Genomic DNA, 102,616 nt, shown 5'->3' with positions numbered 1-102,616 from the left:
TCCCACACCTTTAATTTACCCTTCCCTTCCCCTCTCCTCTCTGGTAATCACTAGTTTGTTTTCATGAGTCTGTTTCTGATTTGCTATCTACATTCCTTTGCATTATTCTGTAGATTTAACATGTAAGTGATATCATACAGTATTTGTCATTTTCTGACATTTCACTGCATAAAATATTCCCTAGGTCCATCCATATTGCTGCAAATGGCAGATTTTCATTCTTATCTGTATACACACACACACATGTTATTGTTGCTATTCAGTCACTAAGTTGTGTCCGACTCTGCATCCCCACAAACTGCAGCATGCCAGGCTTCCCTGACCTTCACTATCTGCCCAAGTTTGCTCAGATTCATGTCCAGTGATTCAGTGATGCCATACAACCATCTCATCCTCTGTTGCCCCCTTCTTCTGACTTCAATCTTTCCCAGCATCAGGGGCCAAAGTATAGTCCTTCCGATAAATACTCAGTGTTGATTTCCTTTAGGATTGACTGGTTTGTTCTCCTTGCAGTCCAAGGGATTCTCAAGCGTTTTCTCTGGCACTACAATTCAAAAGCATCAATTCTTCGGCACTCAGCCTTCTTTATGATCCAACTCTCATATCTGTATGTGACTACTGGAAAAAACATAACTTTGACTATACGGACGTTTGTCAGCAAAGTGACGTCTCTGCTTTTCAGTACGCTGTCTAGGTTTGTCATAGTTTTCTTTCAAGGAGAAAGCATCTTTTAATTTTGTGGCTGCAGTCACTGTCCACGGTGATTTTGGAACCTAAGAAAATAAAACATGCCACTGTTTCCATTTTTTCCCCATCTATCTAGCATGAAGTGAGGGGAGGATACCAGGATCTTAGTTTTTTCAATGTTAAGTTAGAAGCCAGCTTTTTCATTCTCCTTTCACCCTCATCAAGAGACTCTTTAGTTCCTCTTCACTTTCTGCCATTAAGAGTGTATCATCTGCCTATCTGAGGTTGTTGATATTTCTCCCTGCAATCTTGATTTCAGCTTGAGATTCATCCAGCCCGGCATTTCACATGATGTACTCCGCACAGAAGTTAAATAAGCAGGGTGACAAGATACAACCCTGATGTACTCCTTTCTCAATTTGGAACCAGTCCATTGTTTCATGTCCAGTTCTAACTGCTGCTTCTTGTCCTGCATATAGGTTTCTCAGGAGGTACGTAAAGGTGGTCTGGTATTCCCATCTAAGAATTTTTCACAGTTTGTTGTGATCTTCACAGTCAAAGGCTTTAGAGTAGTCTATATTTATATCTCACCATATCTTCTTTATCCATTTGTCTGTTGATGGATACTGGGTTGCATCCATATCTTGACTAAGAATTATTTTTTAAGCCTCTGTTGAACGCCTCCTCTTTTCCCCTAAGGTGAGACCAACCCTATTCAGAGGCTAAGATGGAACTCCACCTTCCAGGACCCATCAATAGGCCCATTAAGAGAAAGAGGAGGACAAAGATGCCTAGAGAAGGGCCAGGCTGTGTGGATGCGGCAGGAGGCTACCTGCAGAATGTAGAAGAGGGGAGTTATCCTCTGAGGAAAGGTTAGAGGCTGACATTCAGTCCCTGATCCATCACTTGCAAGCAGGTGACTCTGGGCAAGTCACTTGACATCTGAATCTCTTCCACAAGTGTAGCTACCTCACTGGAAAAAGAAGATTCACTGAAGAGACACCCCACTCCAGGATGGGAGACTTGGGTGGACTTTGAACAGACTCAGAAGGCGAGAAAAGAGGGCATTCCAGGCCCCGGGACATGGAGCTTTGGAAGGCTGGCAAGGCTGGAAATCTTAGGAAAGGTGGGATATATTTGGATGAGAAGGTGGAACTAGATATAAAGAAGGAAATGGGAAATTTGTGAAAGTTTTTAAGCAAAGGAAGGAATATTTTTATATTAGTGTATATATACATATATACAAAAATATAATTCACTTTTGTATCCCTAGAGCCTGGCACACAGTAGGCACCCAGTAAATCTCTGTGGGCTCAAAATGGTGATTGACGAATATTGACTTAATGGTCTGAAAAATGAACTGTGAAGAGAGGGCGTGGGTCCAAGGAGAGGAGTTAGGAGGCCCTAGTGAGTATCTTGACTTGAAGTGCAGTATCTGGATGATAGAGAGGAAGTGAAGGAATTCTGATTGAACACTTCCTTGTGTAGTCTTGTGTTTGACCTTGGAATTCCTTGGTGAAATGGAAAAGAAAATCAGTATCCTATTCAACTAGCAGCCAGTGGTTAGAACCTGTGCTGAGGGCTTTGAGGAAGGAAGGAAATATTCAGAGAGGCACAGGAGTGCCTCAAGTCACACAGCTGGGATCTGTTTAGGAGACATTTAGTTTCAGATCAAATTTCTAATTGTGTTTAAGCTTAAGACACCCTCACTTCAGTTCAGTCGCTCAGTCGTTTCCGACTCTTTGCAACCCCATGAATTGCAGCACACCAGGCCTCCCTGTCCATCACCAACTCCCGGAGCTTACTCAAACTCATGTCCATCGAGTCGGTGATGCCATCCAGCCATGTCATCCTCTGTCGTCCCCTTCTCCTGCCCCCAATCCCTCCCAGCATCAAGGTCTTTTCCAATGAGTCAACTCTTCCACATGAGGTGGCCAAAGTATTGGAGTTTCAGCTTCAGCGTCAGTCTTCCAGTGAACACCCAGGACTGATCTCACCCTAGGCAGAAAAAGACATCAGGTCCTCCTCATAGTCCCTGTCCTCCAGCTACCATCCCTATGATGATCAAGGGTTGAGGGAGAAAAAGGAGTCTACAACATGGGAAGTCAAATGACTGGTAACTTTTCAGAGACTCTTCTATGGAATCAGACAGGTACTGGGCCCAAGCCTTCTGGTAAGGAGCTGAGCGAAGTGCAGAACAAGGACAAAGGAAGAGGGAGGCAGAAGAAAAGAAAAGAGATGTTAACAGACCTGGATGTTACATGATGGCAACACAAAGCAGAAAAAAACATGATAAAATATCATCATCTCTTTTGAATGCAAGAAAACTTCTGAGGGGAAGAGTGGGGATATGAAACAAGATTAAATAATGAAGCTAAGCGATGATTGTTTCATGATCTGAGAAAAGACAATCTTAAGTATAAACAAGAGATGTCTTGACTCCAGGCATTCTGGCTGAAATTCCAAACTGAAATTCCTGTGTCTAGCCACTGGGCCTTCCAAGAGGCCAGCCCATCACAGAAAATGCCACAGGTAACAACTAGAGAAAGGAAACACCACTGTGGACAAACCAGTAATTACCACTGAGCTTAAAGAGAGTCCTGAGTTCACCTTTTAAATTCCATCTTCTTTTTAATTCCAAGCATTATGATCTTGATTAGTAGGTAGCCCACCCAGTGAAAGAAATCTTTTTTTGGAAACTTTGACACTTCTGAAAAGCAAATAGGCCCATAATCTTCTAAAGGGCAAATACAGTTGACAGAAAACCATTTATCTTTTGCAAGGGACAGGCCCTCCTCTTCTGTGTGACTCAGCATGGCCCAAAAGGTTGCCATTTTCACAAATGCAGATTTATTTCTTGTAACACTTCCAGGTATTTTCAAAAGGACCCTTTCTGGCAGTGTCTGTTTGTATCAAAATCTGGTGGTAAACAGCTCAGTCTGGCCTAAATAGCCAGGCGACCACAGCTGTTCACTGCAAGCTGTGACCTCATTTTCCTCCAGTTCCTGTCCCTTTCTTTGCTCTTCAGTAAAGAGAACCTCAGGCTATATCATTCTTTTCATTAGCAGGTTTCCCTTTCCTGGCAGCCTTTTATAGAACCCATTTAGAATTTCCACACTGTTAACAACAGTCCCCAAGTTGTCTATAAATATGATCTAGAAGATTAACTTGGAATTCCTCAAATCTCCAATTAGCTGAAGCTGTCAGGATCAATATAAATTCAAACCAGCTTTTGGAAATGCCAGATGTGAAAGGAGACTTTGTTGGAAAGTAAGGACTTCAGATCTAGGATAGTCTTAGCCCAAAATGCTTGATAAGAACATCCCTCTCTAAAAACTTTACAACAGTCGGTCTGTTTATATTACAACATTCATTCAAGATAAAGTAAAGCCTTGTGTATTAAAAAAAAATTAACCAGTGATGGCTTCAACAGCAGTGAAAAAGAAACAGGAAAAAAATAAAAACACACATCATTTTAGGTACATGATACATTCTGGACTGATGTTTTTAAACAACTTTATCCATGAGGAAACTTAAATACTCTTTCAAAAGCAATTTCCAGAGATAAATAAAAAGCGTACATCCTCACTGACAATGCCAAATGAAATCAATAATACATAGAGGAATGATCGCTTAATCAACCCAGAATGGCCTGAGACTGGCTATCCTTTGTTCTGGAGATAGGACACCCCTAGGTATGGCTTGAGCTACTGTTGTATATAGTACCTTGGCCTGCTTCCTCATATGTATCCAATTAGCATTAACTGAACACCTACTGTGCATAAGACATTCTGCTAGGCACTGTCAGGGAGTAAGTATAAGGCATGGTTCCTGCTTCACGGCACCTGTAGTTATTGAGGGAGACGGCATATGTGAAAATGACAACATGAGATGTGTTGACAACATAGCAGAAGCGGTACCCAAAGAAATATAGGAAAGCTGAAAAATTCAGAAATGTTTTTTCAATAAGTTCCGAAAATTCCATCTCTTCCAGGAAGCAATGAATGATTAAAGTTTTTTTTTTTGCTCCTACGTGAACTTCAGCCAACTGAGTCCCTCCTCTGCCTGGACTGAGAATTCTCTCTCATTTTTCACTTTCCATATTTTAAGGGAAAATATTCTTCAGCCTCTAAGTGAGAGAGTAAGCAACATGTTTTTTGTTAGTTAACTGAACCATGTTTTTTCTGTTCTTGGACGTATGAGGTGTCACCACCCAGCTATCCCTCTGGTGTTTGGGGAGCAGTGGGGCCACTGAAGGAGCAGAGATCATTTAAAACAATACAAAGGATTTAAGTGGGGGAGGTGCCTTTTGAGGTGCCTACACCTACAAGCCAGACAATAATAGCCTTCAGCATGTTTCCACGCAGGAGTCAATTCTTCTGATCCTCTCTTTACAAAAACAGTTATTCTAATCCTGCTCTATGACCTTTTCTTTCAAAGATTTGGAAAAAATGTAATGGGTTTTCCTGCTCTAATGCTCTGATTGCCAGTTAGTTTCCTATTTTGGAGTTAATTACCAAACTGCTTAAAAATGTATAGTACAGGCAAAACTTACTGACAAGCTTTCCATTTATCGCCACAGTGTCTGAGAACGTGGCCCTCAGCCGAGAACAGAAGCTTCTCTTCTGTCCCAAGACAGACTATTCCTTGTCAGTGTGGCCCTGCCAGATGGTTTCTTAGCCTTCATCAACCAAGTTGCTATCTCCAGCCTTTTAAGAGCTGGGAACAACTTCCAGGGTCAATGCTGCATAGAACAAGACTCTAAACTGCTCATTTTTCTGTCTGAGGGTTTTTATGATGAAGAAAGCTTTAATTCATGATCATTTGGAGAGAGCCTTTTGCTCCATTGTTAATGGCTTTCTCAACTAATTGGTTCCTCATTTTTTTTTTTCTCTCACATTTTTGTTTGGAAATAGTGCAGATGAATTTTTGTTTTGTTTTAGTGGCTAAAAACTTGGGAAATGATTGTGTTGCTAAAACCTATCTGTTAGCATAACTGGTGGAGTTAAGTGTCTTCCCGAAAGCAGTGGAGAATCCAGTTTTATTTATCAGCTTTGAAAAGTGAGCAGTATTGCTTATAACAAGCATAATGGGGAGTGGTGTGTAAAAATGACAAACCAAAATACATGCTATTTATCACAGTTGCTCAAGCTGAACCTGGAGCATCTTCTCCCTTCACCCAGGCCTGCTACAGAACAGAATGTGAACAATGCCCCCTGGAGTTGTGCAGCCAGCAAACCTATACCCCCCACCCACCCCTGACTTCATATTAAAGAGCCTCTTTTTCTCATTTGGAATTTCTTATCATCCCAATTTTTACTGAAAACATTTATCATATATATGCATGAAAAAAGAACAGGAATAAACAAATATTAATAGCTGAATCTCCAAAAAGATGTGTATTCAACACTTTTCCTCATTTTCCAAATTTTCCACAATAAGCATATAGTATCTAATGAAGAAAAAAATCAGAAATGTTGTTTCAGTAAGTTCTGAAAATTCCATCACCTCCAGGAATCAATGAATGATTAAAGTCCTTTTTATTTGCTTCTACATGAACTTCAGTCAACTGAGTCCCTATCTGTTCCTGGACTGAGAATTATTTCTCATTTTTCACTTTCCATGTTTTAAGAGGCCTAGACAGAAGAGACGATTCTTTGAGAGGGCAGAGCAATGACAAGTAGAGACAAAGACACTCACTGGAGAGGCTTGTGGAGAGTTATTTTAAGAGGAGACACGATGCCCAGGATGATGAGGAAGGGAGATCCCAAGACAGCAGCAGTACTGCTGGCCAAGAGATCAACCAGGATAGCCTAGCACATATCAAAGGACTCTCGGAGCGATTTCTTCCTTTCCTTCCTTCGTCTGGCTGCACCACATGCCTTGTGGGATCTTAATTCTCGAACAGGGATCAAACCCAGAGCCCCGGCATTGAGAGCACTGAGTTCTAACCACTGGAATCCCCTTGGATTCTCCAAGGGAATCCCCTTGGAGAGACTTCTTGAAGAAGATAAATTTGGCTAAACACCCAGTTGAATCTGATCACACTGAGATGAGAATTATACAACTGGGCACCTGGGAGAGAATTTAGGAATGAATTAGTGATAAGCACCATGGAAGACAGATAGATACAGTTATTAACTCCAGGGAAAACAAAAAAAAGGTTGTACAAGAAAGGAAAAGGCATTGCAGTACATTACATGACTCAGTTACCAACAGCTTTTAAAAGATCATACTAAAATATACATGGAATATCAATCTAATCAAAATGTTGATGTAGTCTGAAGAGACAACAGGAAAACAGAAAGCGTGTATATGTATGTGAGTAGCAGGGAAAGGGAGGCAGATGAAACAGAGACAAATCCTCACCTTCTAACTGCAAAATCAACAGACAATGCCTAACAGGAAAAGTGAAAGTAGCATGTCATTTAGAAACAGGGAGATAGATCAAAACAGTGAGTGAAAGTGCTTTTCTCTGGGGAGCATGAAATGAGCGTGAAAATCAGGAGACTTTGTCCCTTTTGCCTTGTTTTCTCTTTGTAATAAGTATTATTTTTAAATATTTATTTGGCTGTGCCAGGTCTTAGTTTCAGCATGCAGGATCTTTAGTTGTGGCATTCAGACTCTTAGTTGCAGCATGTGGGATCTAGTTCCTGACCAGGGATCAAACCGGGTCCCTGCATTGGGAGCACAGAGTCTTGGACCACCAGGGACATTCCTGTAATATGTATTTCAGAACAGCTTGACTCAAATTGAGTTTATAATTTTGGTAAAAATACAGACATTTAATAAAGGAATAGCAGCCTCTATGTTTTATCTCTCATTTGCCGCCTTGTCTGAGACAAGCCCAGGGCAAGACGGAGGACATATGGCAGTTTGTAATTATGCATTTACAGGATCACTTTGTTGTTTCACTAGCAGACTGTAAGCTCTCAAGGGCAGCCAGCAGACTGTTTTGCTTATCACAGTCTCATCTGCACCAAGCACTCAGCAGGCACAGACTTGCTGAATGAATGATGCAATGGGTGAGGCAGATTAAGAAGTTAGTGCTCTCATTTTTACAAAAGGTATGCATGACTGAAGTGTTCACAGGGGAAATGGTCCAATGTCTGGGACCTGCCTTAAAATACTCCAGGAAAAGAAGCCATGTGGAAAAAAGATGAAACAAGATTAACAAAATGTTTGTAAGAAGTGATAGAAACATAAGGGTTCATACTCATCTCTAGTTTTGTGGTTAGAAAATTCCTTTAAAAAAAAATGACAAAGTTTATACAGAAAGTGGATTATAAGGAAGGGGCAGAATCATGGCATAAATTTATTAAATTCAGAATTTGGTAGCTAGGAAGGTTTATGTAATGAGGAATATGTAAATAAAAGTAAGGGTCAGAGAAGAAAAAAATCGTATCAAAGGCAAACCTTGTACCCAGGCCATTAGCTCAAGAAGCTAAATAAATGCTGAAAGAAGGGATAGGAATACTTACTGAAGACATGGAAAGGGAAAGTTGCATGAAGTACAGGAGTTACTGAGAAATTTAATATTTTATCCTCCAAATATATAGTACTTGTAGGAAGAGAACCAAATGTCCCCAATTCAAAAGGCTCATACTACAGTAGTGAATAAGCCAGGCTCTGGAATCAGACAAGCCTGGATCTGAATCCTGGCCCCACATGGACTAGCTGTGTGACTATGGACAAACTGCTTATCCTCTCTAAGCCTTAGTTTTCTAACTGTAAAACAGGGACAGTAATAGCACCAATGAGATACAGTTATTGGAAGTTTAAATGAAGTAAGTCAAGTCTTTACCATGCCTGACTTGAATAAATGGTTAACCAGTGGTGGTCATTATATGCTTTGGCAAGAGACTCTGCCTAGAGAACAAAGATCTTAGCAATTAAGTTAAAAAGGGACAGTTTTACCAGGAAACCAACTGCACCCTCTACAGTCCCGCCCTGTTCCTCAGACCCAGGAAACCTCCCAGAGGCACTGACCCCTACACAGAGGTCAAGCATTCCACAAGGATGGCCAGCAGGTCTGGGGGACCAGGCACCATGCTGGGCGATAGGGGCCGCGGGTCTGGGGGCTCTGGCAGCTCTCAGCTGGGGACAGATACAAGTCTCGGCCAGCAAAGCAAAGAAGGACACAACCCAAGATTCCCATTTTCTCTAAGAGAAAAGCAGGCCCATCTCTCAGGAGAAGTGACACTCTTCCTGACCCAGAGGTCTGAGGATTTTCATAAAGGTAGACAGAGACTACAGCAAGGTGGGGGGCGGGGGGCGGGTGCCTGGAGGAGAACAAGGAAAAAGGGAGTGACAGTTAGTATACACGTCTCATGTGTACACACCACAGCCAGAGTGCAATGAGGGGCCGCTGTGAAGGCTTTCTTTCCATCCAGGAGATGCTCTGCAGAAATGTGCTACGTGGAGAGAGATGACTGCAGAACAGGAAGACAAGTGAGTCATCCAGGCAGCAGGCAGCCAGGACTCAATGTAAGGCATCAAATAAGAAGTTAGAGCCGAGACATGTGAAAAGGCAGGAAGGTTCAGCAAGACAAGATAAAAAGCGAGGTATGTGAAGTGAGGAGGAAGTCAAGGTGACTCCTAGAAGTTCAGCTTAACTCATAGCCAGGTAGAAGCAAGATGCTACTCCCTCGATCTTCCCTTGCAGTCAGGTGCATTCAGGTCAAAATCCCTGGCTTCACCTTTGACTGACTCTTCTTTCTCTCACACTCCACATTCCTGCCCTGGCAGCATCCTTTTGACAAACATTCATTGAATGCCAGGCAGTGTTTTAGATACAGTGAGCAAACCAGACCAAAAACCTGCCCTTATGGAACTGTATCCTCTAAAGGGGAGAAACAGGCAATAAACAAGATAAATAAGCAAAACATATTGTAGGTTAGGTTATGATAAGTACTAGGAGTAAAAGCAGAGAAGAATAATAGAAGTATAAAGAGTAATAGAAGTACAGAGGGGAAAGAGTTGCGATTTCAGCAATTCCTCTCTACTGTCTTCAAAACAAATTCAGAAATAGCCTTCGCACAACTTCCACTGCCTCCAGCATGGTCCAGTCCACCATCATCTCTCAACAGCCTCCTGCTACTGAATAGCCTCCCAACTCTTGTGTTTACTTCCAACCTTGCTCCCCTACAATCGATTTTCAGCCTAGCAACCCAAGATTCCATTAAAGCATAAGCCAGATGACAACACTCCTTAGCCCCAAACCCTCCAAAGGAAGAACAGAAATGGACGAGGAATTCAGAATGCAGGGTCACAGAACACTGAGGGCATAGCAGGGGCTGCAAACTCTAGGTTTATGGTGGAGCTAAGCAACATGGCGCTCGGGGGCTTAGGCGCAGCTACAGTGAGCGCAGCTGGTTCAGTTGACAGAGAATAAAAATGAGCAGATCACACAAAACAGAAAGGGCCAAGGGGCTAGCGAGGACGGGACCGGCAGGCTCACCCGGAGATCCCTGAGGCAGGATCCAAACACTTCCATCACTGTGAAGACGGGGCACTACAGCCAGTCTGTCTGTACAGCAGGCAGCCAAGAGCATGGGGCGGAGGCCGAGGAGTTGGCCTTTGTGCTGAGCGCAGAGGGAAGCTGGTGCTGAGCACTCAGGTGCTGCAGGGTGACCAGCGACTGCCCGGAGAAGAGGCTCAAAGGAGATGAAGCTGCAGGCAGGTGGGTGGGGAAGGAGGGGCTTCAGCCTGGGGATGTAGACATGGGTGAAATGGGCATGTGCAGGAGACTCCAAGGAAAGGAGCAACTAAAGACTTGGGGAGGGAGGTGCTGGGAGAGACACTTCTGAAATGCACACTGAAATGACACAACGCTTATGAAATAAACCAACAGGAGCCTGAAAGGGCTTAGCAACCTTGCCCGAAGTATAGTTACAAGTACCCTGAGAGGTACTCAAAGCCTTAATAAAGGATTAACTGTACAATTATTCCAATTTGAAGGATTAGAAAGATTATATCTAAATCAACTGGGATTGGGATTTGGTCATTCTGTGATGCCTACTTTAATATGTTCCAGTTTCCTTCATCAGATTGTCCAAAGACTGAAAGTTTGATATAAGTATGAATTTATTGACATCAATTTCCTTAAGCTATTATTCCAACACAGAGAAGGTACTGAAGAGCTGATGACAATGATAATAAACCAACAAGATCTGGAGTTTTCAAGGCCCAATCCCTCCAGAACAGAGAAAAGAGAGACAGAGAGAATGAATAAGTCTTCAAAAAGAATTGGAGACTGTTTTCAATTATAGCGAGAAGTAATGACATTTTGACAATGTAAGCTTTTTATCCAGAAACATATATCTATTCCATAGATACCAAATTGATTACCATATCATCGAGTTTGAAAATATACAAAATATTTGTTGTTCTTACATACTGAAATTAAAACCTAATTTTAAAAAGTGCACAGTAAAAACAGCATAAGGAAACCTATAATATCCACGCATGTGTGCTGTTTTCCATTTCACTGTCAACATCAAGTTCTGTATTTGCCTTACTGGTTACAAATATATTTTAAATATTTCAAGGCCATTTACAACACTGACTACTTTACTAGGTCCAACAACACTCCAGCTTCCTGAAGGCGGCCAGCACTGGACGTGGAGGGTCGGCCCCGCAGCTCCGCTCAGCAGTAGCAGCTCTGGAAAGAAGTCGCCAACCTGCTATCCGCAAACTATCGACTCTTGTTCTTTTTAGAATTTCCCTGTGCAAAGAAAAATATCAACAATAAGAAGGCCAACTTCTAGAAAAATCATCCACACAGTTTAGAGTTCAAGCTGTATGGAAGCCATAGTTCACTGTGGAAAACTTGAGCTTCCAAGAGGGAGAAGAGCTGATAACTTTGCATCACTAACTTTTATTTAGGAATCACAGAGCAGTTTGTTACTCTTCACTCTCCCCACTTTTCTCCATCTACCTTATTTCCCTGGTGTCTGAGCTCAGGTAATAAAGAAAAGAAAGCATATCTTGGATTTATCAAACCTCATATATTCATTTTGTTTCAAAGACAAGGTACTTTATGATTTCATAAAGCTGAATAAAATATTTTAGCCTAAACTTGTTCCTTTGCTGTTGAAATGAACACCTTTTAAAAGGTCTTAATAGGAACTTATTTTTAATATGTGCCAACCAACATCCCAGTGGCAATGATAATCTCAGGATAAAAGGAAGCTCAGAAACCAGCTGACAGCAACTTGGAAGATGTCTTAACTTAATTCCTGATTCCCTCATATACAGAGATTTGGACTTTCCAGTTTCACGTAACTTTTCTTTTTTCTGGAGAAGTTCACTTTTTAGGAAAGCATTCTAATTTAATTCCTACATTTAACTATTACATACAAATACTCAGTTCATGCACATGGGAAATGGTTGCAGAACACAGACATTCAGAGCAAGACAACAGCAAACAAATGGCTTCAGGATGTTTACTTGATATCCAATGGAGACCATGTCAACCCAGCTATCTGATGCTATAGCAATTTAAATGACTAATAAATGGGGGGGGGGGACAAAATATAGGGACCACAGAAAGATCAAAGAAAGGTTAACAACAGAAACCAGAAAGTAAAGAAGGATCGCTAACTCTAGCATTATTAATAATAGATATTCTAAAGTGAAGTCACTCAGTCGTGTCCGACTCTTTGTGACCCCATGGACTGTAGCCCACCAGGCTTCTCCGTCCATGGGATTTTCCAGGCAAGAGTACTGGAGTGGGTTGCCATTTCCTTCTCCAGGGGATCTTCTTGACCCAGGGATTGAACTCGGGTCTCCCACATTGTAGGCAGATGCTTTACCCTCTGAGCCACCAGGGGAAGGACTAGATTAAAAACTTCCAAGAAGGCTTAAAAATTTCTTCACTCCCAAAGTGATTGCAATACAGTTAATTACCTTCGGGACAATGAGCTTTGCTATAGCTCACCAGGCTCCTCTATCATTGGAATTCTCCAGGAGAATTCCACTGGAGTGGGTTGCCATTCACTTCTCCAGGGGATCTTCCAGACCCAGGGATCAAACCCAGGTCTCTCGATTGCCACCAGCAAAGCCCCTATACCCAACATTGCTGCTAAGGTGCTAAGTCGCTTCAGTCGTGTCCGACTCTGTGCGACCCCATAGACGGCAACCCACCAGGCTCCACCATCCCTGGGATTCTCCAGGCAACAGTACTGGAGTCGGTTGCCATTTCCTTCTCCAATACCCAACATTAACCCTCCTCAATTCAGAACCAAATGCTCTCTGCATCTCTGAGGTCTGAAAACTTTCCCTATAATGACTGCTACTTTTCTTCAAATGTTAGGTGCTAAAAGCAGGCTTTCTCCTGCTACTCCCACTAACACATGTGCTTTCTACATGAGTCAGCCACTGCCCTGATGGAATACCAAGAGGCCAAAAGGGTTAAGGAGGCATTCATTAGAAGGACCAATACCCTACCCACTATTTACAAGCTCAAGTTTCCCCAAGCACCAGTAACTGGAGAACCCTAATCAGAACTACATAGGCTGGTCACAACCATCACAAGATGTCCCAGAAAAGCATCACAGACATTCTCTGAAGCAGCCAGATGCCAATCAATAGCACCAAACTACACGGAGGAACAAAATTCTATAAGGCAGATTCTAGTGCATTAACATGATACACTTGCAAGGAGACACCAACTGAGCATCATGCAGCTCTGCACCACCAGTGGCAGATGCGAAAATGAAGCTATGGTCTGTTCATTTCTATGTCCTTCCCAGAGCCAGCACGCAGCAGGAACTCAGTACATGCCTGCAAGATCAGTGAGGGGCGGCATGGACTGCAAAGAGCACAGGCTGGAGACAGCAGATCCAAGCTGCTGGTGGCAGGGTGTTGTCTGAGTTACCAAAATATGCCAAGCATCTGAGATCAAGCATGAAGTCAGTTCGCTGGCCTCTTGAAGCCTACCTCTCATGGTGAGAGAGAGAGGGGGGGAGAGAGAGAGAGAGAGTGTGTGTGTGTGTGTGTGTGTTTAATGATACAACAAAGAGACATGATACATGGATATGCCTTTCAACACAAAAACACTACCCATATCTACTGACCCCAGCCTGGACAATCAGAGGCTTTATGGGAAATGAAATTTAAGAAGTCTTTGGAATTAAAAGAACAAAACAGTCCTAGGTTATATGGATATGTTATGAGAATAAATTTGCTAAGCAGGTTACTTTTCAATGAGACCATTTTAGATTCATATAAATAAAGAGCAATCCCCATCATAAACCCTCTGAAGAGTGCTCCTAACTAACAGAACAGTAGCAGAAACGCCCCAAATACCAAAAAGCAAGCAACACAGAGTTAGGGCCTGAAGGTCAGACCTTCTCTCAACTTGTAACTCAATCAAACAATCTTCATCTTACTTTCGGATGAGAGGGCAAGTGAAATGATTTGTAAACACTTCAAATCTCTTATCCCTTTGCTCCTGAGACACACGGCAACGAAGCACCTTAAACGCAACACATAAATATTAAGCGCTGCCCCTCGGAGGCCCCCTACCTTACTGGACATCTTTAACGCGTCGATCTCGTCCCTCTGCTTAGACAACGTCTCGTTCATGCTGCACAGGTGGTCGCTCATCATACTGAGCTGGTCCTCGTAGCTCCTCTTGGTAGTCGTCAGCTCATCCTGAACGGCCAGAGGAGAAAGAAGAGAGAAAGCAAAATCCACCAGTTATACCACTCCAGTTTTTTTAAGAAAAAAAAAAAAAATTGTTGGAGAAGCAACCTAACAAGATGACCTATCTGGTCAATTAAGAAGCAGGTTAAGCCACAGGTCTAACAAGAGAACCAGTAAAAATGGCGAAGAAGTTTTTCTCAGCCTTCAAAATGGGTTCTGAATTTCTTTGCAGAAATGAGTTTCCTTCTATGCCAGGTATAAAAGTGTCACCAAAAAAAAAAAAAAACACAAGAGGGCTTCATGATCTTTCCCTCAGGTTTTCCTGAGCCTTTGGTGAGGCGAGGGAGGTAGTCTCTGGCACATTCCCACCATCCCACACGTGATGGGGATCCCACAGCCCTCTGGGCAGGCCTCTCCCTGGAAAAAGTACCTTCTTCATTCCTCTCATCTCTCAGGCTCTCTTCGGCCTTTTAACATCTAATCTTGTGATTCTAGAAAATCTGATAAATGAATCTGAAACCAGAAGGAAGTGTGTATTGCTGTTAATGAGTTATTTCTTTGCCTCTGGCATGTTTATATTTAATAAAGGCTTCTGGAAACAAGGCTTTAAAACAAAGCAGTGAGTAAGAAGGAATATTTTGCAGCCCTATCTTTCAGTTTATGTCAGTTTTATGAATCAGCAGAGAAGGAACTGAGTCACATGAACAGAATACACCTCGGGCCAGCCATGACAGGGATTGTCAACTGGGAGGAAGAGAAAAAGGAAGGACTATGGATAAATCAGGATTATTTAAAGAGATGCTGACTAAAAACTATTTATAATTAAAATCAAAGTAGAGAAACAAATAATACAACCACTTCTTGCCAGCCATAAAGGAGCTGTAACTTGAAAATGAGCTAGAAATAAAATGATAAGAAAAGTACTATATCTAGAGGTCAAATGTCACCATTTTGACAGGAAATGCTGATTTTTCAGCCTAAGAACTTTTAATGAAAACATATTAATACTGCGGAGGTAACATGAAACTCACCTGAAGTCGGCTGATGCTCTGACTGGCTACTTTCATCTCTTCTGTCAGTGCCTCTTTAGACTTTTCAGCCAAGGCCAGTCTTTTAGAGAGTGCTCGGCACTGTGGAATCAGAAAACATTCCATTATCTCAGGAAGCATTTCCCCAAACCGAATTTACTTCAGGGAAGGTTACTAGAAAACAGTCCCCAAGACCACACTTCCTCCCTCCACTCCACAAACATCTGCTGAATAGCCATAGGCCCTGTACCATACCCTTGAGCACACATAAGAAATGTAAATGGTCCTCACTCACATCAGTTTAATGAGGAAAAAAACATCTACTAACCCAAGTTCATCGGTACTTCTTTCCAAGCTCTAGCCTGATGACCACAGGTTACAAAAAGCATAAGAAGTTTCTTTTCTACATTTACCCAAGATTCATGTACGCTGGATGAGAAAGGAAGTGGTTATTTCCAAAGTGATCAGTGGCATCAAACAGTATGAATTCTCAGATACTTTACTTCTTGTGTTTTAAGTCCTTTATTGGAGACCATATCACAGGAACAATAAAATCTTTACAGCCTCATTTTATTGATGGGGGGAAAAAAAGTGAGAGCAGTCTGAAGACCCCAGCTGGCTGTTTTGCGGGGGGGGTCTACTAAACTGAGGCTATCTGGAGACAGTACATGAAGAAGAAAAAAGAAAAATTCTATTTCATACTATTGTTCAAAGAAGGTGTGCCATTAAAAGGATCACTAAATTTTCTGATAAACCATGAGGTTGACATGGAGAATCTGTTGAGACACATTTGGATGCTGTGTCAACATCAGATGCTCAGACTGACCATTCCAGTAAAGTCATACTAAGGGTCACCACTTCCTGTTTACAGACAAGGAAAAACTAGAACAATTTTAAAATTCCTGTATCACAATTGTGCTAAAAGAATTTACTAAGATAAGCAAATCTCTTGGAAATAAAATAGCCTCAGAAATTCCCCAGTTACTCAATTCATTCCTCATAAGAGAACTTCAGGCAAGTTCAGCCAACCAAATCAACCACTCTCTATTAATCACATATCTATGTGCTCAGCATTGAACCAGAGAAAGAGAGAGAGAGCTCTGCAAAACACAGGTCCTTGTGAGGATGACAATCAAGTCTGGGAGAGTAACTCAGAAGGTAGTTAGGGATCCAAGACAAGTACCAGGACAAGATGATGTACTGTGCCACATGGTTCAAATCGCAAGGCACTGCAGCATCCAACTTGCTGTCCTCACTTTTCTACAATCCAACAGCTATCACCACTGATCATCTTCTCAAACAGGTATGCAACACTAAGCTACGCATATCGTTTATTTCAGCAGGAAGAGAGAAGCAAAGCCTCTCTTCACTCCGAGCACCTGGCTTCCTATCAGCCTCCCTTGTCTCTGCAGAACAGGAGAAAATCACAAAGTCACATTCTAGTAAAGGGTGCGATCTTTCCTTTGTCAATTTCCTTAACAGTTTAAAGGATTATACATCTCTGTCGACATCTACAACTAACCTTTAAAGAAAAAGTTTCTAATCAGAGACAAGTATCCTTATATGTTGAGCGATATCCATTCTATCTTATAATTTGTTTCTCACTTCTTGATATCTGTAATTTCTTCTTTCATTTTCTCCTCTTCATCAATGAATTTGTATAATTTTATTATCTTGCATAGTGTTTTTCTAATCCTCTTAAGAAAATGAATTATACGGTAATGGAAGAAAAAAATGTAACAAAAAGCAACGTTTTATATTTTTTAAAGGTTGAAAGAGGTTATATTTTACATTTTGTCATTTATAAAAACTCATTACCACAACGGAGAAGGCAATGGCAACCCATGCCAGTACTCTTGCCTGGAAAATCCCATGGACGGAGGAGCCTGGCAGCTGCAGTCCATGGGGTCGCTAAGAGTCAGATACGAATGAGCGACTTCACTTTCACTTTTCACTTTCATGCATTGGCATAGGAAATGGCAGTGTTCTTGCCTGGAGAATTCCAGGGACGGGAAAGCCTGGTAGGCTACCATCTATGGGGTCACACAGAGTTGGACATGACTGAAGCGATTCAGCAGCAGCAGCAGCATTACCACAAGTTGTCATTTACAAACTAAAGAGTACACTAAAGAGAAACAAAGGCATACTTGGCTTTGAATTTCCCTAAATGAAAATTCCTTCACCTATGAATGTTACCAGCTTATAACTCTCTAAAACAAGGAATCTATAATAATAATGTTCCAAAACATGTTATATAACCCTAAGAAAGTCTATCAGATAAAGATTTTTCATTGTTATGTGGACCAATCTACATGAACTCTAACCAAATCCACATTGCAAACACACTGACTCTGACCTTTCTTTTGTGGTGAACAGCAAGAGGCCAAGACAGTGACCTAATTGCCGAAGGGGTTAGGAAAATCCACCTGATCCAGTTGACTCTCCACTCACCTCTGCATAAAAGTGCACTGACTTGCTGTCAGCTAGCTGCAGCTGAGACGTCAGCTCCACTATCCTTGCCATGTAGTGATTTCTGATTAAGTCTTCCCGAGATTCCACATCTGGAGCCTAAAGAAAGCACACATAACTCAGTAAATAAATGCCAGTGGGATGAAGCAGTTCTAAGAGGGGGAAAAAAAAAAAGATTACTATCACTTTAGCCAAATAAAAAGAAGAAGACATTTCATACATTTTCATTTGAAATGTGATGGGAAATCATAATTTTCCCACCTTTCGGAAAAACTCTAAATAGGACAGATGCTTTTATTTAGCTCCTTGCCTGTCTCACAGTGAAGGTGTGGCTTCAAGAGAAGAAAGCAGAAGTGAAGTCTTGGAAGGCCCCCCAGCCATGGGGCCATGTCTCTCAGTTAGGTGCCACACACCTAACTTTCAAAATCTCTATCTGCCTGCCTCCTATGTCTTCCACTAACTAGAGAATAGGGAGAAGGGGTGCATTTATTGGTATTCCTAGAAATATGAACATTCTTTTCCCTCAAATTATCTTAAGATAGCTCTAATGCTTCTAAACATACTAACAAATTAAACTATTTCTATAATGAACAATTTATGGCCCTTGTCCCAGACTAGTTTTCTGCTAATTACTCTAGCAATGGCACCTACTCAGTTGAGTTTAAAAGTATATGCAGAAGTTCAAGATTACCTAAAGTATAAGGCCAGTAAGAAAACCAAAGAATTTACCAACCAACTTGAACTATGTTTGCCAGCTCACCATTCTGACTGTTAAGCTGAATGACTTCAGCGTTCTTTTAATGATTATTTGTAAGTTTACACTTGCAACATTTCAAAACGAAAAGGTGCAAACCTATTTGACAGGCCAAAATCTGACCTGGATTCAGTCACGTGAGGGCTGGAAAGAACTACAAGCCCATTGATGGTCAAGCCCCTGAAAAGCCCTGCTCTGCCAGCCGGCCCACTGGGAAGGTAATGGCTCGCAGCCTCCAGCCACATACCAGCAAGCTCATGCCACACCCTGTCAAACTGCCAAGTCAAGTCATTCAAGAAGACAATTACAGAAACAGGCTGTGATTTGTTGGTGACAGTTAACAGTGACCCAAGAGAAAAATAACATGGATTCACACTGACTAGAACTGTCAGAAATGTAATTAGATGAAGCTGACTTTTGCTGGACTTTGTCAACAAACATGTGGCCAGATATTGACTAGCAAACAACATGATGTTAAGCACACATACCTCACTGTCAGATGTCCTGGTTAAAATTCCAATCTAGAACACAAGGGAGAAAAAGCTTTAGAACAGACTGTTTATACTTTAAACACAACAGCTTAAACCCTTGTCATATTTTTTCTCTTCTCGATTCACATTGTTTTAGAGCACACTAAGGAGAATTCCTTGGTGAGCCAGTGGTTAGGACTTGGTGTTTTCACTGCTGTGGACCTGGTTTCAATCCCTGGTTGGGGAACTAACATCTCATAAGCCGTGCGTTGTTGCCAAAATGTAAAATGAAACAAGAAACATTGAAAAAAAAATAAAACAAAAGCACACTTGCAAAGGAGTTCTGGAAGATCACCCTCAAATCAATCATCTTTCGATACAAATCATCTTTCAACACAAGCTGGCCCTTCAGATATATAACCATATTCATGATTTCTGTCATACAGCAGTAATGGATAATGACCATCACTACTTTCTCTATCCAAATGCTGTTAGCCATTTTTACTGAAACTCAACAAATGGTCTGAGAAGAAAGAGAGGAAGAACAGTTTTTAACTCTTCGAGGCATTTCTACACTTATTTCCAAAGCAGGCAAGAAGACCTAAAGATAGTTTCTTGGTGATCCTAATAACTAAACATTTTCTCACTGCTGTGGGCATTTTCTCATATGCTGCTGATAAACAGTATAAACTAATACAGTCCTTTAGAAAGTAATTTAGCAATAAAGATCATGAAAACATTCAGTCTGACCTGATCAATGAGACAGACTCTGAAGGGAAGTCCACAGATGAGTGCTGGCAATGTTGCACTTCCCCAAATGGTACCTAAACTGATGTCAGAATTCTGTTCTGTTGGTTAAATGTCCTTCTAGGCAGTTACCTTCCCTTGTCAGGGGGAGAGAACAACACCTGCGGCTAGGACTCAACCTCACTGTCGGGGCTTACATAGGATTCTCCGGTGAGCATACTGGCCATTCAGGTCACTGCTCCAGGAAGTTTGCTGTATGTTTTCCACTTTTCTAAGAATTTTAATTCTTTTTTCCTCTCCTCTATTTTAGTATGAAAATATGTAAACACATAGTAAACTTGGGGGAAAAAGGATAATAAACACCTGTGCACCCACAATCTATTAATACATTTAAACATTTACCAATGTATTATCAATACATTAATACATTTGATAATGAACAATTTGTTACATTTACTTTATTTATCTGTGTGTGTACATTTCCTGAAGTATCTGAAAGTAAGCTGCAAATATGATGATATCTTACTCTAAGTACTTTGGCATTTACCTCCAAAAAGTAAAGATATTCTCCTAAATAATCAAAATATCATTATCACATCTAAGAAAACTAACAATAATTCCCGGTTTCTGACACTGTTAAGGTGCAGTGAGGTCTTTATACATCTTGAAAATAAAAGTTAATTTGTATATAATACTATTAAGTATGCTCTGAATCAGACACAAGGTAGACGTGAAGGGACCATGACTTGCTCTTCAATAGCATCAGTGAGCTATAAGGGGAATCACATGCCTTAGGACAGGGCCATCAGCAAGTACCACGGTTCCCCTCAAGTTTCTCAAAAAATGCTAACAAAAATACATTTAGTGAGATCCTTCTAATTTGAGGGTCTTCTTTCCCTTCTTTATCTGATTTCTCATTTTTCTAGATTTTTAGTTATTTTTTTATAGTGGGCAGAATACTATAATCAGAAAATTTTTTTCCATGTAACTCTGAATTCTGTAATTCCAATAGAGATGTTTCCTTACCTTCTAAATCACTGCAATTAAATATAAGGCAAGAAATACAAAGCTACAAAATAACTTGTCACTATATTGCCTTAGGAAGTCTAACTATATTATACATAAACCATAAAGCTTTATGTTACCTAGGAATATACCATATAATTGGTTTTAAAACATATTTATGGTCATTTCTGTAAAAAGTTAGGCATTTAGTCCTTTGTCAGAAACATAAGTCCCATGTAACATATATTTCAATGGAAAAACAGAATCATCATAATTTGACTTAGTGTATCTTCACCAGAAACACAGCCCTTACCATGGGGAACTCTTGCATGTAAAGTCAAAGAGAATTGAATAAACTTGTGTTTTGAAGGGGGCACCCTGCTCACCAACCTGAGTTTTCCAGAGCACATGGATTATTCCTGTTATTAATTCCTGTAATTTAGATGGTAAAGTCTGAACACTAAGGTGGATCCCCACTAGTTACCATTATATAAAAAAAGACACTTACCTCACTGGTGCTGTGAATGGGTTCTGGCACAGCCTTAGCTGACGCGTCCTCCTGGCCCGTAGCAGTCACCACGGCAGCCTTTTCCTGGGCCACCCCGACCATCTGCCCACTACTTGTACTCTTCAGTTTATCTGCAATTCGCTGGTTTTCTTTCTCCAGCTTGATTTTAGCTAACTGTGCTTCCAACATCCAGTGTTCTTTTTCCTGCTCCAGTTTAGAAATCTTCTCCAAACTCTGCTGAACCTTGAAAGCAACAGAGAATTCTGAACCTTAGAGGATGATGTGGACAAAACTTAGTGGCCAAAAAAATACTTTGTGGAATGCAAACCAAAACTACTTCACAGGTGTGAAAACAAAACCACTTGATACTGGAATAGGGAAAGTTTTATTAAATAAGATACAAAAGGCACAACCATAAATTGATAAATTCAACAAGAATAAAATTTTTTAAAATCTCTATTCATCACAAGGTATAAACAAAGAGTAAAAAGAAGCATGTATCCAAAAGAGGACTAATATCCAGAATATATAAAGAACTTCTGTAAATCAATGATAAAAAGACAGATAACACAACAGAGAAACAAGAGGAAAAAAGACTTGAAACAGGCACTTGAATACTACTATAAACATAAAAAAGAAGCTATTCATTGTCACTGTTTATCAAGGAAAAGCAATTTAAGACCACCCAAAACTAAAATGAAAGACAGAAAATGCAAAGACAGACATATTTATGGAGCAATTGGAACTATCACATAGTGCTGGGAGGAGTGGAATTCAGGACAAACACTTTGAAAACTGTTTGTCAGGATCTTTGAAAATTGAACTTATATCCTGTGCATCATGCTAAGTTGCCTCAGCTGTGTCCAACTCTTTGCGACCCTGTGGACTGTAGACTACCAGGCTCCTCCATCCATGGGATTCTACAGGCAAGAATACTGGAGAGGGTTGACATGCCCTCCTCTAGAGGATCTTCCTGACCCAGGGATCGAACCTGAGTCTCTTCTGTCTCCTGCATTGGCAGGTGGGTTCTTTATCAGTAGCACCATGTGGACTCGGCAATTCCACTTCTAAATATATGCCCAACAGAAAAATATGCATGTTTATCAAAAGACAGGTGTAAGACGCCCACAGCAGCCCTATGATAGTTAAACACTTGAAAAATACTCATAAGCTATTGTTGTTCAGCCGCTCAGTTGTGCTGCGACCCCATGTACTGCAGCATGCCAGGCTTCCCTGTCCATCACCATCTCTCAGAGCTTGCTCAAACTCATGTCCATTGAGTCAGTGATGCCATCCAACCATCTCATCCTCTGTTGTCCCCTTCTCCTTCTGCCTTCAATCTTTCCCAGCATTAGGGACTTTTCTAATGAGTTGGCTCTCTGCATCAGGTGGCCAAAGTATTGGAGCTTCAGTTTCAACATCAGTCCCTCCAATGAATATTCAGGACTGATTTCCTTTAGGATGCACTGGCTGGATCTCCTTACAGTTCAAGGGACTCTCAAGAGTCTCCTCCAACACCACACTTCAAAAGCATCAATTGTTCAGCACTCAGCTTTTTTTATGGTCCAACTTTCACATCCATACATGACTACCGGAAAAACCAAAGCTTTGATGAGACAGACCTTTGCTGACAAAGTAATGTCTCTGCTTTTTAATAATGTCTAGGTTGGTCATAGCTTTTCTTTCAAGGAGCAAGCATCTTTTAATTTCATGGCTGCATTCACCATCTGCAATGATTTTGGAGCCCAAAAAAATAAAGTCTGTCACTGTTTCCCCAACTACTTGCCATGAAGTGATGGGACCAGATGCCATGATCTTAGTTTTCTGAATGATGAGTTTTAAGCCAACTTTTTCACTTTCATGAAGAGGCTCTTTAGCTCTTCTTCACTTTCTGCCTTAAGGGTGGTGTCATTTGTATATCTGAGGTTATTGATATTTCTCCTGACAATCTTGATTCCAGCTTGTGCTTCATCCAGTCCAGCATTTCCCATGATGTACTCTGCATATAAGTTAAATAAGCAGGGTGACAACAAACAATCGTGATGTACTCCTTTCCCAATTTGGTACTAGTCCGTCGTTCTATACTCTAAATGCTGCTTCTTGTCCTGCATACAGGTTTCTTAGGAGGCAGGTAAGGTGGCCTCATATTCCCATCTCTTTTAAGTATTTTCCAGTTTGTTGTGATCCACACAGTCAAAGGGTTTGGCGTAGTCAATGAAGCAGAAGTAGATGCTTTTCTGGAATTCTCTTGCTTTTTCTATGACCTAACGGATGTTGGCAATTTGATCTCTGGTTCCTCTGCCTTTTCTAAAACCAGTTTGAACATCTGGAAGTTCTCAGTCCACATACCGTTGAAGCCTCGCTTGGAGAATTCTGAGTATTACTTTGCTAGTGTGTGAAATGAGTGCAATTGTACGGTAGTTTGAACATTCTCTGGCATTGCTTTTCTTTGGGATTGGAATGAAAACTGACCTTTTCCATAAGCTGTAAGAATGGATAAATTATGTAATTCACACAACAGAATACTCAACAGGAATGAAAATGGACCAAACACAACTACATATAAGATGGATGTAATATTACATATATAATGTTGAACAAAAGAAGCCAGATCTGAAAGAGATGCAGCATAATTCTCATTTAATATAAAGTTCAGTATCATGTAACAAAACAAAGAATGCAGGATTATGGTTATCTTTGGGAAAGAGGAGAGCAGCAACTGGAGAGGGGAATGCAGGAGGTTTCAGGGGTCCTGGCAAGTATTTTTTTAAAATACAGTTCTTACATGAAGAAATGTTCTGTTCTAAAAATTTCATCTAGCTACTAGTTAGTGTTTACTTGTGAAAATTCACTGGAATATATTAATAATTTATATACTTTTTTTTATGTTGTACTTAAATAAGGAGTTTTTTAAAAGCTAATTCTCAAGGCAAATAAAAGCTTGAGAACTAAATAAAAATAAAAGCAACCTTTGAGTGAATTCCAAATGCTTTACCAAATGACTGAGCAATTACCATGTACCAGACACTGTTCATTTATTTTCCTGCCAGTATCCCACTGAAGCCTCCTAACAGTCCTACAATTCTCACTTCTCAAAGACGAGACCTGAAGTTCCAGCAGCTGGAATCCTTACTAAGCTAATGGCAGAGCCAGGACTGGGGACCTCATGTGTCTGGTTCATTAGTCTGATTCTTTTCGCCATGTTACACCGCCTCCTATTGGCTCAGTTAATCCTTAACGAGACCCTGCAAGGTAGATATTATCCTCAATTTGGAGAGGCAGGTGTGAGACTGGAGTGCTTATCAGAACAGCCTGCAGCTGGTCTGTGCCAGAGTGGGAGAAGCAATAGCTCTGATGTCAAATCATTCTGCCACTTATTAGGTATTAATACTTTGGATAAAAACTTCTTAATTGCTTTGAGCCTTAACCTTCCTCACATAAGACAGAAATCCAAAATAAGATACTCCACATTTCACGTTTGTCTCAGGAATTTTGTTTTTTAGGAATTATTATGTGGATTAAATTTTCAGTTTCAACATCCTCTCGGATTAATGTTGAAAAGATAAGTGATATGTATCCAAAAATGAAAACAAGGGAAGCTTAGGCAAAACATTGTCTCAGATAATCTGTGCTCTCTTTAAAAGGAATATTTCCCAAACTAAAAGCAAGCCAGGTGTTAAAGTAAATAAACTGCTGGCTAATGCTAAACTAATGTCAGTATGTACCAACTTCTGAAAAAACCAGTACTGCCTACCTCCACCTACCCCCAAATTCAACTGACCAATTGAGTACTGAAAATTTTTCATTCCTGCTCCTTTAAGAAATAAAAATAACTCACTGACTCTCTAGCTTTCTCCCTTTTTTGCCTTATTATTTCAGACATTTAAATCTAGCCTAAATAATTAATCAGCACGGAGAAAGTGTGCTGATATTGCTTCATTGGTAATTATGACACCAACTGAATCAGGATGACTTATTTAGAGTATCAACAAGTGTTTTTCAATGAATTATGCTTATGGTACATGTGTTAATTTTAGACCTTTACTTACATAGCCTTTTAAATCACTCGATGTATGTTAAAAACCTTCCACAGGGGATTTAACATTCATGATCTTTAGCAAGCATCATGATCTTCTCAACACCATACCTGTTGTGCAAGGCCTTCTCGACTTTCAGTAGAGCTGAGAAGGACCCTGCGGTTTGCCAGAGCTTCTTCATAAGGCACAGATTCCAAGAGGGGCTATGGAGAAAGCATCATAAGAATTAAAGAAAAAAGCTGCATGATTTCCCTGATCTTACAAATAAAAGTGCTAAATGAAGTTTAATAATAAAATTCAGGTGTGTATCTATATAGACTAGTTCCTTTAGTACATGTGAAAAAGAACCTTTAAAAAAAAAAAAAAGAATGAAGGGGAACATGTCATACCAGTTATAAGCAACACTATCTAAAATCAAAGGACTTGCCCCAAAATAGACAGAGAAAAGAATGACACAGAAAACCTAGAAACAGATAAAAGCACATACAAAAATGTACTATGTGACAAATGTTGCATTTTTACGTCAACTGAGAAAAGGTAAACTGCATAAATCATGGAAGGACAACCAACTAATAATTCAGAAAATTTAGACCCTGACTTCATAGTTTATGTCAAAATAAATAAATTCAAGATGAGTTGAAGATTTCAATCTAAATAGTTTAGACCACAAAAATACTGAAAGAAAAAACCGGTGCCCTGGAGTAGGAAATGACAACCCACTCCAGTATTCTAGCCTGGAAAATGCCAGGGACAGAGGAGCCTGGCAGGCTACAGGGCACAGCGTCACAAAGAGTTGGACATGACTGAGCAACTGAACGCACACACACGCGTGCATATAAAATATTCAGGAGTGATCAAAATGATTAATATAATTTATGTTTATGTCTAAAGAAAACTCTTTTGGTAATTAGAAAATTAAAATTCTAAATATTAAATAAAAAAAAGAAAATACAGGTGAACACATCTATAATCTTAAAAAGAAAATCCTGACTTTCCAAGATTCCCGTGAGAATCATCACCATAAAGAAAAAGAACGACTTGATGATATAAAAATTGAAACTTCTAAATTTTGAAAAATTACTGCAGCAAACTGAAGGGAAAATATTTCCAACATAAACAAAGGACTAGAATCCTTAACACAAAGAGAGCTCTTTTCAAACCTAATTAGGAATATTTATTTAAAAATCAGAAAATAACTTAAATAGGGAATTGACAGAATAATATAAACAGTAATTTATGGAAGGACGTTCCATTTCAATAAGAAAAGAAACACAAATTAAAACAATAGCAACAACAAAAAAAATAAAACAATAACAAGAAACCTCTTGTCTCTGATATTGACAAATGAAATTTATGGGTTAGATTTATACCTCTATTTCTGGTAAAGTATAAACAGGTAACCTTCTGGAAGTGTGGTCAGGGAAAAAAGTTACCAAATTGTGAAACATTTACACACTCTGAACAATTCCATCTTTAGTAATTAATAATTAAAACATTTAGGTGACCTTATACGTTGCTAGGAGTGTACAACCACCCTTAAGGGTAATCTGGCAGTAAATATTAAAATTTAAAATAGGCAAATCACATCATCTAGAATGTCCCACCGCTTAGTTCCACACATAAACCCAAGGAGACATTTACAAAGCTATCCACTGAGGTATAATTCTAACAGGGAAAAAATGGAATCAACCTAAATGCCCTCCAAAAGGAGAATATCTAAATGAACCATGGAATATTTACACTATAGAACTCTATGCTGTATTTAAAATGAATATAGTAGCCATCATATGTACTGATATAGGTCTCTAAAACTTACTCTAAATGAAAAAAGCTACACAATGAAACATACAAGTTTTTTTTTAAAAAACAAAGAAATTTAGAAAAGTCTTTATATTATACATAGTTCAAAGTTTATACAGATGAGTATAAATATTCCAAAAGAGTCTGGAAAGTTATACATCAAACTGATAACTACAACTACCATTGAGAAGGAACTGGCATTAGGAATTGTAATTTACCTATAATGTTCTCATGTAATTTTATGCATTATGTATAACTAAAAGTTAAAAAGAAATGAGAAAAAAGTAAAAACAAATACACAAAGTTCCATGTGCAAGAATATGTCATGCAGTGTTGCATATAATGGTGAAAAATAGGAAGCAACCTAAAACTCCATGAGCAATGATGGCTTAATTAAATTATTACACATTTATAAAGTGAAATACTATATATAGAATACTAGATGCATTAAAGTGATAGCAATTTATAAGTACAGATATGAATTTTTTGATATACAAAGATATCCACAATGCATTAAAAGGAAAAGAAAATTCTAAAACAGTGTATGTATCCATATATACTGCTTTTATGGTGTGTGTGCACATGCATGCATGTATATACTTTAAAATTTTAAGGAGCCAGACATATACTCTAACAAAGTTAACAGTAGCTACCTTTGGGTGGTGAAATTTGATGTGACCATAATTTTCTTCTTGTACAGAAATATTTCTTCTGATTTTTTTGTAATGATCATGTATTCGTATTATATTGAGAAAAAATTATAAATATATTTCAATTTTTTTTTTGTTTCTACAAGCTTAAGATTTCCTTAAGTTTGACACTTATTAACTGCCTGGCTATCTCACCCTAAACACTCTATCAGGCGCTGGAAACTAAAGTCTAACACGGCCTAAGAGGTGAGGTTTAGGTCTCCGTCATATCCTACTTTCCAAAGTCCTCCCAGACTTGTAACACCCACCAACCCCTGCTCCTCAAAACTGTATAAAGCATAAACACAAACTGTGGGGAAATTATTTCCATTCTCCGGAATTATTTCAGATTTTCCCTCTGATTTAAATGTTAACAAGAGCTCACAAACCTTTCTCAAAGCCTTCATATAGGCAGCAGCTTTTTTCTTATACTGCAGCATGCATTCGGCTGAAAGAGGACTGATGAATCCACTCCCTGTCTTGGGCCCATAGCTCAGGGAAGCAATGAAGAAGTCCACGTTGTTGCTGAAGAAAGATGCAATCTAAACAAAGTGTGACAAGAAGATCGATTTTGTTTTCCAATATATTTAAAATATACATCTAACAGTTTTCAGAGCAAAGTTAAGGATATTGAGAATGGAAATGAAAGTTCAACACATGCTCAAAAGCCCACATTTATTTATTTGAAGAGAATACTTAGGCAATGATTTATAATAAACACAACATCAGTTTAAATTTTCAGTCCAGACTGGTCACATCTCTTAATCTAGACAAATTCTACTGTTCCTAAAAACCAAGGCTGATTCTGATTTATTCTGTAGACAATGTTTATGAGCTGTTTACCTCACCAAATCTGCGCCTGTGCTCAAAATATGTACGTTTGGGTTTATACATTCCATTTGCATATTAACTTTGACTGTTTCATATTCCAACACAAGATATGACACAGGCATCTTGAATATATAATTTTTACTTAAATTTCATTCTGTAAATCTCAATCTGTGCATTACAAACAAAAGAGGAAAGAAAATGAAAATTCAGTAGACCCCTGTCATTTACAGATTTAACATTTGCTTACAACAACAAAGATCCATGACCGTATTTCTTCTGAGTCATGATTTTTAATCTACAGTCTATACGTAATGGTGATATAAATTAAAATGTCTAAGAAGGTTATTAGCCAGAAAAATTAAAGTCTTGAATACATTCAAGAGTATTCAATTTCAATAAACAAGAAAAAGTGACTTGTTGAAACAAGAGTATTTTACCTTGGCAAACACTGCTCAAAAAGTTAAGTACTCACTAATGGTCTAAAAGGTTATCTTTTTCACTAATATTTTACTGTGTCAAATGAAATTCTATGTTAGGTAGCATTTAGAAAAATCAAAACTCTAAAAATCTTGAATTGTATATTCCATGTACATGACATAGAGATGAGACATACCTAAAATTTGCATTTAGGTCATGGTAGTACATGGTAAAGTTTACTTTCTTTCCTCTCTAATATTTCTGTATTTCCCATGTGTTCTTTAATATGCATATGTTATACCTTCCTATTGGGTTCTTTTAAAAATTACAAATGATAAAATTTAGTTTAATCAAATCACATTAGCTAAGTATTCAGCTGCCACCAACTAACACTTAGTTCAGATAATTATTTTAAAGATCATTTTAATAAAAGTTTCTGAGTGAAGATCAAAACCTTTCCTTGAGACATCTGTTGAGGTTTCAAGCAAAGCAAATCTAAAATAAACTATGAAGTATACAGGAATTTAATATTCCAGAGTTTTAATTAAAAAGTAACAAATACAAAGACTCCTGTAAAATGCCAATATTCTCTTTTTTCAGGATTTTCCTTAATTGAATCAAAGTTAAAATCAACATCAGAAAGTTTCCAGAATGCTTGTAGATGAAAGCATTACAGAGGAGGCAGTGGGGATAATCTGGCTAAGGAGTCCTGTAGGCACTGATCTGAGTTGACAGAATCTCATGACACTCTTTGACTACAGCCCTAAACGGGAGCAAACTGTCACAAAGACCAGTCTGACTTTGGGAAAGATAACACTGAATATCTAGCATAAAATATGACCATTTCTGATTAACTTAAACCACTTGAAAAAAGTATGCTCCCTCCTACTAAGGTCAACCTGTCAGAAAAATAATGGTATATAACACAGATAGAGATTAGCATTTTCTTGAGAAATTATGTTGGATTTATTGAAATAAATGGGCTAAGAAAGTCCTGAATACAGCCCTTTCAGTTTTATCTGTATGGGTGGTTCTCAGAGAAATCTTAGTCACTTAAGGCTTTGATGACAGCCACATGAACATGTCTTCCCTGATAGCTCAGTAGGTAAAGAATCTGCCTGCAATGCAGGAGACCCCAGTACAATTCCTGGGTTGGAAAGATCTGCTGGAGAAGGGACAGGCTCCCACTCCAGTATTCTTGGGCTTCCCTTGTGCTCAGCTGGTAAAGAATCCACCTGCAATGCGGGAGACCCGGGATCGATCCCTGGGTTGGGAAGATCTGCTGGAGAAGGGAAAGCCCCACTCCAGTATTCTGGCCTGGAGAATTCCATGGACTATATATATAGTTTGAGGTTGCAGAGTCAGACACAACTAAGTGACTTTCACTTACATTCACGTGCAATTAGAATATGACATCTACTGAAAGCAGTCAGCCAACATAGAACAATTTTTAAAGAAACTGCACTCCGGGCAGTTTATGACAATAATTAAGTACTTAATGATCCAAATGATCATTATCTAATATTAAGAATTCAATGAGAAGACATGTCTTGAAGTCACCTTAAAAGTATGAATTAAAGTACATAAACCACAAAGGTACAAACAAAAATCTTGGTGGAGAAAAAACAAAATATTAATAAAAGTCTTATAAATCTTTTTCTATACCCTAATTTCTGTAGAGCAGACCTTGAATACACACCAGGATCTATAGCGAGACCACCTGGTATCTTTGAATCAGCAAATATCTCATTAAAACATCAACAGTGAGTGACCCACTTACTCATCACATTTAACAGCATTCCGTATTGTGTCACATGTTAGGTAGGAAGGAGGAAAAGGGAGACAACTTTATTTTACGAAAGTCTGATAATCTAAAATCCTTTTACAGATTAATTTTTCTACTATGTCATTCAAGGAAAAAAAAGAGTACATTTAAGAATTTAATTTAACATCAATATAAACCAGAGAAAAGTTACCTTTCCTGCTCCATTTGTTAGTGCCACTACTGATGACAGGATGCAGTCATTAGTTGTTATGAGCTTCTGTGTTGTTGTTGGAAGTTCAAGCTCTATTGTGGCCTTTTGACTATAATGTTTGGAAATATCTATGAACCCAATCAAATGAAAATTCATCAGTATCTATATACAAGTTGGATACAGCTAACCAACCCGTTGACCTCTCATAACTATGCTTACAAATTTACAAAACAAGTCTGACAAAAAATGGTCCCAAATATCATAATTGGGCTGAATCTCAATTAGGTCTCAAGTCTACTTGCAAAGAACAGAGAGTAGTGAGGGTCTCTTAGCACCATCCTGGGGTCACTATTATAGTCTAGAGCATGTGGGTCTCGGTCTCCTTCATCTGAGAGTCAGTCCTTATTCTAATGCTGGGTAAATGACCCTGACCAGTATTTACCAGTTAAAAACTTTGTTTTGACAGTCTAGTAGGCACAAATGAGAATTTTTATTGGGCTTATATAAACAAACTATGAGGCTGGAAAAGAACAGCCAACATAGGCATGGTGACCCACAATCCTTATTGGATCTTAACCAGTTTGCCAGAACACACTTTAACAGTGTGTTTGCAAATAAGAAAGGTTTGCACGGCCAAATAAGGATTGAACACTGCAGTGTCTGGCTTCACATTCTACTGCCTCCAGTCCAAGAAAATTACAACAAAGGCCTGTGGTTCTAAAAGCACAGAAGAGAGGCTTAGACATAAACATGTTGAGAGAAACAGCAGTAGGTGAAACTCGCCAAACAGCTAAACTTGGGGTTTTCTGGGTCTCTAAGAAATAAAATAATTTCATCCTGGAAATAAGGGGGAAACAGAATTAGCAAGACAATACTGATTTGTGAGGAAGGACAACTATATTTGTAAATAATAAAGAGCTTACAATACAGCCTCTTCTGAATTGTTAGAACACTTCAGTTACAACAGCATTACCACTACCAACAAAGCGAAAAATGGATCACAAGACATGGAAATTAACTGTTGCAGCAGGCGTGTATATGAAGACCTTCATTTATTCAGAATCAAGAAATTTAGTTGATTTTAGACTACAGATTAAGTAAGAGGAAATAAGACTATTTAGAAATAAGAGATTTAACATGGTATGACCATGATGTTTTAGCACAATTTAAATTTATTTAAGACTAGAAAGAAAGATTTAACGTGGTATGACTATAATATTTTTAGCACAAAATCACTGTTTTATGAAGATTTCTTTTACTAAAATTTAAAGCTAAGAAATTGTGTTATTTATATACATTTTATGTATATATACAAATATATGTAAACTTTTACATACAAAAGCTTTTAAGATAGTCTTAGATTTAGAAAAAATTTACAGAGTTTCCAGATACCTTTAGCCAGTTTTCACTATGGTTAACATCCTATGTTAATATGGTACAGCTGTCACAGTGAAGAAACCAACTAATTGGTACATTAACATTATGTCTAATATATTTTAAAAAATAAATGATTATCTTCTATAAATTCATAAGACAGCTAAGTGAATAAAAATTCAGTTGGAATGCTAGACATTTTTGGTATACTGAACTTGCTAGCTCCCAAAGCAGACATCATCTTTCTGCACACCACAGAAAGTTTTACTCAATATTTTACTGTCTGTATACAATGTATAATACAACTGAGTTGGCAGGCAATCTTGGCTGACTGTATAGGTAATTAAAATACTTATAAAAGATGTATAATACTGAGAACCCTCCCATGGCTTCTAGTGGATCAAAGCTACTGTAGTTTGAGATAATAATTCTCCCCATCCAACTGTTTACTATTTATTGAATCTAAACATTTTAATTATTTAGGGAGTTCCTCGACGTTAAATTTTAACTTCAAAAAGAACAAGGAAATCATGTGACCTAGACTAGAGATTTATTTTTGTTTATTGTTTCCTATCACTCTACCTGCTTTAGACTTGAGACTAAAGATCAAACAATTCTCACTTGTTAAAAGGTTAATTCATTCCCATTTTAATTCCTTGTAGGACACATATTTTCATAAATCTCTCTCTCCCACTTTTTATATTAAGACCAGCCTGCCTGCTTGCTTGCCTTCCTTTTTCCCAACTTGAACCAAGCAATTATGCAAGGCAAAGCATCAAGGGAAAAGATCTGACATAAGAGCTCTCTTAAAAACAAAGTTTACTCTGTTAATGGTGACTCTGAGTTTTCATGAGAGATACACAACACTCTTTCTTCCAACTAGGTAAGAAGACAGATTTGAACTGTAAACCTATCAACAAGAGCCCATAATCTGCTTGCCAACCATTCTTCATGTTTCCCAATAGTTTTAATTTACATTATGCACACTTTCAAGAACAGAAACGAGCAGAGGCACAAAAAGGGCTTACGAGGCCTCTGATTCTCCCATAATCTCCACCAGCTCTTGACAAATAATAACAGTAACATCCTTCGATTTGGACCACTTGGCATCTAATGCCACATATGAACAAAAGCATCTTCAGAAAACTTAGAAACACATTATTATTTATAGAAATATAAATAAAATCAAGATTTTTCAATGTAAATAAAGCTTTAAGATCCTTCTCAATGGATAGCTCCCCTCCATGGCTCTAGCCCCTCCATTATCAAAATTCTAGCAAAAATACTAGTAGGAACAAATCATAATATTAGCACAGGAAAACTTAGGAAACAAAACCAAAAAATCTGTAGCCACAGAGCTATTTGTGGTTTCAATGGCCTAGTTCTAGGTTAAGTAAAATTCTGGAGTAGAAGACTATGGTTAAGTCTGAGCTCCCCAAATCAAAAGCTGTGCAGGAAAAAAGTACTAGTCCCTTTTGGGTTTTCTATGGACCAGACTAGGTTCTGCAGAGTTGGGACTGACTATTGTTACCTGCCACCAAATCTGTCTATGCAAGCTGTGATTTCTGCAACCAGAGCTAGCTCCAGAAGTACAGTGACTTCTACAGTTCCTCATAATTGAAGACAAGCCTCAAAAAGGACCATTTTCGAGACTAAGGTGGTACTGGGTAATACTACTGAGACTAAGATAGATTCCCAGTAACACAGATTAAGTGTCAGTTTATAGAAGGGCCCCCTGTATACACATTTTATACATGAAATCCAAAAAAATCTCAAGTTTTTTAAATATATTTTCTGTGAAACCATTAATTGGTCACTAACCATACATTAAACACCACAAGGAAAAATCTAGGTACCTGGGCTACTTCCAAAGGTGGTGACTTAGTCACTAAGTCATGTCCATCTCTTGCGACCCCACGGACTGTACCCTGCCAGGCTCCTCTGTCCATGGGATTCTCCAGGCAAGAATACTGCAGTGAGTTGCCATTTCCTTCTCCAGGGTATCTCCCCAAACCAGGACTCGAACCCAGGTCTCTTGCATTGCAAACAGATTTTTTATCTACGAAGCTACAAGGGAAGCCCCACTTTCAATAGTCCTGAATAACTGCTCTGCCCTCTCTTTCTACTCCTACTCCAATAGCCACCAAAAGCAAAAGAGAGAGGGGAAAGAAACCAAAAGCCATGCAGAGATATAGATTAAAAAGTCAGGACTCAGAATCACATGCTAAGAAGCAAATGAAATTCCTTTCAACAAACATATTCTTAGGAGCACATTGCAAGTGAAAACTGACCAAAGTTTGAAAACAGACCTTCAGTCTGTAAGTTTCTCCTGAACAAAACAGGATTTATAATGGGTACTCTCAACATAAAAATGCACAGGAAGGCGGAAAACCAGTACAATATTTCTAGGAAATGTACACCTTTGTTTCCTCAGTCCCTTCATGCTTGGGCTCTAATAAGTGCAGTATTTTGCTAAATGCCTCTGAATAGCATGTCTGACTTGATAAAATTCATGCACCTGCCTTAAATCAGCATAATGTATTTTTGGCTAAAGTTCTGCACACAAGGGTTTCTCATCAGTACTTTGTCTACCTTCAGGAAAGCAGATGGGAAAAGCAGAAGGCAGTAAGCTGTGTACTTTAACATAAGCCAAATGCTACTAAGCCTTTATCTGAGGTCTATTAGCCTTGGCAGTATTTGTTTAACTCTCATTCAGGCAGATCTCAGAAAAGGGATGAAGCTTATTTATGTTTTCAAGTCTCACCTTTCATGACATCATGGAATCCATGCAGAGCAGCACCAACATTTGTTAACACAGAACTGTAGTTTGTCCGAAGAAGTCCATCTGGCTCTGTACCTAGGAAACCAAGATCACAGACCTAAGCTTTGTCCCAGAAAACTCCACCTGAAAAACTGAGCCCACCATCTTCTCTCGAGCTTCGGGAAGAGAATCAGTACCACTTGTGACATGTTGAACATAATGGCTCTCAAAATTCCTGCAGACACATTCAGACAGAATGGTGATGATTATAGACACCTAAACAGATCTGGAGCGGCAGCGGCGCAGCACTGGAGCGACTGTGAGGAGATGCTTCGCGTCCAAGGGCAGAGATTATAAGGGTCTTCAGAGTTAAATTCATCCATTCCAGTCCATTTTAGTTCACTGATTCCCAAAATGTCGATGTTCACTCTTGCCATCTCCTGTCTGACCAATTCCAATTTGCCTTGATTCATGGACCTAACATTCCAGGTCCCTATGCAATATTGCTCTTTGCAGCACTGGACTTTGCTTCCATCACCAGTCACACCCACAGCTGGGTGCTGCTTTGGCTCCGTCTCTTCATTCTTCCTGGAGTTATGTCTCCACTGATCTCCAGGAGAATACTGGGCACCAAGAGACCTGGGGAGTTCATCTTTCAGTGTCCTATCTTTTTGCCTTTTCATACTGTTTATGGGGTTTTCTAGGCAAGAATACTGAAGTTGTTTGTCATACCCTTCTCCAGTGAACCACATTTTGTCAGAACGCTCCACCAAGTATGTCTTGGGTGGCCCTACATGGCATAGTTTCATAGTTTCATTGATGTAGACAAGACTGTGATCCATGTGATCAGATTGCTTAGTTTTCTGTGATTGTGGTTTTCAGTCTGTCTGCCCTCTGATAGAGAAGGATAAGAGGCTTATGGAAGCTTCCTGATAGGAGAGACTGACTGAGGGGGAAACTGGGTCTCGTTCTGATGGGCGGGGCCATGCTCAGTAAATCTTTAATCCAATTTTCTGCTGATGGGTGGGGCTGTGTTCCCTCCCTGTTATTTACCTGGGGGCAAACCCTGGTGGAGGTAATGAAGGTAATGGTGACCTCCTTCAAAAGGTCCCTTGCAGGCACTGCTACACTCAGTGCCCCTGACCCTGCAGCAGGCACAGCCAACCCACGCCTCCACCGGAGACTCACGGATACTCCCAGGCAAGTCAGGGTCAGCCTCTTGGGGTCACTGCTCCTTTCTCCTGGGTCCTGGTGCACACAGGTTCTGTTTGTGCCCTCCAAGAGTCTATTTCCCAGTCCTATGTAAGTTCTGGCAGCTCTATGGTGGGGTTAATGGTGACCTCCTCCAAGAGGGCTTATGCCATACCCAAGTCTGCTGCACCCAGAGCCCCTGCCCCTGTGGCAGGCCACTGCTGATCTGTACCTCCACAGGAGAGGCTCAAACACAGTTCTGACTCAGTCTCTGTGTGGTCTCTGGGTTCTGGTGCACACAAGGTTTGTTTCAGCCCTCTGAGCATCTCTGGCGGGAATGGGATTTGATTCTAAACGCGAACTTGCCCCTCCTACAGTCTTGCCGGGTCTTCCCCTTTGCCCTTGGATGTAGGCTATCTTCTCACAGCTGCTCCAGTGTTGTGCAGCCGCCGCTCCAGCACCTACCATCTTGCTGAGGCTTCTCTGACCTTGGACGTGGAGTATCTCATGAGTGAGAGTGAAAAAGTTGGCTTAAAGCTCAACATTCAGAAAACTAAGATCATGGCATCCGGCCCCATCACTTCATGGCCAGTGGATGGGAAAACAGTGCAAACAGTGACAGACTTTATTTTTGGGGCTCCAAAATCACTGCAGATGGTGACTGCAGCCATGAAATTAAAAGACACTGACTCCTTGAAGAAAAGTTATGACCAACCTAGACAGCATATTAAAAAGCAGGGACATTACTTTGTCAACAGAAGTCCATCTAGTCAAAGCTATGGTTTTTCCAGTAGTCGTGTATGGATGTGAGAGTTGGACTATAAAGAAAGCTGAGCTCCAAAGAATTGATGCTTTTGAACTGTGGTGTTGGAGAAGACTCCTGAGAGTCCCTTGGGCTGCAAGGAGATCCAACCAGCCCATCCTAAAGGAAATCTGTCCTGAATATTCATTGGAAGTACTGATACTGATGCTGAAACTCCAATACTTTGGCCACTTGATGTGAAGAACTGACTCATTTGAAAAGACCCTGATGCTGGGAAACATTGAAGGCGGGAGGAGAAGGGGACGACAGAGGGTGAGATGGTTGCATGGCATCAGTGACTCAATGGACAAGAGTTTGAGTAAGCTCCGGGAATTGGTGATGGACAAGAAGGCCTGGCGTGCTGTAGTCCACGGGGTCGCAAAGCACTGGATACAACTGAGCAACAACTGAACTGAACTGAAACAGATTTGCATCCTCCATGTCTACAGTTAGTAATAGTTAAGAATCAAAATTAAATTGCTAGGTAGGATTATGTCTTTCATGATTCTCTATGAAATGAAAAGTCTTTGTGAATTTCACCTGTTACTATAGAACACATTTCTCATTTTGTTCTTTTCCCTACATATTACTGTTTGCTGAACATCACTAAAAACACTATTATCCAAACATCGCATAAGCAAGCTCCACATATCCACTTTCCAGCCCAACTGATGAAAATTATTTAAAAACAACCACTTAAAACTCTAGAAAATTGTTTCAAGAGAACAGCATCGAAACATGTATATTATCTAGGGTGAAACAGATCACCAGCCCAGGTTGGGTGCATGAGACAAGTGCTCGGGCCTGCTGCACTGGGAAGACCCAGAGTGATCGGGTGGAGAGGGAGGTGGGAGGGGGGACCGGGATGGGGAATACATGTAAATCCATGGCTAATTCATTTCAATGTATGACAAAAACCACTGCAATGATGTAAAGTAATTAGCCTCGAACTAATAAAAATAAATGGAAAAAAAAAAAAACTCTGGAAATTATCCTAAGGGCATCCAGCTAATGAAGAAGCAGTTACTCAAGAAAATCTGTATCAATTCACTGACAACAGCAACAATCTGTGGTATCTGAACCCACTCCCATCCCCCCCGCCCAGTCACTGAGCTAGAAACCCCAGTCCAGAGAGTACAGCAAAGAACTCCAAACTCCCTCGCCCTAATTCAGTAGAGAGCCGCATTCCTTATCCTGCTCTCAGCTCCCTGTTGCTGAGACTAAATTCTAGTTAAGTATGACTCAGGGGTGGGGGTTCTCTTCTTTCACCCAGCCCTGACTTGTGGGATGTTGAGAATCTGTGGCCATGAACACCCTGGCCCCAGCTCAGTAACAGGAGTTCCTTGCTGAAAGAGGCAAGTAGAGGTGACAGGAGGCTGCTACCCTCTCCATGGAGTACTCAGCTATACATACAGGGATGTCACTCTAAGAGAAGTACATCTTTGTCCTCACCCCTAGCACAGAACTATGGCTCAAAGATTTAACCCAGAGGAGAAATAGTCATTTAAACAGAAAACTCTGAATCTTTTCCCAAAGGAATTGACTTTATTCACAACAGACTATAGCGAAGTTCAAGCCCAGGGGTACCCTCAAAAATAATGGCACCTGTGCTGAAGGTAACTAGGAGGAAATTGGTAGATTCATTGGAGACATAAGGTAAACAGACAATGATGATCAACCGATTCTTAACAGGGGTGCCAAGACCACTCAATATGGAAGAAACAGTCTTTCTAATAAATGGTACTGAGACAACTGGACAGTCACATGCAAAAGATGAAGCTGGACCTTTACCTCACACTATATACAAAAATTAACTCAAAATGGATCCAAGACCTAAATGTAAGAGCTAGAAGTATAAAACAAAAGAAAACCTAAAGGTGGGCAAGAATCCCTTAGAAGAAATGGAGTAGCCCTCATAGTCAACAAAAGAGTCCAAAATGTAGCACTTGGATGCATCTCAAAAATGACAGAATGATTTCAGTTCGTTTTCAAGACAAACCATTCAACATCCCAGTAACCCATGTCTATGCCCCAACCACTAATGCCAAAGAAGCTGAATGGTTCTATGAAGACCTACAAGACCTTCTAGAACTAACACCAAAAAAAGATGTTCTTTTCTTCATAGAGGACTGGAATGCAAAAGTAGGAAGTCAAGAGACACCTGGAGTAACAAGCAAGTTTGGCCTTGGAGTACAAAATGAAGCAGGGCAAAGGCTAATAGAGTTTTACCAAGAGAACGCACTGGTCATAGCAAACACCCTCTTCCAACAACGCAAGAGAAGACTCTATACATGGACATCACCAGATGGTCAACACCGAAGTCAGATTGATTATATTCTTTGCAGCCAAAGATGGAGAAGCTCTATACATTAAGCAAAAACAAGACCGCGAGCTGACTGTGGCTCAGATCATGAACTCCTTATTGCCAAGTTCAGACTTAAATTGAAGAAAGTAGGGAAAACCACTAGACCATTCAGGTATGACCTAAATCAAACCCCTTATGATTACACAGTGGAGATGATGAACGGATTCAAGGGATTAGCTCTGGTCAACAGAGTGCCTGAAGAACTATGGAAGGAAGTTTGTAACATTGTGCACGAGACGGTGACCAAAACCATCCCCAAGAAAAAGAACACAAGCAGGAAAAATGGTTATCTGAGGAGGCCTTACAAATAGCTGAGAAAAGAAGAGGAGCAAAAAGCAAGGTAGAAAGGGAAAGATATAACCAACTGAATGCAGAGTTCCAGAGCATAGCAAGGAGAGATAAGAAAGCCTTCTAAGCAATGACGAACCTAGACAGCATATTAAAAGGCACAGATGTTACTTTGCCAACAAAGGTCTGTATAGTCAAAGCTATGGTTTTTCCAGTAGTCATTTATGGATATGAGAGCTGAACTATAAAGAAGGTTGAGCACCAAAGCATTGATGCTTTTGAACTGTAGTGCTGGAGAAGACTCTTGAGAGTTCTCTGGACAGCCAGGAGATCAAACCAGTCAATCCTAAAGGAAATCAACACTGAATATTCACTGGAAGGACTAATGCTGAAGCTGAACCTCCAATGCTTTGGCCACCCTGGAAAAGACCCTGATGCTGGGCAAGATTGATGGCAAGAGGAGAAGTGGGAGACCGAGGATGAGACGGTTGGATGGCATCATCAACTCAATGGACATGAGTTTGAGCAAACTTTGGGAGATAGTGAAGGACAGGGAAGCCTGGCGTGCTACAGTCCATGGGGTCACAACACGACTGAGTGACTGAACAAGTCTTAGTCACTAGACCACCGGGGATGTCCTTGTACATTCGTAATTTAACTCAGTAACACATTTACCTTCATTTTATAAGTGGGAAAACAGAAGCAGAAAAGTAAAGTGATTTGCCCAAAGCCATAAATGTATAAAGGGCCGCAGGATATGAATTCAAGTCTTTCTGGCCCCAGATCCTAGGCTCTTCTCACTCAAACATGCCAAACCACCTCCCATCTCCAACTTCTTATAGTCTTTAAGTTCTTCACATTGAACCATAAGTAACAAAGGCACTTACTTGGCAAGGCAAGAAGAGCAATGTAAGTCTGCAGCTTCTCAAACACAGCTGTCATCTTTTTCATGTCCTGGGACAGCTCTAGATTCCTGGCTCGTAATGCAGACGTGCAAAGGGAAGCGTCACATTCTTCTTCTAGGCTAGGAATGGGCAGATTTTATAAAAGTGAGCATCCCAAATGATTTTCAATAAGCTATAAGAGACTACCTAAATTCTGAAACATCTATATCCGAAGAGAGAATGTACCAAAAAATAAACTTGAGCTCATTGACAAGGTTCCATTTTGTTATACCATCATGTACACACTGGCTTCCTCCAATGCCAATGCAGCAGAAGACAACTAAATGGAAGAAAAGGTGCCCGCTGTCTTCCATCCTGAGAGCAGCACAAAACTGCTTCCCTTTAAAATATTTTCAGGAGAAACATACTTCATAGGCTGAATTTCTAAAGAGAATTAAACAGGCACTGGGACAGAATCAATAAAAAACCTTTTTCAGTGAGTTGTTGTTTAGTCACTAACTCATGTCCGACTCTTTGTGACCCCATAAACTGCAGCCCACCAGTCTCCTCTGTCTGTGGGATTTCCGAGGCAAGAATACTGTTGTGGGTTGTCATTTCCTTCTCCAGGGGATCTTCCTAACCCACAGATTGAACCCATGTGCTGTATTAGTAGGTAGATTTTTTATCACCGAACCATCAGGGAAGTGTGTGTAATTTCAAACGTCAGACAGATTGGAAAAACCAATCTATAAGTGCAATACAAAAGTAAATGCTTAACATTCACAAAATATAATCATTTTCCATTTTAAATGGTGCTTGGGAAAACTTATTATAAGGTTAAAAATCTATGTAGACTCTTAAGAGTACTTATTAAAATGTGCAATAATCAAGTAAAATGCTTTTTACACAAAGCTAGAAAAGTTATCAGCACAAGAATTATATACTTGTGATGTGAAATCAAGAATCACATCCATTCCCTTGACCTTGACACTTCTGCTCTATTTATTTATAGCAGACAGCTTCATTCAATACTAAACCCATTTACTACTAATGAACATGTCATCTTGCAACTAGAGTGGTATTTAAACCAATGGCAAAAAAAAAAATGCCTAAAATACATGAAAATCTGATAAGGTAGGGCTGAAAGCATATGGGACAGAACATTCCCAAGAACAGGAATCTTAGATCAAGAAAGGACTTACCCAGGGTTTCTAAAAACGTAATAGTGAAAAAATAAATTAAGATAAAATAAAAATGCATTAACTCTTTCACGTAGTAAATACCACTTTTACAATGGTTCTTACATTCTTATAAACATAAGCTGAATCAAATAAAGTATATTCAATTCAGTGTTAAACTTTCAGAGTCAATTTTCAGAAAAACTTCAATTATACTGAACTAAAACATTTAAGGATCTGAAAGAAACTATAATTCACAATTATGAGGTCATAATTCCCTGATTCCTAAAATTCTGTCATGTGCACAAATCATAGAATTCGGTTACTGAAATACCTTGTTAGGTTAGAATTAGGAAATAAGATGGTTCTTAACATATATAAATTTTTTAATAATACAATTTCATATTTTTGAAAAGTTAAAACCTACTACTTTAGTTTATAAGGACTAAAAAACTATTAATTACTTGTATATTTTCAGTATCTGTAAGCTTTTCATCTATGCCTTTCCTAAACCTTATTTTGCAATCTACTATAATACCTATGGGCTCCCCAGGTAGCTCAGCGGTAAATAATCTGCCTGGCAATGCAGGAGACAGGTTCAATCCCTGGGTCAGGAAGATGCCCTAGAGAAGGAAATGGCAACACACTCCAGTATTCTTGCCTAGAGAATCCCCAAGGACAGAGAAGCCTGTCGGGCTACAGTCCATGGGGCTGCAAAGAGTCAGTCATGACTTACGGAATAAACAACAATAATAATACATATCAATAATAGTACATATATGTCCTCATTTCTCTTATTTCCAGTTGTATTATTCTTTGTCTTTTTTAAAAGACTAAATCTTAGGATGAAAAGATTTAGATGAATTAGGAGCTTTGTAGTTTTAGATCGAAAGTATCAAAATGTACAATCAGTTCAGTTCAGTTCCGACTCTTTGCAGCCCCATGGACCGCAGCACGCCAGGCGTCCCTGTCCATCACCAACTCCTAGAGTCCACCCAAACCCATGTCCATTGAGTCAGTGATGCCATCCAACCATCTTATCCTCTGTCGTCCCCTTCTCCTCCTGCCCTCAATCTTTCCCAGCATCAGGGTCTTTTCAAATGAGTTAGCTCTTCACATCAGGTGGCCAAAGTATTGGAGTTTTCAGCTTCAACATCAGTCCTTCCAATGAACACCCAGAACCCAGAACTGATCTCCTTTAGGATGGACTGGTCTAGTATCAAATTTCCAGTTATATAAATTATTTTCTCTTGACTTTTCAGGAATGTTTAAGATGGAATATTTAAGGTTACTAAATGACCCATCCTATGAGGGTTGGAGGATGTACACAGTTTTTATTTTATAACTTAAATCACCAATAATAAAAACAGCATACTATTTAAAAGAAACCTAAGGATTACAGATTCAAATATAGAGGTTAACTATTATTACCCCATCTAGATGTTTTCAGTAAAAGAATAACAAATACCGAAACCTAAAATATTTCCTTTAATAAATGTGTCATTCACAATTACTAAAAATACTGGTTCATGTTGCATTACATGGTTATAGCACTAATTACAGTTCAAAACTATTGAAGAAACTCTAGCTGAGAAACTACAATTCAGTTTTCTTAAATATAAGTCTGTGCTGCTCAAGCCATGATTTTCCTTTCTCACAAACATCCAAATTGGCTGTGGTGCAAAAAGGTCAGGCAGAGCCCAAGAGGCATAGGCTGTTACTTTATTAACTCCAGCACAGCTCAGAGGACACCTCACAATTCCCCAAGCTCTCTGGCCCAGAGCAGTAAGTACCTTTTTAACTGATAAGGAAGAATCTTCCTAAGAAAACATATGTAAGAGGTTAAATGCTCTGAAAAAGTTTTCAATTTCACAGTTGTCTCCTGGAAAAGAAAAACAATTCCAAGATTAATAATTTTGTCTGAAAAAGCAGCACTCCCACTTCCAGAAGTAAACCAGAAGAAAATTACCAGGACGGTCACAGTATCCTCAGTAATACTTTCAAATAAATGAAGCATTCCTTCCTCAAGAGGGCGGACGTAGGATGCATTTTCATGAAGATACTGTGAGAACTAAAAAGCAGGGGAAGAATTCTGAATTAAATCACTGGAAAATAAAGGATATCAAAACATCTGTAAATAGACCCACTGAATTATAAACCTTAATTCTTTTGCAAACTTTTTCTTGGGAAATTTGACTTTTACACAAAGTTCCCCTCTAACAATCCCAGATACTAAACCCAAGTGCCCATTCCATGGCAAAGTGACAAACCAGCAGATGACATAATTATGGATGACATAATTAACAACTAGGCATGAGGCAAGTGGGGAGGGGATACTATTAACAACACAGCACCAACAGGCCTTCTTTCCGAAACAACCACTTCTTCATAGGGGTGCCAGTTAAGATTAAAAAAAAAGATTTGATATTTGAGTCAAAACCGTAGGACAGATTTTTGTGTTACATAACTCATTTTTTACAAACAAGACTTTTGAGCACAGCTTATATTCAGTGCATACAATGTTCAAGGTTAACACATTCTAGGAATATAACTATCATCAAAATGAGAATATAAAAACTTTTATAACTGTCATGGATATTGTAATACTTATGAAGAACTAATTCAATATGAAGAACAGATTCAGAAAAAGATCCCCCAGGCATTGAGACAATTGAGAAACAAGAAGTTAATTTTTCACATGCGAAATATCTCAGTTTTTTAAATATTGTATAATGGCTCAAATATTGAGTTCTCCGTATACAAATGTAAAGTCTCATTTTGCAGAAATGTGATTCAACTAGTCCAACTGCAAACTACACAGATATATGGCCCTGGAAAACTCAGTCTCTCTGGGCTGTTAAATAAGTTGAACTCTAAGCTCATGTATAAAAGTCTACTTTATGATTTTATGAACAAGTCTAAATGCTTTGGTTATCTTTTAACAAATGGTTACTGAATCTTCAATAATAGAGACTTAATAGAAAAGTCACAGAGGGTCTTTCAGAGATAAAAGTACCAAAGGTAAAATACTGAGAAAAATATGAATTCTTCAGAGTAATGAAATATTTCCATTATGATTAACATATTTGATTCTCCCTGTGTGAGCACAAGATGGTAACAAGCTAAGTAAAATAATGGTGGGAATTCCCTGGCAGTCCAGTGGTTAAGATGCAGTGCTTTCACGGCTGGGGCCCAGGTTCAATCCCTAGTTGGAAAACTAAGATCCCACAAGCTGCATGGTATGGCTGAAAAAGGCCCCCAAAACAAAAAAAAATAAAAATAAAATAATGGACAAAGAACCAATGAGAGAAAAATGCTTTTATATTACAAGAAGTGTTAAAAGAAAATATAACTGCCTTAAAATGCTACAGTTCCATTTTCCTTACCCAGGTCATCTGAAAGCTTTTTCCCACAGTGATATTAAAGAGCATTTCAAAAATTCAAACTTTAATTTTTATGAACTTTAAAAGGTTTGTGGTGAAAACTTTTGTAGGGAAAAAACACCTACCCCACTTCTCTCCTCCTATGCAAACCATGCTCATTTTTCAAAGCCCAGTTAAATCACCAGAGTCTCCCAGACACTACCACCAATGGCAGTCTCCCCCCTTGATGGTGTCACATTCACCGACTGCCCAGACCACTTATTCACACTTAGGTCTCCCAGCATACCCCTCCCTATTTCACTTCGTACCAATCTCCGTGTTTACCCTACTGCTTGACAGCAAAGGCTATGACTTGGAGTTTCTCCCATATCCTCTACAGTACTTGGCTGAAGCACAGAACTAGTCTAATAAACAGCAAGTCTCCAGATCTGTTCAGGGCAGACAGGTATCCTGAGTTAAACGTACCTTCTGATTCAATGGAGATATTGTGTCAATGGCAGAGTCAATAGGAAAAATCTGAATCCTCTGTTCTGTGTAGGTGTGAAAGTTCAGAAGAGCCTTGACAAGATCTTGAACAAAAGCCAGGGCCTGCCCAGCGATATCCCGCATCTTCAGCTTTAAAATGAAAAACATACAGTTAAAGTCAACTATCAGGTTATAACTCCCAAACAACTTTATTAAGTCTACTTTTGGAGAAAACATTTGAACTCTAAAATAATTATTCCTTAATTAAAGTCATTTGATCCCACTTATATTTTAATACTACCATCTAAGTAAATTAGAAAGCTGTCCATTTTGGCTAATATACCTCCTCCACTTAACCTAAAGTGCAAAGGCCACCAACCTAAAAGAAAGGAATGACAAAAATCAATGCATCCCACAATTCAGTTCTAATGTAAGACATTACATGTTGTAAGCAAAAATGTGCATTATTTACAAAGTCAAAAAATAACATGTTCCACGATTTTTTTAAATGTATGAGAAAAGAAAGTAAAAGTTAAATGCAATGGTTTGGGGCACTAAATAGAGGCCCAAACAACTAACTGGTGTTTCTGAAAAGTTTGATATGCACATTACTGAAAATAAAAACTTCCTCTTTACCTGATGTCTCCTATTGTGGACTGGAACATTCAGAGCATTATATTGGCTATATTCTTCAAAACAAAAATGGATATACATTAAGTCATTTTTACATTTACAGAAAAAGAGCTTAACTGAGAAATAAGAAATGCTCACCCCATTTGCCAGCTCGTCTCCACTCAGTCCCTTCCCTTCCTGATCACTGGGGTGCACTCTGCACAGGATTCTTTGTAGTCTATAACCCTCATTCCCACCATTCCCACCAGAGGGGCTCATCCATCCCGACTGGGTCAATATCAGCTTCTCTCCCCAGCTCTAGACTTTTATTTACAAATGTGCTCACCAGCAGGTAAAGAGATGCACACCAATCTGTTAGACTACTAAGCCACATCCAAGTTAACCTCCTCATCTCTCCCATAAACCTGCTCCCCAGATCTGCCTCTCTGATCTCTGTCAACTGCACCACGTCTTTTCCCCACACTACCTGCTCTCTCTGCCTTGCCTCCTTGCATCTCCTGACATCTCAGGCTCCAGCCCCCATCCCAGCACACCAGGACCATGACCGCAACAGCATCAGTCTCCTTCTCCCATTTCAGTGTAGCCTACACTCTGTTGCCAGATAAACCAAGTGAGTGCGCAAATCTCATCAAGACATTTCCAGGGCTTCTCTGGTGGCTCAGTGGTAAAGAATCCGCCTGCCAATGCAGGAGACACAGGTTCGATCCCTAATCCGGAAGAATCCCACATGCCTCGGAGCAACTAAGCCCAACTACTCAACTACTGGCTCAACTACTGAGCGTGTGCTCTGGAGCCTGGGAGAAGCAGCTTAGCCCACGTGCCGCAGCTACTGCGGCCTGTGCGCCCTAGAGCCTGCGCTCTGCAACAAGGGAAGCCTCTGCCATGAGAAGCCCTCACACCGCAACTAGAGAGCAGGCCCCGCTCGCCACAACTAGAGAAAAGCGCACGCAGCAATAAAGACCGAGCACAGCCAAATGTAAATAAATATTGTTTTTTAAAAGGGACATTTCTAAAATCTTCAACAACCTATTGCCTTGTGAATGAAGTCCCAAGTCCTCTGCCCAGAACTTGAGGGTCCAGCCCCACCCACCCTTTCAGAACTTACCTATCATTGGCCTCCATATCCCATCCACTCTAGCCTCCAGTCATACTTAACTAACTAGTACTGTCAGACCCTGACAGCACCTTTATCCTACATACCACACTCCAAGCAATTCCCTGGCTGGTTCTCCCCCACCTCTCTGACCAATAAAACCTACTTTCACATCCTGGCCCAGCCCAAAGCACACTTCTTCCAGAAGCCTTCCCCAAACAACCCCACCAGCAGTAATCACCATTCCCCTGAAACCCCAAGAAGTTCTTCATGGAATAACTTAGCATATACTTCAGATATTTCTCTATCTTATTGTCCCCCTACTAGACTATAAACTCCTTGAGGGTAGAGATTTTTGTCTTACACATTTTTGCATATCCTATACAAAATTTAGACCTTCAGCAAATAATCTCTAAATATTTCAGAACTAAAAGTAGTACCTCTACTGGTGACATGATAAGCACCTAAAACAGGGTGACAACTAGTACTGGAAAAGAAAGGATTATCCCAAAGAGATTCAGATGGCAATGATTAGAACCTGATGACTAAGGATTAAGGAGCAAATGAAATGCCAAGGATTCAAGTCTAGTGGATCAAAGTATGCTGATGCTATTTATATTAATGTAGAAAGCAGTAACAGGTGTTGTTTTCAGGGAATTTAGGTTTTTGATATGATAATGACATATGCTGATTTCAGTTTTAGAGCAAACTGCTATTTTTCTTTTTCTTTGTCTTTTCTTCCCTCTTTTTTTAGGTCTTTCCTAAGAAAAATTGAGAAGTCAAAAATTAATTTCAATCATATAATTATAAAAATGAAAATGCATACTACATTGAATTTAAGTTTCAAACAACTGTTTTCTTTGTCTTTAAGATTTTGACTTAATACTTGGGCTTCCCTGGTGGCTCAGAAAGTAAAGAATCTGCTTGAGTGGAGACCTGGGTTCGATCCCTGGGTCAGGAAGATTCCCCGGAGAAGGGAATGGCTACCCACTCCAGTATTTTTGCCTGGTGAGTTCAATGGACAGAGGAGCCTGGTGGGCTACAGTCCATGGGGTTGCAAAGAGTCAAACACAACAAAGTGACTAACACTTTCAAACACATACACGCAAGTCAATTTTAAGTTCTCTTTGGTGCCCCTGGTTATGTAAATTACCAGATCCTTCCAAGGAAGAGGGGGAAGCAGGCATACCCAAGTCACCTCCAGAACTATCGCTGAGCATTGTCCAAAGGGCAGGAGATATCTGACAGAGAAGATTCACCTCCCACCCATCCCGCTACTCCTCTTCCGCCTTGCCATCCATTGTGATCAGCTTTTCTTGTATAAGTATTCAGGTACTCTATGTGTACAGGCTGGTTTTCATGTTGGGATATGTTAAATACATGCAATTGAAAAATGTAGCTTTGGGCTTTTTCCAAGAAGACTAGCTTCAGAACAGTTATGTGACAACTTAAAATCTCCCTATAAGACATGAGGGCCAAAGCTGATCAAAAGGACAAAAAGAAACCAAACTTCTGTTGGGCGAGTGAGATTTTCAGCCAAGTACATTAGAAACTATTTTAATAAGATGGCTATCCTAAAGAGGTTCAGAGCTGCAAATAATGGAAAACTGTACATAATACCTACTTGTATCGTTAAAAGGTAGTTTCTCATTGATGATCGATAAGGATTCTTCTAATCTACTTGACAAATCTTCATGAAGATTCTTTAACTGTAACTGACTGAAAGAAAAAATACAAAACCATATGATCAACAGACAGTGGATCAACATTTGCATGTTACCTCAATAGCTGGTATCAGGCTTTCAGACTGACAGGTTTACCTGACATCTGTATACCCTTAGTAGTAGAGAGTTGTTTTAAAAAAAAAAAAAAAAAAATGAAGATAAGAAAAAAACTAAGTCTTGATTTTAAAGCCCTTGAGACTCCTGCTGAATAACTAGAAGTTGCAAAGAATTTATCACAGTCCCAGTATCTTATACAATTTTATTTCCCCAAGCTCAAAATCATCTTAGAGCCATTTCAAACTGATAAGATTTTCTCTTTACAACACATTTGTTCAAGTATAATGGTAAAAGTTTTTAAAGTATTATAGCAGATTTCTTCTTTGAGCTCAAAATCTGATCGTTTTTGGTTTTGATTCAATTAAGAGTATAGGTACATCATGCATTTTCAGTACAACTAAATAGAAGAAATTCACTTGATTGACCCTATCAAAACCTAAAATATGTCATTTATCAAATAAATGTTGGTGCATGCTCTTACCATCCAGAGATAAGTAATATTTTAATAGGTAAATATCTCCAGATTAGATTATACAACCTCATTTTATTTAAAAGGCACCATTTTACTAAAATGTTGGGCTTCCCTGGTGGCTCAGCAGGAAAGAATCTGCCTACATGCAGGAGACACAGGAGATGTGAGTTCGATCCCTGAGTCAGGAAGATCCCCTGGAGAAGGAAATGGCAAACCACTCCAGCATTCTCGCCTGGGAAATCCCAAGGACGGAGGAGCCTGGCAGGCTACAGTCCCTGGGGTCTCAAAGAGTCAGACACGACTTAGCAACTAAACATTAAAAGGTTGACACCACAATCATCAGTCAGTTTTCCTGCCTGGGACTATGAGAAGACCGTCTCTTTAGAGTAGTCTGTCACAGAAAAGCACCCAGTCCTCAATGCAGGAGCCCCAGAATGCCATCTGCCACAGGCCAGAACATCTGCAGGCTGAGGGCCGCTGCACAAGCCACTCTACCAAGAATTCTTAAGGTCCCAGAGATAAAATAACTGAAAAGGCCCCTAGAAGTGACCTACTTCTGTCTCACTGCAAATGTGAGAAAATTGAGACAGAGAAGCTACTAAACCAAAATTCAGGTCTTCTGACTCTCACTTCAGGGCCCCTTGGAATTCACATTTCCACATACCATTCTTCTGTCCGAAGTCGACATTCCTTGGCCTCCTTTTCTAGAGTCTGAGATTTTACCTAAATTTTAGAAGGAAAAGAAAAGCATAGCACAGGGAACTCTACTCAATAGTCTGTAATAACTTATATGGGGGAAAAATCTGAAAAAGAATGAATATATGTATATGTATAACTGAATCACTTTGCTGAACACTTGAAACTAACACAACATTGTATATCAACTATACGCCAATAAAATTAAAAAAATAAAATAAACTATGCCAAACTATATTGCTTGGCTTTCCATTTTGAAATCCTGAAGGTGGTGAAAAATTTTTTCTACTCTTTTTTTCTTTTTTGTTTTCCCCTATAAATTTCATATAGCTACTTATTTGACACTGTGTTCTATTTGCTAGAAATGTGGTATGACAGTCACTAATAACCAAAATTATATGCATATTTGTCTGTGAGAAAAAAAAGAAAAGCAGACGAATCAGGCCACAGATGACAACCTGCTGAATAGACGCTGTAGGCTGCAGTCCCGCCTCGAGTGGCTAACTTTTGCTCTCCAAAGCAGGCAGACGATTTATAAAAGCCCAGACTATTTCTGAACAAGCTCTCACCAACAGGGGCTTACCTCTAGTTTAGCCTTGTCATTCTGCAGCTTCTCGATGGTCTCCATGTACTTCCGCGTCAGGCCATCGACCACAGCTTGGTGCTGAGCCGCCTCCGTCTCCAGAGTGGACAGCCGACTCCTCAGCTCTGCTTCCACGTGCTTGTGCTGCTCATCGGCTTCAAAAAACTGAAAAGATCACATTTTCTTCTCACGACCTCCTCATATACACAAATGAAGAGAAAACAATGGCAGTGACTAATCATTGCTGCTGCTGCTGCTAAGTCGCTTCAGTCGTGTCCGACTCTGTGCGACCCCATAGATGGCAGCCCACCAGGCTCTGCCATCCCTGGGATTCTCCAGGCAAGAACACTGGAGTGGGTTGCCATTTCCTTCTCCAATGCATGAAAGTGAAAAGTGAAAGTCAAAAAGTGAGTCATGTCTGACTCAGTGACCCCATGGACTGCAGCCTACCAGGCTCCTCCGTCCATGGGATTTTCCAGGCAGGAGTACTGGCGTGGGGTGCCATCGCCTTCTCCAACTAATCACTGAGTGACCTCCACAAGGTTCCATACGCTCAGTGTACGAAACTGCACAGGCAAGAGCTCAGTGGATCCTCACAGTAGGTCATAGGCAGTGTTACTTGCAGACCCTCCTTTACAGATTGGGAACCTGAAGCTTCAAGGAGCTACCTAACTGTCAACTGTTTCACAGGCACAAACAGACTTCAAAGCCTACATTCCCTTCCCCAACCTATCTCAAGGACTTCTATTTCAAACTACCTCTGGCACACGGAGAACTAACTCAACTGATCAGTTGAGCACAACTCTTGCTATACTGTTATGCGAACTTCTACAATTAAATAATCAAAATGCAAACAGATGTTACTCCTGTATTAGGTAAAACTCCTTTCCTTAATGAGAATCCTAGCCTATCCCTTCTCCAACAGATCCTCCTGACCCAGGAACTGAACTGGGGTCTCCTGCATTGCAGGTGGATTCTTTACCAACTGAGCAATCAGGGAAGCCCAATGAGAATTCAACACTAATTAAGAATTATGACTACTTCACACAAAATTCATGAGGTCAAAAATTCATTTTGTAAACATTTTCAAGCACTAAGAATGAAAATTTATTTTCCACTGTTTGATTACGCTCACCATTTCACACACAAAAAATCAGGAGGCACAGTTGAATACACTATACTATGACTCTTAAAATATGCTGACTGGTTTGGAGCAGACATTGATTACTCGACATTCCATAAATATTTGAGGGCATGCCATGAGTGAGGCCCTGTTCTGAGGCTGGACAAAAAAAACTGACACAGTATGTACCCTAGTGAGACCTTACAGACTAAAAGGGAAACAGACAAAAACCAACTCAACTGCCACAATTAAAATGAAAAGCCCCATCTAAATAATCCATCTAAACATGTCCTATATAAAATGAAGAGTCCCCATTATACTTCTGTATCATTAACTTATAGTTATTCAGCTGTCCTCTGAACAAGTGCATATTCAAAGCACACATCCACATTAAAATGTGAGATCTTAGAAATGAAAGAACGACAGTGATATATGTACCCACCAACCACAGGAAACATTAAAACACCTACCCACATACAAAACACTCTATCAAGCATTAGTTTTTCCACATTCCAGATCATACGACCCATTTTTTAATTCATATGGAAAAATAGACAATTTTCTCACTTGTATATGCAAGCGTTCATTCTCTTCTATCTTCTTTTGCAGGTCTTCATCAAAGACACTCTTCTGTTCTTGACTCAATTGAGAAGAAGATTCTCCACTTTTCTGATGGAAAGAATAAGTTATGTCCACATAACTTTCATCCTTTAGAGAAACATCCTAAGGTACACAGATTCTCTATCACCTTAGTAGCTTGTCTCTTCTACGTGTTCACCAGTGTCAAACAATCCTGCAAAAGGTATACAGTCCATCATTTAACTTTTCCTATGTGACATAAGTTGGAAATGCAAATACTGCAATGAACAGAAAAACTTAAAAGTGAGAGAAAAAAAAAGAAAAGATAAGGCTCACTATTCTTTGCAGATGAATTTGGGAGTAGTTCTGCTGGGAGACAGAGTAGATCCAGAAAGTTAGCAACATAAATACGTTAGTAAATATAATTTCAACAATTGATCTCCTGGTTTAAAAAATGACAGTTTTAGCAATTCCATGAGTCTGAGTTGTTAAACTCCTTTAAGAAATTAACAGCATTCACAAAACTACATTTATACAAAAGTTCACATACATTTCTAATTTAAAAAAACACAAGATAAAGCTATTACAAATAAATAGAAGGAAAAAGCACAAAGACTATGAAAAATACCTTCCTTTTGCCTTTATACCAATATTAACTTTTTCTACATAGAAAAATAGCACTATTTAAGAGCCAATAATGAACATTTGTTTTCATGGAATACACACAGAAGTGACACTATTCAACGGACAGTCTAACAATGAAACTGTTCAGACACCAGTCACCACCCTCCTGTGCCTTTCTTGTACTTCACTCCTCTCTTAAAATGAAGTCACTTACTGATCCAACGTGAACCCATGATTAGAAAGCCCTCTGTGACAGCAAAAGAGACACAGATATGTAGAACAGTCTTTTGGACTCTGTGGGAGAGGGCGAGGGCGGGATGATGTGGAAGAATGGCATTGAAACATGTAAATTATCTTATGTGAAATGAATCACCAGTCCAGGTTTGATGCATGACACAGGGTGCTCGGGGCCGGTGCACTGGGATGACCCAGAGGGATGGGATGGGGAGGGAGGTGGGAGCGGGCTTCAGGATGGGGAACACATGTACACCCATGGCGGAGTCATGTCATTGTATGGCAAAACCAATACATTATAAAGTAAAAAATAAATAAATAAAACTGAAAGAAAAAAAGAAAGAAGCTCCTCTGAAAATGGAGCACCCATGTAATAAACAAATACATAAACACCAAACGTGGACACAAGACATACATTCACACAAAGAACACTGCTGAATGACATATTCTGGTTGCTCAGTAATTCCAAATTTGGAAAGTTTTTATTAAAATTAATTCAGAAGTAATTACACCTAAATCTACAAAAACAGCCCTGAGAGAGGATCTCACTAACCTGGGGATGAGATACAGATGGCTATTTCCCCTCCCCGAGCATCTTCCAGAATTTCCACAGCATCTGTATTTTGACAAAGTTTTCCAAGAGATTCCAATACATACCTGTTTTGCACTCTTTCTTCCTCTCTCTGTTCCAATTTCAAGGTAAAAAGGAAGTGGTCAAACAGAAGATGGCAAGAGTGAACACTGACATTTTAGTAATAACTGAACTAAAATGGACCAGAATGGGTGAATTTAACTCAGATAACCATTATATCTACTACTGTGGGCAAGAATCCCTTAGAAGAAATGGAGTAGCCATCATAGTTAACAAGAGTCCGAAATGCAGTACTTGGATGCAATCTCAAAAATGACAGAATGATCTCTGTTCGTTTCCAAGGCAAACCATTCAATATCACGGTAACGGAAGTCTACGCCCCAACCAGTAATGGTGAAGAAGCTGAAGTTGAACAGTTCTATGAAGACCAAAAAGACCTTCCAGAACTAACACTCAAAAAAAAGATGTCCTTTTCATTATAGGGGACTGGAATGCAAAGGTATGAAGTCAAGAGATACCTGGAGTAAGAGGCAAATTTGGTCTTGGAGTACAGAATGAAGTAGGGCAAAGGCTAACAGAGTTTTGCCAAGAGAATGCACTGGTCATAGCAAACACCCTCTTTCAATGATACAAGAGCAGACTCTACACATGTACATCACCAGATGGTCAACACTGAAATCAGATTGATTATATTCTTTGCAGCCAAAGATGGAGAAGCTCTATACAGTCAGCAAAAACAAGACCAGGAGCTGACTGTGGCTCAGATCATGAACTCCTTATTGCCAAATTCATACTTAAACTGAAGAAAGTAGGGAAAACCACTAGACCATTCAGGTATAACCTAAATCAAATCCCTTACAATTATACAGTGGAAGTGACAAATAGATTCAAGGGATTAGATCTGACAGACAGAGTGCCTGAAGAACTATGGATGGGGGTTCGTGATATTGTACAGGAGGCAATGATCAAGATCATCCCTGAAAAATGAATGCAAAAAGGCAAAACGGTTGTCTGAGGAGGCCTTATAAATAGCTGAGAAAAGAAGAGAAGCTAAAGGAAAATGAAAAAGGAAAGATATACCCATTTGAATGCAGAGTTCCAAAGAACAGCAAGGAGAGATAAGAAAGCCTTCCTCAGTGATCAGTGCAAAGAAATAGAGGAAAACAATAAAGTGGGAAAGACTAGAGATCTCTTCAACAAAATTAGAGATACCAAGGGAACACTGCATGCAAAGATGGGCACAATAAAGGACAGAAATGGTATGGACCGAACAGAAGCAGAAGATACTAAGGAGAGGTGGCAAGAACACACAGAAGAACTATGTAAAAAAGATCTTCATGACCCAGATAACCATGATGGTGTGACCACTTAGCTAGAGCCAGACATCCTGGAACGCGAACTCAAGTGGCCTTAGGAAGCATCACTACGAACAAAGCTAGTGGAGGTGATGGAATTCCAGTTGAGCTATTTCAAAACCTAAAAGATGATGCTGTGAAAGTGCTGCACTCAATATGTCAGCAAATTTGGAAAACTCAGCAGTGGCCACAGGACTGGAAAAGGTCAGTTTTCATTCCAATCCCAAAGAAAGGCAATGCCAAAGAATGCTCAAACTACTGCACAACTGCACTCATCTCACACGCTAGTAAAATAATGCTCAAAATCCTCCAAGCCAGGCTTCAACAGTATGTGAAATGTGAACTGCCAGTGTTCAAGCTGGATTTAGAAAAGGCAGAAGAACCTGAGATCAAATTGCCAACATCCGTTAGATCACAGAAAAAGCAAGAGAGTTCCAGAAAAACACCTACTTATACTGTATGGATTATACCAAAGCCTTTGACTGTATGGATCACAACAAACTGTGGAAAATTCTCAAAGAGATGGGAATACCAGACCACTTGATCTGCCTCCTGAGAAATCTGTATGCAGGTCAAGAAGCAACGGTTAGAACTGGACATGGAACAACAGACTAGTTCCAAATCGGGAAAGGAGTATGTCAAGGCTGCATACTGTCACCCTGCTTATTTAACTTCTATGCAGAGTACATTGTGAGAAATGCTGGGCTGGATAAAGCACAAGCGGGAATCAAGATTTCTGGGAGAAATATCAGTAACTTCAGAAATGCAGATGACACCACCCTTATGGCAGAAAGCGAAGAAGAACTAAAGAGCCTCTTGAGGAAAGTGAAAGAGGAGAGTGAAGTTGGCTTACAACTCAACATTCAGAAAACTAAGATCATGGCACCCGGTTTCATCACTTCAGGGCAAACAGATGGGGAAACAATAGAAACAGTGAGAGACTTAATTTTCTTGGGCTCCAAAATCACTGCAGATGGTGATTGCAGCCATGAAATTAAAAGACGCTTACTCCTTGGAGGAAAAGCTATGACCAACCTAGACAGCATATTAAAAAGCAGAGACATTACTTTGCCAACAAAGATCTGTCTAATGAAAGCTATGGCTTTCCAGTAGTCACGTATGGATGTGAGAGTTGGACTACAAAGAAAGCTGAATGCCGAAGAATTGATGCTTTGAACTGTGGTGCTGGAGAAGATTCTCTAGAATTCCTTGCACTGCAAGGCAATCCAACCAGTCCATCCTAAAGGAAATCCGTGCTGAATATTCATTGGAAGGACTGATGCTAAAGCTGATGTGAAGAACTGACTCACTGGAAAAGACCCGGTTGCTGGGAAAGATTGAAGGCAGGCAGAGAAGGGTATGACAGAGGATGAGATGGCTGGATGGCATCACCGACTCAATGGACATGAGTTTGAGTAAGCTTCGGGAGTTTGTGATGGACAGGGAAGCCTGGTATGCAGTAGTTTATGGGGTCACAAAGAGTCAGACACAACTGAGCGACTAAACTGAACTGCTCCCCACTTACTTGAAAATTTAGCACTCTGGAGAATTCTTCCATGGAGGGGAAATGAGACATAATTATGTCAACATGCCCATCATACGCACATACAGTCCTGGGCACTTTACATGATCTCACTTAATCCTGACAACAAACCTGAAAGTTTTTCCCACAACTGAGGCTGCAAGGCTAAAAAATTAGCCTAAGGTTGTAGACCTATAAAAGGAAGACAAAGAATTCAAGTCTGGGCTCAGCTCCAAAGCCTGCACTCTTTCCTCCCCACACACTGCTTCAGAGTTACTGTGAACCTTCTTCGCACCAACCATTTTGTCATCATTGCCTCAGTCCACACATTTTCGGGGTGCTGTCCAACAAACACACAGGTCTTTTAAAGACTCAATCACTAGCTTCTGTCCTTAAAAAAAAGAAGCAACTTCTTAACCACAGAATGATCAAAAGTATCAGATCATCCATCTTAGATCAATCAGAATCTCACCTCACTATATAAAACCAGAAGGGAAAGAAATTTATATTTACACCTTGGGACTTTTTAAGAGAAACATTATGTTTAAAGGTAAAGCTTAGCACACTCCAGTATCAGGCATGACCTGAAGTCGAAACAGGAGGGATGGGTAGGTCACCCCCATGGAACTTCATGTAGTGAAGAGGATCAGTAAGACGAGCATCCAACAGAAGAGTAAAAGCCAGGAGACTGAAAAAACACAGCCCACCAGGGCACTACTCATTCCTCCTGCTCTGATCCACTCTTCAACCAGGGATCCCATCAGGCCTTTGTCTGCCTCCTTCCTGAGTAGGCCAGAGACCTCAACTGAACAGCCTTCCCACAGCAGTGTCCCACTCCAGGTGGCCAGGCAGGAGTACCAGACCAGAGCTTTCTCCTGGGATATTGACGCAGCAGCCAAGTTTGCTGGCATTGGGGCTGCCACAGTTGGCGTGGCTGGCTCAGGGCTGGCAGCTTGATCACTGGCTATGCTAGGACCCCGTCTCTGAAGCAGCAGTTCTTCTCCTAGGCTATTTTGGGCTTTGCCCCGTCTGAGGCTGTGGAGCTCTTCTGTTTGATGGGTGCCTTTCTCATCATCTTTGCCATGTAAAGCTCCATGAAGGTCACCTACCCATCCCTGCTGCTTAGACTCCAGGCCATGCCTGGTGCTGGAGTGTGCTAAGATTTACCATTAAATACAACGTTTCTCTAAAACAGCAAACAAACAAAACACACACAAACTGAACTCCTAAGAATAAAAACAAAGAAAATACATCTGCAGCAAACTTATAAGCCTTACGTATGAGTACTTCAACTGCCACTTCCATAGACAGTGGTTCATATCGACAGTGCTTCTCATTCTATCTGCCCTACCTTGAGTTAAATGGCAACTTAGTATAACTTAAAAAAGACAGTAATTTTGACCAACATGAGATACACCATTCATTTTTCCTAGCCACTAAATCAACTATGTGCATGCTGGTTTCACATAAACTCTTGAAAACTCACTTCCATGTGAAAATGGCTCTAATAAATACTTAGTATACATTAACAATAAATGTTTGCTTTCTGGACCCAATAACCAGGTGCAATAAATAGACCTTTAGAGTATTTGGAGGTGAGGTCTTCTGCTAAAACCAGGATGGCCTGGAGCAGTCTGCACCTAATGACAAGGTCACCCTACCTTGTTTTGACTTGACCTACCTTGTTTTTCTTGCCTCGGGGTTCACTTAGAGCCAGTTCATCTTGAAGTAGCTCGACCCTTTTGGCAAGTTGCAGATTTCGGAATGTCAAACTGTCCATTTCCTGCTGCAGTTTCCTCAGTGATTGATCCTTCATTTTCAGTTGTTCCTACATGAAAGTGAAAACAGACCATTCCTTGTAATTTAGTCTTAACATTTAAAAATAATGAAAAAATTTTTTTTTGCTTCACCAAAATATAATCAAAACCACTTTCTTTAAGGAATTAAAGTTATATGTTTATCATTCCAGTTCCTATGGTATTTTAGCTCTGCTTGGTGCCAAGATCATTTTCTAGTCCAACCAAGCAAATTTAAAAATAAAGCTAAAGAGTATACTACTGAAGTAACATTTATCAACTTAAATACCCACAACAACATGTTTTTATATAATGTTATTCATGTGTTTGGTGGTGAGGAGTCACAAAGTCTGAGGCTACTTTATAAATCTGAAATTTTAAAGAGAATCTCAGACTCACTGATGATGCCCTTCAATAAGAAAGAATGGAAGAAATATATTTGTATTCACTTTTTCCTATAAATCCTCCTTGAATTTAAGTCAGTCAAAATGAAGTCTTTTCAATACTCTGAACTTTAAATTATTCTGATTTGTCAAAGATAAAAATCAATATTATCCTAACAAAGAATATTTTCCAGATATCCTAACAAAGAATATTCTCAGTTCACTTTAAAGTGAAAATAGGAACAAAATCTAAAATCTAAACAACACATCTTCTACTGACCATGCTGTACTGTTTATACCACAACAGGGTAACGAAATGGGAAACAAGAGAAATATTTAGCTTCACTCTATCTTTAAAAATAATATTATTCTAACTACATTTTCCTTATGAGAGTCTGGTAACTTTGTGTTCACTGGTAATCAAACACAAATGGCCATATACTACCATAAATTGAAAGATCTGTATGTTTACTTACATTGAAAAACCACGATAAAGCTAAGAAGAGGTCAAGTTTTAATGAACAGGGGATTTTTCTAATTGGAGGATAATTGCTTTACAATGTTGTGGTGGTCTCTGCCGTACATCAGCTGAATCAGTCACAACTGCATACATATCCCGTCCCTCTTAAGCCTCCCTCTCCCACTCCATCCCACCCCTCTCGGCTGTCACCGGGCGCCAGGCTGGGCTCCCTGTGTTATATAGCAGCTTCCTACTACTTACCTATTCTACACATGATAGTGTATATATATATATCAATGCAACTTTCCCAATTTTGAATAGTGGATTTTGAAACAGCAACCTAAAAACCAGAAGCTGGTTCTGCAATCTGCTAACATTATTTGCATGTTGAGGGCATGGCTAGAGGGATAGAATATGTTTCCATTAAAGAGAAAAAAATTTCCTTTCCTGTGGCTTGTTCAGTAAATCCTTAATGTTTACTTGAAGTTCAACGGTAAACTTAGGCCCAGCCCATGTCCAAATTATTATATATTTCAATTTAAGGAAATTCAAATCAATAAATGCTCATTGTATCTAACAACTCATTGAAGAGACAAACCTAATATAATCAAAATGCCTACTGCAATGAACAGTTCAATTAAAAGTAATCTCTTTATATCCCTATAATTAATTAATCACTATGTGACTAATATTCCAACCCCATTAACCAATCATTGATTTCAGAAGACATCCAACCCAATCTCTCTATAAATTCTAGTTCCTGCAATGACAATGATGACAGTGGCATGTGCCCTCACAGGGCTGTTGTGAAAACTGAGAAAATGGGTGTAAGGTGCCGAGCGCAATGCCTGCCTGACACACAGTGCGTACTCACGGAATAGGGCCTGCTGTCAGCATCACCGGGGTCACCGCCACAGCCACTATCAGAGTTAATCAGACACAATCAGCCCTGGCAGGCTGTGAAACACCAGTGTGGGCGACTAAGATGAGTTAGGAAATACTCTCCCCGGGGATAGGTTTTAAACATCATAAGGAGATAATGATTAATTTCTTCAGTGATTTAGAAAAAATAGTAACTTAGCTAACAAATCCTGACTATAAAGCTCAATTTTAATCATCTCAGCTTAAGTGCAGAGAGCTTAGGGTAAGGTGCTCTGAACCATCTCAGCCCCGAGTCGGTGGAATAGCACCCAAGGAGGGAGCACCCCTCAACAGACAGATTTCTCTAGAGAAGGGTCCAACACTAGCCAAGTGAGAGGACGCATCTCACGATCTTGGTGACCTGAGTGGAAATACACAGGAGATGTGTCACTGGTTGCAGGCTACTCCAGAAAGACAGAAAAGTAAAGGGACTCCTAAGCCCTTTTCTCTGAAGAGGGAGCAAGGGAGGCAGTGAAAGAATGAAGGAGGCAGTGTATTTTACTGACACTTGGCTAAGAAGGAATCCATATCCTAGAATCAATTTATCCAATTAAGAATATCACCAAGCAATATCTGGGCTTCCCTGGTGGCTCAGATGGTAAAGAATTTGCTTGTAATTGTGGGAGACCTGGGTTCAATCCCCAGGTCAGAAAGATTCCCCTGGAGAAGGGAATTGCAACCCACTCCAGTATTCTTGCCTAGAGAATCCCATGGACAGAAGAGTGTGGCAGGCTATAGTCCCTGGAGTCACAAAGAGTTGTGGTGTTACAGGTGCTGATGGATCACTCAAACAGTCATCATTAACACGGGTTACCACTATTAAAGAGCTCAACCCAAAGCAAGATTAATGCACTAAATGATTCATACTTTCAGACCCATTTATTAGGGGACAATCTGCTGAATACTAGCAATATAAACATGAGTATGACCCGGTCCCTGCAGAGTGCTATCAGATGAAGCCAGATAAGAAACTTCATTAATCCTGACGAATTTAGCTATGAAAGACACTGGGTATGAGAGAAATGCGTTAGATACAGTCCAATAAGACATTTTTGTAATCTCTAGCTTGTCAAAGCACATCACATTCATACCTAAATAAGTAAGAAAGTTAAACACAAAAAAATTCCATTACCCTCCCCCATCCCTAGGGAATCAGTGTCAGAGTTGGGAATTTAACCCACAAAATGGGCTGAATTCCCTGCTGTAAGCTTCACCAAACACTAACCTAACTCTCACAACACACTCAGTAGCCTACCTTCAAAGCAGCAGAATTCGCTTGTTCATCCACGACACCTTTCTTCAAGACCTGATTCTGAGCCCGGAGCTGAAAACAGAGGAAGTAATAATTAATTTTTAATATAAAGCAACCACTTATAGCAAGGAAATCACTTACCATCACTGTATAGGAATCTGTACACTGAGTAACTATCAGCTCACATACAAATGAGCCCTCAAGAGGAAAGCAGAGATCGCCAGTCTGCCATTCTACAAATAAGGACATTGAGGCTGAGCTGCCCAATGACATAAAACTAAACAATGCAAACTTAAGACTAAAATCCAGGTCTCTTGACTTCCCATATACAAGGATCTTTCCATGAAACCAACCACCTCCCTAAATAAAAACGAATACAATAGGGTACTAAGTATGCCATTTTCCTTGTAACTCTTGACATACCGTTCACCTATAAAATACATACAACTGGACTAAGTATGGAATAAGAATTCTACAGCGAACCGAAGTATAGGGCAGCAACACACCCAGCAGGATACTGGGCCTAATATTAGCCATGCAACCATCACTCACTTCAGCCTCAGGAATGGAGGACTTACAATCAGGCATCAGCAGAAGCAGTGTACAAAAGCAACTGAGAAGCAAGTTCAATTCAGAAATTAATAACAATAGCAGCTAGCATTTGAATGCTCATTACATACCAGGCACTGTCCTAAATACTTTACATATACTACCTCATCAATCCTCACAATCAGATGAAATAGGTGCTATAATTACCACGACTTCACACATGAGCAAACTAAGGTACAGAGACTAAGGTACAGAGAAGTTAAGTGGCAATGCTGACAATCAGACACCAGTAGTTCTGACTCCAGGTGTAATGCCATTTAGACAATACTGGCTATTGTTTTATAAAGCTAAATACAAATGAGAACAGTAGTAGGCTGGTGAGATGGAAGAAGTTTGGGGGGAGGCAGGACTTGGGTTTCTTTTGGAGTTAACTTTTTAAAGTTGGGGTCGACCTTTATCTTAAAATATACAAAGCAAAATTATACAGCTTGATGGATTTTTATCCATGGTCACATCTGTATCACCATCCCAGCAGGGTTTTGAAAGATAAATCTTCTGTAGTAATCCCCTTCTGTAATTATCAACAAGCACAACACAGCATGTGAGGACAAATACACCAGCATGGCGTAGCTGACACCAAAGGGCTACACACAGGCTGAGGACTCAGCACAAAGGCCATGAAAGACCAGGTTCTTTTCTGAGAAACTAAATGAATGGGATGATTTTATCTATGAGCTAAAAAAAAAAAACTATTTCTAATTCTGTGCAGCTCACATCTGTGTCTTGAAAACAGAAATGACCCTTTTCTGTGCCAAAAGAATAGGAATATTTGAATGCTAAACTTTAAACTGAGCCTTTGATACTCAAGAGAAAACTGAGCTAAGATTCTAAGAAAAACAGGAACACTGCAGGATATTCAATTTGAGCAAGACAGACTAAAAAGATGAGCTGCTTCTATTTTCAGAAAGTTAGAGATCAGAGTTCACTACCACAAAAGATCCAAATTTTGCTCTGTCACTTCCTAGACAATATAAAACTAGAGATACTCACTTAATCTTTCTGAGTCTCGGTTATATGGTCTACAAAATGGGGCAATACATCTATCCTATCTTCATTCTTCTGAGGTTGTTGTGAGAATCAGATAAGAAATCTATGTCAAAGCACTTTCTAAATGATAACATGCCCCACAAACAGTAACAGACCTCTTATTAAGAGAGTAGAATCAAAGGGACAACAGATACACTTCTAGTTTGCCATATGACCAGGAGCTAACTGTGGTTCAGATCATCAGATCCTAAAAGAAGATGCTGTTAAAGTGCTGCACTCAATATGCCAGTACATTTGGAAAACTCAGCAGTGCCCACAAGACTGGAAAAGGTCTATTTTCATTCCGATCCCAAAGAAAGGCAATGCCAAAGAATGTTCAAACTCTGCACAATTGTACTCATTTCACATGCTAGCCAGGTAATGCTCAAAATCCTTCAAGCTGGGCTTCAATAGTATGTGAAGCAATAACTTCCAGATGTACAAAAAGGATTTAGACAATGCAGAGGAACCAGAGATAAAACTGCCAACAACTGTTGCATCATAGAAAAAGCAAGAGAATTTCAAAAACACATCTACTTCTGCTTCATTGACTATGCTAAAACCTTTGATTGTGTGGATCACAATGAACTGTGGAAAATTCCTAAAGAGATGAAAATAACAGACCACGTTACCTGCCTTCTGAGAAACCCGCATTGCAAGTCAAGAAGCAACAGCTAGAACCGGACATGGAACAACAGACTGGTTCAAAATTGGGAAACGAGTACGTCAAGGCTGTATATTGTCACCCTGCTTATTTAACTTATATGCAGAGTACATCATCATAAGGCTTCCCTTGCAGATCAGACAGTAAAGAATCTGCCTGCAATGCAGGAGACCTAGGTTCAATTCCTGGGTCAGGAAGATTCCCTTGGAGAAGGAACTGGCAACCTACTGCAGCATTCTTGCCTGGAGAATCCCCATGGACAGAGGAGCCTGGCAGACTACAGTCCATGGGGTTGCCAAGAGTCGTACAAGATTTAGTGATTAAACTTCCAAATCATGCGAAATGCTGGGCTGGATGAAGCCCAACCTGCAATAAAGATTGCCAGAAATATCAATAACCTCAGATATGCATGTGATACCACCTTAATGGCAGAAAGCAAAAAGGAACTAAAGAGCCTCTTGATAAAGGTGAAAGAGGAGAGTGAAAATGCTGGCTTAAAACTCAACATTCAAAAAACTAAGATCATGACATCCAGTTCCATCACTTCAAGGCAAATAGATGGGGAAAAAGTGGAAACAGTAACAGACTTTATTTTCTTGGGCTCCAAAATCACTGTGGACAGTAACTCCAGCCATGAAATTAAAAGATGCTTGCTCCTTAGAAGAGAAGCTATGACAAACCTAGACAGTGGACTAAAAAGCAGAGACATCACTTTGCCTACAAGAGTCCATATAGTCATAGGTATGGTTTTTCTAGTAGTCATGTATGGATGTGAGAATTAGACATAAAGAAGGCTGAGTGCTGAAGAATTGATGCTTTCGAACTATGATGCTGGAGAAGACTTTTGAGGGTCCCCTGGACAACAAAGAGATCAAACTAGTTAATCCTAAAGGAAATCAACCCTGCATATTCACTGGAAAGACTGATGCTAAAGCTGAAGCTGTAATACTTTGGCCACCTGATTCAAAGAACCAACTCACTGGAAAAGACTCTGACGCTGGGAAAGACTGAAGGCAGGAGGAGAAGAGGGTGACAGAGAATGAGACAGTTGGTTGACATCATCAACTCAATGGACAAAGGTTTCAGCAAACTCTGGGAGACAGTGAAGGAAAGGGAAGTCTGGTGTGCTGCAGTCCATGGGGTCACAAAGAATTGGACATGACTGAGTGAACAAAACAAAGGGACTATGCTAATGATATAAGGAGAGAAAGAAGTAAAAGAAATGGTTTCTGTTTTTAAAAAGTTTACAATTTAAAGGGAAGAGAAAAGATAATTAATAATATCAGCATTTCCTGCTTAAAAAAATAATGTGGACATTAAATTTTCTAGAACAGGGGTTATCAAACTAAGGTCCCTGAGCCAAACTGAACAGCTACCTATTTTAAAGTTTTGCAGGAACACAGCCAAACTCATTATTGATGAATTGTCTATGATTTCTTTTGAGTTATAGTGACAGAAATGAGTAAATGCAATGGAAACCATATGGCCTCAAGCCTAAAATATTTACCATTATTATTAGGTTCTTTACACTCTGCTCTAGAAGTTCAGAAGAGAGACTAAACCAACACTTTAGTACTTTTTCCATCACACAGTATATTACCTTTTAAGCAACATCATATATTTTTGGATAACGCGCTACCTAGGTAACAGAATTCAATAAATATTTTCAAACTCATATAGCCAAAGGACAGCAGTACTACTTGAGGGTGTAGGTTTCATTTCATACCCCCATTCTAACTTTGATCTATGATCATCTTCTTTGTGCAGTCTTTAGAACCTCTTACTGACTGCCTCAAAGACTAAGGATGAAGTTTGAAATTTGCTGAACTGATAATTTTCTGCAGGACCAGAACTGCATCCATTTTAAAAACAAACAAGCAAACAGGAAAACCCCACCTGTAATTTCTAAGGCACACTTAGAAGCTATTTATAGCAAACTGAACAGCCTACTTTGTCAAAAAAAGCAAAATTAAATTTTTCAAATTACTGATGTTTGGAAGTTAATCTGATCAGAAAGAAAAATTATTTTGATTTTCCTTTGGAAAATACTGTTGGGTGAATTGATAACAATTCAAACAGTGTTTCAGTGGTACCACTCAACAGAAAAATGCAGCTTTTAGAAATATTTATCTAAAATCCCTTTCCAAAAAAAATTTTAAAAAATAAAATAAAATAAAATCTCTTTCTATTACTTGGTAGGTAGAAAAGGATGAGCTCAGCCAACCCCATTGCCTTGTTAATTACACTTGGCATTTGGCATCTTCCTGCATTTCAGCCACTGCCACATCTCTGCATTACTGACCAGCATCTTATCAAATATAGATACTGTTGTGACCAGTCTCGTCCTTCAGAATCTTATCTTTCTCCTCACCAGCATTCACCACAGTGGGAAGGCAAATGCAGTGTTAGTCTTAGAAACAGTTATAGATGGTCACTAATGCCTCTAGGAGACGAGTGTGGAGACTCCAGTGCACGGGGACACAACTGAGAAACAATTGCCCTCAAGTCTCCATTAGGACAGGGAAATTCTCCAGGAGATGATATAGCCTATTTCCAGCAGCTGGGCCATGCACTACTATTCCATTCAGTAGAGAAATGGTCCTCTGAATCCCAACTCAACTCATTTTTCATGGTCTTGTGATCTTCTGACTAGCTTTACCTTGACTCAAAAACATAACCTGTTCTCATGTTGACCAACCAAACCCCAACTGTTCTTCTACAGCCTATTTCTGGCTCTGATACTACTTCCATAGATTTTTCCCAACCATTCTCTATAGTGCCACTATGGTCCAGAGAGACCATGCCCTCAGTTTCCTGGGCACTTACTAGTAACAGGACATCACTTATACATTTTACATTTAGTAGTACATTTTACATTCACTAATGTATGTATGATTTCTATATTCGTGTCCCATCTGCCAATTAAACTGCCCTTCACAGTAGAGACTACAGTATAACCCCTTGTATCTTCTGCCTCCAATGAAAGATCAATGCTATGGACAGAGAAGGCACTCGATAAATGTTTAGTTAATTATCTAATTAAATGCTGTAAATCAGGGGTCCCCAACCCCCAGGCCACCTTCCACTACTGACAAGTGGCCTGTTAGGAGCCAGGCCACACAGCAGGGGGTGAGTTGCATTCGAGGGAGCGAAGTTGTGGCTATATTTACAGCTGTTGCCCATCGCCCTCCCAATACCCCTAGATGGGACTGTCTAGTTGTAGGAAAACAAGTTCAGTGCTGCCACTGATTCTGCATTATGGTGAGCTATATAATTACTTCATTATATATCACAATGTAATAATAATAGAAACAAAGTGCACAATAAATGTAATATCCTTGAATCATCCTGAGACCACCCCTCCCCTCTGCCAGTCTGTGGAAAACCCGTCTTCCACAAAATCGGTCCCTGGTACCAAAAAGGTTGGGGACCACTGATGTAACTAAAAGGTGTCTAAATGTAATCCTTTGTAGGGACTTTCCTGGTGGCTCAGTGGTCAAGAATCCACCCACCAGTGCAGGAGACACAGGTTCAAACCCTGGTCAAGGAACTAAGATCCCACATGCCGCGGGGGCAACTGAGCCTTGGGCGCTGCAACTAGAGAAAGGCCCGCAAGGAGCAAGAAGAGCCTGCATGCTGCAACTAAGACCCAACACAGCCAAAAATAAACAGTAAATGTAACGCATTCTACAACTACAGGAGACCGTCATTACTTCAACAGTCCCTCTTTAAAGCCCTTCTCCAAATGATGTGAACCTCACGGTCCTATAGGACATGAAGCACCTTCAGAAGTCCTGAGCCTAACTCTCCGATAACCAGGGCCCTGATTGCTCTGTGTGACTCTGGTTCTGGAACAGCCCACTTCACTCAGGCTTATCATAAAGCGGTTTCTCCGGGGACACAGAGAGTAGAGTGAGCCACCTATGATCTCTCTCACGCCGCTCTGCCAATATGTGGTGGAATAACTGGTCCAAGACTAGAGATGTACTACCTTCTATCACAAACTACTAGAAGCATTTGTGGGGAAAGAGAGGTGAATAGCCTATATGCTGTTTCTCATCTAACCCTCAACAAGACTGTTATAATTCACTCTTACATAACTGCTTCCATACAATGGGCCTTCTGACGTCTACACATGTTTTCGTGCGTGCTCAGTCCAACTCTTTGCGACCCCATGGACTGTAGCCCGCCAGGCCTCTCTGTCCACGTAATTTTTCAGGCAAGAATACTGGAGTGGGTTGCCATTTCCTCCTCCAGAGGATCTTCCTGACCCAGGGATCAAACCTGCATCTCCTGCATTGGCAGACAGGTTCTTTATCACAGTGACATCTGGGAAGCCCCTATACATGTTTTACAACCTTATGAAACAAATCTTTAGAATCCAGCTTTTCTCTATTACAAAATAATGTATGCAGCAGAGAACCTGAAGCCCATGCCTAAGCCTCACCAAAAACCCTGATTTCAGAATATTTAAGTCAACAGCAGACCAAAGTTTCAATATCTCTAGCCTGGATGAGCCTTTAAAAAACTCCCAGTTGTAACATTTTTGGTATTCTACAGCTGTGGGAATACCACTCAGTCTTTCTCTCTGCCTACTAACTTGCTCCTCGCCCTGGAAAAGCATAAAGTAGCTGTAGGCTACATACTGTGTCCTAAGGCTCAGATCCTTTTGTCACTGAGCTGGGAAGAAAACCGTCTTTCAGAACTGCCTTCAAACAAAACTCTTTCTCTTGTCCCTGCTCCTGTGTAGGGAAATTCAGTAGGACAAAACCCCCACCCCGACTCTGCAGTCTGCCTCATCAGTGACTGCTCGGCAATTCAGCTGAATTAAAAGAGTAGGACACCCCTTGACTTTCCAAGGCCTTGCTATTCAAAGTGTGGTCTAGGGACAGCTGTAGCAGGATCACCTGGGAGCAGAATCTAGGCCCCACCCCAGACCTACTGAACCAGAACCTGCAGTTTAACAAGGTGCTTCCCTGGTGGCTCAGATGGTAAAGAATCCGCCTGCAATGCCAGAGACCCAGGTTCAATCCCTGGATCAGAAAGATCCCCTGGAGAAGGGCATGGCAACCCACACCAGTATTCCTACCTGGAGAATTTCACGGACAGAGGAGCCTAGCGAGCTAAAGTCCATGGGGTCACAAAGAATCAGACATGACTTGAGTGACTACCACTTTCACCTCAGGTGAGTCACACGGATATTTACATTTGCGATGCACTGATCTAGGGGCTAACCTGGCACAGTTCAGCAGGGTGGTTGATAGCCACATGTTCCTATTAAAACTTAAATTACTGGGACTTCCCTCATGATCCAATGGATGGAAATCTGACTTCCAGTGCAAGAGACATGTGTTCAATCCCTGTTGGGGAACTGGGATTCCCCCACGCCACAATTAGAGAAAAGCATATGAGATGCAAAGAGGAGCCTGCGTGCTGCAACTAAGATCTGATGCAACCAAAAATAAAGTAAAAAATAAACTTAAATGACTTAAATAAAATCCAAAATTCAGTTCCTTACCTGAGCTAGCCATGTCTCAAGTACTCAGCAGCCCCACATGCTCGTGGATCCCCTACCGGACAGCAAACATGCAGAGCATTTTCATTCTCCTGGAAAGCTCCAGCGCACAGCACTGAACATAGGCTGTTTTTCAATCCACCTTTAGTAGTGAACTCAACACATTACGGTAGAAAAAAGCTGATACTCCGTTTTACTTTAGTCCCGCTCCTGAGTCTTACTTCTTTTACAAGAGGAAGCAATCAACCAGGTTCAGCCAAGCCCTGCTCTCTGATAAGCAAAACATCCTTTCCTAAAACGAGGAGCTCTAAGAGTATCAATCTAAAAAGTTTCCAAAGGCAATCTCCTTCATAACTACAAGAAGCATCAATTGCAAAGTAAACCGTTAGAGAAATAGGATCCAGCTTTCCCACTGGCTTTTAGAGCTTTGAAAAGGTTACCTTTATCTGAGCAAAAGCGACTATACTGACACCATTTCTTGGTGGTTCTCAAACTCTGGTGTGCACGCAAATCACTGGAGAAGTTTGTAATAACAAAGATTCCCAGGTCTGACCACCAGTTTCAGATTTGGTAAATCCAGGGTAGACGCAACCCATCCCCAACACTGATGGTGCTGATCCCGAGGCTACACTTTGAGCCACCGACCCAGGCTAACAAAAACAATGGGAAGACGGTAAGACTTAACACTTGCATGAACATTGTGCCGGGCAAGAGTGCAGAAGCCTGTGCAGAGAAAGCAGACTGACATCAAATGGGTCAGGACTGTGTGCCCTCAGCCTCTTTTCCAGAAAGATATATACCAGAGCATCCACGCAGAATAGGCCATGGACAAAACACCCAGTAAGAAATGGTTTCTGATTCTTAAGTCACCAATGTAGTCAAAATGAGGCCCTGAATAACTCTCCCTCACATCTCAAAGAGGCAGCCTCCATCTATTACCTATTAACTTCATAAATCTCTGAAAACCAGCTTCTAACCCCTTCCCTGCCCCCAAACAGTTAAACCAGAAATTTAAAGCCTACAGTGATTGCCTAATTGCCCAAACCACTAACGTCTTACTCTCCACTTTAACTGGCCTTTCCATAACACTTTATGTTTTAGCAACCTGTCTGCCTCAGAAATTTTCATCTGCTTCGGCCTCCATGGTTCATTTTTTATTTAACGAAACTCTCAGTCTCTTTAATGGGAGCTCCTCAGACTGTTTTTTCTCTTTCTGAGGGGGAAAAAAGATTATGACAGAAGTTATAAAGGGAGAAATGGACCCCTTCCTGGCACACAGGCTGAGATCTGCATTAAATAAGAATGAGAAGATTCTGCAAGTGATGTCATTGGTTGAGGGATCATGCTTGCTGCTCTCTTGGTATTAAGGCCTCCTTCTATAGGAGGACATCGTTTTTCTTTGTATCCTAAATAAGGAAAAAGGGAGACATAACTGAAATTCAACATCAGCCCACAAATTCTGTACCAGGGAACCTAACAAAAAGGTAGAATACCCCCTTCCATAGGCACAGGGTTGAAGGTAGTAGCATGTATACTGCATGCTCAGTCACTCACTTGAGTCTGACTCTTAAACCCCATGGACTGCAGCTCACCAGGCTCCTCTGTCCATGGGATTCTCCAGGAAAGAATACTGGAGTGGGTAGCCATTCCCTTCTCCAGGGGAATCTTCCTGATGCAGGGATCAAACTGGGTCTCCTGCATTTCAGGTAGATTCTTTACCACTAAGTTAGTAGGCCTAGTTGGTAGCATAAATCTTATCTAGAAATTGCTTGGCACTAGAATCAAGAGGGAACAAAAAGCACATGAGATCTTTTGACCAATCCCTGTTCTCACATTCTGAAATTTCCATCACGTTGCAGTTAAAAGGATGAAAAATGGTCTGGCCCAACAGGGAGACAACTTCAAGTCTGGCAGACCCCCTACAGTACCCTTAGCATCTCCTACTGTCGCAGCCTTCCCACAGATGTTCCCCAAAGAATCTACCTAAAGTGATTAACTCTCAAAGTTCAACTATCATCTTTAGGGGAATTATTTTAAAAGCTCTGGCCTATGTAAATCCATGGCTGATTCATGTCAATGTATGGCAAAAACCACTACAATATTGTAAAGTAATTAGCCTCCAACTAATAAAAATAAATGAAATAAATAAATAAATAAATAAAAGTTCTGGCCTTTGTCCTGACTTTTAGCCACTCTGTCTCCACTAGAAATTTTCGACAATGACCCCAACATTACTTCAACCTACTATGTGAATCAGATGGCCTCAGCATGCCTTCCAACCATTAATTCTATGATTACATCTAACCTTCACCCCAAACTGGCGCGCCTTCTGACCCATCCTCCTCTGCCAGTTGGCAATGGTATTCCGTCAGAGCAGTCCACGGGTTAATTTCAGGGTCAACTCTCAAGTCTTCCCTCACTCATCACGTCCCACAGAACGAATGAGACACAAGGATGAGTGCCCTGACACTTCCATATCCTTCATAAGTTTGTGGCTACGTGCAAAGGAGGCACTCAAAAAACAGATAAGCTAAACCGCATTTGTCAACCATAATTCCTAAATTTAAGCCCTTTCCATCTTAACAGCCACACACTTTATTTAATCCTATATAACTCTCCCTGGTACTATTCAAAGAGCCTGCAGTCTGGTCTCCTTTTCACCAGTCTTTCCCCATTTCAGTCATCTTCCACACAGCTACCAGTTATCTTTCCAAAAGCAATGTCACTCTCCCATTTGAAAACCTTTAGTGTCTATTCCATTTATTCAAAGTTCAAACTTCTTACTTGACATCCACAACTCTTCAGGATCAGGTCCAAATTATCCCTCCAACCATACTTCACCACTCTCTGTCATGTATCTGACCATGTCTTCATGTCAGCAGAGACTGTCTCCTTTGCCTGGAATACTACCATCCATCCTTTCCTCCCTATCCATTACTCCCCAATCTGAGTAACTTCTACTGTACCTGCCATTTCTTCTGTGAGCCCACTGATAAAACACTTGTCATCTTGTATTAATTTTAAGTACAACATTTGAATATTCTATTAAAGGGTTCTCCTTAAGGTGGAACTCTGCCTCATTCTATGGGGCCTGGCAGACTGTTCACAGGTGGCACATAACTGTCTGCTGAACGAAAGAGCTTACATAGCCAAAAGAATAAAATCTTTTCAAAGTTTTCACTACTTTGGGGAGGCTGTTATTTCAGCAGTGCAGTCACTGCTCTAAATATTTCTAGAACTCTCTTCTGCCATTTGGAATGGCCTTCTGAGCTTGTTTTCTCTCCAGAAAAGAAAATCAATCCCCTTACTTTAAACTCATGAAACATTTTCACCCCAAAACAGGAGAGCCAAGTGTGCAGGCTGCCATCCTCTACCCACCACATTTCATCACATGGATTTGTTCCAAATAATTTCTTGCCCTTTCAAACAAAGAAACAAAAAATGCCTTCAAAGGATTAAAAACCTGCCATCACTAACATCTTGCCAGAGGCTCTTAGAGACAAATTCAAAGGGAAATGCAGAAGTATTGCCAATGGTCATACTTAAGACGCTCAGTCTGTCTGACTCTTTGCGACCCCTTAGACTGTAGTTTGCCAGGCTCCTCTGTCCATGGGGATTCTTCAGGGAAGAACACTGGAGTGGATTGCCATGCCCTCCTCCAGGGCATCTTTCCAACCCAGGCCTCCCACACTGCAGGCGGCTTCTTTACCTTCTGAGCCACTGGGGAAGCCCTTGCCATAGTAGCACCACTGGAATAACAGTATCTCAAAAGGCTTCCATGTGATTGTGAAGACTTAAGTGTGTATGTTTAGGTACAGGTTTTATTTTTCACAAAACAATGCATTTCACCTTGCTGCATATTTGTTATATGAAATTTTTTAAAGTGTGTCTCGGTTTCTCCAAAGTAAAAAGGAGTCTAAGCTTCCCCATGCTCCCTTGAATGCCAAGATCATTGAAAACCAAGTTTAATGACTACTGAATCTATTTCCAAAGATGCAAGATTCTGCTTTGAGAACTTCATTAGCATATTCTTGAGGCAGAACCACACTACACAGAAAAGCAGCAACGCCCTTTTCCAAGAAAAGGGTCCCATCATTTAACAGACGGATGCCATAAATATGACAAAAGGAAAGGTCACTATTTTGCTTAATTCAACATGTCCTGAGCATCTTCTGGTGCTCTGCCCCACTCCAGGCAACCCAAGAAAAAGAGAAAAGGACACAGCCCTAGCACTCCAGCTTTCAAAATCATTTTCAGATGTCTTTCCAAAGCACTGAATCCATTCGTAACCATCTATCCTGGTGAAGTAGTTTACACGCATGACTCTATTCACACTTCAGAATTAATTGCGGGGGGTCGGGGGGAGGCAGATAAATCTCTTTATCCTCACATCATCCCTGTGGGAAAGGAGAAAGCTTGATCCTTCCCATCGCCGGGCTGGAAAACTGAGGGAGCAGCAGGAAAGCGATGGTCCTCACCTTTCCCTGCCCCTCCCGACCAGCACCAGAGGCGGAAGCCAAGATTTCTGACATCCCTGTCCAAGCCCGCTAGTTCAGTGAGAAGGAAGAATCAAACTCCAGCTCCTTCCCGCAGAAACGCACACCGACCAGACACCGCCCGGCCCCATCTCCTGGGAACTGCAGGTGGAAGCGCGGTAATGGTGGATATAGAAGGCGGAGGAGACAGGAGGGGCGCGCTCGCGTGCCCCCTCCGCCGTCTCCCTCTGTCCCGACAAGTCGCTGCCAAGGCAACCCGAGGCCGCAGGACCGGGGACCCCCTACTCCCCGCATACGACGGGTACCTTCGAGTACTCCTGAGCCAGCTTCTGGTACTTCCCCTGCAACTCTGCCGAGGCCATGGCCTCCCCCGCCCTGTCCAGGCCAGACTGCCCAGGCCACTCAGCCCCACCCCCCCGCCCCCAACCCCAGACACGCTGCCGGGTATGGCTCCACCAGCTCCAGCCCGCTCTGCCACCGCCGCCGCGCCTCCTCCTCCACTTCCGGGTTCGCCGGGTGAGAGGAAGGAGGAGTGGGGCCAGGGGTGGAGCGACCATCGGGGGCGGGGCGACGTCTGCCGTCACCGCCCCACCCTCCCGCGCCCGAGCACGTACAAGCGCAGAATCGCTGGCGCTCCTGGGCTCTGCCTTTAGGACCAGTGGCCGCCATCTTGACTCATGGTCCAAGATGGCGACCCAGAACAGGGAAGGAGAGCATTAAAAGGGGAAGAAAATGATAAGAGCCCACAGAATGGGCGGGGGACGGCGGAGAGGGGCGATGGTGCGAAGAATCGAGGACCGGAAGAAGAAACATTCTAAGCGCATCAAGAATTCTGGTCGAACACACCGTCCTCCCCTACTGGTTCCCATGGCAACCGCATGTCGTTTGATGGTTACATCTTTCAGAAGGTGCTCAGAGAGAAAGACCTCTGTATTCCGCTACCTGCTGTCCGGATATGGTAGCCCCGGACATGGCCTGCATTGTAAACTCTCCCCAGTTTTATAAAGCGCGCTTCTGTCACCCTGTTCTGCTCCAGACAAACCTTCTTTGTCTTATATTTTGACGTTGGGATGCCTTTGTGTCCATTCTCTACCCATTCCAACCGCCCAGCCCTGCCCCCAAACTGGCACTGCATCAGAGCGTTTTCTCAGAGAATTGGCTAAAAAGCTCTTAGGAAATTTCAGGGAATGATCCCTGCCACGCATGCAGATAGGGTGGACGTTAACGACATGTAACTGGACAATTGAAGCAAGTAATAGTCTGCCTGAAATACTTTATGCCGCTTTGCTCATTAAATATGTTCTGAGGATGTTTCATATGTTAGATATTCTAAGCATTGCATTTATTGCAACGTTGACATGTTCATAGAGGAATAAAAAATAAATTTAGGATACTTGTTTGCCATAAATTACAGCACCGCAGTTAAATAAAACTAATAACCTAGATCTGTATATATCTGCATGAATCTGTGTCTATCAACATAACAAAACACTGAAATGTAAAAAGCAAATTGCAGTATACTAGAGCATTTGAGGAATATAAAGCAACATTTGTGCTGCTCATGGACACATGAACGTGTACTAAAAATAGAGAAACAAGAACTGGAAGGATACACGTCTAATTCTGGCTTGTGATTGCCTCTAGTGAGAAAACGAAGAAAGGGGAATGAGAAAGAACAAAGAAGCATAAATTTTATTTTTATTTAATTTTTTCAAGTGACTGTGACTGGAAGTTAACATTTATTATCCAGGTAGTAGGGAAAGGGGTGTTAGTTATATTGTTATTTTAGAACGTTTGATATTTTTTCCATGATTAAAAAAACACCTCCTGTTTTCCTGTTTGACGTTTGACTATGAGTATGCCTGGAATTTTAAAGTGAAAGCATGAGCTGGTATATGCACTTTTCAGCCACTGTAATGTAAGAAAAGGATCACAAACTTTTTAAAATGTTGTTTACACTTTTCAGTTGGCTAACAGCCAAGCCGTACTATCCAGCAAACTTGCAGAATTTTAAAAATTATTATTATTAGTTTTCCATGGCACCACCAAGCGGCAGAATTAAATATTGTTAAGTGTATTTCTGTAGTTTGTAATGTAATGGAATTTTCAATTATTTAAAAATAAAATGCCATTGCAGAACTAACATTCCAAAGAAAGAATGTGCTACTGTGGTTAGAGAGCCTATGTACTGACCTGAGAAATTTATATTTCCACTGCTTAATCTAATTGTTCTGTCTGTTGCAAAAAATTGTTTCCAAATCCCAACTGCTAAATCAAACACATTTCAGAATCTCTTCCTCAAAAGACACCATTAAGTGAGTGAAAAGGCATTTGCAGTATATATATCCAACAAAGGTGTCCCTTATCCAGATATATAAAGAGCTCTTACAAATCAATAAGAAAAAAGACCAGCAACCAGATAGAAAAATGAGCAAGGGACTTCCAACGGGCACTTTACAAAGGAAAATACACAAACGGGCCATTAAACGTGCAAAGGGGTGTTAAGTTTCACTAGCAACCAGGAGGAAGTGAAATGAAAACCACAGTGAAATGCCATAAACACCCACACAAACGGCTAATATTTAAAAGATTGACAAGAGTGAAAAGTGACAAGTGAGAATATAAAATGAGAAACTGTCATAACATGTTGATAAGAGAGCTTTCCCTAGTGGTGCAATGGTTAGGAATCCATCTGCCAATGCAGGGGACATTGGTTAGCTCCCTGATCTGGGAAGATCCCTCATGCCATGAAGCAACTAATCCCGTGCACCAACTACTGAAGCCCATGCTCTAGGGCCTGTCAGCTGCAGCTACTGAGCCCATGAGCTGCAACTACTGAAGCCTGCGTGCCTTGAGCCTGTGCTGTACAAGATGAGAAGCCTCAGCCACGACAAGACTGCCTACCACAAGTGGAGAGTAGCCCCCACTCTCCACAACCAGAGAAAGCCCATGCACAGCAAGGAAGACCCAGCACAGCCAAAACTAAAAGAAAATGTTAAGTGTTGGTAGGAATATAACCTGGAAGAGTCACTTAGGAAAGAGCTTGGTATTATCCACTCACCTGAAAAGATACATATTTCAGGATCCAACAATTCTTCTCTTATGTATAGACTCAAAAAATGTGTGCATGTATTCACCAAGAAGATTCATAGCAGTGTTATTCATAATAGCCAAAAAAGCTTATCAACGAATAGATAGTTACTAGAAATAACTGTATATTTGTATCATGGAATACTAAACAGCAATGAAAAAAAGCTGAAATACAACTCCAATTAACTACTGGATGAATCTCAAAAAATAATACAGAACAAAAGAAAACAGATTCCCCCCAAAATATACTATAAAGCTCCATTTATATATCATTCAAAAAAATGGCAGAATTCAACTATAAGATTTAGGATACATGCCTAAGTATTAAAACTAGAAAGAAAATTAAGAAAGTGATCGCCATAAAAGTTAGGAGCTTTCTTATTTTCGGGTGGAAGAGGATGATAACTACTGGAAGAGACCATGAGATGGGCTTCGGGTAGTACTGGCAATGTTCTATTTATGTGTGATTGTTACACAGGTGTTAACTTTGTGTTAATTCCTCACGAGGTACAGTTTTGTTTTGTGCACCTTTTTTGTATGGATGTTACATTTCACAATAACAGAATTTTTAAATTTTTCTGTTAGCTCATGTGCTTACCAGTGATGGTTCTCAACTTGTAACCATGATATACTTGTAGGGAGTGGCATAAATGAAGGTCACTTGGAATTATTATAAACATGCAAACGCTGTGATGATCATCAAGGCATTTAACAGTATACTGTTTTAGGAATTTTTTTCAGTTGCAGGTGTCAGGAACTGACTCAAACTATCTTGGCTCCAAAGGAGTACTTTCCTAGAAGGATGTGTGGGTAGCTCAGAGAACAGTAGGAAGAAAACAGGAGCTGCAGAGCTCCAGTTCAGAGTTGTCGGCCATTAGTTAAGTGTTAGTGAATCAACAATGTATATTAAATAAGATGACTTTAAATAGAAACACACCTAAAACTAGGTTATATGTTGTTTGGTTGACAAAAGTTGGACCAGAGGCTGTCATGATCCTAACCCTGTATTTTCCCTAGGAGCAGTGCTATTCACTAATTCAGTGGATGTGATGATTTTATAGAATACAACTCTGCAAATAAAGGGAATCAATTGTGTATACATTGAGAACAGTGTGGATCTTCCTTTGGTCATATGGACAATGACCAGACATGACATTGGGTTACTTAGATGATATTGTCAGTCTCTGAGTAAACATCATTTCAGGGTACAGTAGAGTCATGTGTTCTCTGTCCTTGCATACAATGAAAATCAAGAACTTCCTTCAAACTTGAAAGCCCCACCCATTCTACTTCATAACCTACTGTGTGCAGCAGCTCTTAGAGTGACATTGGGAGCTCAGCTAGCCCCACTAGCAGCTCCCCATACAGAGAGCTAAGTAAAGATTTTCTCTGGCCTGGTTTCACATTCCTATGGCCAGTCACCAAACAAGATTATTGAGGTAATAGACAACAAAGAGTGTTTATATGAGTGGATATAAGGAAAGGATTAAAAAAAGAAGATTGTTATTCACTATTTTCTTCCCAAGCCAATCCACTGTCCACTGTTTCTTACCTCCACTGCTACCATCTCTTGTCTAGATGCCTCAAAAAGCCTTCCAACTGGTCACCCTTCTTCCATCCTTGTGCAGCTGCAATCTTTCCTCCACAGAGCACCCAGTGTGATGTTCTGAAGCATAACATTCTTATTAAAACCTTCAAGAACCCACAGAGCACTGGGAACAAAGTCCATATTCCTTACCATGCTACTAAGGCTTTACAAACTCTAGTTGCTGTGACCTCCCCACTTCATGTTCCAAAAGGGCAAATAGCCAAGCCTTGAGCCTTCCTAAGGTCTAGGCTCTAGAATCTGTACCTCACTGCTGCCACATTCTATTGATCAAAGCAAGTCGCATGGCCAGACCATCAATCTGATTGACTAGATTGAAGGGACTGAAGAAATACACTCTGCCTCTTGATAGAAGGAGGAGGAAGGTCAGTTGTAAAGAGCATGAACAAAGAGAAGCCTGATTCACTGAGGGCCTTATATTAGGACAGTCTGCCACCCCTCACCTCCTATACTACCCTTCTTTCTGTTCCTAAAACAGTCTTCAAAAGTTTGTACCTATTTTTTCCCTGTGGCAGAATTTCTCTGTAGGGAGAATTTAGAAGGCTAGATCTAGTTGGAAGAGGGAATTGAGTAGGAGACACAGAGAGATGAGTTTGGATAGTGAACTTGTAGTACTTATTTAGGATGGTTCAAGGGAGCTAAACCCCAAACACCACCAGCCCTTCCTTGGTGCTGCTGTTCACGATATTTAGCCTGGCCTTTCCCAGAACTGAGTACAGTTGCATCCTTCTCAACATTCAGGTGCTAGCCCACACATTGCCAATTCAGAGAGACATTCCTTGAGCATCTACTTAGATATTTCCCTTCCCCATCTCTCTCTGCTCTGTTTTATTGTCACCATAAAACTTATTGCCATTTGAAATCACCTGAGGCAAATCAGCAGCTTTCATAAAATCCTCCATATATCTCACCTTTTAGGACTTTAAGCAACTTCTCCAGAAGGGTTTGGAGGCCCTGTCTGTGCAGAACTAGTTGCAGACATAACATTCTAGATTAGACAGAAAAATGGCCTCTCAAAGATATCCATGTTCTAGTCTCTGGCACTTATATTGTTTGCATACCTTCAGTTACATAAATTAAGTTTACACATGAAATTAAGTTTGCTAATCAGCTTTCCAAAGAGATGGGAGCATGAAAAGGAATCAGCCCAACGTTGCTGGCTGTGAGGATGGAGAAAGATCCCACAAAGCCAAGGAATGCCGGTGGTGTCTAGAAGCTGGTGAAGGGAAGAAAAGGGATTCTCCCCTAGAGACCACAGCCTCCAAAAGGACCACAGCCCTGCCAAGAGGTTGAGTTTAGCTCAGTGATACCCCTTTCTGGCTAATAACCTCTGAAACTGTGAGATGACAAATTTGTGTTATTTTCAACCACTAAGTTTGGAGAAATTTAACACACCATTAACAGGAAACTAAATAACCTGCATAATTGAGGTAACTCACAGTGCTACACCCAGCTCCTTCCTTCTACTGTGACCCACGGTCATTGACCATCCATGGGTCAGAGTCATCCCACCCACTGTTTCCAGTTCCCAGCCACATGTTGTATATGACCAAGGCTACACTGCAGTATTGTGACAGGTAAGTCAGTGGTGCGTGAGAGCAGGCTCCTACTAGCTTGAGAGAGCCATTTGTTACATTTGCAGGAGTTGTGAAAAATAGTTATTGAACACAGCCATCACTGAAGATTAAACTATATGAGCGCTGAATAAGTTATATGACAAACATAAATACTCTAAATTCATCACTTTCTTATTTCACTATATTTGCTATATATAACTATTATCTGAGTTCTTGAAATGACTTACTTTTACTGTATCTATACAATACTATACAGTGATGTGCTATGCCTACCTTTGCAACTCTGCATTCAGTGACATCATGTTGGTAGCTTGAAACTGGCCATGATGGAGGCTTTACACTGTGGAAATAGGCAGATGCTGCAAATGCGGGCTCCCTCCACTCCACAGCTGGTTACAAGTCTGCCACCTGTGCACAGAACAGACAACACCTAACTTTGGAATGTCCCCTACAGCCTCAGGGCGCCCTTTTTATTTTTCACAACAAAGACTGTAAACATCCGGGTGAGGCAAGACCCAGGAACTACTGAGGGAAAACTCGTCTGCTGGGCTGCTGAGGTCTCACAGAGTCTGGTCTAATTCATCTTTATTTTCCTAATGCAGTGAGCACTCAAGAAATGACTCCTGGGGACTTCCCTGGTGGTCCAGTAGTTAAGAATCTGCCTTGCAATGCAGGGGATGTGCTTTCAGTCCCTGGTCAGGGAACTAAGATCCTATATGCCATAGAGCAACAAATCCCGCATGCTACAACTACCGAAGTCCATGCTCAAATAACTAGCACTCTCATTTTTTTCTATAATTAATAGATTATCATTGTTGGATAATTAACTTAAATCAATAGGATATGTTTCATAAACATTAGTAGCTACTATCATTACAATGTTAGTAGCTACTATTATTACTTTTAGCTCACAATCTAACCAAGTCCATTGATATGTCAATGTTCTTCTATATTAGGGATCTTTTTTCTTAAAGCCAGGGGAGCAAATTCTTATATTCGCATTTTGAATAGTACTTAATTATAAGAGTTTTTCTTACCTTAGCCTTTTAAAAAGTTTCTAACAATCAGAGCTGAGAAAGCTAAACAGTTACATGTAAAATGAAATTAGAACATTCCCTCATACCATACATAAAAATAAATTAAAATGGTTTAAAGATCTAAATGTAAGACATGACACCATGAAACTCCTAGAAGAGAACATAAGTGAAACAGTCTAACATAAATCATGGCAATATTTTCTTAGGTCAGTATACATAAAACTATAACTCATCCATAAAAACAGAATGAAATTCTACCTTTTGCAGTAATGTGGATAGACCTAAATAATATTCTGCTTAATGATATATGTCAGCGAAAGACAAATATAAGTGATATTACTCATATGTGAAATATAAAAACTAAAACAAATATATATACAAAATAGAAACAGAGTAACAGATATAGAAAACAAATTTATGGTTACCAATAGGGAGAGGGAAAAATGGAAGGAGAAATTAGGGGTATGGAATTAACAGATACAAACTATTATACATAAGATGGATAAGCAATAAAAATTTAATGTATAGAGCAGAGAATCTAAGATCATGGCATCCAGTCCCATCTGTAAACCACAGCGAATCTAAGATCATGGCGTTCGGTCCCATCACATCATGGCAAATAGATGGGGAAACAATGGAAAGAGTGAAAGATTTTATTTGGGGGGGGGGGGGTGCTCCAAAATCACTACAGATGGTGACTGCAGCCATGACATCAAAAGACGCTTGCTCCTTGGAAGAAAAGGTACGACCAACCTAGACAGCTTAGTAAAAAGCAGAGACATCACTTTGCCAGCAAAGGTCTGTCTAGTCGAAGCTTTGGCTTTTCCAGTAGTCATGTATGGATGTGAGAGTTGGACTTGAAAGAAAGCTGAGCGCTGAAGAATTGATGCTTTTGAACTGTGGTGTTGGAGAAGACTCTTGAGAGTCCCTCGGACAGCAGGGAGATCCAGCAAGTCAATGCTAAAGGAAATCAGTCCTGAATATTCATTGGAAGGGCTGATGCTGAAGCTGAAACTCCAATACTTTGGCCACCTGATGCAAAGAACTGACTCATTTGAAAAGACCCTGATGCAGGGAAAGATTGAAGGCAGGAGAAGGGAAAACAGAGGATGAGATAGTTGGATGGCGTCAACAACTAGACGGACATGAGTTTGAATAAGCTCTTGGAGCTGGTGATGGACAGAGAAGCCTGGCGTGCTGCAGTCCATGGGGTCGCAGACTCGGACACGGCTGAGCGACTGAACTGAACTGAACTGACGCCCTATTAATTATTCTAGCCGAGAAGGGGTGCTGGCTCTACAGAAAGGTCCTTTCTGCCTGGTATAATCTCGTGTTGCCAGCAGGGGGCGCGCCCTCACCGAATTTGTTTAGAAAAGATAAAAATCAGAGGACAGTCCGAGTGAGCTGGTTGTGAGTCTTTCCACACGAACCACACCGTTTGTAGTTGTTTAGGCACGTCTCTAGTGACCTCATCCCACTACACCTGATTCTTTTTGAGGAAACAATTAGCCAGTTTGAACAGAACAGGCAAAGCAAATTAGTAACTGGAAAAGTACTAAGTCATTCTGCAGAACGCGTTGGGACGTCCGGTATGCCCTTGCGGCTTAGAGTTAGGGTGTGGACCCTTCCTCCTCACCTGATGGCTGGGAAAGGAGACAAGTCACCCCTCTGCACGGGGCGCAGCCCCTCCTTTGTTCTGGGTAGGCTGGGCGGGCAGAGCGGGCACAAAGCTGGCCTTCGAGGACAGGGCTTCCGTGGAAAGACGGGGGGCCTCTCTGGCAGCCCCCCGAGCCAGGAGATGCAGCCGTAAGACGCCTCTGTGCTGGAGGCGGTGCCGTGGGTTCTACAAACCCCGGAAGCAGAGTCTCCCCCACATCCTGGGCGCTGCCGTTCCTTCCAGCCACGTTCCAAGAGACCCGTGGCTTCAAGGCCGCGTTCCTGCCCCTTGTGCAAGGCCCCAGAGGACAAGGGACCTGAGGGAGAGGATGAGAAAAGGAGGGCTGACTCTCTCTCAACTGCAGGCCTTCCCAACACAGCCATCAGCAGAGGGGTGTCCCCAGTGAGAAGAGGAATCCGTGTCGGAATTATGGTCACCATTCACTTATACCTTATTCACTTATACCTCCATGGGTTCATTGAGGGGGTTTCCCAAGTGGCAGTAGTGGTAAAGAATCTGCCTGCCAGTGCAGGAAATGGAAGAGACACAGGTTCAATCCCTGGGTCGGGAAGAGCCCCTGGAACAGGAAATGGCAACCCACTCCAGTTCACTGATATCAGTGGGGGTGGTGTGTGCCAGGCACTGGGACAGGTGTTGGAAGTACCTCAAAGAGTCCGCCAACAGCCATCTCCTGGAGGAGGCAGATCATAAAATCATAAGGATACAGCATAAGCTCTTCAGTTCAGTTCAGTCGTTCAGTTGTGTCTGACTCTTTGTGACCCCGTGGACTGCAGCATGCCAGAGCTCTGTCCATCATCAACTCCAGGAGTTTACTCAAACTCATGGCCATTGAGTCGGTGATGCCATCCAACCATTTCAGCCTCTGTTGTCCCCTTCCCTCCCACCTTCAATTTTTCCCAGCATCAGGGTCTTTTCAAATGAGTCAGTTCTTCGCATCTGGTGGCCAAAGTATTGGAGTTTCAGCATCAGTCCTTCCAGTGAACACCCAGGACTGATCTCCTTTAGGATAGACTGGTTGGATCTCCTTGCAGTCCAAGGGACTCTCAAAGAGTCTTCTCCAACACCACAGTTCAAAAGCATCAATTCTTAGCACTCAGCTTTCCTTATAGTCCAACTCTCACATCCATACATGACTACTGGAAAAACGATAGCTTTGACTAGATGGACCTTTGTTGTCTCTGCTTTTTAATATGCTGTCTAGGTTGGTCATAACTTTTCCTCCAAGGAGCAAGTGTCTTTTAATTTCATGGTTACAGTCACCATCTGCAGTGATTTTGGAGCCCCCCAAAATAAAGTCTGTCACTGTTTCCACTGTTTCCCCATCTATTTGCCATGAAGTGATGGGACCAGAAGTCATGATCTTAGTTTTCTAAATGTTGAGTTTTAAGCCACAAGTATTATACAATGAGGCTCTGAACTAATACAGAGGAAACGAATCTAGACCTTTTGTGAATGGAGATAAGGAAAGTACTGAGATTAGGGAAGGTTTACAGAAGAGGTGGGCATTTGGAGATTCAGTCAGCCAAAAAATGCTTACTAAGGGTCTCGTGTGTCAGACACTGTTTTGGGCACTGGAACGCATGAGGAAAGAAATGGTCCCAAACCCACACTCTTGTAGAAGTGGCATTGTGGTGGGAGACGCAGAGCATGTGTAAACATTAGTGAACATAATCAGTATCTACAAGTTAGAATGGAAGGAACACAGGGCAGCTGGGGAGGGGGTGGAGTTTATGGTGAGGGGGTCAGGTGAGCTTCCCTGAGAAAGCGAGATCTGAGCAAGGACTTCCAGAAGAGCAGGAATAAGGCCCTCTTCCCCTGGGTCTCTGCGGGGAGTGTTCCGAGCACTGGGAGCAGGCAGGGCCAGTCCCTGGAAGTGAGCGTGTCCTGGAAGGCGAGGAGGCCCATGTGCCCAGCGCAAAGTGGAGGGACTTGGAGAAGGAATCAGTTTCCAGGGGGGCTTGCAGGCAGTGGTGACAAGTTTGGCTTTTACTCTGAGAGAAATGGGTCACCGTTGGAGCAATGGTGTGCTGGTAAATTGAGTCTCAAAAAAAGAAACGCTTTTTTTTTTTTTAGTTCAGTTCAGTTCAGTCGCTCAGTCGTGTCCGACTCTTTGCGACCCCATGAATAGCAGCACGCCAGGCGTCCCTGTCCATCACCAACTCCCGGAGTTCACTCAAACTCATGTCCATCGAGTCGGTGATGCCATCCAGCCATCTCATCCTCTGTCGTCCCCTTCTCCTCCTGCCCCCAATCCCTCCCAGCATCAAGGTCTTTTCCAATGAGTCAACTCTTCGCATGAGGTGGCCAAAGTATTGGAGGTTCAGCTTCAGCATCAGTCCTTCCAATGAACACCCAGGGCTGATTTCCCTTAGGGTGGACTGGTTGGATCTCCTTGCAGCATCAGCCAATTTCTGTGGTATAAATACTCCCACCGTGGCTTATTCTCAGCTACCAATGTGACACCACTGAACACAGTAGAGAAGGCATGTGAGGGTGGCTTCTCACCAGCTGGGACCAGCTCTTCTAGCCCACCATTGCTTTGGAGGGTTTTGAGAAAAGTGTGACATGATTTGACTTGTGTCTTAACAAAGTCACTCCGGCTGCTGTGTTGAGAGCAATCATGGGAGGGTGGGAGGGCAAAGGAAAAAGCGGGGGGCCACATTGGAAGCTAGTACCAAGGCCAAGCTGAGAGGACAGCAGAGACTGTGAGTCCTGGACAGATGGTGGGTGTATTCTGAAGGAGGTATATTGAAATCCACCTGGTTTCTTGGTGGACTGGAAGTGGGGTGCGAGAGAAAGAAAGCAAAACAGGATGGCGCTGAGGTTTAGTGGAAGGTTTGGGGTAATGAGAGGAAAGGCATTCCCACAGGGAACAACCTGTGAGAGTCATGTTGTAAGCACATGTTGTATTTGGGGGAAGAAATAAAAAAGGAAGGGGTGTGGTTAGTGAGCCAGTTATACGCACAGAGGCTGTGTTTGGGGCTGGACAGAAGAGTGCCCCCCACCAGAGAGAGCCAGGACTCAGGCTGTAGCCAGGGCAGAGCCCCTAACGGGATTTTAGCAGAGAAGTATGTGCCTAGGTTCATAATAAGAAGAAATAACTAAAGAATCCAGAGGCAGTGAGACCAGTTAGGAGGCTGCAGCATTGATCAGCACAGCAGAGAGCTGGCATCTCACCTGGACAGTGATGGTGAGGCTGGAGGGAGGAGGAGTGGAAAGGAGGGAGGAGGAGGGGAGAGGAGGGAGGGGGAGGGGAGAGGAGGGAGGACCCAAGCGCCGGCTCCAAAGCCATCCTTGCACGTGGACCACAGAGCACCGTGGGCATGTCATACCTGTTTGTTCAGTAAGTGAACTGATCAGCCGATTGACATGAGTCTTATCTTTACAAACCTCCTCCCATTCCCCCACTCATCTCCCAATCAAAGATATCTTTTCCAGAGGACAAATGAATTTATTATATTAGAAATGTAGCTTCAATGCACATGCCTCTCTGAGGGGGTTGGGAAATTCTCAGTGTCAATCCAAGGGGTGACTGCATGGGTACTCCTTAGGCCGTACAAGGCAGGTTGCACACTCAACTGGGTGTGTGTCCATACCTATGGGTTGGCCATGATTCACTCCACCACATAATTGACAGAACACAGAGCCCTTCCTTAGACCAAGCCCTTGTTTCCAGAAGAGAAAAGAGGCCGGGAGTATTGGGTGAGGATGGAATGTGTAGACAAGACACGAGGGACTATAACTTTACCCGTTTGTTTGCTGTTGAAAATTCACATGGCCAGGGTTATCTGTAACATCCACATCTTTCACCTGACGTCACACCTTAGATAAGGTGTGTGTGATGGGAGGAGAAAGGACAGGTCAGGACTTGGTGGTTGACTCAGCAACACAAGACAAACTGGCCTGAAACTTCTGAAAGTTGCGCCTTAACAAGGCTGTGTAGGGTCATCCCAAGGCATCATTCTTTTCATAGCACTGTAAAAGCCCCGTCATCAGCAATCTGGTCCAGCTATCTGGGAGGAAGCTGACTTTTCCATCCTTCAAATCTCTTCCCACCCCACAGATAGCTTCTCCTCCATGCACAGGGCACACGCATATCCCTTCCACAAGGCACGTACCCCTTCCACAACATGTGCAGCTACAGACCTGTAGACTGTTCTGGACGGATCAGCAGCCCAAAGCCCGCCTACTCCACAGAACCAGTGATTACTTTCTCAGTGACAGTCGGGGGTTGTTTTTTATTCTAGTAAGCTTTGTTTTCGTAGTTAGCCTGCAAGTGTGAGTTCAGAGCTGGACTCCCAGAAGCTCTCGGGGGTATTTACTCTTCTCAATGACCTGCACCCCAGGAAGGAAAGAGTGGGTGCCACCTTTCACGCTCAGACTGTGAGGAATGTATCCACCTGTCTCTACTAGAGTTGGTTTCTCCGAAGAGGACCAGAAGAGTGTGCATGTGTGTGTGTGTGTGTTTCTGTGTGCACACATGCCTGAATGTATGTGTGTGTCTATTTTTGAGAGAATAAACATATTGTTGTTTTTGTTGTCATTTCATCGCTAAGTTATGTCTGACTCTTTGTGATCCCATGGACTGTAGCCTGCCAGGCTCTACTGACTATGGGATTTCCCGGGAAGGATACTGAAGTGGGTTGCCATTTCCTACTCCAGCGGATCTTCCCAACCCAGGGATCCAACCTGTGTCCCCTATTTGGCAGGTGGATTCTGCACCACTGAGCCACCTAGGAAGCCCATAAACATGTTAGTACCTATATTATTAATTATTATTAACTATGTTATTAACTATTAATAACTATGTTACTCTAACTATGTTAGATTCCCATTGGGCACCAAGAACTTAATACTCTCATTAAATCTTCACAACCCAGTGAGGAAAATGTTATTATAGAACCTCTGATGAATAAATCTGTTACAAGCTAGTCTTGGGAATGACATAAGACTTTCTGATGCATTTTCTCTTTGGAGATGTTTGAAGATTTTTACAGCAAGGTCAATTTTTTTCCCACTTAACCACTTTTATAGGACTACACTGACTGTAATTCAGGCTAAGTTATGCATGATTACCAAGTTTAATAAGAAAAACAATAATGTATTTCAGGATTTCAACATTTTTAATGAGTGGTAGTATTATTTGTGAACAGTTCTAAGTCAAGTGATTTTATTAAATGAAAATGCTCACTTAAGTAACTGTTAGATCATGAAGAATAAATCTTGAGCCAAAAGCAAAATAATAATAATATTCATGACAAATGGGTATTCAGTGTTCTTTGATAAGTTGCTCTAAACATTTCCTGAAGGACAAAAGTTGTTAAGTGCCTCAGTTGCCATACTGATAGTCCGAGAAGTAAAGAGACTTGCTCAAGGTCACACAAGCTCAATCTCTGGATGCCCTTTGTCTGCCTCTGGCTGGACAGAGAAAGTAATGAGTGAAATACAGGTGTCTCTGCACTCCATGTGGGCACAAGCTGGGGGCTGGGATCCTTTCCATTCAGGTTGGAAATCCCCAGGAAACAGTCATCATAAACCAATCATAGGCCAAAAGCAAAAGAGGATACATCTTTCAAAAGAAGATGCTATTCCAGAGCTCACACTGGTGACATTACTGACTGATCCTTACTTCCTTTCTGGACCTGAGAGCATTTCAAAACAAAGGGTTTTCTAAGAATGAAGATTCCAAAATGTACCTGGAAAAGAGCCCCGGACAGTCATGGGGTGGTCATCAGGCAAACATCACTCACCCCATCCTCAGAAATGATGACACCTTTGCCTGCATTTGGGTTCTGTCGTCCTGGCAATGTCATCTCTAAACAGGTCTCCTTCCAGACACCCCGAAAGAAGATGGCCAAAGGGTGGGGTCAGAAGTTTTGATCAAGATATAGCTCAGCCTGAAGTGCAAGGTGGTTAGGATTTATCTGGGGAAAAGGTAAAGATTTTCACTGCCCTGAAAAAAATGCTTAAATTTGTTGGTTTTATATCCGTTTTCACTCCTATAAGGTTCGAAGAAGCAGGCATAGCCCCTGGCATAGTCCTACCCACAGAGGAGGCAATCAAGCCACAGCTGTGATTAGATGGAATGAAGTGACATGACTTTAAGGATGTCATAACATTTTTTTCCTCAATTGTTTTTACAGGTGAGGAAACAGACCCAGAAAGGTTAAATTACTTGCCCAAAGCAGCTTAACCACCCAGCCCAGTCCCAGAGCTTCTGAGCATCACCTGGTGCAGAAGATCCCACTGTCCTGCAGTATACACAGGGGTCTCCTCACCTCTCTCTGCCCAGGCCAGGCTGCATAGGAGACACTGCCTCTCTGTGTCTCCCTCTTGGCACGAGACGAAATCAGGTGGTCCCATTCTTCCTGTTCCACTCTGCCAAGTTTATCTGAACATATTTCCTCTCCACAAAGCCAGCTCGCCAATTATCTGCTCCAGTTAAGGCGTGTGAGATGTGGTTAATTCAGTCACTCCAGTGGGGTGACCAGGGCGAACAGTGGGCTGGCCATGCTGGCTGCAAGTCCCCCGATGCCCCTGGCCGTGCTGCTTCCCCTGGCATTCTTCCTACCCCCAGATGGCCTCTGCGGTTTCTTCCTCTCCCCGTTCCTTCCTTTCTGAGTCCCTGGAGTTCCAGAACTGTGCCTTGCCCTGGCTTCTCCCCTATCAATGGACAGTTCTGTCCTAATTTTGTGTCCTCTGACAAACTAACATGTGTAGAGTTGTCAGTGGTAAATAGCATGGTAATACTTAAAGTATTACCATAAAAAATTTTAATACTTAAAGTATCTCACAAATAAGTAACTCTCAAATGACATTGCACAGGAGGCATCTTCTGTACTTATGCCCAAAGCCAGCCTTGTGACCAATGAATGTAAAATTCATGCCTGCTTTGCTTTGACATACAAACCCCAAACACTCAGCTCTCTAAGGCCAGTCCTTTCTGCCTCTTAGCATGAAAACAAAGAAGGCAGACAAAGGCTGAGTGTGTATTCGTCTGATCAGTTAGGACAATGGACACAAGGTCAAGTTCCTCCCTTTTATGAAATAAATACTATGACCCTGAGATGAAATGTGTAAGGTAATATAACCTACCTATACACATGCAGTGCTGGCCTCAGTCACTCAGTCGTGTATGACTCTTTGCGACCCCATGGACTGTAGCCCACCAGGCAGGCTCCTCTGTCCATGGTATTTTCTCGGCAAGAATACTGGAGTGGGTTACCACTTCCTCCTCCAGGGAATCTCCTCCAGGGTTCTTCCGGGGATCGAACCCTCATCTCCTGCATTGGCAGGCAGATTCTGCACCACTGAACTACCTAGGAAGCCCCCATCTACATCAGCCCCTACCTTCACAAAAATAAGATCAACATATTGCCTTGACTGGAAAGATTCAAAGGTGAAATAAGACAGAGACCATTTCTAATAAGGTAATACATATTTCAATATGGAAACGCTTGGGCCCAACTATCTTAGAAGATAAGATGAAGGAGTCAAATGTAATTATTCATATATTCACCATGAATGCTGCTGCTGCTGCTGCTAAGTGGCTTCAGTCGTGTCCGACTCTGTGCGATCCCATAGACGGCAGCCCACCAGGCTCCTCTGTCCCTGGGATTCTCCAGCCAAGAACACTGGAGTGGGTTGCCATTTCCTTCTCCAATGCATGAAAGTGAAAAGTGAAAGTGAAGTCGCTCAGTCATGTCCGACTCTTTGCGACCCTATGGACTGCAGCCTACCAGGCTCCTCCGTCCATGGGATTTTCCAGGCAAGAGTGCTGGAGTGGGTTGCCATTGCCTTCTCCATCACCATGAATGGGACAACTGTAAATGTAAATCAATACAATTGTTTCATGTTGCATACAGTTAGTGCTGTGAATAAATACTAGTAAACTTCCAAAAACCAAAGTACCAGATTACTTTGCTTCATGTGGCAGCTGCATTCTTGGAAAATTAAGTGTCTCTGAAACCATGCAAATATACATTTTACTTATGGGTAAAATGTAGTTAAGTTTGAGGCACAGGTAATTATAAACATTGTTATTATTTTAAATCTACATGAGCATCTGCGACAGGACATCTCATGGCTCTTATCTACTATTTTATTGTATTTACAAGTAGTGTCATTTATTGTGACAACAACAACAAAATACAACCACCCCCCAAAAAATTCCCAAATGCTCCTAGGGGTAGTACTGTGCCCTTCACTCAATAGCAATTTATTCCATTGGCAATTACAACTAGCCTCTACTAACAGAGTCAAGAGAGAATAGTTAAACAAGATAGGGGTTTGCTTTTCTCTCAGGTAAAACAAATCTGGAAGCAGGCAGTCTTGGGCTGATTTTTTCCAAGTCTCCTATTTTTCTTTTCCAGCATTCCTAGTACTTGATTTCCATCCTTAAGTTCATGGTCACAGAATGGCTGCTGGAGCCCCAGCTAGTGTATCTATGATCTAGTTAAGATGAAGAAAGAAGGGAGAAAGTCAGGAAGAGCAAAATCATGTAGTAAATGAATAAGGCTCCTTTAGAAGTGTTTCTAGAAGTCTCTCCCAACAACTACCTTTATAACTCATTAGCTATCCCTGTCCTCAAAGCAGGCCTACAAATGTAAGTAGGTACTTTGCTGTCTCTAATAATAATGAGTTCCATAGTGAAGAAGCAGGAGTGAATGGACATTGGGTAGGCAGCCAGTCATCTCTACCATATCATTTGACCCACTGATAACATCCAGAGATCCTGCCAAAACCCCAAATGTAGATTCAAGACACAGGTGCTAAGAAGGGCATGCAGTCTTTTGGGTTGCTTAGCTCAGGACCTCAAGCTTCTGTGGGCTTCAATATTTGTATGCTATTCCCTTCAAGAGAGCAGTGTGGTGCTTCATCACAGTGATCTATTCTGACTAGATCCTGGCACTGAACAAATCTGGGTCAGCAGACAGATCTGAAAAGGGGTTCAAAACTCAAAATCTGCCTTAGTGTCTACGTGAGAATCCAAGATGACAATGGTTGAGCTTCTCACATCTGGCATTAGCCATTCAAACACATGTGTGTGTTTTCCAGACTTTGGGCCAGCCCCTCTAGATTTTCCTAGGGGAGTTCTGTTCAGGCTCACAAACATGCACTGCATCTACTCATTTTTCCTGCTGTGTGACAGGGATGCAAGATAAAACCAACAAAGGTGCTTCCGTGAAAAGCTTATACTCTGGTGTAGGGGGGATGAGGCAGGGAAGGAAGGCTAGGGGGAGCAGAGAGTGTTGAAGTGGTCCATGCTGTGGAAAGGCATGTACTGGGTATTGTGTGTCTGCAGCAGCCAGCACCATGCCATTCCCAGTGGGTGCTCCATAAATAGTTACGGGTACTTCCCAGGTGGTCCAGTGGCTAAGACTCCACGCTACCAATGCAGGGTGAACTGGTTCGATCCCTGGTGAGGGAACTAGATCCCACTTGCTGCAATTAAAAAGATCCTGCTCCAGGGCAGCCAAATAAATAATAATAGTAATAATAAAAATAGCTAGTTGCATTTTTAATTTAAAATTTTTCTCCATGCTGCTTGGAGAGGAATCTGTTCTCTTCTGAGACTTCCTGGGCTGAGGAGTTATTCATCACAGCTGAGTTGCTTTGTTTTCCCTTCCACTTCATTCAGTCAGCTATGTCCTAGAAAAAGTTCCCAAAACATAGCTTAATTTTTCAAACTTGCAGAAAGCCTTCTTGGTTGAAGCCATGCCAAAGCTTTTTGAACTGGGAAATATCAGTGATATGCAAAGATAATAAAAATAATCTCTGTAGTTGAAAATTCCTAATTCTTCCATAGCCTCAGAATCCCTCCAGAGGGCAATTTGGCAACAATTTTCAAAGTTTTAATAAAACATTCATATCTTTTGACTCAGCAATTCTAAGAACTTAAACCAAGAAAATAATGAAGGATATAGAGGAAGATCCAAAAATAAGGGTGTTTGTTAGAGTTTGGGTCCATTGTTGTGAAAGACGATAGATGTGGTTGTTTCCAATGTTTTCTAACCAATAATAGGAGATCAATGAATAAATATAGTGAATTTCATACAACACATTATAGCCACTTGAAATGATTCATTTAACAATTGTGTATTGATTACCTGTTGTATGCCAGTCACTATTGTAGATAGAAGGACAGAAGTGAATAAACCAGACAATGTGGATCTCAACATTCTGGTAATGTGCCATGATTGTATTTATTAACATGAAAATACATTGCTAAATTGAAAAGGCAGTATAGCACATGGGACTCTACTCAATGTTATGTGCCAGCCTGGATGCAAGGGGAGTTTGGGGGAGAGTGGATACATGTATATATATGGCTGAGTCCCTTCACTGTTCACTGAAGCTATCACAACATTATTAATCAGCTATACCCCAATACAAAATAAAAAGTTTAAGGTTTGGAAAAAAAAATTTTTTTAAGCGGGTTAGAACTTCAGTATTCTTATTATTAAGAAAAATAATAGTTAACACTTATATAGTTTTTATTATGTGCCAAAATTATGCTATTATGTGCCAAACATCAAACATTTAATTTACATAAGAACCCAGTATGATCCAATACTTGTTTAAAAGTATTTCTTTTCTTATGTGTTATTATTTTGTTGTTAAGATGGCCATGCATGTGATAATAAAGTAACTGTTTCTTTACCCCACATTTACTTCAAACCTATTTTCTGGATTTGTCCTTTTCCTGCCTGTGGATGAAGGCTCAGGCAGGTCGCAAAGCTTTTCTGGTGCCTTTCAGTCAGATGGGCAGTCTTAATTCAATAACTTGCTCTGAACTTTTCCTCTTAAAGGGAAACTTCTCCTCCAGGTCAGCCTGCTGTGAGCTTGGATGCCTGAGAGGCTGCATGCTGCCACCTGCCCTCTCATAGCTCCTTGGCCTCCCTTCAGCTCCCGCCCCTCCAAGCCTGGGGCCTTGGGATGCGACTGGGGGAAGGGCAGTCTCCTCTGGCACGCCTGTCTAGGTCCATCACTGATTTCTGTGTGTGTGGCACAAGCACCTTTGCAGCCCCTTTCTCTGGCAGATGCCTTTGCAGGTGGCTCCCAGGATTCATTGTTGAGGATGCAGCCTCTCATCCAGGTGGAAGCTTCCAGTTCTTCCTTCCACCCACGGAGTGTTCAGCCATCTTCCTTGCACTAACCCTCTCTCTTGGATTCTCCACCCTCCCACTCAGGCATCCTCTTAAATAGTTGTCCCTTTTTCATCTTTGGACTGAGACACCAGGCAGGCGGGATCTTAGTTCCCTGAACAGGGATCTCCCGTGTCCTCTGCAGTGGAAGTTTAGAGTCTTAACCACTGGGCTATCAGGGAACTCCCCGTGGTCCCCTTTTGAGAAAACTCAGGCTAGATCCCTCCTCAGATCCACACAGCACTGGCAAACTCACACATCTTCGCTTGCCAACGTGGCAGCACGGTCCTTCCTTCTCCTGGCTGCTGTTGCAGTCTTAGGTCCAGCCACAGGCTGTGGGCTTCTCTTGTCGAAAGGCAAACAAGTCCCCAAACTCCAGAAGGCCGGTCCAGCTCTCTAAGTGGGTCTCGGAAGGCCCTCTCACTTGGCTTTGAATGAGGAGATGTACTCCTCTTCCTGCTGGGGGAGGCTTTCCGTGAAATTTCCCCTCACTACTCCAATTCTTACTTTTTGGGCTGATGGGGTGATTGCTCAATCCTGGCAGAACCTGTTTCATAATCTCTCAGTTTACCCTTACATAGATGTCATAGCACCTTAACTTGAATATTTAGGATGTGGGATCCTTGGGCACCTATTGTATTTTTATTTTATTTTATATTTTATTTTATTTATTGTATTTTTATCAACCTTTAGGGCTCAAAAGTGAACAGGAAGAGTCCCATTTTAACCTTCTGCTAATATATATATAAGTACACATATCTGAAAGTTTCATTTCAAAATGCTATCAGTTCTCTTCGGTCACAGAATTATTTTCCTCTTTTTTGTTTATCTGTACTTTATCTATACTTTGGACATTAGAAGAAAATGACTTTTAAAAAGTTTTCATTAAAGTATAGTTGATTTACAATGCGGCGAACTGACATGCCCCAGACGTGGCTGCGGCCGGCGGGCAGCCCGCTGGGGAGATGAGCTGCTGCGGCCAGCAAGGAGCCGGCGTCGGGGGCATCGCACACCTTTCTCATCCCCCTTCCTTGCCCACCCCGCCCGAGAGACCGAGGGGAAACGTGGCGACCCCACTGCGCGACGGTCTGACCCCTGTAGTGACGGCGGCTGCTGCCTAACCCGGAAAATGGCGGAGTACAAGGACGTGCTTAAAATTCTCCACACCAGGCTTCAACAGTACGTGAACCATGAACTTCCAAATGTTCAAGCTGGATTTAGAAAAGGCAGAGGAACCAGATATCAAATTGCCAACATCCATTGGATCATCGAAAAAGCAAGATAGTTCCAGAAAAAAAAAAGTCTACTGCTTTATTGACTATGCCAATGCCTTTGACTGTGTGGATCACAACAAACTGTGGAAAATTCTGAAAGAGATAGGAATAGCAGACCATCTGACCTGCCTCCTGAGAAATCTGTATACAGGTCAAGAAACAACAGTTAGAACTGGACATGAAACAACAGTTTGGTTCTGAATTGGTAAAGGAATATGTCAAGGCTGTGTATTGTCACCCTGCTTATTTAACTTATATGAAGAGTACATCATGCGAAATGCCAGGCTGGATGAAGCACAAGCTGGAATCAAGATTTCAGAGAGTAATATCCATAACCTCAGATATGCAGATGGCACCACCCTTCTGGAAGAAAGTGAAGAAGAATCAGAGAGCTTCTTGATGAAAGTGAAAGAGGAGAGTGAAAAAGTTGGCTAAAAACTCAACATTCAGAAAACTAAGATCATGGCATCAGGTACCATCACTTCCTGGCAAATAGATGGGGAAATGGTGAAAACAGTGAAAGACTTTATCTTGGGGGCTCCAAAATCACTGCAGATGGTGACTGCAACCATGAAATTAAAAGATGCCTGCTCCTTGGAAGACAAGCCATGACCAACCTAGACAGCATATTAAAAAGCAGAGACATTACTTTGCCAACAAAGGTCCATATAGTCAAAGCTGTAGTTTTTCCAGTAGTCATGTATGGATGTGAGAGTTGGACTATAAGGAAAGCTGAGCGCCAAAGAATTGATGCTTTTGAACTGTGGTGTTGGAGAAGACTCTTGAGAGTCCCTTGGACTGCAAGGAGATCCAACCAGTCCATCCTAAAGGAAATCAGTCCTGAATATTTATTGGGAAGACTGGTGCTGAAGCTGAAACTCCAATACTTTGGCCACCTGATTCAAAGAGCTGACTCATTGGAAAAGACCCTGATGCTGGGAAAGATTGAAGGCGGGAGGAGAAGGGGATGACAGAGCATGAGATGGTTGGATGGCATCATCGACTCAATGGACTTGAGTTTGAGTAAGCTCTGGGAATTAGTGATGGACAGGGAAGCCTGGAATGCTGCAGTCCATGGGGTCGCAACGAGTCGGACCACAACTGAGCGACTGAACTGAACTGAACTGACTTACAATGTGTTAATTTCTTCTGTGCAGTAAAATGACTGTTATATTTTTTCATATTATTTTTCATATTATTTTCCATTATGGTTGTCACAGGATATTGAATAAGTTCCCTGTGCTATACAGTAGGATCTAATTGTTTATCCATTCTATATGTAATAGTTCACCTCTGCTAATCCCAGACTCCCATTCCTTCCCTCCTCTGCCCCCTCTTTTCCTTGGCAACCACAAGTCTGTTCTCTACATCTATGAGTTTGCATCCCATAAGTTTTGGTACTTTGGATTTTTGTTTTATGCATTTATTTTTCTATTTTTCTTATAAATTTCACTTTTAAGAGTGTTTAGTTGACCAGACTCAAATTAATGAAACTGGAAAATATTCTATATTTGATCCACCCAATAATACCCTTTAGACAGTGTTCCACCCTGCCATGATATTTTGGCTGTTCAGGCTCCCCTTGGGATTGGTTTGAACAATAAGTGCTACTTTAGGTATCCATTTGCTGCTTTAAATTGCTCTCAGGTCTCAAAGGCCCTTATGTTCACTGGTCCACACAGCTATAGTCTGCTACTCTTTAATACTAAAATACAGGCCAATCTCCCATGAATAAGAGCTTTAAAAATTTTAAAGCACTTTTTAATTTATATTCTTTTATTTTACCCTTTTATTCTTTCAACAATTATTTATAGAGCATCTGCACGCATGATAGTCACTTCAGTTGTATCCGACTCTGTGTGATCCTGTGAACTGTAGCCTACCAGACTCTTATGTCCATGGGGATTCTTGAGGCAAGAATACTGAGGTGGGTTGCCATGCCCTCCTCCAGGGGATCTTCCCAATCCAGGAATCAAACCCATATCTCTTATATCTCCTGCATTGGCAGGCAGATTCTTTTCCACTAGCGCCACCTGGGAAGCCCTATAGAGCACCTGCCATAAGCCAAATATTGCACCAATCCGTAGAGACCCAGAACTCTCAAGGCAGTTTTGGTATTTGTGGCCTTGATGAGCCTGTTTACTTCTGAATTGGACCTGGGTTTATTTTCTCAACTTCAGTATAGTCTTCAAATATATGAGCACCAACATATTGAGGACAGATTTAACAATACTCGTAAGGCATAGAATAAGTCAGTAGAAAATGAACTCTGCCTCCCGCAAGATTACAATCTAAATTAGTCTCCACACTGACCTAGTTATAAGGAAGCCTGGTCACTTTTAATTAGATGTATGAATTGGTTAGTTACTTGAGTCTCAATTTCCTGAATTAAAAAATGAGTATTATACTAGTTAACTTCTAAGTTTTCTTACAATGCTAATGAATTACATATGATTGTACTGGGTCCCCCAAGTGAATACCATTAATTAAATTATGCAAAGATATATGTTTATTCACTATGTGCCAGGCACTGCAAGAGAAAACATGATACCAACTGTCCTCATGAAACTCAGTGTCTGTTAATTCATTTACTATCTGACTAAAACAACAATAATAAAGATTTCTGTTCTTTAAACCCACACATATGGTCAGTTAATCTTCCACAAAGGAAGCAAGAATATACAAAGGGGAAAAGACAGTCTCTTCAGCAAGGGGTGTGGGCGAGTTGGACAGCAGCATGTAAATCAATGAAGTCAGAACACACCCTCAGAGCACACACAAAAATAAACTCCAAATGACTTAGAAGTTTAAATGTAAGACATGACACCACAACGCTCCTAGAAGAGAACACAGGCAAAAAATTCTCAGACATAAATTATACCCATGTTTTCTTAGTTCAAGACAATAGAAATAAAAGCAAAAATAAACAAGTGGGACCTAATCAAACCTATAAGCATTTGCATAGCAAAGGAAACCATAAACAAAACAAAAATACAACCTATGGACTAGGAGAAAATACTTGCAAATGATGCAGCCAACAAGGGCTCAATTTACAAAATATACAAACAGCTCATATAACTCAATAACAAAAACCACAAACAACCCAATCAAAAAATGGGCAGAAGACCTAAACAGACATTTCTCCAGAGAAGACATACAGGTGGCCCGTAGGCCCATGAAAAGATGCACAGAATCACTAATTATTAGAGAAATGCAAATCAAAACTACAATGAAGTACCACCTCATACCAATCAGAATGGCCAACATAAAAAAGTCTACAAATAACAAATACAGGAGAAAAGGGAATCCTCCGACATTATTGGTGGGAATGCAAATTGGTGCAGCCACTATGGAAAACAGTATGGACGTTTCTCAAAAACTAGAAAATAGAGCTACCATATGATACAGCAATCCCACTGCTGGGCATATATCTGGACAAAAGTATAATTCAAAAAGATACATGCACCTTGTGTTCACAGAAACACCATTTGCAATAGTCAAGACATGGAAACGTCTCTAACAACCTAAACGTCCATCGACAGATAAAGAAAATGGTGTGTGTGTGTGTGTGTGTGTGTGTGTGTGTGTGTATACACATACAGTAGAATATATTTACTAAGCCATAAAAAAGAATGGAAAAATGCCATTTGCAGCTACATAGATGGACCTAAAGATTATCATATTTAGTGAAGTCAGAAAGAAAAAGAGAAAAGCCATATGATATCCCTTATCTGTGATATCTAAAATACAATACAAATGAACTTACTTATGAAACAAAAACAGACTCACAGACATAGAGAACAGTCTTGTGGTTGCCAAGGGGAAGGGGATAGGGGATGGTTGGATTGGGAGTTTGGGATTAGCAGACACAAACTATCACATATAGAATGAATAAACAACAAAGTCCTATTGCACAGTGCAGGAAACTATTAATATATTCAATATCCTGTAATTAACCATAATTAAAAATTATATATATATGTATAACTGAATCACTTTACTGTATAGCAGAAATGATAACATTGTAAATCATACAACACTGTAAATCAACTCTACCTCAGGTTAAAAAAAGATTTCTCTTCCTAAGGAAAACATTATACTGTATAAAGGGGGGCAGAAAAAATGTTAAATAATTAGAGCTCTCAAATTAACAAAAGAGTAGTTTTATGAGAGAAATTAAAAAAGAATTTGCTTGTCTGGGAAGCAGTCTGAACAAGATGATTCTGGAAATGTAGTTTGGAGGCAGTACCACCAGTTCACACGTGGGTCTGTCAAGCCCTATGCTAAATTCTCTAGCAGAGTCAAGTGCAAAAGAGGAGGGACAACCTTGCAGAACTTTCGGTTTGGAGAAATAAGATAGACTTGCAAATTGCCCCACCCAAGAGCTCAGAGAGCAACTCTGTGCAAATTAGGAAAAACCACCACTCCAGGCAGACAGATTACAAAATGGCACCCCCCTCCCCCCCCAGGGCAACAAATCGGATAAAGACTCATTTCTTGAGAATACTTCAACAAGCGTGTGTGCAGACACAAGGAGCCTAGGCTGATCTCAGCTCCACTCATTCCCTGGATTTTGTGTTGGGCACTGACCATACGCCTGTGTGACAGCCTGGCTTACAGTGAGCAAGAGAATATAAAGTCTGAAGACACCAAGGAGATAATCATGGGAGTTAAATCATGACCCCTGTGAAAAAAATTTCCAAATTTACCAGTCTTTTTAAACCAAGTAAGGTCCTTGGCCTAAATAGGACGTTTCCTCTCATTGCCCTTAGAAACACAGCTTTAAAAAAAAAAGCTGTCATAGTCTTATTAGGCCTTTTGTCCAGAGATCATTGCCATATCAGCAACAAGAAGCCCTGACAGCGTGAGGGTTAAGTGTTTGAAAATTCTCTTCCACTGAAGGCTGATCTTGTTGCCTAGTGACTGCTGCGTTGCTTGCTGGTGTCACTCACCTTGTCTCCAGAGAATTATCCCCCACTCTCATAAGGAAGGTTATGATTGGACAAAGCTGACATCATAGCCCAGAGAGGAACGGCATCTCTTTGTCAAGACAGCACCAGTGAGATGACTCAAGAGTTGGTGGCCAAGGGTTTTGGTTCCTTTGTTTTGTTTCTTTAATATAGAGCCAACAAATTGGATGAAACATTTTCCTCTTTTCTTGCTGAGCCAATTTTGCAGGTGTTAGTAGTGAATTTTTCCGCATAAAGATATTCCTTGATAGTGTAGGGATTATCTTCCCATCCATTTAATCAACACTGTCCCCCCGAAGTCTTTTCTCCCCCATGCACTTGGTCAGCACTTGTCAAGCTGAACAGATTACAGGCAGAAAATGAGTGCCCTGGAGCTCATTATCACACCACTGGTTGCAGTGTGAAATTTCACACAAGGCAGATTCTTCTGGGTGCTTATCTGGAAACTACCTGAAGAAGTTTCAAAGCATCAGTTTCAAGGACAGCCCTGTAATACTCCTTCAGCACACATACACCAGACACCAAAAAAGTTTTTTCAAAGTCGATTAAACTTGAAAGCACACCTACTTTTAAAATCAAGCAGTTGGAAAACTCTCACGCATTTTTGATAATAAATTCTTGATCACTTTTTAGAATTTACATCACACACTTGCACTGCTTTGAAAATCAAGCTTGATAAGTCTTTGTTTTTTGCACTGACTTGAGCTACATGTGTACTCTTGAATATTTCAGCCATTGAAGACATTAGCTGTATGACTGGAGTGTCAGTTGCAGATTCATTATGCCAGGCTGCTATATTAAATCGTCTGTTAAATGTGTGCTTTTCTTGGTAAATATTTGGTATATAGCATAGTCACAGCTGTTATAATTGGATAATTGCTTCCAATTAATGCTCTATTTCAAAAGCTGCAATTCCATATAAAGCTTAGAGTTAATCTGTAACAAAGGCAACCCCCTCCTGGGGAAACAGAGAGTGAGAATTCCTTTCTGTAATTCTCCTGGAAAGCAATTAGAGAGAGAGTACTAATAAATTATATATGGTCCTGCTTTTACCTGCGCTGATAAAGAATCTGTAGTGTGTCAGCTAAAATGTGTAAATACACCACTGCCTCTCCCAAGAGCTGTCTGCAAGTATTTGAAGATTGCAATTTCTTATTTGAATAATCAACATGTTTTCTTAGAGTGAATTAAAGCTGACCATACATTCCTGGGGAGAATTTATTTAAAAGAAGGGAGAGAGAGTATTTACACAGAATCAAGTTACAAGGAAACACTGCATCTCAGAATTATCATCAAACAATATAAATTCAGGAAAAACCAATTACATTTGTAATATAATTTTCTTTAAGAATTCAGACTGGTGTGTAAGTGCAAGTAGAAAGTGGGTGGGAGTTCTTTTAAGTGAAATCTTAATAGACCTGAGGAGCAGAGTCTGCTGCAACACGCTTCTTGCTCACTTGACCAGAAAGATACCAAATGTCTGGGTTCTTAAACTGTTAGTTAATGTCTTAGTTCTTTGCTTGGAAACAACAGTGAGTTAGGTGTTGCAGAACTGATAGTGCTATAATTTGATCAAGATTCAGTTTTATATTTATTTTTACTCTATTAAGAGATTTAATACTGTAAGCCACATCTTATGGAAATACTTGCATTACTTAATGAAACCCCTCAGACAGGCTGATTGTAAGATTATTCTTCTCTATTCCCTTAATGCCATAAAAAATGTGGATGGTTTAGAACCAATTACACTTAAAACTAGTAAATAGATATTTTAATAGACTTTGCAGTAATGTAGCCTGACCGTTATACAAATGAGAAGAAGTAAGATTTTTATCCATGAAACTTATTAATAAGATACTGTAATATATGTAGCAGTTTAGAGAAATACCACTTCTTCTTAACTGCATAGATTTTATACTCCCTGAATATTCATTGGAAGGACTGATGCTGAAGCTGAAGCTCCTATACTTTGGCCACCTGATACAAAGAGCCAACTCACTGGAAAAGACCCTGATGCTGGGCAAAATTGAAGGCAGGAAGAGAAGGGGATGACAGAGAATGAGATGGTT

At 40.9% G+C, this 102,616-nt stretch overlaps 1 protein-coding gene and 1 pseudogene across 1 annotated transcript; one reads left to right on the top strand and one right to left on the bottom strand.

Moving 5' to 3' along the window:
• Positions 1–10,755: 10,755 nt before the first annotated feature.
• PPP1R21 (protein phosphatase 1 regulatory subunit 21) lies at positions 10,756–74,584 on the bottom strand. Its single transcript, XM_020894135.2, has 22 exons — positions 74,474–74,584; positions 61,862–61,930; positions 58,728–58,874; positions 52,708–52,809; positions 51,018–51,182; positions 50,403–50,461; positions 49,110–49,204; positions 46,396–46,448; positions 45,760–45,909; positions 43,881–43,982; positions 43,705–43,793; positions 40,737–40,873; positions 35,207–35,299; positions 31,069–31,196; positions 28,234–28,386; positions 25,466–25,558; positions 21,319–21,561; positions 19,077–19,109; positions 17,817–17,933; positions 15,369–15,467; positions 14,218–14,346; positions 10,756–11,413 (listed from the first exon to the last, which is right to left on the bottom strand). Exons 1-22 carry the CDS (start codon positions 74,528–74,530, stop codon positions 11,384–11,386), a joined length of 2,343 nt encoding a protein of 780 aa, XP_020749794.1. The 5' UTR covers positions 74,531–74,584; the 3' UTR covers positions 10,756–11,383.
• LOC110137619 (ATP synthase F(0) complex subunit C1, mitochondrial pseudogene) lies at positions 57,668–58,134 on the top strand (annotated as a pseudogene).
• Positions 74,585–102,616: the final 28,032 nt, after the last annotated feature.

Source organism: Odocoileus virginianus, chromosome 2, assembly GCF_023699985.2.
Source record: "Odocoileus virginianus isolate 20LAN1187 ecotype Illinois chromosome 2, Ovbor_1.2, whole genome shotgun sequence".
NCBI classification, from domain to species: Eukaryota; Metazoa; Chordata; class Mammalia; order Artiodactyla; family Cervidae; genus Odocoileus; species Odocoileus virginianus.
This window is presented reverse-complemented; position numbering and strand designations above follow the sequence as displayed.

What these genes read in the sequence shown, in the direction of transcription:
- PPP1R21 (XM_020894135.2), bottom strand. Translation starts at nt 74,530, where the DNA reads ATGGCCTCGGCAGAGTTGCAGGGGAAGTACCAGAAGCTGGCTCAGGAG. An exon ending in ATATGAAGGCTTTGAGAAAG is followed by an intron (nt 25,559 to 28,233) that starts GTTTGTGAGCTC and finishes CTTTCTCCATAG; the next exon opens with CCCCTCTTGGAATCTGTGCC. An exon ending in CAGTGCACTTTTATGCAGAG is followed by an intron (nt 15,468 to 17,816) that starts GTGAGTGGAGAG and finishes CTGATTCCACAG; the next exon opens with TGCCGAGCACTCTCTAAAAG.